General features: G+C 37.5%; 3 protein-coding genes across 8 annotated transcripts; 2 read left to right on the top strand and 1 right to left on the bottom strand.

The window, feature by feature from the left end:
- Positions 1–27,926: 27,926 nt before the first annotated feature.
- LOC121739788 (ras-related protein Rab-5A) lies at positions 27,927–51,813 on the top strand. Its single transcript, XM_042132351.1, has 6 exons — positions 27,927–28,106; positions 47,823–47,950; positions 48,226–48,368; positions 48,949–49,093; positions 50,820–50,934; positions 51,197–51,813. The coding sequence occupies exons 1-6, from the start codon at positions 28,064–28,066 to the stop codon at positions 51,295–51,297; spliced, it is 675 nt and encodes a 224-aa protein (XP_041988285.1). The 5' UTR covers positions 27,927–28,063; the 3' UTR covers positions 51,298–51,813.
- A 4,080-nt stretch (positions 51,814–55,893) lies between these two features.
- On the bottom strand, positions 55,894–68,668 carry LOC121740028 (protein seele). The gene is made up of 7 exons (XM_042132723.1): positions 68,460–68,668; positions 68,296–68,363; positions 67,911–68,010; positions 61,510–61,664; positions 60,401–60,493; positions 57,198–57,293; positions 55,894–56,553 (listed from the first exon to the last, which is right to left on the bottom strand). Exons 1-7 carry the CDS (start codon positions 68,545–68,547, stop codon positions 56,416–56,418), a joined length of 738 nt encoding a protein of 245 aa, XP_041988657.1. The 5' UTR covers positions 68,548–68,668; the 3' UTR covers positions 55,894–56,415.
- A 532-nt stretch (positions 68,669–69,200) lies between these two features.
- Positions 69,201–117,251, top strand: LOC121740027 (paired amphipathic helix protein Sin3a). Of its 6 annotated transcripts, none has more exons than XM_042132718.1 (31): positions 69,201–69,389; positions 80,791–80,891; positions 94,134–94,197; positions 94,623–94,768; positions 95,352–95,614; positions 97,996–98,119; positions 99,028–99,197; positions 99,501–99,616; positions 99,751–99,818; positions 99,951–100,079; positions 100,492–100,614; positions 100,721–100,795; positions 101,032–101,143; positions 101,560–101,782; positions 102,375–102,532; positions 103,155–103,295; positions 104,155–104,252; positions 104,424–104,540; positions 104,753–104,929; positions 105,733–105,837; positions 106,389–106,587; positions 107,270–107,437; positions 107,769–107,857; positions 108,493–108,586; positions 108,882–108,994; positions 109,413–109,584; positions 110,089–110,270; positions 113,155–113,292; positions 114,595–114,699; positions 115,655–115,908; positions 116,263–117,251. In XM_042132718.1, the coding sequence occupies exons 2-31, from the start codon at positions 80,823–80,825 to the stop codon at positions 116,396–116,398; spliced, it is 4,128 nt and encodes a 1,375-aa protein (XP_041988652.1). In that variant the 5' UTR covers positions 69,201–69,389; positions 80,791–80,822; the 3' UTR covers positions 116,399–117,251. The 6 variants fall into 6 exon arrangements, with proteins under 6 accessions (XP_041988652.1, XP_041988651.1, XP_041988656.1 ...); XM_042132717.1 differs by lacking the exon at positions 69,201–69,389 and adding an exon at positions 70,414–70,614; XM_042132722.1 differs by lacking the exon at positions 69,201–69,389 and adding an exon at positions 75,851–76,225 and having other exon boundaries at positions 95,394–95,614.
- The last annotated feature ends 2,886 nt before the right edge of the window (positions 117,252–120,137 follow it).

Genomic DNA, 120,137 nt, shown 5'->3' with positions numbered 1-120,137 from the left:
ATTTATTTGAAATTGAACTGATACAGGCCAAAAATAACTATATTATGTATATGAAATAAAGTATTTTAGAGATACGGTAGACTTACTGCGTAGGCATAGACAACTATATTTAATGAGAATGTAAAATATTATTAAAAAACTAATAAGTATATAAATTAAATTTATTTTTTATTTTAAACTGAAACCAATGCCTGAAATGCAATATTCATAAATAATCGGCCAAGTGCGCTGTGCGAGTCGGACTCGCGCACGAACGGTTCCGTACCGTTATAGACGAAAAATAGGTCAAAAATGGTGTTTTTGTATGGGAGCCCCCCTAAAATTTTCATTTCATTTAAATATTATTATTAATTATTAAAGTAAACATAACTACGTCCTTTATGAAAATTTCAAGTGTTCCTATTTCCATTATTGATTACGAGCAAAAAATGCCAAATAAATAACGTTTTTTATAATATGGGAAGGCCCCCATACAACAAACGTTAGGGGGCCCCCTTAAATATTATCTCTATTTTGGTTTTAGTATTTGTTGTTATAGCGGCAATAGAAATACACAATCTGTGAAAATTTCAGAAGTCTAGCTATAGCGGTTATTGAGTTACAGCCTGGAGACAGATAGACAGACAGACAGACGGACAGACATCGAAGTCTCAGTAATAGGGTCTCATTTTTACCCTTTGGTACGGAACCCCAAAAAAAGTCTTATAAAATAGTTTTAATTTGTTTCACTTTCTAATACTTACCAGTATCCGTGTATTATCATTACCGTAAAAAATAATTATTCTCGTCTTTTAAATACCACATTAATATTTCCATTCCATTATAAATATTTAGCAGCTCGGGGAGGCGATAAGGTAGGTAGTTAGGTACTATGTGTGGAAGAATTAAAGTAGGTTCGAGTGCGTGGACAGTAGCGTCGTACCTAAATACCCTGCCTGCCTGATGCTTACGTGTTTCTTATATTACAGCTGTCGTACACAATATGCTGACTTTTAAATAGACTATCTCCTAACAGTGGTGCAAAATTGTAATAAAACCGCCCAAAAGCTAACTTTTACGGTATTCATAATCACGCAGGCTTTTATATACTATGGTTGTGTTATAAGCTCAATAGTTTGCAGAATAGTTTATGTATAATATAATAATGTAAATAGACATCTTTGGACAGTATTATGCAGTAGGTAGTTTGTAAATTAGTGTAATAAAGAACGTTGTTCTCGTATTATTATAATGTATATTTATGTTACACAACACATACAACTCTACAGAACATCAGAGCCATTGTCTACAGAATAATGAATATAGTCCGTGTACAGGATAGGAAATTGTCGACACGGTGGTGGTAATTTATATTATCTGCGCATAAAATTGTTACCGATAACAATTATTATTATCGGTAATAATAATACTCCCCACACCGATTTCGGTGACGGTGGCCAGTTTCTTTGAAACCAGGCCACGCAGGAATAATTTTATAGTGCTCAAGTGTGTGCGCAGTACACAAGAGCACTCTCTATTCCTTTACTCTCATAACCGACTTTTTACATGCCCATCCTACGCATGGATCATCTTACTTGTCAGACAATCAGGTGATCAGCCTGCATTGTCCTAACTTAACTTGGAAATAACATGTTTCCAACGCGGGAATCGTACCCACGACCTCTGAGTCGAGAGCCACGCTCTCGTGGTCTAGTGGTATAGAGCGCGAGACAAGTAAGATGATCCATGCGTAGGATGGGCATGTAAAAAGTCGGTCCTGCACCTGATCTCTCGCCAGTCGTGTCGGTCTTCCGTGCCACTGGGTTATGAGAGTAAAGGAATAGAGAGTGCTCTTGTGTACTGCGCACACACTTGGGCACTATAAAATTACTCCTGCGTAGCTGGCCTGGTTTCAATGAAACCGGCCACCGTCACCGAAACCGGTGTGGGAGTATTATATTATCGGTAGCAATATTATACCGGTTTTAAATAATTATTTATAGCGATACTTGTTTCAGTAGTGTGTGTTAAGAAACTTAGTGCAAAAGCTTTATTAGGACCATCCCATTTGATCAGATTGTGCCAACTATTGTTTTAACTAAATAAATTGTATAGTTTCACGAGCTATATCTAACTATAGGGCGCATTTTCATTGGTCGATAACCCCCGCATGTGGGGTGCGGGAGATTTCTGAAACGCATGCCACAGGGCCCATATTCGGGGAACCGTTTTCATCAGTCGATATCTTTCAACTACAATAAGCACTTGTGAATCGAATTGAATAATGAAAATGTGTGTGACTCGCGTCCCGCAAGCTGTATATCGACCAATGAATTTCATTGGTCGATATCACGGTTGGTATAAAGCATGCGGGCAATCACCGTAGGCGGTGAAACGAACACTTGTAACTTTCATTAGTTGTTATCTTGGCTGCGGGGATCCCCGTATGCTGTATACCTAACGAGTTAACGGCCAATGAAAATGCGCCATAACGGCGAGTCAGGATCGAATAATGGCTCATTTTCATTGGTCGATAGGGCCCGCATGCGGGGTGCGAACTTTACTGAAAAATAGAAACAGGCATGGCGCGTCAGAAACATTGTGTAAGGAGTTACAATTGCATTTGGAGTGTGATACAGTAGAAGATCATGATATTTTTTTAGATTATCTAATGACTTATTTGAAGATTTATTAAATAAAATAGAAACACGATTTCAGAAAAAAGACACTCAATTTCGTGAGGCATTATCTCCAAGATTAAAACTTGCGCTCACATTACGTTATTTAGCTACTGGAGATTCTTACAGAAGCTTGTTTTACTTATTTCGCGTGTCTCCTTCTACTATTAGCACTTTTATACCACAAGCATGTGACTGTCGGAAACGTGGCAACTCGCGTCCCGCAAGCTGTATATCGACCGATGAATTTCATTGGTCGATATCACGGTCGGTATAAAGCATGCGGGCGGTCCCCGCAGGCGGTGTAACGAACACGTATCGACTTATAACTTTCATTGGTCGTTATCTCGGCTGCGGGAACTGCCCGCATGCTGTATAACGAACGAGTTAACGGCCAATGAAAATGAGCCATAACAGATACGTATTCGTAAGTAATGACAGTTTTCGTCTAGTTATCGACACGGGGATTTTGTATCTTGCGTCAGCAATGCAACAAGCTAATTTCCACATTCCAACATTAATTACTTAACTGTAATTAAATGAAGATTTTGACATAAGCCCCATAAATTAAAAAATGTCAAACTCTTCATGAAATTAAGGTTTAATCATCATTATAATATGTATGTAACTGCCGCACTCAGAGTGGAATATTAATTTCTAGAATGTAATTAATTCAAAATTTTTGACATAAGCCCCATACATTATCTGTCAAACTCTTCATTAAATTGAAGGTTAATCATAATTAAATGTCTCTGAGTACGGCCGTAAGTGCGGCTGTTAATCATCAGTTGTTCTTGCGTACCCTCTGGTAAATTTAACTAATGACACATCACACAGGTGTACAGTATGTTTATGGCGAGTGTAATGTCCTGAGGTAGCGACCTCTAGTGGATAGCTATGTATACTATTAGACGTAAGTTGTATTATAATGTGTACAATGTAAAGTATAAATAAATGTGAAATATAAATGTAATGTTGATGTGTGTGGTTTTATTTAACCTATATAAGAATATAAAGTAGCAAATATGTATAGAATGTTAAATAATGTTTGTTGTAAAAGAATTAACTTTCGATACGAGCCTGTCTAGGTATGTTTACGTCCCAATTACTTAAACATCCAAACGCACTGAACCAGATTAAAAATTTACTGGATTAGTAATATAGAAAGATGTTGGGCAAGCGTTAGCGCGATGTAAGAGACGCACGGCGCCATCTAGTATGAATTTTTGGAACTAACTTAATTTGAACAAATTTTCGTATTTTCACCCCTTTACAACCCTTTTTTCCAGTAAAAAAGTAGCCTATGTCCTTTCTCAGGCTTTAGACTATCTGTATACAAAATTTCATTACAATCGGTTCGGTAGTTTTGGTGTGAAAGCGAGACAGACAGGCAGACAGATATACTTTCGCTTTTATAATATTAGTATAGATTAACCTACCAATATACAAAAAATCAGCTGGTTAGGATTCCGTTTTAGGGTTCTGTAATCAACAAAACTTGGTTGACATATAAAAAATTGTTCTATGCTATGACTATAAGTAAAGAGTAAAGACTAGAGAACTTCAAAATTCACGCACACGGCTGACGGCTAGCTCATTGCTATATTTTATTGTATATATGTACCAACGATATCAAAATACTTAGATACGACGTATGCCGTCAAAACTGTAGTAATGTTTTTGCATGCAAAATGTGTATCGAGAAAATATTGTCGTCCTTTTTTGTCTTACAGTAATATCATATACTACTTTCTCTTTCGCTCATTTTACGCTTCGCTTTGATTTTTCTCTTAAAATGGAAGACAATAATTTAAATATTAATAAAATCTTAGTAATTACGTGTGAAATATTACACCTTTGGCTTTATTTGTATTCCTCGTTTTGTTACTGCACTATCGGAAGGCACATGACGGCATTCTGGATCGAAATGTAGCGAAAAACAACGCGGTAATTAATGAATTAAACACGTCCGGCTGTTACCGCGTCCTAAGGCACACTGCTCTCAGATGAGTGAGCTCACTCATTTCGAGGGTGACATATTTTAGCGCTGACGATTGTATGGAATGCCTTTTCTAACGTTCTAATTCTATGGTATGTACTATGTATTTTGACAAGCGAGCTCCCGCGTAGCCCGTAGGGCCAGGGCCAGCTACGCGGGACGACAGCGCGTAGCTGCCGGCGTAGAGCGCGCGTAGAACTTGCTACGAGTGCTACGACGTAGTACAAAGTCCATTCCACAGAAATAAATCAATTGATCTTGATTTATTTCTGTGGTCCATTCCTTTTTTTAGGGTTCCGTACCCAAAGGGTAAAAACGGGACCCCATTACTGATACTTCGATGTCTGTCCGTCTGTCTGTCTGTCTCCAGGCTGTATCTCAAGAACCGCCATAGCTAGACTTCTGAAATTTTCACAGATTGTGTATTTCTGTTGCCGATGTAACAACAAATACTAAAAATTAAATAAAATAAATATTTGAGGGGGGCTCCCATACAAGAAACGTGATATTTTTGGCCTTTTTTACTCGTAATCAATAATGGCAACTGCACTTGAAATTTTCACAGCACCCTTAATCATATTTGCACTTGAATAACTAATAATAATATTAAAATGAAATAAATATTTCAGGGGGCTCCCATACAAAAAACACAATTTTTGCCTACTTTCGCTCTATAACGCTACGTAACCCTTCGTGCGCGAGTCTGACACGCACTTGGCCGATTTTTTAAATTTTTAATAAATAATTTTTATATTAGTTTTTTTATACGAAATAATATCTCTCATACAATATTACATAAATCTTGTATGAGAGATATACAATACTTACATAATATCTCTCATACAATATTTTTACCAAATATTGCTAGGTGCATCATGTAGGAGTAGTTACTGATACATTCGTAGTTCTTTTAGTTGGTCATTCGATTGGTATACTTTTTACTTTCATTTATCTGACTGTCCCTGAGGGTGGACTTATAATAGGGTAAATGACTAGTACATTGGACAGTACTAGTGATTGGACAGAGCATAAAAACACAATATTTATTAAGGTTGCTTTAAAAATTGCATGTTTTTAAAGTAATAGAACGTCTGATAAGAAAAACAGGTAGTTTTTAAAGCGACCTTATTAAATATAGTGTTTTTGTGCTCTGTCCAGTGACTAGTATTGTCCAATCACTAGTCATGTTCACCCTATATATTTATTTTTTATATATATTATGTACTAGCTGTTGCCCGCGACTTCGTCCGCGTGGACTTCAGTTTATAGCGCGCGATGTCAACAAAATTGGTGTCAAAAGCTTTTATAAAAAAAACCCTGGTACCCCTTAAATCAATACAGCTGTGCAGTGTGCACACAATAAGTATTTCATTTTTTTATATTAAACTTTATATTTTATGCCAAATTTTAAAGCTTATTTAGTCCTCCAATTACACAACTTTACCCATAAACTATTTATCATTGATAGATTTAATATAAAATAAGGTTACGTCACTGCACAGATAAAGTACTGACTTATTTAATACCGTAGAATAGATATAACAATCGAAAAAAATCGAAACTTAAATGTAAGATGATACCACGTCTTATAGAAAGACTTTTGAGCAAGCGTCAGCGCGATGTAGAAGACGCACGGCGCCATCTATTATGAACTGTTGGAACTAACTTAATTTGAACAAATTTACGCATTTTCACCCCCTTACAACCCTTTTTTCCAGTAAAAAAGTAGCCTATGTCCTTTCTCAGGCTTTAGACTATCTGTATACAAAATTTCATTACAATCGGTTCGGTAGTTTTGGCGTTTGGCGTGAAAGCGAGACTGACAGACAGACAGACAGACATACAGAGATACTTTTGGCGTTTGGCGTGAAAGCGAGACTGACAGACAGACAGAGATACTTTCGCATTTATAATATTAGTATAGATTTTGTGCACACTGCACAGCTGTTTTTGGGTATTTTGATTAATTAAGGGCCGCGCTACACCGGAATGGCAGCGGCAAGGCGAGCACTTTCAGCGCCGCCATTCCGGTGTAGCGCGGCCCTAAGAGGGGTACCACTTACCAGGGTTTTAAAAAGTTTTTAAATTTGACACACATTTTGTTGACACCGCGCGCTATAAACTAAAGTCCACGCGGACGAAGTCGCGGGCAACAGCTAGTGTTACAATAAAGTAAAAAATAAAACGCCATCTGTTGAATCGTATTAGAACTAAAATGTTCATTGCATCGATATATTTCTGGATTTTTTATAATATATTATACATAAAATATGTTTAAGATTTTTGAAATTTTATTTTAATACACATCCAAGACCCAGGAACATTGAAAACTTTTTGTTCCGCCTGCGGGACTCGAACCCAGGACCCCCGGGATGAGCGCTGGCCACGCGCAATGCGAATTCATTTTCATCGATATTTTCATGGAAATAAGATATTTTCCCACATCAAAATGTAGCCTATGTCCTTTCTCAGACTCTAGAATAACTGTATACAAAATTTCATTGCAATCGGTTCAGTAGTTTTGGCGTGAAAGCAAGACAGACAGACAGACAGACAGACAGACAGACAGACAGAGATACTTTCGCATTTATAATATTAGTATGGATTTCGAGTATACGTGTATACAATAGTCTCTAAAGACTAAATATCGGGTTTGAGCTGGAAAGGTTCGAATCTTCTTCGTCGTAAGAGTGACTAGTACTACTAATCTTCAAAAAGTATTTTTACTTGCTGCTCATCAATATCAAAAAATCTCGAATCCCAGCCAAAAATCCCACCGGGCACGCCATTTAAAGTGTCAATTTGATATGCAAATAGTTTATTCGCAAGAATAACAATGCGCGGCGGGCGGCAAGCGACACGCAAATATATCCGCCTCAAACACTCCACCCGAATATCAATATTTGATATTTGATCCAACCCCCTCCCCCCGCCTCTCCTGACACCCCCACACCCCCTGAGAACGGGCCTTTTATAGATAACTAGCTTTTTACCGTGACTTCGCCCGCGCGGAATAGCTTTCGTCAATCGTGGCATACAAATTTTGATCCCTTATTTACTTATCTTGTGTACTCTCGGACGGGTCAACGAACACCGCCATTGCCGCCCCCGCCCCCGCTCCCCTCCCGGTTGCGCCGACCTCGAGTCCTCAGGCGACTCAGAAAAACTTTGCGACTGTTGCTGGTCGCCCCGCACCTCCCCCGCGGGCGAAAACTAATGGGGCGAATGAGAGCCGCAAGGCTCCGAAGAGTCGCGAGACTGAGAGCCGCAAGGCTACGAAGAGCTGCAAGGTGGAGTCTTCTCGGCTTGGCAAGGACGAAGGCAGGAGGTGCGATGAGGAGGGCTTCATACTGGTGGAGAGGAGGAAGAAGCCCGCCGCCCGCAACCATCGCGGCACCGCACCATATGTACCGGAGCTGCGTCTGCGGAGCGAGGTCCCCGCGACGCCCCGTACATATCCCGCCTGCACTGGTCCATGGAGGTCCAGGACGTCGTGGACTACATCCAGAAGAAGACGACACTGCGCCTGAGGGTCGAGCGTCTGCAGTCTCGCCACAAGGTTAACTTTAGCTCCTTTGTGGTGAGAGTACCGACGAATCTTCTGTCGACTTTCGAGGCGCCGGAGATCTGGCCGATGGATGTAGTCTATCGGAGGTTCCGGGGGAGACTCCGGAACGAAGCGAGTCACGTCGCCGGCAAAATGTGACAGTGTTAGTTTTTTAAGTATATATAGAATATGTATGTTAGTTTTAAGGTATTTATTATATAATTATATGTATGTTAGATTTAAGGTATTTGTTATATGGGCCTCTGATGCCTGAATTAAATGATTTGATTTGATTTGATTTAATTGCCAAACTTCGTTGGTTTGCGTTGAACACTGAACAGTCTTAGAAAACACTGCCCTTATTTGATGATATTTACAGAATACAGAAAAGTACATATTTAGCTACCATTTATTTACGTACGTTTCTTAAAATATTTTCTTGTTAAATTGAATTCAATTTTTATAAAAAAAAAATCTGTCTATTATTATGCTAATGGGTAACTATATATTATTTCTGTGGATGTGCTATGAATGAAACGTAAAGATGGTAAAAAAAATGTTCAACAGAAGGCTTCATAGCCAGATCGCTGAAAAATATATTTTGACAAAAATGTGCGTAGCTAACAAAAGGCTCAGAAACATTCAATAGACGAAACAGAGGCTGTATTGTAAATTCGCTGTTGACAAATCCAATTACAAAAAAAAGATTCGAAATCGCATTTTAAAAACGGAACGTCACGTCCGCGAACAGAAGGCGGGAAGACGGCGCCCGTTGATTGGTGCAAATTGAATTTGGAATCAAGGCGCGGGTGGAGGAGAGGCGCGGAGGGGGGGTATTGTCGTGTTGGCGATCGCTCGCTGATTGCTCGTTTGTGGTGCGTCGACACTTTCTGGATATTCTCTCTGGAATATTCCACGCCCTAAAGTTTTCAGCACTATAATTTCACTTTCCAATACAATATTGGTTTTAGCTCCTTTTCGGGCATTATAGGCCCTTGAATGGTATACGCTCTAATAATGAAGGCCTTTACCTCAATTTTGGATGGTTAATGCAGTATTTTCCAACTGTAGGTTTTACATATCGTCCATACTTAAACTCTACCAACCTCTAAAGTCTAACTGCCGCACTCAGAGTGGAACATTAATTAGTTAATTGTAATTAATTCAAAATTTTGACATAAGCCCCATACATTATCTGTCAAACTCTTCATTAAATTGAAAGTAAATCATAATTAAATGTCTCTGAGTACGGCGGTAACTCAATTAAACATTGAAGACTATGATAGACAACAACGGAATAGCATAGGCCATACAATAAAATAAATATTAAATACGCTTTCGTACAAAGAAACAGCTCCATAGGAAACTGTCGAATTGATTTAATAAATTAGTATTATTTTTCTCAAATGCAATTTACAAAAGGCACTGGATTTTTCCGGCCTTTCAGTACACGCTAACAGCGTGGACGAATATAGCTGTCATTATTAAGCACATAAAGAGTTCCATGTGCTTTATACTGCCAGCTAAATTCGTGTAAGTTATAAAAAATGTGTTGTAGTGCCCACGTTCGGCCATGCCCGTGATAAAAAACCAGGATTGCGAAGCTGTCTATAGAATGAACACGCACATCGATCAACATGAATCAATAAATAATCATAGACAAATATATGCCCCTCTATATATTTGTAAACTGTATTAGTCCATGATAGGAAAAAAATATAGTCGCACTGAAACAAAATATCGGCGTATCTACACAACTCCATCGCAGCAGTCAGTTGACGATTGTGCCCTGACGAGGTGTAGCATTGTCTCTGCCAACACGCCCGCGCCTCGACTCGTGACTCCTGCCTGCTCACCGAATATCATTACCATCACCCCGACACCCCGACAATATAGCCATGTAAAAATATTAATGACATACCCTCTAAGTAACGAAGTTCTTTGTCTGTCTATCATATGACTTTTCAAACGTACCAGATAATAAAACCGGTCAAGTGCGTATTGGGCCACGCGCCGTAGTACCGCTAGTTTTTGATAATTTTTGTATGGTCAATGAATATAATATTTATAACGTGTTTTACACTACTAATAATGTCATCTCAGTTCCGTTCAAAGGAATTTGAACTAAAAGTTCATTAATACTTTACCGAATACATTTTTTTTAATTGATCGACTATTACTCAATAACTTTTGAAGTCTTCTTAGCCGTGATAGTTTTCCTTTTAAATTCAGCATATTTCCTACTCCCTTAAATTTTTTCAGATTTTCAGAAACAACCGTTTAGCTGGTAGACGGGGGGGACACTGGACTATAACGATTTTTTCCACTTTAAAACTTCATATTTCACAAATGGATACCTAAATCGGAAAATGATCTTGGAATACTCATAATATTTTTAAAAAACCTATCCAACGACACACGATGACGACAGACGCGAAAAAAAATCATTCCCGCTTGATGTGTAGGGACTACCTTACCATAAAAAAAATTAAGATTTTATGTACCATTTTGTTGGCATTATATGTGCATTCCTGCCAAATTACAGCTTTGTAGGTCCTATAGTCTCGGACAGACAGACGGACAACACGGAGAGACGGACAAACGGACAGAGAGGCCAAAACTATAAAGGTTCCTTGTTAACTACGCAACCCTAAAACAGCAGACGTTGTATTAGTTAATAACTATTCACTGTATAAATACGTGTAAACGTACCGTAAAAGATATGGTGCGAATAAATTAGTATTTTTTTCTCAAATGCAAATTACAAAAGGCACTGAAATTTTTCCGGCCTTTCAGTTTCCAGACAATATAAGTCCAGAAACACGAACGACTTGGCAATACATCAAGAAACACTGTAATTTAATTCACATACGTATTCTTGCAATAAAATTACCTTAAAAAGTTAAAATACAAAGTAATGAAATTAGCAATCCGTGAAGTAACGGTTTCGCAACGACTACTAACGCCACCTATTAGCACTCTCATGCATTAGGCATGGCAGATGGCGCTGCGGGCAATTTATGCCCGCTGTTATTGCCACTCGCTGTTCCCAGGCTTTTATCTAAATTACATCTATTTCTTTGTTATGCGTCTTAACATATTTGGTGGCGTTATCCAGCCTTTCGTCGAATCCGGGACTTTGGAAAACCTATCCCATTGCTTAATTTGTTGTATAAACTGACTTCACTATTAAAAATACCTTACCCTGATATTGATATTATATTTATTTACTTGATATTTAATACAAGAGGTTTAAAACAACATCATTTATAAAAATGATATTAACTGAAATTGAATATGTCTATCGTAGCTCTGTCGTAACTAGTAATAATCGGTCAAGTGCAAGTCGGACTCGTGCGCGAAGGGTTTCGTACCATTATAGAGCAAAATCAGACCAAAATTTGTGTTTTTTGTATGGGAGCCCCCCTTAATTTTTTATTTTAATTAAATATTATTATTAAATATTAAAGTACACATATAATTAAGGATTTTGAGAAAAAATCAAGTACCTACCTGTTTACATTATTGATATAGAGCAAGAAAAGAAAAGCCAAAAAAATCACGTTTGTTGTATGGAAGCCCCCCATAAACATTAATTTTATTTTGTTTTTAGAATTTGTTGTTATAGCGGCAACAGATATACACAATCTGTGAAAATTTCAACTCTCTAGCTGTTACCGTTCTTGAGTTACAGCCTGGAGACAGACAGACGGACAGACAACGAAGTCTTAGTAATAGGGTCCCGTTTTTACCCTTTGGGTACGGAACCCTAAAAATGTCCCATTTCCAGCCGAAGTGTGGTGACACTACTTCGGGATAGCAGGCATTTACCTAATGTATGGTGGTAGTGATTTGGTGTCCCGACTCCGGAGTGGAGTCGCGCTTAATGCTAAGTGGCGCGGAATGCTATAACAATACAATTCACATGAATCAGCATCAGCAACATAATATTGTTTCTCAGATACGAGATAGAACTAATAGTGCGGACTACTTGCTATGAAGATGGGTAACGTAGCTTATATTTTCCAAAAAGGAGGATATTATAGGATTTTTTTATTTATAAAATAAAGGTGTTATATAATATTATATTCGACCCATACTAAATTTTAGTTTTATTAAAGTAAAATTGTAAATCTCGTAAGATAATGAGGTGAGATATTATAATACTTTTGACTGCTTATTTCCACTTTCTACTTTGCCCATACAAAAAATGTACCATCGACGAAATTGACTCGTTTGACATAACGCTACCAAATTACGCAGATCCACCGTGTGCCTATGACTCAACTTCTCTGATAGTACTACACACTTTCAGCAGCCCTCATTTCAAGCACTGGTGAACACTCAAGGGACACATACACGCCCTAAAGTATTATTATTTTCTTATGTAATAGCTGCCACACCGGTTTCGGTGACGGTGGCCGGTTTCATTGAAACCAGGCCAGCTACGCAGGAGTAATTTTATAGTGCCCAAGTGTGTACGCAGTACACAAGAGCACTCTCTATTCCTTTACTCTCATATGACATATCCCAGTGGGACGGAAGACCGACACGACCGGCGAGAGATCAGGCGCAAGACCGACTTTTTACATGCCCATCCGACGCATGGATCATCTTACTTGTCAGACAATCAGGTGATCAGCCTGCATTGTCCTAACTTGGAAATAACTTAAATAATAATAACAATAATATAATAAACTTAATAAACTTGGAAATAACATGTTTCCAACGCGGGAATCGAACCCACGACCTCCAAGTCAAGAGCCGCGCTCTGTACCACTAGACCACGGAGGCGTAATATTCGTAATATTTTCTTATGTACACCCTGTACAAGTCCATAATATACCTGTACATAGCGCAGGCAGACATGCTGAAAGAAATAAAGGTGGTACAACAAATGCGCTACGAATCACTATCGAGTAAGTGGAGTATACAATTAATACATTATACGGCTAGGGCAGTGATGTGTGGCCGATGGCTAATTTATAGCTCACATCTGACTGGCGGTGGTGGTGGTGGTGTGGTGGGACAATGGGGTTTCTATGTAAACGAGCGCGCCGCGATTTGTTCTGTACCTAGCGATACCGCGCTTTCTTTGTGTGGCAACACTACGGGATTTTCAAGGAGCTGGATAATAATTATTTTTAGTTAGTTTTATTGTTGACTAGAAAACACTTTTCTCCTAAAATTAAACCTTCCCTGGACTTCCACAAAAATTTCAAGTCTAAAATTAGCCAAATAGTTTTCAATCATTCTCGAGTTCTATCCATTATCAGATGGTGTGCTCATTGCCAAAGTAAGAGTAGTCACTAAATTAACCCATCAAGCCCCATAACCTTCTCGGTGAGCGAGACACACTAGAATAACGATAGATTTCCAAGAATCCACGATCGAAGGATTAAATATAGTACTAGTTTTCGATTGCAACTTCGCTCACGCAGAAACAAGTAAGAAGACTCGAAACTTAATATCTCAAAGTCATATCTTCATAACTAATTTTATCTCAATCGGTTGGGCATTTTAAGTGTTAAGTGGTAGAGAGGGGGAGAGAAAGGTTAAAGGACAGATTATATTTTGTCCTTAACACTAGAAAGACCGGAATTCTGAACTTCCTAGAAAGACCAAGAGCGGTCAAATGACCCATCGTATGTTTTAACATTTTTTTGTGTGACTTACTATTTTACTTTTGCATTTTATTGATCATGTAATTATTTATAATAACTAAATTATTTATATATAGTAACTAAATTAAATTATAGAACAAATATTCAAGAAAATTATATAAAAAAGCGTTCTATAGACCTGCTACTGATATAATGACATTATAATGACTCTACAAGATTTATTGGTTTTGTTCCTGAATTTGAGCATAAAACACCATTTTTTCAGATTTGATATTTTCTCATTTTAGCAATAGAATGATAAAGTTACTCTACCCTATTGGAGGACAAAAATATTATTTTTTTTGTCACAATATAAAAATCTTTTATCACTAAAGCTAAAAAAGTACAAAAAATATGCTTTAGAAATGAAATATAGGTACTGAAAATTAGCATAAATATAACAATTTTTATCATATTTTCATAGAACTACAATTCGCAACCTTTAGTTTGTTATTTGATTCGTTTGTGTAGGTAAAACAAAAAATAAAATTAACTCAGGATAAATATTTTATTGAAATTCGAACTACTAATAAACCCTGGCTGTGTTAGGTCAACTCGGACAACAATACTATGAAAATTGATACAAATTTTTGTAGTAACGTTGATAATTTTCAAAAAACAGGGTTTCATTAGGCAAAAAACTTGAAATACGTTACAATATCAAAACAGGCAAGGCAGAAGGTTTTATTTGTGCACATGCTATATTTGTAAATATATTACCAATATTTTTACATACAAAAATGTGAAATTTTAGACCATTTATGTAAATAAAAGTATTTATCCCACTTTTCTCCTATGAGCCATTGACAAGTCTATTTCAGTCGAGTTTTTTATAAATTTTAAATCAAATTTCAAATACAATACACAAACAAAACTTAATAATAATAAAAAAAAATTAAAGAAAAAAAAACTTGCAAGAAAAACCCACTTTCTTTAGAAATTTTATTCAAGCGGTCAATTGACCGCTGCGGTCTTTCTAGGTAGGTTGTTATTTAAAACTTATAATTATTGAGCAATCACTAAAAACACGTTATCACAATTTAAACAATCGAAAATTATTAAATGTCACGAGAGGAAAACTAATTTCACGCAACGGTAACAAAAATATCGCAAATTAAAAATGAAAATGCGGTCATTTGACCGCTCCGGTCTTTCTAGTGTTAAATAAAAGATCTCCCTCCTGCCGATAAATCAAATTTAGAAACTCCGACTCCGCCTTCGGTTCCGATATACTTGTTACCTCCGTTACATCCCTGTTATAAACTAACTTAACTTTGAAAGAAGTGTAATCTAACTCATTGAATTCACTGTTTCTTTTTAAAAACTTACTCAATTCATATTAATTATATTACTGAGAGTTCTTGCAAAAAAGTCATTGAATACTTGTTTGTTCAATAAATTGCTCACATGCAGCTGGCCTCTTGCAATATTATCAGCTCCGTACAATTCCACAGAAATTTAATCTGTATAATGTTTTCCGATTCGCAACTTGACTTGCGGCTCGTACTTTACATTTGCAATTTTATACAGGAAGGTTTGAGAAAAATCACCCCTATTCTCGTGGGGTAAGGGCTACACGAGAGAATATAAGATGCGGCAAATTCTGATTTCTCAAATATTGTAATGGCGCCCGTGATCCCCGCCAAAGTGAACGAAAATCGGCCATTTGGATTACTTTCCCGCTTTTTTCCTTTAAAGCATCAATCTGTAATGTGCCGAGCCGAGCCTCGCTTACCAACATTAAATCAAAATATATTTCCTTAAACGCCGATTCTTTGTTTATCGATGAATTGATATCTTCGACTTTTTCGAGCCCAATCAAGTTTATTTTGTAACAAAATTAAACACATTTTGAATGTAACATAATAATATTATCATTTATCTTGTAGACTGTAGATTTTTTTTTTAATTAGATATCTACTTATGGATCCTGAAATCAGAAAATATATAAGTATGTAAGTTTACCTCTTAGGTGTTTCTTGTTGTAGAGTAGGCTGGTATAAGTTCCAAAGAGAAAGTATGATTTATTTGATTTTGAAGTAAGTTGACAATTTTATTATAATGAAAAAAATGATTTAAGAGAAACGATCTGTGTTAAAAATATTTTAATATTTTATCGGAGGAATAACAATAAACGTAATTGTCGTTTCTCTTATTTTACAGGTATGATATTATTATATTATTGTTGTATTTAGTTTGTTTATAATTTTACTTTTAGTGATTAAACTCTTATTTTACAGAGAAACAAAATTGTTTACTTGTTTTCCTCCATACATCAAAATAATCTTATAAAACGACAATTCGCTTATCATAACAGTATGGAGAAGCTACAATTTAAATTTACTTTGCTACCTAAAAACGACGGAAAGTCCAATGTACTTTCTATAACGTCGATAACTACTCAAAGTAATAAAGAGTATTATATACCTGAAGAATTGCAAGATATTAGCAATCACACAGAAATAATGCAAACCGCTACATATAGTAAAGTGCGAAATAGCCTAAAGAAAAGATATCAGACCAGAAAGATCTGGATAAACATGACAGAGGAGTTGATGAAAATTTATGTAGACGAAAATGATAATCTTCAATTTGGAGACCAATATCTTGAAGAACTTTTTCTTGAAGAACAGGTGATCCAAAGGAGTGAGAATGCAGGTAATATACATGAAATTAAATATCAAAGCCTTAAGGATATCGCAGAAAAATTTATAATTGATAAATTTTCAACTAAGAATATGAACGCAAACTTATGGATTGACACATTTGAAAAAGAATGTGCTCGTTTTTGCGTCACAACTAATGAACAAAAACTAGAAATTCTTAGATTATTTTTTGATAAGAGTTGCATCGACTGGTATAATTCGATGATTATGAAGCTAACACTTAACTCTGAATGGTCTATTTGGAAGTCAAAATTTTGTGAGACTTTTGCAAACAAAGGGTGGAATCCAGTCAATTTAGCTTTATCATATAGATATAGAGATGGTTCTTTACTGGAGTATGCAATAAGAAAAGAAAAGCTTCTACTGGAAATGAGAACATCTATAGATGTAGGCACATTAATAGACCTGATAGCAGCAGGCTTACCAGATCACATATTGCATAAGATTGATAGAGAGATTTTAACAGATACGATAGATTTGTTCAATGTACTAAGAAAACACGAGCATATGGTACAAAAGAAAAGTAATATGATGAATGGAAAGAAAATGTATAAGACTGCCTGGCGAGCTTATGAGTATAACGAAGCAACTCGAAATACATGTAAGATTTGTGAAAATTTAAATAAAGGAGCTCGTTATCACTCAGAAGCTACATGCTGGTTCAAACCAAAAGATGATAATAAGGTAAAGAGAAATTTAAAAAGACATGTGAATAATTCCGAAATTGAGGCGGAGTTAAATGAAACTGAACAAAAAAACTAATAGTGACACCATTAATAACTATAAAATTAACAATAAATGAGAAGTTACAAATAGATGGAACTTATGATTCAGGCTCTAATGTTTCTTTGATAAATTCAAAATTACTTAAAATAAAGCATAAAGGAAGGAATGTAAACGAGGCAAGCTTAATAACTATTAATGGTGTCCAAAAAGCAACTGGTTTGACTAGATTAAGAATTAAGATTTTTGAAGTAGAAAAAGACGTGGATGTTTACGTCATTGATGAAAAGAATTTCAAACATGATTTTCTCATTGGTTTGGATATGATAAAAAAGTTTGGATTGATTCAAACTGAAAAGTTAACGATTATTCAAAAGAAATATAATTGTGAGAACAAGAATAATATGATAGAAAGTGGAGATGTAAGTATGAAAAGAGAAATATGTAACGATGGAATTACAGAAAATATAAAAATAAACTTTAATGAACATGTCAAAGAAGATGATATTGAAATGAAAGTAGATCATTTAGAAGATGGTGAAAAATATAAAATAAATAAATTAATTGATGACTACAAGTCAGTTTTTGCTAAAGACAAGTATGACATAGGCACTGTAAATGGATATGAAGCTAGAATTGACTTAACAGTAGAGAAATACTGCAGTAAGAGACCTTACAGATGCACGATGGAGGATAAGAAGGAGATAGAACAGCAGATAGCAAAATTACTTGATAATAAGCTAATAGAAGAATCCTACAGTCCATTTGCAGCGCCAGTTACATTAGCATATAAAAAAGAAGACAATAAGAAAACGAGATTATGTATCGATTTTAGAGACTTAAATAAAATTGTAGTACCACAAGCTCAACCTTTCCCGTTAATTGAAGATCTAGTAATAAAAACAAGAAATTGCAAATTTTTCACGACCCTAGATGTAAATTCAGCATTTTGGTCTATTCCTTTAAGAATAGAAGACAGAAAGAAAACAGGGTTTGTAACTCAAGAAGGCCACTACCAGTGGACATGTCTTCCCTTTGGTTTAAAAACGTCTTCAGCAATATTTCAAAGAGTGTTGAGCAACATATTAAGAAAATATAAACTCAATGAATTTACCGTTAATTACATTGACGATATCTTGATCTTCTCCGAGGATTTTGATAGCCATATTAATCACTTAAGACAGTTATTAGAAGCTATAAAAAAGGAAGGATTCAGGTTAAAATTTACAAAATGCACTTTTGCCTCAAATTCTGTCAAATATCTGGGACATATCATTCAAAATAATTCAGTGCAGCCTTTAAAAGATAATATTATTTCCGTACAAAACTTTCCTACTCCTAAAAATCAAAAAAACATTAGACAGTTTCTTGGTAAAATAAATTTCTACCATGAATACATACCAAGAAAGGCTATTATATTGGACCCCTTGCATAAATTGTTAAGGAAAGGCCAAAAATTTGTTTGGTCCAATGAATGCCAAAAATCTTTTGACACTATAAAAAATCTATTATGCTCTAAACCAATATTAGAGATATATGACAGAAATTTACCTATACACATTTATACAGATGCATCCATAGAAGGAGTTGGTGCAGTCTTAAAACAGATACAGCCAGATGGACAAGAAAAAACTGTAGCATATTTTTCGAAGAAATTGACGGAAACGCAGAAGAAAAAGAAAGCTATTTATTTGGAATTGTTGGCGATAAAAGAGGCGGTGGTTTTTTGGCAATATTGGCTAATAGGAAGACCATTTACTGTTTTTTCGGACCACAAACCTTTGGAAAATATGAATTTAAAATCAAGAACGGACGAAGAATTAGGGGATCTTACCTATTACCTATCACAGTAAGAATTTAATGTAGTTTATTCTCCTGGGAAAAATAATTTAGAGGCAGACTGTTTAAGTAGAAATCCAGTGTTGAATTCAGATGAAAACACTGATGAACAACTAAGAGTTGTCAATCTTATAAGCATTGAAGACATATTGAAAGATCAAGAAATTAATAAGGAAGTACAAGGACAAAAAGATAAGTTAATAAATAAACATAATGTGTACTTCAAAAGGGTTGGAAAAAGAGATAAAATAATTTTATCAAAAGAATTAAGTTTAACTTTTTTGAAAGATGTTCATGAAAATATGTGTCATATTGGAATCAACCAAATGCAAAAGATGATTGGTAAATTTTATTTTATAAGAAATTTATCAGATAATATTAAAAAGATTTGCAAAAGTTGTGAAACTTGCATAAAAAATAAAACAAGAGGACATGAAAGATTTGGATCTATGTCTCATCTAGGACCAGCAACAAGACCTTTTGAGATTATGTCTATTGATACAATAGGCGGATTTGGAGGTTCGAGATCATCAAAAAAATACTTGCATTTATTAGTTGACCATTTTAGTAGATTCGCATTTATTCATACGTCTAAAACTCAAACAGCAAATGATTTCATAAGACTTTTATCTAGTATAGTGGAAACGGAAGAAATAGGCATGATTTTGACCGATCAATATCCAGGAATCAATTCAATTGCATTAAAAAAAATTCTTGGTGACAGAAATATACCATTGGTATTTACAGCAGTAAACTGCCCTTTTTCTAATGGCTTAAATGAACGTTTGAATCAAACATTGGTGAATAAGATAAGATGCAAAGTTAACGAAGAAGAGAAGAAAAGAGCTTGGGCTAGTATAGCTAAGGAGTGTGTTAAAAAATATAATGAGACTGTTCACACAGTTACAGGATTCTCTCCAACTTATCTTTTGTATGGAACAGAAAAAGTTATGATTTTACCAAAGGAATTTAGAAATAACTTAACGAGTGAGAGTTGGATAAATGACAAAAAAATTGCTTTGGATAATTCAAAAAAGTCCCATGATTACAACAAGAAATTATTTGACAAGAATCGGAAGCATTGTAATTTTAATGTGGGAGATCTAGTTTATGTTGAGAATGGAAATAGACTTAATAGATGTAAGTTAGATGAAGTTTATATTGGACCATTTAGGATTGTAAAGAAAGTGTCGAGTTCTATATATGAAATAGATACAGGTCATAGAAAAGCTGAGTCAAACCTATTTCATGTGACTAAAATGATTCCTGTACCTATGTTAGACTTAAATTAGACTTATGTAGGCCTTTAGATTTAGTGATGTAAAAAAAATGGATTTTTTTTTCTTTCTCCTTAAGGGGGGAGATGTAAGTTTACCTCTTATGGCGGCTCTCGACATAGGCGAACGCGTTGGCCAACGCGTCTGCAGACGCGTTGGCAGTGCGCTTGCAACGACGTTTGTGAGTAATCCACACATAGGAAGGTCGTTCAGTATGCTTTGGATCGCGCCAATGTAAGGACGGATTCAAAATGGATGTTGAGTCGCTAACAGCTGCAGCTGTATATTTATTCACAGCTTATAATTACTTTGTAAATGTGGACAAGAAAAAGTTTTAAAGGGTATTCTCGAAATAAATAAATAAAAGGCGAGAAAACGTAACAAACAATGAAATAAACTCACTTTTACATAATATTTTATAATATTAAAATAATATAAGTAATTATTTTATTACCTACTTATTATTTATTTAATTATTACATATAAAAATTGTTACATATTATTATAATTATCATAATTATAACTCCGGGCGAACTGATCGCGCGGCCTATGTGTGGATGGAGCGCGAAGCTTGCGACAAATGTCCTTTGATCTTTTGCCGACATTTCCGACCCGCGCGGCATGCTCGCAGACGCGTCGGCCAACGTCTAAATACCTACGGCCAACGCGCGAACGCCCGTTCTACACATTGGGCCAACGCGTCTGCAGACGCGTTGGCCAACGCGTTCGCCTATGTCGAGAGCCGCCATTAGGTGTTTCTTGTTATAGAGTAGGCTGGTATAAGTTCCAAAGAGAAAGTATGATTTATTTGATTTTGAAGTAAGTTGACAATTTTATTATAGTGAAAAAAATGATTTAAGAGAAACGATCTGTGTTAAAAATATTTTAATATTTTATCGGAGGAATAACAATAAACGTAATTGTCGTTTCTCTTATTTTACAGGTATGATATTATTATATTATTGTTGTATTTAGTTTGTTTATAATTTTACTTTTAGTGATTAAACTCTTATTTTACAGAGAAACAAAATTGTTTACTTGTTTTCCTCCATACATCAAAATAATCTTATATATACTAAAAAGATAGAGCTAAATCTGATCTAAAACTTGTTAGAATCATGTTAACCATGACCATTTAACAGTTAAGACTTAATACGTATAATGTATTTAAGTAACAAAAGTAATCAACCAAGAGCTGGCGACCAAATCGGTCATGTGGCTTCAACTCTATTAAAATTCCGTTAGCTACTTCCCTGAACAACCTTTTCTGATAATCTGCGTGCCGGCAGGCCGTGAGCGGTGGGTGTACCTATAGGTGTAGTGGGGTAGGAAAAAATGGAAAAAATGTAGGTTCAGCAACTTTATTTTTTTTTCCAAATAGTTGCCCTGTACTTCCTGTGGAACCAAAAAAAAATTAAATCGATCGGGTGGTGGGAAGGAGCCAGCGCTAATTATTATTATTATTAAGTAGGAAAATTATTATTATTTTCTGTGGGTTCAGCTGTGTTGGCTTTTTTTCTCACGCGAGATTAGTGAGTATGTAATCCGAAAAAAAATTGCCAGACAAAAATATCGGTGGGAAGGTACCGAAAACAATTCTTGAATGCGTTGAATTAGTACGAAAATTCGTACAAATTCAACGTTTTCAAGAATTGTTTTCGGTAAGTTTGAAAAAAAAGGTCGCTGAACCTACATTTTTTTCCATTTTTCCCCACCCCACTACACCACACCTAATGATAACTGATAATACTTTAGGATGTGTATGGGATGTGTTGTGTGTTGTGTGTTGATTGCTGTTCTTTATAGTAACGCGTGCACACTAATTTTCGCAAATTTTATAATCACGCATTCCTATTATATACTTAGTCTGGCCATAAATACTGTTACTAGTAAAAATAAACAAAATATTACGTTTGAATTTGGATTCTGTAATTTTTATATGTTTGTTTATTGTGTTTTCTCATTTAGGCGCCAATGTATTTTACAATATTTTGCGACATTGAAATGGAGTGGGGTTATCAAGAGAACCAAATCGCTGGGATTGCATCACACAAAGTATGTATGGAGTCCAATGTAATTTTTAAAACTCTCCATACGCTTGATATTAGTAAAATGTTTGTGTACCGGGCCATTAATAAGTACAATGAGACCTCCTCTGCTTGTGGCAGAAAAAGATCTGGCCGTACACGCAGTGTTCATACGAAAAAGGTGGTTAAAGCATTAAGGAAAAGAAAAATTTGAAAAAAATCGGTTCAAAAGTAAAAGATTTTATCTCACGAGATAAAGATAGCACCTAGAACCATGTCATATATTTTAAATGATGACTAACGGGCGTTCCCAATATTCAATCTATCTCTGGTTTGACATACAACCGATCGCAGCTAACATTGAATTGACATAAAATATAATTATGCCTCTAATGTCTAATGTGAGCTATTCCTATCTTTAGTAGGGCAAAACCAGAGATAGATCAAATATTGGGAATGGCCGTAAGGAGTAAATAAGGGTGGTTCTACGAAAATTGGGTAACTTTTAGGGATATTTTATTTACTATAGTTTTATGGTAAATTTAGACATCTTTGGGTTTAGAAGATGGGTAATCTATACTTCTATACTAGTCTATACTAATATTATAAATGCGAAAGTATTTCTGTCTGTCTGTCTGTTTGTCTGTCTCGCTTTCACGCCAAAACTACCGAACCGATTGTAATGAAATTTTGTATACAGATAGTCTAAAGCCTGAGAAAGGACATAGGCTACTTTTTTACTGGAAAAAAGGGTTGTAAGGGGGTGAAAATACGAAAATTTGTTCAAATTAAGTTAGTTCCAAAAATTCATACTAGATGGCGCCGTGCGTCTTTTACATCGCGCTAACGCTTGACTATCATCTTTCTATAAGAGGTGGCATCATCATATACTCGTTAACCGTTTTTTTTCGATTGTTATTTCTTTTTTACGTTATTTAATACGTCAGTACTTAATATTATATACATTATACAGTGACGTAACTTTAAACCTATCAATGATAAATAGTTTATGGGTAAAGTTAAGGGGGCTAAATAAGCTTTAAAATTTGGCATAATATATAAAGTTTAATTTAAAAAAAATTAAATATTATGTGCACACTGCACAGCTGTTTTGATTTTACCAGCGTTTTTTTTATAAAAGCTTTTAACTGAAGTCCACGCGGACGAAGTCGTGGGCAACAGCTAGTATAATGAATATATTGTTACAAATCGGGACAGTCATTTTTTAGAGTAGTTTTTAAAATATTTCGATTTTTCTGAATTTGACTGCCAGAGGACTGACGAGGGTGACATAGTACTGATATGATATGTAATGCAAACATATTAGAAATATATGACATTTGTGGCATTTATTAAACGCTTATATACTATAATTATATCACTTTAATTATTTTAATGTATCAAGTTCTTAGTAAGTTAAATATCGAAAAATATTTTGTAATAATGCGGGGAAAACACTATCACACCTTTATAAGAATTTTGACAATCGTAATAAATATTTTTTTTTACTTTTAAGTACTTTTACTTAACAGTATACATTAATAATTAATATCAACAAACAACAGAATTAAAGTTTTCGTTTTTTGTCCATCTGTCCGTCAGTGCATCCATTTGTATATCTATTTGTCTATCACCCAGGCTGTATCTCAAGAACAGCGATGGCTACATAGTTTTTATTTTCACAATAGCATATAATTGTGTTGCAGCTATAACGAAAATACAAAAATAAAAACAAAGTAAAAATTTAAGAGAGCTCCCATACAAGAAACGTGACTTTTGTGCCCTTTTTTGGTCGATGTCAATAATGCAACGTGGGCAATTGAAATGTTCACAAAATACTATTTTTTTGTCTCCTTTAATAGTAGATGATAACATTAAAATGAAATAAACACTTAAAGGGAGCTCTCATACGAAAATAGCCATTTCATGGCACGAGGGCTTCGTGCTGGAGACTGACTCGCACTTGACCAATTTTTTAAAGTTAACCGTTTGCTTTAGAGGTTTTGTTAACATTTTTTTCTTTGCCCTTTCTCCTTTTCTTAAGTATATTTTGTAATCTTTGTTTTTCTTTGCTAATTCAGCTTATTTGAAGAGGTAGTTTGATTCTCGGCAAGAAAGTCTTTTCAGCTTCTCTTTTCTCATTTAATAGATATATTATCCTTCGGTCAAATTTGTCTTTTGTGGTAGGCGATATTATGTTTTACACTAAAATAAATAAAAAAATGGTAAACACATCTTAATTGTTGTGATAAGAGTGATCTCAAAGAAAAAAACATCAGTACTCTAGCAACATGTCAGTCCGTTGGCACGATTTCAGGCAAAGGACTGACGCCAAAGGGCTGATGATTTCGACATAAATTTAAGGTTATAATTATTAAAGTTAATGTTTCTTTTCGTATTTTATAATATCGATATATTAAATTTTTACTAATCAAAGTAAACAGTATAGAAATCAAAATAAAATTAAGATTTATAAGGAATTAACGACTTACCCACAGTACTGAGTTTTTAACTGGCCCTGCTCAAGATTATATCATATCCGACGAGCTAGCACTCATACAGCAATAGTGGCAAAGAAATGCTGCAGTTCTTAGCTGACAATATTACCAACCAAACATAATTAATAGTATTTGACCATGTATACGTGTTTTTAGGTGAAAGTTTTCGCATTTGAAAGTTACACAAAGGACTGAGGAATGAAACTTATGACAAAGTTTCCTCTCCTTTTTAAATACATTGTAAAAAAATTTACATTATGAAAATCCTGATATTCATTATTACGTACATTAAAGATTGTAATTATATATCGAGTTTTCTGAAATTAATCGTAGAATCTGATGTACAGTATTTTGATTGAACGTTTTTGGGTTTGTGACAGGCCAAAGAACTGACGTTTTGAGCATACTCTTTTAATTTTATACAATTTCTAATTAAATTACGTATCTGAAATTGAGTGACCAATTAAAGGAGATTACATACTTTTAAAATTAAGTATAAAATCTTTAAAATATAATGTGATTTAATATATATTGACTGGTGACAGCGAGTTACCCAATTTTTGTAGAATCATCCATAATTAGTTTTAAGCTGGTCTTTTAACTTTTTTTGTGTGTACATAAATTGTAAAATAAAATAAAATACCGTTAATAAAATAAAAAACTTAACTTTTTTAACTTTTGTACTTTCAGCTCTGCTACTTTCACGGCGGATAAATTCATGTCGCTGGGGCGCTTGCCCATACAAATCACAAAAAATAATCAGCTTTTTCAGCGCTGCTACTTTCACAGTTAGCTCTACATGAGCCATGAGGTACACTGTACACGCCCTAAAGTATTATCACTCTGTTTTGTTACACCTTGTATATAGAAACCACATTATTGAGTACTAGTATAAAATATTATAGAACCCAATAAGGTTATAACATCGAGTATATTTTATACCTCATAAAGTTATATCCGCTATAGACCGTTTGATGGTGATTATGGTTTGATGGCCGATAGACTTTAATTTGCCATAAATTGCTCATAAAACTGTGTTTAGTCCTTCAGGCCAGGAAAATAAGTAATCTATAAAAGCCATATTAATAGAGGTGTACCTACGGTGTATGTCTATGAATTTCCTGGTTGGAAAATCTTGTTCGTAAGATTCTAGTGTAGTTATTATAGCGTAAATTTCGGCTTAACTATGCCAGTTACAGAGGTATCTATCAGTTACTTAATATATCGTAGACTTTATTAATTAGCTATATGGTATACCTATACCTACCTTATAGTGAGAAGTAAGCATTCAGAGTTCTTTAGATACATAATATTTTAATAGGTTACTCTATGATTGAATATCAATCTATCATCATTACTTACTTAAGAGGGCGACTAACCCCAAAAATCAAACATCGTCCTTCTCTCTTCACACTCACGCCCGTCTTTCATATGCCAGGTGACAAAGAACGACGCGGATTCATCGCCAAATTAGTTTTTTCTTAATAACTCGATAAATATAGGTACAACATTTTAAAAATCCGCTAGGTCGATCCTTCAATGATAGAATTTTATACAATGTGTTAAAATATTAACTTAGTTCAATGCACGGTAATGGCAATAAATGGAAAATTCGTGAAAATTAGATGCATCTTTGTGATTTTTTTCTATCGAGAAAATTTTAAGATATCGTGTTTTTGCTCAGATCGATTTCTCGGAAATATAATGTAGTATCTAATTTTATAAAATGAAGCAATTCGGGGCTTATTTTCAAGTATAAAAATGAATTATAAAATCGACATTTTAGGGTTAATCGCCCCCTTAACATGATGTCTACTCCACAGAGTATCGAATATCGGAATAACCAATGGAGCGGACAACATTTTTTACATAAACGTTAGTAAAAGTATTTCGTGGGAGAGCCATGCTCCGGCACGAATGGGCCGGCTCGACCCTCCGGTCGAAATACCCTTACCCGCCCCCTTAACATGATGTCTACTCCACAGAGTATCGAATATCGGAATAACCAATGGAGCGGACAACATTTTTTACATAAACGTTAGTAAAAGTATTTCGTGGGAGAGCCATGCTCCGGCACGAATGGGCCGGCTCGACCCTCCGGTCGAAATACCACGGGCTCACGGAAAACCGGCGTGAAACAGCGCTTGCGCTGTGTTTCGCCGAGTGAGTGAGTTAACCGGAGGCCCAATTCCCTACCCTTTTCCCTTCCCTACCCTTCCTCACCCTTCCCTACCCTCCCCCACCCTATAACCCTATTCCTTCTTAAAAGGCCGGCAACGTACCGGTAGCTCTTCTGATGCTGCGAGTGTCCAAGGGCGACGGAAGGTGCTTTCCATCAGGTGACCCATTTGCTCATTTGCCCCCTTATTTCATAAAAAAAAGAAGTATTTAAGGCAAGGTGTCAAGGAACGGTACATTTGTCTGCGATAAAATTGTAGACTCTGATATTTTTAGGTCGGGCTTGCGATCTGCCCTTCCCTATTCGGCCATACTCAAAGACTTTGATTTTTGGACATCACAATAAATTATAAGTAAGTACTTACTTACTTACTATAAAATTAGTAAAAAGTGTGTAAAAGTGTTTCTGCTATGTTCCACGACTTTGTGATTTTATTTTTCACGAACTACTGACATTTTGCAAAAATTTGGGTGTAAATTAAATACATATTATTATAATATGTACTTAATTAATTAATTATTGGAAATGCCCCCACAATCGAAATCATGCGACTTTTATTGCCATCTGTTGACAAATTACTGAACTATTTTAAATGATATTACTACTCAACGATAGATGTCACAGTTTGTGGAATCCTAAAATACAACCAAATGAAAAAGTGAATTACTCATATTTGACGTATCATTTAATCCAATAAAATCCATGCTACTTTTTTCTGATTGGGTAAAAAACTGAAATCTCTTTTGTGATTGGTGCACCGGTGAAGTTGGCAGATGTCAATGTGACATCTTGATGTCTCCACAGCTGACTTTGAAAACCGTTCGCATTGGTTCGCATTATCCAGTGAAACCAAGTAAAAAACAGAAATGTTTTCGTAAATAACGAGAATGGACGTCGATTATTTACAAAAATGCTATTGCTTATAGGAATATTATGTTTATTTATTGTATCAGGTTTTTCAATAACAGAATAGTGTTATTAAATCAATATGAAAGTTGTGGAAGGCAAAATTGTTGTGCTCGGGTCACAAGGTAAGTTTATTAAACTCTAATTTATAACAAAAATGTAGACAGTATTGTAGTATGATTTAACAAACCGGAAAAACTGGTATTCGCAGCTAACGATGCAATATTATGTGTTATATTGTATAATGTGGCCACTGCCCGCATAACATCATCAAAAAACTTTGATAGGATTGTGTACTTATTTAAAACTTTGTGTAAACATAATTGCGATTTATCCTATCAAAGTTACTCATAGAATATAAATACAAACCTTTATTTGCTTTAAATACACGACTACCAATATACTTTTTAAAAACATCTTTGATATAAGTATAAGGTAGTACAGTTTAAAATTATTTCATAAAACTTTTTGGCTATAAACCTAAAATCCTCTGCAAATTAGTCTCTTTGTTTAACTTAACCCTATATAACACTCTATGGGTTGGAATTTGAATCACGCATTATAGGTAGAGAGGGGGGAACGGTGGCATTTTATAGGGGTTAGTTACCCCTTTCAAATGACACCTGATTTGTATCTAGGAGATGCATAGTTTTTTTTTAATACGTGTTTGAAGTTACGTGTGACGGAACATTATTTTTTGTTAACATGTCTATAAAATTAATTTTTCACTATAGTTACGTTTTGTTTTACGCGTAATTTGTTGTAAAACGTATTTAAGTGTCATAAGAACAGTATACAATTCTTAGGTAATTAATTATATCAATGTATCACTCTGTGCTGGCCCAATACGACTTGGTTGGGTTAGGTTAGATTCGTGGTTATTTTTTGTAAACCACCCATAAATAGGAGCCCCCCGTAGCGGGGCTCCGTCGACTAATAATTAATTGAAGCTAGTTGTTATAATATTATATCTATAAAAAATATAGGGGTTGCAATTAAGCCTTTAGTTAGTTTGCCAGGGTGCAAATAAGTGCCTATAATTTGTTACGCAAGGGCGATAGGGCGTTGCATTCCCGCAGATGCCCGAGTCATCGGAGCTGTTTATTTACAATATAAGACATACTTTGAACCGAGTTTGCCCACACCCAAAGAAGACTAATTTTGTCGCAAGTCCACTAATTTGGTTGTTTTATTGAGCATAACCCCAAAAACTAAAAAAAATTTTTTCGTGGTAACTACTGATTTCCTAAATTTAGGGAGGGAGTGGGGGGTTCCCCCTCGCCCCCCCTTCCCTTCCCCCCTCCTCTCCCGCCCCCTCCCTATAATGCGTAATTCAAAAGCAACCCTCACTCTATATCTATATATATAAAAATAGATTTCCAATTGTATTAGTAATGCTAAAACTCGAAAACGGCTGAACGGATTGGGCTAATTTTAGGCTCAAAATATTCATAGAAGTCCAAGGAAGGTTTTAAAGTGACACGAAGTTCACCGGGACAGCTAGTATCTTATATTATACAAAGAATAATTTAAAAAGCTTGTTATGGTAAGTGATATTATGTTGTTGAGCAGAGCATGAACTATAACAAAGCCGATATAAGTTGCTGCTACACTACGTCTACCATTTGTTTTGCATAAAATGGCAATAAAAAATAAAGGATGTCCGTCAGGATGCATCAGTTTCTTATAAATTGAATTTTAATGTTAAATATCAATTAGTCAATCATTAAAAATAATAATTTACAGACACGGTCATACCAGAATAAAAAACAAAATTACTGGTGATTTGTTAATTATAAAGATTATAAAATATGTTTAATATACAATGGTGAGGAAATATCAAGGCCAAATTTTATTGATAAATCTAGGTAAAACTAGGAAAAAAGTATAAGTAATTATAATGAGTTTTATCATTATAATTACTTATACTTTTTACAAGAAAGTAATGTGCTTATTATAATATTGCAATGATTATTATTAATAATAAGGTCAAGCCGAATAGTTAAGTCTTAGTTAGAATTCTTACAATTGTAATAGGATTTCACACTACATATTAGTGTGATCACTCTTCCATACGTTAATTAGACTTACCTTCATTACTTATTATTGCTATATTTCTTAGGCCTCCATATAATATTATATAAACTTTGTGCTATAAGTATTTTAATTAAGAGTATACAATGCTGTACACTAGATTATTTGATTTTAATATCTACACTACTATTATAAAGAGGAAAGATTTGATTGTTTGTTTGTTTGTCTTGAATAGGCTCCGAAACTACTGGACCGATTTGAAAGATTCTTTTACCATTGGAATCCTACATTAATTCTGCTGAACATAGGCTAAATTTTATTTTGGAAAAAAATAGGGTTCCGTAAGATATTTGAGATTTTCGGACGCAAGCCGCAAGGTGTAAAAAATCAACCAGAAATGTTACTTTTTTCGCGTACGCTGCCTTAACTATAAAAGATAGAACCATAAAATGTTCTAAGTAATTGTAGATCTTTTAAATATCTACAAAAAAGTCCGTGACACACTATACCTATCTATGTTGAGTGAGGCACAATAACCATTTTTTTATTTAAAAAATCTTGAAATGTTTTTGGACTACATTTAAATGCCTTTATTTTACTCATGGCATTAATTCTTATCAAAATAAATTATTTCATTACTAAGTACAGTTAATGTAGATAATATTTGGTCTTTGAATGATGAAAATTGCACGTTTGGTTTTAATGTTATGGCGAAATTAAAATATTACGATTTCTGCTGCACGTTGCGAATTGGGCGTCGTCAAGGCGCGCCGCGTGGGTGTGCTCGCCCGGAGAGTCCACGTAAATATTAATTATTATTACCTCGATCATGGGAATCGCAGACACAATAGATCTATACTAATATTATAAAGAGGTAAACTTTGTTTGTTTGTTTAATTGTAATGAATAGGCTCAAAAACTACTAGACCGATTTTAAAAATTCTTTCACCATTCGAAAGCTACATTATTTACGAGTAACAAAGGCTACTTTTATTTTGGAAAATATAGGGTTCCGTAAGATATTTTAGTTTTTCGGAAACAACCAGAAAATTTACTTATTTTGCGTACGCTGCCTAAACTATAAAAGATAGAACCATACAATGTTCTAAATACATGTAGATCTTATAAGTATCTACAAAAATATCCGCGACACACTATACCTATCTATGTCAAGTGAGGCACAACAACCCTTTTTTTATTTAAAAATCTTGATATTTTTTTGGACTACATTTAAACGGATTTATTTTACTCATGCTAATAATCCTTATCAAAATAAATTATTTCATCACTAAGTACATTTTATATACATAATATTTGGTCTTTGAATGATTAAAATTGGACGTTTGGTTTAGAAGTTATGGCGAAATTAAAATATTAGGATAGTGGGTGTCACCAAGGCGAGGGTGCGCGTGCGGGAGGAAAACAATCTGTGCAGTGTGCAGCCTACGTATAATAATGACTGCGTCGTCTATGTTAGTGTCGGAGTCTGTGAATTGACCTGGCAATCATTTTGCTGACCTAGTCTTTCCTGGGTATGCTTTTTGCAGCGGGCGGAGCCGCGGGCGACCGCTCGCTATAATAAATGTAAATCAAAACTGCTAATTGCTGAATCGATTTCAATAATTTTTTCAGTGGCTATTTATATTTTATACCCGTGCGAAGCCGGGGCGGGTCGCTAGTTTATAATATAATAGTTATGCTACAGCTGGGTGCCGCTTCATTGATGGGATGATATTATAGTGCTTCATTATTTCATTACGTTTTGAATGACTATTATTTTTGATTGCTATTATAATTAATTTCTATAACTATAAATCTCCAATAGCGGCAGCCGGCTGCCAGCATAACAATTATTGAAGATCTATTGTGTCTAGGGTTGTTAAGGAAGTGATTATGAGGAAGAGGAGGAGGAAGAGGAATTGTCACGCGCAAATTTAGAGGATGCGGATGAGGAAGAGGATATTTTTATGAGGAAGAGGATGCGGATGAGGAAGCGGAAGAGGAAGTACGTCCATATAGTACAGCGTTTCCCAATGTGGGCGATTACGCCTCCTTGTGGGCGCTGAAGGTCTAAAGGGGGGCAGTGTGGGACTCAGAAAAAATGGCGGCATTTTGTAGCGGCTGGGGGGGCTAATATTAGCGACAAATTTGTGGCAAAAGCCCCTTAATTTAAATTAGGAAAAGAAAGTAGGTGAAACAATGGGGGCACTTAAACATATTTTGTTCTCAAAGTGGGCAGTGGACAAAAAAAGTCTGGGAACCCCTGATATGTTCATCTTATAATGCTATCAATACGGCTTACGACATATTCTCTGGTTCTCTTGTCTCTTCTAAAAAGTCTCTTATGGGCATCTTCGGTTAGGGTAATGGCTGTCTTTTTTTTTCCTTTTCTTTTTGTAACTGTATTTAATTTAGTATTTAGTTGACACAACTCTTTTATTTTGTTATGTGCATGTTGCACTTCCTGGAGAGATACATTCCCTAGTATTAGTCATTTTTATACTATATTATTTATAACTGCATGTATTGTGAATTGTATCTTGTTTTGTGAACCAAATTAAAAAAAAAATATATACCTATAGCACTACACTTCGGTCTCATTTCGATTTTCGATAAAAGAAGTCAAATCATTAGATTATTCGCACTGCGTGCGTTTCGGCGTAGTGCGTACACGCGTAAACAAAACAACGCTTGCTATATTATGTCAATAAAATTAAAACAAACAAACAAGGAACAGCGCGGGTGGCGAGAGGGTAGGTCTCGCTCGCCCGTTCGGTCCGGCATCGCGCTCTGGCGTGTGCGTTGCCATGATTAGATACGCGACGCGCATGCGCAGTGAAATTCCTCATAAATTCCTCCTAAATTTTGAGGAAGCGATAGCGGAAGAGGATTTTTGTATTTTTATTTATGAGGATGCGGTAACGGTTGAGGAACCCAAATTATTGCGGAACTTCCTCATTATGAGGAAGAGGAATCCTCAGCAACCCTAATTGTGTCTGCGATACCCACGATGCCGATGGAAGTATAATTAATGCATATTTTTAAATCTACACTATTTCTGCTGAACATAGGCTATAGCCTATAATTATTTAATGGGAGAAAAAAGGGAACCGTTTTAACATTAATGTTAATTGTGTAAAAAAACTACCAAAATATTCCATATATGTATTGTAAGCTTTATAAATTATAGACTAGCTTTATAAGTTATAGAGGACATTAATATCAACGTAAAAGTCCGCGATATCGTATGTCTGACTATTACAATTATTATCCTACTTTTTAATCTAAAAAAAAAATATCCACAGCCGAACATAATATAACCTCCTCCTTTTTGGAAGTCGGTTAAAAATATGCAATAGTAACGTTGCGCCGGTACAAACCAGGTCAAATTACTTACCAGCTATAGCTTAGTTAGTATTTACCAGATTTAATAATAATAATTGAATTATATTTTAATCAAGTGTAACAATAATTATCAATGTCCACCCGTGCGAAGCCGGGGCGGGCCGCTAGTCTATAATAAAATCATAGTAGGTATGCCTTCCTAGGACTTGTAGTATCACCATAACATATTTCATCAAAATTGGACGTTCAGTTGTGACTAGGGCATCGAGACCGGGTTTTCCCGAAACCCGAAAACCCGGGAAAACCCGGGTTTTGGGGATTATGAGAAAACCCGGGTTTCAAAAATGGAACCCGGGTTTTTCGAGCTTTTCGGGTTTTTCGTTTTTTTGATAATTATTAAAGGCCAGACCTAATTTAATGGTATTTATAACAAAGTAACATACAAATTATTTATTTTTATAACATATTGTATAGGTTTAATTATTTATACTGGTCATAATTAAACAAAATATAATATTTTTAAGGAAAAGTTTCGTTTTAGGAGCATTAAAGACTAATTGTCATAAAAATATTTATTAATAATACATATTTTAAAAAATCTACCAAAACTATTCAATGTAAAAAGCCAAGTCTCTTCAAACAATCTATCCTTCGCAAAAAGTTTTCAAATTTCATAGAAGCCAAGTCTTGTTAAACTTATTTTATAGTTTTCAATCAACATTCAGTGATTGACTACAGTTTTGTTTATTATGTGATCAAAGGTTTACAAAATAAAGTGTGGACAGCTTCAAACTTCTAAGTCTGTTGAAAGTACCGTAGACTTTTGATGATGGGTAAGTCAGCCACTAGGTTACAAAACATTGAAACTTGTATGGACCGTTGGTGATAAAATACACCCATCAACAAAGTCTTCGGGATATTTGTATTTTTGGAATATTTAGAAACCTGTCAGGAATTTTTGAAGACAGTATATGGAACAATGATAGCTTATTTTTTAATATTTAATAAAACATATTATTTAAACACTTTTCCGAATTTTATCGTATACAAAGCAATCACAGGTATCTACAGTCACAAAAAATCAATGATAAGTCAACAAATCTTTATTTCGTTTCATAAATTGAAAATGTTATTCGAATGAGATATTTTTATTGCTGACTGTCAAATTAATAGTAATAATTTATACTGATCGATGTTTGGCTGCATACAGTATTTTTACAAAAAAATATTTATTGTGTCTTGCTGCGGTATGACACCCAGTCTTCTTTGCAATTTAAAGTCATTATTTTCAGTCGTCTAACTTACTAAAAACACTTAAAGGTTTTTGTTTGTCGTTATGCTTTTTGTCATTATTTGTTATATTCACAACATAACAAAAAGCGACAATATTAGCCCCTAGAAACTGATATAACCATGCCGAGGAGTTTCCATCAAGTATATTTTGAATCCATATTTTTGTATTGCAGTCTGACAAATGCGGCAGATTGCTTTTTATTTTTTGAGAGACTGATGTTGGTAACACATAATAGGACGAATGGTGGCTTTCTTTAGCCAGCCGTGGATGTCATACTCACTGCGGAATTATTGAAACACGTGATTTTAGTGAATCGAGATGAAAGCAAGCACCAGCGCCAGAGATAATTTATTGTGTGTTGTTACACGTGCCACCATGGTTATTCTTCCAAATTCATTAAAAGCAACATTCCGCATTTGCCATAATATTATGGTCTGGTCTGATCAATTATATAGTAATCTGACATGAATTTTGTCTATTGTGACTAGAACTAATGACTACAAAAAGCTTTGAGGTGTAGTATAATGTAAGATTTTTCAGTAATGTAAGATTTTCCAGTTTTGTTGGATAACAGAAAAGTAGCCTTAAATTGCAAAGAATATTCGGCTTCATACCGTAGCAAGGCAGATAAAAGGCAATTTCAAGTAAAAACTAGGCACAAAAATTTAATTACAGGTATATCATCAATAAGAACAAAATAAAAATTAATAACGTGACTATCAGCAATAAAAATGTAAAAGATTAAATAAAGATTTGTTGGAATACTTTTTATATTTAAGGTTATTCTTCCATTTACTGTCTTCAAAAATTCTTGATAGATAAAATACAAATACATTTAATAATATAATTATGTAATTTGGAGGTGAAGCTTGTTGTAATACTTAATCTTAACCCGAAAATCTTAATCCCTAGCTTTGATAAGATCCAATATATATAATAGGAGAGGTAAATAGTCGCTTTTTTTAAGTATGTGACCGCACACTATGGTATTTAAATAGTATTTTGCTGGAAAGGTGTTGGCAATCGCTGAAAATCATATTTAAAGTATTTTCGCTTCGTTAATCTTTGAATTTTAAGAAAACCCGAAAAAACCCGAAAAACCCGGGTACCCGGGTTTTCGTTTAAAAAAAACCGAAAACCCGGGTTTTGAAAATTGGGTCCGGTTTTCGATGCCCTAGTTGTGACGTTCACACATGAAAAGGTTTTGTACAAACTTATTATACAGGGTGTATATATATATATACAAAAATAAGTGATAATACTTTCAAACTTATTATTTGTATAGACCGGAAGATGGTGACACAAAATTATTGGCCATTTGTATCAGTATGGCGTTTTTTCAGGAGTCTAATTACGTAAGGGCAAAAAGGAAAATGATGGTCATAGCGCTCGCACTGGCGGCCCAAACGCGTCGGCGTTAATCGAACGCGTCGGATAAATAACGAGTGTCGAACGATTTGTTCCACAAAAATGCTTGTATTTTCAGATAGTCGAAAAAAAGAAATAGGCGGTAGCGTAATGCCATACTTCTCGGGTGTGTCTAACGCCATACTTATGCCAATATATTAATTTAAATAAAACAATTGAACTGTAGCAGTACCTACGTTCGTTCGCCGATGAAACAAAGAAAACAACGCGCTCTGAAAAGAACGCACGCCGTCTTTGTATACGTTCGTTATAGAAGTTGAAACACAGAAGAAAATCGCTCTGCAAAGAACGTACGTTCGCAATGACAAGAGAAACAGCTGTCCGTGTAATAATACCGGACATGAACCGGCCTTGAAAAAGGCATTTTTCTAATAAGAATTCTTCGCAACAACACTACGCGTCTTAACATCGAGGTTACGTCGAGCGAGGGATCTTCGCAGCGTGGCTACGGTCTTCATGGCGTTTGCAGAGCTTCCATCTTCACAAAATGGCGGCACTACAATTATTACCGGCACGGCGGCGACCGGCAGCGAGACGTCGTCGGTATGGAATGCGCGCGCGGACTGAATTCGCGGCCCGCGAGAGCCCATATTTATACTCGCGCGATGCCAGCGCCGCGAGCCGCGGTGCGTCCAGTTTCCCGCGCGGCAATCGTAAAACCGTGTAAATATTTCTTATTCGATTTTTTTCTCTTTCATGTTTCTGTAAATATTTTTATCCCTTTCTGTATGTCCTTTTCTAATGTGTTAGCCAATCAAAATTAATCTTTTCAGTTCTGTACAGTTTCGTAATAATAATAATTATGTAAAATTTTTGTATATAAACCGCTCAGATTGTTCAATAAATCACTTCAGTTCACCACAGTAAATCGAGTTTTACTCTTTACTCCTCCGACCTCTAGTGAACTCTTAGAGTGACCAACCGGTCCTCTAAACTGGTGACCCCGAAGGACAACAAGCAACCTCTGCAAGAAGAAACTCTGCCCGAAGAACAGCAAGTACCTTCAAGAGGAAACTCTGCTCGGGAAAACGCTGCACGACGACACTGCACCTCGAATCGCTGCACCTGCACCCTGCATCACAATGGAAAACAGAGGCGAATCCCTGCCCGAAACCTCGGCACTCACCAGCAACACGGCGACGTCACCGTCATCGCAGGAAATCGCCGGCATCGCACTTTCGATGCGAATTCCGCCATTCTGGAGAGACAAACCTAGGCTCTGGTTCGTCACATTCGAGGCAGCCACCAGCAATCTTCAGAAAAACCAAAGCCAGCTCTCCCAGATGGTCATCGCTCGTCTAGAAAAAGAAGACATCGAGCAAATCGCCGATCTTCTGTACAACCCGCCAGAAACAAACGAGTATCAAGCTCTCAAGGACCGGCTCATCTCCGCATACGAAGAATCTGACAGTCGGCAATTCCAAACGCTGCTGTCGGACATGGAATTGGGAGACCAAAAACCTTCACAACTTCTCAGACGTATGCGAAACCTGGCTCGCAACAAGGTCCCCGATTCTACTCTTCAACTCATGTGGGCCAATCTCCTCCCTACAAATATTCGCTCCGTCCTGGCCGTCAGCGAAACTTTCCAGTCGAAGACCACACTCGACGAACAAGCTGCGCTAGCCGACAAGATCATCGAGCAGTCAACTGTAAATAATGTAAATAGCATCTCATCTCATCGTGTAAATAGCTCCGCATCAACTTCATCAAACGTCGAGTGCCTCCTAATCGAAGAAATCCGCAAGCTGTCACTAGAAGTCGCCGAGTTAAAAAAACAACAGTACAACAACAATAATTATAGAAGAGAAAATTACTATCAACGCTCAAGGTCAAGACATCGATCGACATCAAGATTCCGGCAACGATCAACATCGCGTCCACGGTCTACATCACCATCGCCTTTCTGCTACTACCACAGCAAATTCGGGAAGGAAGCAAGAAAATGTACACAACCGTGTACGTTCAACACGACGGAAAACTAGACAGAACGTTGGCAGCGGCGGAATCCGGCGTTCACAACAAACAATACCGCCTATTCGTCACGGACAAGACTACGAATCTCACTTTTTTGGTAGACACGGGTGCCAATATATCCGTCATACCAAAAAAGAAAGGCCTCCATCTCCAGCCGCTACCTTTTCAACTCTACGCCGCCAACAACACCGTCATACCGACATACGGCGAGAAAACATTAGAACTTAACATCGGACTTCGCCGACCATACAAATGGAAGTTCATCGTCGCCGCAGTCTCGAAGCCAATCCTCGGTGCCGACTTCCTGCAACACCACGAACTCATAGTCGACTTGAAGAACAGAAGACTCATCGACGGGAGAACCAGTCTACATATTAACGCTCCCGGACGCTACACGGACGTACCTACTGTCCGTAGCGTCGACAGCACGCAGTCGTACCACGACATACTAGCTGACTTCCCCGGCATCACACGACTGACAGCGATGAACATCACACCGAAACACAGCGTCGAACACTTCATCGAGACGTCTGGGCCACCGCTACATTGTCGCGCCCGACCGCTACAGCCACATCGCTACAATCAAGTCAAGAAAGAATTCGAAAATATGATGCAACAAGGTCTCTGTCGTCCCAGCAAGAGCGCCTGGTCTTCTCCACTTCACGTCGTACCGAAGAAAAACGGCGACATAAGGGTATGCGGCGACTACCGACGACTAAACGCAGTAACGAAGCCCGACCGCTACCCTATTCCCCGACTACGAGACTTCACCTTTCAACTCGCCGGAAAAACTATTTTCTCGACGATCGACTTAAACCGAGCCTACCAGCAATTACCAGTCCATGAAGAGGATATAGAAAAGACAGCAATCATCACACCATTCGGTTTATTCGAATTCCCGAGAATGTGTCCCGGCCTTAGGAACGCAGGCCAGACATTTCAACGTTTTATACACGAAATACTGCAAGGCTACGACTTCGTCTTCTCGTTCATCGACGACTTGTTGATCGCATCCAGCAGCGAAGAAGAACATCGCCAACATCTGCGGTGTGTTCTTCAACGCCTAGAAGAAAACGGAATCACGATAAACCCAGCCAAATGTGTACTCGGAAAACAAGAAGTAAAATTCCTCGGCTTCACCGTAAACAGCGACGGAATCAAGCCGCCACAAGACAAACTACAAGCAATAGAAGAATTCCCATTACCAAAAAACATAGAAGAATTGCGACGTTTCCTCGGTATGCTCAATTTCTACCGAGACAGCATACCGAACGCCGCCACTATTCAAGCCCCGCTACACGCATACCTACATAATGCGAAAAAGCGAGACAAGACACCGATCGAGTGGAACGAGACATCAAAAGAAGCATTCGTGGCATGCAAAAATAGCATCAAAAACGCTGTTTTGCTTGCCCACCCGAATCACAAAGCACCGATCGCTATTTTCTCCGACGCCTCGGACACCGCAGCGGGAGCTGTAATACAACAATTCAACAATAACAAATGGCAACCACTCGGCTACTTCTCGAAGAAATTTACAACAGCGCAAACGAAGTACAGCACCTACGATCGCGAACTTCAAGCTATCTACATGTCAGTAAAATATTTCAGAAAAATATTCGAAGGCCGAGAACTCATTATATTCACCGACCACAAGCCATTGACATTCGCCATACAGAAGAAAACATCAACATCGGAAACTCCGAGAAGAACTCGACAACTACTTTTTATCTCCGAATTCACGCACGACATTCGTCATATCAGCGGAAAAGACAACATAGTCGCCGATACATTTAGCCGCATCGAAACAATAAACACGCCGTCAGCTGTAAATTATGAAGAGTTATCTCACGCGCAAGAGCGAGATAGCACGTTACCTACACTCTACAGTCAAGAAAACTTAAGTTTCAAAACAACTACGCTACCTAACTCCGATATCAAGATTGTATGCGAAACTTCAACAAAATACGTCCGGCCGTACATTCCACAAGACTTTCGACGCGCCGTGTTCGACTCCATTCATAACATAAGTCATCCTGGAACAAAAGCATCAAGAAAACTCATCGCGCAAAAATTCTTCTGGCCGTCAATGAACTCCGACATTAGCGAGTGGACGAAAACCTGCATACAATGTCAGCGAAGCAAAATACAACGACATACATCGAGCGCCGTGTCGACATTCCCACAAGTCGACCGCTTTCAACATACACACACCGACATCATCGGACCGCTGCCTACAACAGCGAGTGGTCATAGATACCTACTTACTATGATCGATCGCTCGACAAAATGGCCTGAAGCTGTACCACTCACCGACATCACCGCCGAAACCGTCGCAAGAGTATTTTACGAGCAATGGATAGCGAGATTCGGGTGTCCGACTACAATAACAACCGATCAAGGACGTCAGTTCGAGAGTCAGCTGTTCGTCAACCTAACTCGATGTATGGGTATCAAAAAAACTCGTACAACGCCGTATCACCCGCAATCTAACGGCATGATCGAACGCTGGCATCGAAGTCTCAAGAATTCACTGAAAACAAGACTCATCAACAGTAATACATCGTGGATCGACGAGCTACCTACAGTTTTACTCGGACTACGCGCCGCCATACGAGAGGACACCGGAGTCAGCGCCGCCGAATTAACCTACGGTCGTAACTTACGATTACCGGCCGACTTCTTCGAAACTACAACATCATCATCATCATCGAGCCTAGATCATACCTACATCGAGCAACTACGAAAAAATATCAACTCTCTCAAGCCGAAAAACAATGTACAGCGCCACGGTAATCAACGCAACATCTTCATACATCGTGATCTACTTACGTGCGAATACGTATTTTTACGTAACGACGCCGTAAGGAAACCACTTCAAACACCGTACGACGGGCCGTACAAAGTTCTCCGACGAGAAGAAAAATACTTCGTAATACAACTACCCGATCGCACAGCAACAGTATCCATCGATCGTTTGAAGCCCGCCTACATACTGAGTGAAGATTACCTCGGCGAGTCAACGAGCAATGTACAACAGTCACCGGTAATTCTCAACTTACCTAATACCAATTTACCTGCTACCTTACCTTCACATACCAATAATTTACCTCAAAATACCTCATTACCTTTTACCGTTACCTCATTACCTTTACCTGTTACCTCACAACCATTACCAAGTGCAACACCGATTAAGCAGAAGACACCAGCAAGTCCAGTACAGAAGACAACAAGAACGGGCCGTGCCGTCAGACTGCCGGTACGCTTCGCTTGAGGGGGAGCACTGTAGCAGTACCTACGTTCGTTCGCCGATGAAACAAAGAAAACAACGCGCTCTGAAAAGAACGCACGCCGTCTTTGTATACGTTCGTTATAGAAGTTGAAACACAGAAGAAAATCGCTCTGCAAAGAACGTACGTTCGCAATGACAAGAGAAACAGCTGTCCGTGTAATAATACCGGACATGAACCGGCCTTGAAAAAGGCATTTTTCTAATAAGAATTCTTCGCAACAACACTACGCGTCTTAACATCGAGGTTACGTCGAGCGAGGGATCTTCGCAGCGTGGCTACGGTCTTCATGGCGTTTGCAGAGCTTCCATCTTCACAAAATGGCGGCACTACAATTATTACCGGCACGGCGGCGACCGGCAGCGAGACGTCGTCGGTATGGAATGCGCGCGCGGACTGAATTCGCGGCCAGGGTTGCCAGATCAAAGACCGATCAAATCGCCACTTCGCGATAAAAAGATAGCCCAAAGTAGCCCAATAAAAAAGAAACACGGTAATTAAACGTAATGTCAATAAAACGTATGAATAATATTATTTGCTACTGTTCTATTACATTAGAGTTATGTATTTACATGCAATTTTATCAATATTTTAAGGAGACTTGCTTCGTTTAATTCAAGAAGCTTATATAATATAACATAAGATTCTTGGTTTAATTGGATACTTACTTGTAAATTTGCATTAGTGGTAACGAGTTGTTTTTATTTTTTGGGGTTTTTTTCCCAACTATAAAAGTGACATTTAGCAATGAAAATCTATAATTCATATTATTAATTTTAAAATTATGTATTTACAAATAAAAAATGTTTTATGCATATTAATCGTCATCTGCTGCAAAAAGTTGGATGGTGTCGAGCAAATTACGATCCAACATATCTACTCAGTATATCAAATCAAATCAAATCAAAATTGTTTTATTTCTGAATAAATTTAAAATAAATGTTTTCAGAAAGTCCTACATGATGCCTACCACCGGTTCGGGAACTAACCCGGCGAGAAGAACCGGCGTAAGAAACTCGCACGGGGCCCACTTTTTTACCAAGAAAAGTGAGAAAAAAATTAATCTTTTAAAATAAAGTTTACAATTTTGTAACTAAATATTATATACAATATCCACATACATAATTGTAAGTCCTATAATAATGAAGAAGTAGCCTTGCAAGAAGCCATCCTACTCCCAAGGTGTGCCATCGTTTATGAAATCATTGACCTTATAATAGGCTTTGGCACACAAACTTTCTTTAACTACTTTTTTAAATTTATTAATGGAAAGATTTTGAACGTTTTCTGGGATTTTGTTGTAAAGGCGTATACATTGACCTTTAAAAGATTTACTGACTTTACTAAGTCTGATCACCGGCATATCTAGCTTGTGCTTATTTCTAGTATTCCTAGAGTGAATGTCACTTTTAACTTTAAATTTACTTATATTTTTTCTAACATATATTACATTATCCAAAATGTATTGAGAAGCAACAGTTAGAATACCAATTTCTTTAAATTTATCTCTCAGAGATTCTAAAGCAGACATTTTATAAATAGAACGTATGGCTCGCTTCTGCAGCACAAATATTGTATTAATGTCGGCAGCGTTTCCCCATAAAAGGATTCCATATGACATCCTACTATGAAAATAACTAAAATATACTAATCGTGCCGTATCTTCGTCAGAAATTTCCCTAATTTTTCTGACTGCATATGCTGCAGAACTGAGCCTAAATATAATACTAATATATATTATGTACTAGCTGTTGCCCGCGACTTCGTCCGCGTGGACTTCAGTTTATAGCGCGCGATGTCAACAAAATTGGTGTCAAAAGCTTTTATAAAAAAACCCTGGTACCCCTTAAATCAAAACAGCTGTGCAGTGTGCACATAATATTTCATTTTTTTAAATTAAACTTTATAATATATTATGACAAATTTTAAAGCTTTAAACCCTCCAATTACACAACTTTACCCATAAACTATTTATCATTGATAGGTTTAAGGTTACGTCACTGTATATATAATATAATATAAAGTACTGACTTATTAAATAATGTAAAAAAGAAATAACAATCGAAAAAAATCGAAACTCAAATTCACGATGATACCACCTCTTATAGAAAGATGTTGGGCAAGCGTTAGCGCGATGTAAGAGACGTAAGGCGCCATCTAGTATGAATTTTTGGAACTAACTTAATTTGAACAAATTTTCGTATTTTCACCCTCTTACAACCCTTTTTTCCAGTAAAAAAGTAGCCTATGTCCTTTCTCAGGCTTAAGACTATCTGTATACAAAATGTCATTACAATCGGTTCGGTAGTTTTGGCGTGAAAGCGAAACAGACAGACAGACAGAGATACTTTCGCATTTATAATATTAGTATAGATTATCTATGATATCTACTGCCTCTCTCTCACAGAACACTAACACTCCTACCGGAGCTCTCTCTGCTCCTGAACAGAATGATATTCAACAGCCACCCACGCGGCGAACCACAGATTATGAGTGAAAGTGGCCGCGCATAGACAACGCATCGCTGCGTTCGTTGATATTATGGCCGCGTTCACGAAAATACAATAGTAGGCAGTAGCCCAATAGGCGATAAGTAAAAAACCGTGTCGCCCAACAGGCGATAAGTCGCCATTCCAAATTTTTTGTAGCCGCGGAGGACCGCAAAATAGCCCAATTGGCTACTTGTCGCCCAATCTGGCAACCCTGTTCGCGGCCCGCGAGAGCCCATATTTATACTCGCGCGATGCCAGCGCCGCGAGCCGCGGTGCGTCCAGTTTCCCGCGCGGCAATCGTAAAACCGTGTAAATATTTCTTATTCGATTTTTTTCTCTTTCATGTTTCTGTAAATATTTTTATCCCTTTCTGTATGTCCTTTTCTAATGTGTTAGCCAATCAAAATTAATCTTTTCAGTTCTGTACAGTTTCGTAATAATAATAATTATGTAAAATTTTTGTATATAAACCGCTCAGATTGTTCAATAAATCACTTCAGTTCACCACAGTAAATCGAGTTTTACTCTTTACTCCTCCGACCTCTAGTGAACTCTTAGAGTGACCAACCGGTCCTCTAAAGAACCATTTGTACCAGGCTAATTTTTGCATAGCTACATCGTCGAGTAGCTATTCACGAAAATCACCTTGCCATTGTTTTACTTTAAGTATATTATATTACTTTAACCAATGATAGAATAATAATATTACGTTTAACATAGGACACACTGTGTTATTTCAATACTATTATTTTTTACTAGACGTTCCGCGCGGCTTCGCCCGCGTAAATTAGATAGTCCACAAAAAATAGCCTATGATCCTTCACATGGTCTACTTCTTAGTTCTTATCTGTGCCAAGTAACAGAAAAATTGCTCCAGTAGTTCGTGAGATAAGCCCTTTCAAATAATTTCCCCCGTTTTTTCCACATTTTCCTCTTTTTCTTCACTCCCATTATTATATAGTCCATATCCATCCTCGATAAATGGGCTATCTAACACTGAAAGAATTTTTCAAATCGGAACAGTAGTTCCTGAGATTAGCGCGTTCAAACAAACTCTTCCGCTTTATAATATTAGTATAGATTATAATATTAGTATAGATAGGCTATCTTGTAAAATAGCCAATTCTTTCAGTTTTGTGAAAAAAATTTTCAAATCGGACCAGTAGTTCCTGAGATAAGCGCGTTCAAACAAACAAACAAATAAACAAACTCTTCTGCTTTATAATATTAGTAAGTACCTATAGATTAGTATAGATTCAAAGAGTTTGTAATTGAACAAGGAAATCTTAGACAAAGTTTGTTTTATCTGCCGAGGTTGTGATGATAACCTCTGTTTTTCGAACAAAACGTCATGCGACTTAATTCACATAAGCGCAATCTGTTGAGACTTTTGAGTTACATATAATATTATACCCCTGATAGAACCAGACATGGAATAAGAATCGCTCGGGACTGCCGGGTTTACCACAAATATCGCTTGTAAGTTGTAGGTACTCTTGCAAAGTTGCAACAGATAGCATATTAGGTATGTAAGTACCTACTTAATGCGCTTCTGCGATCTAAGCAACGTTTGAAGGTATGAGAGATGAGAATTAGCTCCAACGGCCAGCGCTCGCCGCGATTTACAATTCCCGTTCAACTCGGATACGGAACCTTACCCCAAGTTATTGGTCCGCATTTGCCAGCGCAATAATGCTTCGGACTTCGGTACTGTTTTTTACTGAACAAGGAAGCAATAAGACCATAGTAAAAGGAGGGGAAGTAACTATCTTCATACAAAGGCACCGCGCGCGGCTTGTATGTGTGCGCCATAGTATCAAGTACGTACGGCACACAACAAAATCTCGGCCAGTTTTATAAGGCTAGTACCGCCGAGATTTTGTTGTGTGCCGTACGTGGCGACGCATTGATACTATGGTGCACACATACAAGCCGCGCGCGGTGCTTTTATATGAAGATAACTTACTTCCCCTCCTTTTACTATGATAAGACGGATCATAAATTATTATGGTAGGCGACAGCCCTCGCGCGTCTCTCATCTTGTTTGTGACGCGGCTTGCGAGTTGCTTTCTGCTCCTTTAGAAGTTAGAACTTATTTTTAAGCACAATAAGTGTTGTGTAACGCCGGTTTTCTATATGCTCAATATTGGATGTTTGTCTTATTCGGATTTGGAAACTCTAGAATTAGACAAATCGCACATTGTACGCATTGGAGGCCGACGCATTGAGCCAGCGCATTGAGCCAGCGCATTGGGCCAGCGCCCAACTTGTTGAGTACGGAAAGTTGCTCCTAAGTCCTAACTTAGTAGACCACACGCTGACCCAATGCGCTGGCTCAATGCGCTGGCCCAATGTGTACAGCGGGCTTTACAAAATGTTTAAAAAATTTATTATTATTATTTTTATGTATGGATTTGTTCATTGTGCTAATGACTTGCATAGCTACGTAATAACTAATAAGTCGGTCAGTAGTCACGAGAAACCTGTTTGTATCGCAGGATGTGCCGCCTATAGGCATCGAGGGCACGGTGGATGCCCTTCACTATACCTAAAATATCTATTTATAGTTTCTAGCATCCAAACTTCAAAAAATATTAAATAATGTTTTCTTCTGCAGTTTTGATTCTGTTTCTATAGAATTGACTTACTAAATGGAAATAATGGTCACTATCTATACATATAATAACGTCACGTTGAAATTCCGAATTATTTTTAGTAGTAGTAAACATATTATGGGCGTAGCGAGGTACGGGCAGGGGGGGGGGGGGGGGGGGGCAGCCCCTACAAGAGCGATCGGTCGCTAATGCTTATGAGTTTCATACCTAAACGTGGAGCAGAGAGTTGCGGGGTGAGAGGGGATGCATTCATTGCCAGTTCACTCGCTCATATTTTGTTATCTATACTAATATTATAATTTTGCAGAGTTTGTTAGTTTGTTTGTTTGTTTGAACGCGCGCGAACGAGGAAAATGTGGAAAAAACGGGGGGAAATTATTTGAAAGGGCTTATTTGAACGCGCTAATCGCAGGAACTACTGGTTCGATTTGAAAAATTCTTTCAGTGTTAGATAGCCCATTGATCGAGGAAGGCTACAAAATATATTTGATCACGCTAAAACTAATAGAAGCGAAGAAATAGTGGAAAATGTGAAAAAAAACGGGGGAAATTATATGAAAGGGCTTATTTGAACGCGCTAATCTCAGGAACTACTGGTCCGATTTTAAAAAAATCTTTCAGTGTTAGATAGTCCATTTGTTGAGAAAGGTTATAGGCTATATTTTATCACGCTAAGACTAATAAAAGCGTAGAAATAGAGGGAAGTGTGGAAAAAACGGGGGGAAATTATTTGAAAGGGCTTATTTGAACGCGCTAATCTCAGGAACTACAGGTCAGATTTGAGAAATTCTTTCAGTGTTAGATAGCCTATTTATCGAGAAAGATCATAGGCTATATTTTATTATTCTACAACTAATAGGAGCGAAGAAATAGAGGAAAATGTGGAAAAAACGGGTGAAATTATATGAAATTGCTTATTATCTTCTTAAGAACTACTGGAGCAATTTTTATGTTATTTGGCAAACATGAAGAATAGACCACGTTAAGGAACATAGGCTATTTTTTTGCGGAAAAATGTACGGTCGCGTGAAATTCCTAAATTACGCAAGCGAAGCCGCGCGGAACATCTATATATAATAAAATCGTAGGAAAGTCGAATGCTGTACATTGAATATTTTTGTACAATAAATAATACTTGGGACGTGATCTACTATACTAACGCGGACGAAGTCGCGGGCAACAGCTAGTATTTGGATAAACCTCTAGTGACCCACCTCACACATTACTTCAAGGATTATATTATTTGTTCTAAGGGGCATCCATATTTTCGAGCGTAAAAGATGGGCAGGGATTAGGTACTTCTTAACTTTTATTACTTTAGGTACATGAGGACCTCAATTTAAGGTAAAAACAATGTATGTTCCAGGCGTGGGCAAGACGAGCATGGTGGTGCGATACATCGGCAAGATGTTCTCCAAGCACATCTCGCCCACCATCGGTGCCTCCTTCTTCACCTGCAACATCAACCTCGACGACAGCAGGATCAAGTTGCAGGTGACACACACTATTCCTCTATTCGCGTTGAGTAAGCCATCACAACGGTCAGCTTACATTGGGACTTTGCGAGGATTTACGATGCATTTCTGAATATTTCAATTCGGAACAGACAGCACAATTTGAGTTTGTCCAGGCAAAGCTCGAAGCATTAATGAAACTCTGTACAAATACATTTTATCACCGACTTTTAATCATCTATGTTGCAGACGTTCCGCCATTTTGTTTCACCCACTGTCCGCCATCTTGTTTCACCGACGGTCCGCCATTTGCAGGTGTGGGACACGGCGGGGCAGGAGCGGTTCCGGTCGATGGCGCCGCTGTACTACCGCAACGCGAACGCCGCGCTCCTGGTCTTCGACATCACCAGCGCGCCCAGCTTCAAAGCTATTGACGCCTGGGTTAAGGAGCTGCAGAGGTACACACTTGCTCGAATGACTCTTATGTCTTAAACGATCAATCATTTTCAACACAGGCTGTCTCAGTCAGTCACAAATACAGTAAATACGAATATTATTTATATTTTATTGGTTCACAAACATCGACAATTACAACAAACATCGGCAAGGATGACACTTGGTTATCCCGTTATATGGATTATGGAGATGTGAACTAGAAACATCTGTAAGTTATGCATAGTATCATCGATGTTATTTCGTTCACACAAAAAATTGTTGCAAGAATGTTGCCTGGTAATAAGCCTGGATTGTGTATATGTCACAACAACATACAAGATAATGGCAATCTGATTTTGACCACGCGCCAAAACATCTTTTTTATTTGTACCATCGAGGAAATTGATTCCTAGGCAGTTGACAGACCAACGTAATTTGGTCGGATTAATGTCAATTTAATGTTAATTGTGATTTGTGATCAGTCGGCTGGGTTTGACCATAATAGACATGTTTGACGTAACGCGACAAAACTATGTAGGTCCCCGATCTACCTAGGAATCAACTTCTCTGATAGCACACTGCATTCCATCCTTGAATTTTCAGCAACGTGTCTGAGCCGCTGGTGGTGGCGCTGGTGGGCAACAAGAGCGACCTGGAGCACGCGCGCGCCGTCAGCCGCGCCGACGCCCAGCGCCTCGCCGCAGAAATCGGCGCCGCCTACACGGAGACCTCCGCGCTGCACGATCAGGTACCTTACGGCCTTTGTAATAGGGTCGATAAGACCGTGCACGATTTTCCAAACGCTCGGCGGAGCTGGATGGGATAATACCATTGTATACAATCTACCAATAGCGCACAATAGTAAGCTGCCAGTAACGTGTCACCGCCTGGTCAGGATAGGGGAGGTCAGCTCAAAGTGGCCACCTTAACTTTCAATTTGAAAAAAAGACGAAATATTATATATTTCAAAATAAAAAATGTGCTACCAGATAGTGCATTTTTTATATTTCTGCTATGTATGATTCATATTGACCCAAATCTAAAATTAGCTCATGATTCACATATTACGACAACCTGTCAAAAACCGCTTTGCCCGAGGGCCCGCCTTAAGCGGCCATAGGGGTAAGGGCAACGTGGCCAGCCCAAATGTTCACAAGAAATGGTATTTTTTTCTATTAAATAAATATATTTTTTATAAAATGAATGCTAAAAATGTTCAAAAATACGTATTTATCAAAAACAATTCTGTAAACTACTACTTATATCGCTTCTGCCCAGTTTCTGAGGTTTCTTAACAGAAGTTTATCTCCCAACAATCACAATATTTTTTTATAAAAAATAATCTACTCTTCTAAACTAAAAATAGTCAAAATATATCAATAAAACTTTGTTTTATCGATATTATATTCCTGTTTTTAAATGTCTCCTTAAAGTATGACTATGTTTGTTTTCTACTAATTTGACTGAACCCCGATTTTGTTGAACATATTTAATAGCTGCGCCATCGTAGTCTCTTCCCATGACCCCTGGATAGTTTTCGTTTGATAAGTTTGTTCACCATCTAAAAATAGTTTTAAGTAATTATCATATAAAAACTATCAATTAGCTTAGCGGCCTATTGGCCGCTTTGCCCGGTCTGCTTTGCCCTTTGGCAACCGTTCTGTCTTAAACATAATTTTCTTTCGCATTTTTTATCATACTCCAGAATAAAAACAACATAGATAAAGCTAAATAGATAAGCAACGACACCGGGAAAATAGAAGCATTCAAATATACAAGAAAATAATTAAAACAGGAAGAATTGATCTTGCATTTTTTTAATAAAACGTGCAATTCCAATATTTTTGGCACTAAAAGCTCGCGCCTTCCCCAACCGCTACCGCATCACTGCGCCGGGCGGGGCGGGATGTTCACTATGCGCCAGTGCAGCAACGTTGCTCTGCCTTCATAAATAACCGAAATATTAAGGGTGGCCGCTTTGCCTTCTATGGCCGCTTTGAGCTGGGCTCCCCTATATGTACATAACCCGTCTCCTCAAATACAATAACGTCTTATTACGATGTTTTCTCTTTGCCCCACTTTCCGTTTTCCGTTAGGAATAGACCGAGCACAATATTAACAAATCGCTCCGCAAAAATGGAAGAAGTTGTCTAACGGAGTAATGCAAATAAAATGCGTATGTGCGTGTCCATCGAGCATGTGTTATAAGGGAGTAGCAACGGCATGTCGGATGTGTGTGTACTTATAAGTTACAACAATGTAGCAGTGGCGGCCCTAGGGGGTGTCGATCAGGGCAATCGCGCGGGGCCTCGAACTAGCAGGGGCCTCGCAAGGTTTTTTTTTCGTAAGACAAAGGGCCTCGCAAAGACCTGCCGTCCGGGGCCTCGCAAAGATCTTCCGCCCGGGGCCTCGCAATGAGTAAGGTCGCCAGTCGCCACTGCAATGTAGTAAATATGTGTATGTGTGTGTGTCAGGGCATCGAGCACGTGTTCGTGAACACGGCGCGCGAGCTGCTGGAGCTGTCGCGGACGGACACCGTGGCCTCGCTGCGCGCCTACCACTCGCCGGACGGGGAGAGGATACCTGTTGGTACGTGGAAAACCCTTTCAAATGTTTCAGCTTTGAATATTCAAATGTTTATATCTATTGTATATACCGTATTCGTTGTGCCATCCGAATTTTATCAGATTCAATGGGTTAAGCGCAAAAAAGTGACAGCCAGACAGACAAGCAGTGCTAGTATGGATAGGCTCCGAAAATATTTGATCGATCTTATTAAAAATCCATTTAAATTCAATAAATTGTGAGGAAGGACTTCGTCGCATTAACGCTAACTTAACATGATCGCCAGGTATGCCGACGGAGGAGACACCGACGCACACGGGCAAGGTGGAGCTGCCGGTGTGGGGGGACACCATCGCGCACGGTGAGCTGCAGAAGCAGTGCTGCTGACCCCCGCCCGCCGTGAGGGACGTGACCCTGGGGGACAGGTGACTCTGGGGGATAGGTGACCCTTGGAGGCAGGTGATCCTCTGATCCTCTTACTGGAGGGAAGCACGTTATGCTCTGGTCCTCCTATTAGAGGCAAGGTGACTTCTTCATCCTCCTATTAGGGGGCAGGTGACGCCCTGATGTTTTAAAGTAGTTTCGTTTTCCTATTATACATATAATGTGGTTCGGTGGTGGGCAAACCAACCGCTCCACACTGACTGTGAACAATGTTATGATCACCGACAGCAGCTATCCCCAACCCACGGCCCGCGGGGACTTTATCTGTGGCCCGCGTGATGTTAGACCATTTTGAAATTCACGCCCACCGGCAAAAATATGTAATGCTGTCGTAAAAGTTTTTTAAGTCGTTGATTTTAAAGAACGTTATTTTTAACCCTAAAATTTCTTTTTGCGGCCCGCGATACCAAGACCAACACATGTTTGTGGCCCGTATGAAAAGAGGTTGGAGAACACTGACTGACAGGGTATAGAATATCTTGCCAGTTAAGAAAAGTAGCCTTTAACATAGTAAAAGAGACCCTTACCCACTTTCTAATAAAAATATTTATAGCAAGTCTGTCTAGTATTTTGAAAACGTCACATAACAAGGACAGCGGACTTTGAATGTACCATCGAGGAAGTTGATTCCTATGCAATTGACAGATCAACGTTATTTGGTTGAATATGTCAATTCAATGTTAATTGTGATCTGTCGGCTGGGTTTGACGTAACGCAACCAAACTACTTAGGTCCCCGATTTGCATAGGAATCAACTTCTCTGATAGTACACTACAAAAATATTTTTATTAGGAAGGGTCTAAAAGGGCAGGTAATACCTCAATGTTGTATTATTCTTATAAGATAAGTGTTAATACCAGCTGCGCCAATGTTGAGTTATATTTACTACTTAACAGGGAATTAATGTCTGTGACAAATTTTTTTTTAATATTCTATTTTTGTAAATTGACGAAAAAATTAATATACTAAATCTAAAGAAAACATTTCCTGTTACATCCAATTTTTGTTGAGGAAAAGTATATTTTTAATTTTCCTTAACAAAAAGTTACCAATACAAATATACAAGGTGTAACAAAACTAAGTGATAATAATTTAGGGTGTGTATATGTCCCCTATATAGAGTTTACCTACGAATAATAAAAACTAAGGAAAAGTAACTCCGTCCAAAAACATGCTCCACAATACTTGTCAAAAAAGTGTACCTTAGGTACAAATTTCAATACATTTGCAATATTTAGGTGACCTTGAGCGATACTAGGCTGACGTTACATGACAGATCAAAAGGAACCAAATTTAAAACGGTAATAGTATGGGAGTTACGATTCCTTAGTTTTATTATTCGTAGTAGTTTACTGTGAAAATAGCAGTGCTTAGAGTATTATTATTTTTTTGCTATTTGTATGGGCAAGCGCTCCAGCGCATGAATTTTTCCATACACAAGTAAAAAAAAGTTCCTCTTTCATCGATGCACTTTCACAGCGAACTCGAATTATAGGTAGGGTTGCCATCCGTCCGGATTTCCCTGGATTTGTCCTAGTTTGAAGGGCGTCCAGGGTCCGGCCGGGTTTCTGAAAAGTGTCCGGTTGAAATCCGGACACTTTTGCTGGGAGAAATCCAACTTTTTAACAAGGCAGATTACTGCCGTTAATTATAACGAAAGATAAAAACTCGCTAAGCAACAACAAAGCAAGCACACGGTTTCTAGCACGGACTTGAGCAAAAAGCAAAAATTGGCAAGACGTTATCGTAAATACTGTTTAAGAGGTGTCCTGGGAAATAACCACATTTCGGCCAAATGTCCGGGAATTTTTTCGTGCCTGACCGGCGAAGGGAATTTGGGTGATGGCAACCCTAATTATAGGGGACCCATACATACCCTAAAGTATTATCATTTAGTTTACACCCTGTATAGTTGTTACCAATAGCACATTATCTTTATGTTGTGTTTTTATACTGCACGGCCCACAGGTTTGTGTACAGCATATAACTGTATGACATTATTTTAAGCTTTTCCAAGAACTTTAGTATTAGAAACTACTTAATGCCGAATTTGACACCGAATTAATATAATCACAATAATTAGGATATTTTACAAATAATAATAATAGAATTAGCTCTTGCTAGGATATTTTTGTAAACCTTTTTTTGTCGTGTATATAGTAATAATTAGTAATAAACAATAAAAGTATGTAAACGTAATTTTAAAGACTTCCGTTAGAAAAAATTTAAAAAATATATTCAATAGAACCAATTCAATAGAATTGCCAACATTGTTTAACATTTTTATTAGGCCAATATTTGTGTATTGGCCGTCCATTTTAGCAGGATTTCAATTTATTTCTGTAGATTTTAGTGTTAAGGAGTAAATTTTTTATATAATAATTATTCTGTTACTATTAGTATCACAAATATTTGCACCATTTGACACGCTTATTAAATTAAACTAATTAATATTTTTTCAAATGTTAAGTCATTATATATTATTTTTAATTATTGATTGTGATGGTTATATATATTACAAGAGTAATAAATTTTATTTTATGACATTAATAAACGATTATTTTAGAAAATGGCTTGACTTGCCTCTTAATTAAAATACTGTTAATAATTATTAATTGACATTTGACATACACCATACTTACAGCAGGCATGTCCCACTCGCGAGAATAGGTACTTATCGAACTGTAAGTACCACCCGCGGGTGGCCAATCAGTAGGGACTCACAAGCGAGCGGTGACGCACGCGCAAGATTTTTCGTCGCGTATCTACTGTTTACTGATCATAGAGGAATTTTATTCATGATACTGGTTTAACCGCTGTGACAAAATCGTTATAAATCTTATAAAAATGAACAATTAAGAAAGCTGTCACGGGGTAGGTCCCTGGGTCCTTAAAGATTTAAAATGGAATGAAACCCGGAGACCCGTGATCAATAAATTATATTAAGAGTAAGTACTTTAAAATTACCAAATTATTTAATATTTCGCCCTTGAGATACAGTAGTGAGGGCATGAGTCCTAGCTAAACAAGGTCTTAATACTTCGGTCCCAGGCTGGTACTCTCCTGGCTGTGAGTGGAGGCGTAGTCGGCTCGGAGCGGAAGTGACGGCGGCCAGGGTCCAAAACAGGCAGGATGAAGTTGACGGCAGCCACGAGTTTTACGGCAGCCACGTCGATGAATTGGGGCCTCGAGCACCCACCAAATAGGCCAACTCAAACCTTGAACCCTGGAACGCGCCATCGGAACAATTATGGTCGGTTCCGAAATTGCCGAGATCATCCACTATAACCGCAGCATATATGGAAAGTACCAAATGCGTAGAAGTGCAGCCGTGGGTGATCTCGATCAGAACGGAGATTACAATTGAAGCGATTTTAAATTTAAAATACAAATTAAAACGTTAAGATTTTTTTTATAAAATGAATGAGGGTATGACATGGAAAAAAAAGTGATGCAATTTACAATGATCTTGGAAAATCTGAAAAACCACAGCTATGTAAAAGTAAGATAGCAATCCATGTAGTGAATAATAACATTAATTAATGTGATTCAATGAACAAAACTACGAAATGAAATCATGATTTCAATAAGTACGTAATCAGCCTATGCAACATGTATTAAATTACCACTTACCCAATCTGGGGTACAGCACACGTAATAACACTATAATAATTTGTTTGCAAGTAAGCGCGATTAAGATGAACGAGATTAGGGTCGTTCCAATAATTACTTATTGTTCAAAAAGGTAACTGAACTACGTGCGCCCGCTTCGATGTCAATCGCCGGTCTGCCCCCCCCGCGCTGGGCTGCGGCCCGCTCGCCGCCGCCCGCGCCTGTACCGCGCGATCGAATGCCCACAGATTAAAGTACCTAAGCCGAATCACAGACGAGTCGTGTCATAGAACTTCATTTCCTTCGCGACGTTTCGCGAGCGCTAAAATGACGTTTGCATTTTCCGTTATGTTAAATTATGTTTTTTTTTTTTACGTATATTTTTTAATGTTGAATATATTGTTAATTTTGTAACGACAACGTTACAAAGCCCAATGAAATATGTATTTGAATAAGGTATTTAAATATAAAAAATAGATAAAAACTATACAAACATAGCAAATAAACCAATTTCATACAAAGAAACGCACAAACTACACAGAAATAAACACAAGTTGCTATGTTTAAATTTTAAAAGTTTCCTGCACTATAATCGAATATATAAAACTACTATAAAATATAGGTTGGGTTACTAAAATTTTATATTACTATAAAAAGGTTTGCTATTCATACCAATAGTAATTAAAAAAGAATATTTTGTTTTCTAAAAGGCGAAAACCTTGATTTCGTCAGAAAAGGTACGAGTTATGCGATAGACAGAGAGCGGACATGTAGGTGAATATAATTGTAGGCACTTGAACTTAATAGTATCGTAACATGAGTCGTTATTTCTTTAAAAGGGTTTTGCTAGTGAGACTTCTGTTGGTACTACTAATATATATTCTGTGCTTACAGCTAATTAATCTTCAATTGAAAAAAAAAACAAAATTTAAACAACAATATTATCTTTATTCCACAACAAGAAAGTCGCATCATTTTAAATGACACGGCAATTTAAATAAATGCATACTTTGTAAAAAGTTTATTGTCACATTATCATTTCACTATCACACAACAACCCACACTATAAAAGCTTAAATTTCTTTTAAACAACTCACTGGCTTCATTAAATATCACATTCATACATTGATATTGGGACTCGACACAGTCTTAACACTTGGAAGTACTGTCAAACTAAGTATGATTATATTGTTTTTGAGCAAATATATTTGCAATGTCACACATTTAAGATTTTGAATTTGCAATTAAGATCGATTCGGGCCGCAGCAAGCCAGTTGTATCCATACATTTTTATGACCTGTCACATTCTAGGTCATATCAATGTATAAAAAACAGCCCGCCGCGTTGCGTACTTCGAAGTAACTTGTACAATAAACTTCATGAACTATGATACCCTTACAATGTGTATCCTTCGTTGCACAATCACACACATATCACATGCACTTATCACTACAGCTCATCCTTGATCTCTTCAGCATCATCATAGCCGTCGGAGTCATCAGGCATCTGAGGCATACCACCCATGCCGCCCATGCCGCCCATGCCGCCCATGCCGCCGCCGAAACCGTACGGGTCGGGACCGTGGACCTGAAAAGTAATTAAATTGTTCTAAGAAACTTTGAAGTAGTGAGCGAGCTGATGATTATTATAGATCAGGAGTTAGGACACTATAATTACGGCAGCATTGAAACGAATAGAAATTGTCCTGATATTACAACACCTCTCTGCTTTTGTCGAGGGTTTAAGCCGTCACGTCGTGACCAAAATTATATTAGGTCCTTACATAATATGAAATTGGCGTTTTGTATGGGAGGAATATAAAGTCGTTTTTTTTTTGTAAGTATAATATATTTAATTAATCAAAGTATGTACCATTTTTGCTATCTTAAGGGTAGTTCGTTGACCCCTTTAGGACGCCATCATATTATTAAGTCGCGAGTAGTGCGCGACTTCCATACTAAAACGAGCCGCGCGGCAGCCGACTACTCGCGAGTTAATGTGAAGGCGTCCTTACTAAAAAATCGGAGAGACGAGAGTCAATAAATTCTTTGAATGCGGTTTAGACTGCCACATCAGAGTTGAATTTTTTTCCTTGTAGGTAGGAAGTTATCCAAATTCCAAAAAAATGGTAAACTGTTGGAGCGAGATCCGGGGAGTACGGTGGAAGTCGCAGACACATGATACAATGGCTGCAAAGAACTTAAAAGTTAGTGATACGAATACAAACTAACCTTAACATATTCAGCCTCCATCTCGGGCGTCCATGTGGTGTCCTCCTCGTTGGGCAACATCCATTCCTCGCAGTACTTGGTCTGCTTGAAGCAGATCTGAAACACAACATCCTAATGTTACTCAACTAAATCTACACACAACCATAATGCGTACCAGATAGCTGAATCTTTAGTTCTCTGACAGAATATTTGAAACTTTTGGAACTGGCACCGACTTCAAAATTATGAAGATTGAGTACAGAAATAGTTGAGGTTTAGCCGAATTCGGAAAAAGGCACTATTAGATAGGAACAATTATTTAATACTTATTAGTTCATATTATAAGGATGTTATTATTGTTTTTACCTTGGAAGTCGGTTTTAATTTTTTGTTAAAAATAATAATTTCACTCTTTAGTTACCTACTAACCATCGCGTAAGAAAATACTTCAACCCCTTAATATTATCTTAATCTTGGTAAATGTTTACAAACCTACCCCAATTTATTTGACAAACTACTACAAAAGAAAGTCGACGGAGCCCCGCTACGCGGGGCTCCTATATCTGGGTGTTGTGGTCTAAGTTCCAACCTAACCTAACCTACTTTTGGACTTTCTAGATTGTTGTGTTTGTTTTTGTTTTGGCGGGGGGCTGCGCCCCCGAGCCCCCCCTTCCCCCCCTTCGGTATCCGTGGCTGAGTAGTTAAGTAAGACCCACTCATCACAGCCTTGAGATGCCTTAAAAATACTTCGTAAACATCAGAAAACAGATGATCTTATCTGAAGATTACGAAAATCTCAAATGCTAATTTCTTCTAAACGGAGAGTTTACTGGCGGTGGAAACGGTAAGTAGGAGTTTTTCTCACCCAAAACAATCCTCCTTAACCCATGTCACCAACATTTAATTGACGTAGGTTCCTAAACCTTAGCCAAATTTTTCTAAGTATTTTCGCCATACTAACAAGGGTCACATTTCGGCCTGTCATTCGACAGGGGTTGATTTTTGAGAAAAGTTTATCTGAGATTTTTTGCTTCCCTTGGCGCCCCCTATCGATTGGTATAATAAAAAGGGGTGGTCATAGGGGGTTGTATTTTTGTCGTCAAAATTTTTCCAAGTATTTTCGCCATACTAACCAGGTTCGTATATCGGCCTGTATCTGGCCGGGGGTTGATTTTTGAGAAAAGTTTATTTGAGCTTTCTTACTCCCCTCGGCGCCCCCTATCGATTGGTGTATTCAAAAAGGGTGGTTATAAGAGGTTAAAATTTTGACGAAAAATTTTTCTAAGTATTTTTTCCATAGTGCCCCGTTTCCTTCAGTCCAACCCAAATGTGTGCCTTACGCTCTGGAGTAAAGGTTGAATTTGTTACTTATGTTCAATTTTGTGGTACTTGAAATATTATGTATTTTGAAACAACATTATGAAACAACATTAAGTATATTTTTTTATATTAAAATCGCTTTGAAATATACCAAATAAATAAGGACATAACTTGATGACTGATGATATTTTATGGTGTTGTGTGTATATTGTATCCATATGCAACCATGTGAGTTGTGACATTGGTGACCCTGACATGGTAGTGATGATGATGATGATGAATGTAATTTGCATAGTAGCATATGCTTTCAGTTCTTAAAACAACGCCTAAACCCCCAAACTTGTATCTATAAGGAATCAGGAGTTTTCTTAGTATCTTCGGAACCATAGTATACCTTGGTGCAAAATCTTGCGTTTTGGTAGCATATGCTTAGGATGCTTCTCATAAAACCAAAATCACCATATGTTTCCATATAAATTTTGAGGAGTTCCCTCGATTACTCATGGATCCCATCATCAGATCACCACTTTTGTGAAAATGGGACCAAATTGGAGTGAAACCTAATATAACAAAACAAAAATTTTGAAAATCGGTTCACAAACGGCGGAGTAGTGGTCGAACATACAAAAAAAAAAAAAATTTAAAAAAAATCCACAGCCGAATATATAACCTCCTCGTTTTTTGGAAGTCGGTTAAAAAATATTCAGTACATAATGGTCTCAAAACAACTGTTCAATAGATGTTTGATCTTTTGTGGTAAGACCGTTATCATTTATTTTTGTTATAATGCAAATCATATCATGCGCCATACATACAGATAGGGTACACACCATGGAGCTAATATAGAGCTAATATATGCTCTGTGGTACACACACATTACGAAGGGGAGCGTCTGGGCGGGCTGCGTTCGCACATGAAGGGCTCCACTGCAATAATGATGAACGTCCAAAAAAATTAAAATCTTAACAATCGATGCCATTTGGTCACTTGAAATAATATCTTTAAAATGTATTCACAAAATAAGCAATAACGCTTATAGTTCCGTGATAAATATGTTTTTTTTATATTTCGGCTACACGGCTAAAACGCTCAACGTTACAGGCGTTTCCTTTAAAATAATCTTTACCGTTTCGTTATCTATACTCTATACTAATATTATAAATGCGAAAGTATCTCTGTCTGTCTGTCTGTCTGTCTCGCTTTCACGCCAAAACTACCGAACCGATTGTAATGAAATTTTGTATACAGACAGTCTAAAGCCTGAGAAAGGACATAGGCTACTTTTTTACTGAAAAAAAGCGTTGTAAGGGGGTGAAAATGCGTAAATTTGTTCAAATTAAGTTAGTTCCAAAAATCTATAATAGATGGCGCCGTGCGTCTTCTACATCGCGCTAACGCTTGCCCAAAAGTCTTTCTATAAGAGGTGGTATTATCTTACATTCAATTTTCGATTTTTTTCGATTGTTATTTCTATATAACATTATTTAATAAATCAGTACTTTATCTATGCAGTGACGTAACCTTAAACCTATCATTGATAAATAGTTTATGGGTAAAGTTGTGTAATTGGGGGGCTAAATAGGCTTAAAAATTTGGCATAAAATATTAAGTTTAATTTTAAAAATTTAAATATTATGTGCACACTGCACAGCTGTTTTGATTTAAGGGGTACCAGGGTTTTTTTTTATAAAAGCTTTTGACACCAATTTGACACCAATTTTGTTGACATCGCGCACTATAAACTGAAGTCCACGCGGACGAAGTCGCGGGCAACAGCTAGTACCGTTATAAATTTAAAAACCCAATTATCTTAAAACTAAGAACTAAGGACATTCATCATTATTGCAGTGGACTCTTCACATATTATGAACTATCGCGAATTACAGAGTATGTGTAGTGTGTACCTCGCTCTCGGCGTCGGGCATGACGTCATCTTCGGGCCGGTTCTTGTACAGGTCCGTGATCTCGTCCTCGTTCTCCTCGAACATGCGCTCGCACTGTAACACATTTTATTCAAATATTGTTTGTTGAGCAAATTACTTATATTTCAGCACACACTTTTTTATGTCCAATCGGCAAAACGACATAATATTATTATCGATCATATCATTTAATAAAAGACCCCGAAGGCTTCTTTGCTGTACGAGTCATGTAGGGTTTTTGCACTATAATTTTTACTGTAATTATTTTGAATATCTATTACAAAGCGGAAACTAATATTATAAAGCGGAAGAGTTTGTTTGTTTGAACGCGCTAATCTCAGGAACTACTGGTCCGATTTGAAAAATTATTTCGTTAGCTCATTTATCGAGGATAGCTATTTTCCAGGCCAGGGGTCACCAATTAGTTTCGCTCGCGGTCCGTTTTAAAACATGAAATGACCTTCGCGGTCCATACATTTTATAAAAAAAAATTAAATAAAGGTAATTACGGAAATTACATAGGTATTTATTTAGATATCAATGAGAAAAGTAACCATTTTTGTAGCCAATTAACTATCTGAAGTTTGGAGTGAAATATTGGTGCAAGTTAAAGATAGATGTTGAAGTCCTAAGATGAACGAAGATCATCTTCAAACATGCTTGGTCCGCACACAATCGGTCGGCGGTCCGGATGCGGACCGCGGTCCGCCATTTGGTGACCCCTGCTATAGGCTATATTTTATCACGCTAAGACTAATAGGAGCGAAGAAATAGAGGAAAATGTGGAAAAAACGAGGGAAATTATTTGAAAGAGCTTATCTCACGAACTACTGGAGCAATTTTTATTTTATTTGGCACAGATAAGAAGTAGACCACGTGAAGGATCATAGTAGTCTAGTTACTTATACATATTTCAGCACAAATTTATTTATGTCTAATCGGCAAAACGACATATCGATCATATTATCATCTAATAAAAGACCCCGAAGGCTTCTTTGCTGTACGAGTTATGTAGGATTTTTGCACTATAATTTTTACTGTAAATATTTTGAATATTAAAAATAAAATGAGAATCACTAGGCAACACCTACATAGTACTCCAAGCTCTTGTTGAGATCGTCGTCGGTGACAAACTTGGTCTTGGAGAAGTCGGGGTTCATGCCTCCATCCGGCATGATGAGCTGCATGATGGCTAGCTTGCCCGTCGACTTGTAGTACACGCGGACGTAGTCGTCCATCTTCTTGCCTGAACAGTTAATAATTTAATATGAAAAGGAGTTCTCAATATTCCATAGACATATTATAAAATGTAGTATAAAATATATTTTGGTACAACTTTTTATTATAGTTATTTCCTGCAGCTTCGTTGCGCCGAAACTTCTCTATCACACATAAATCCTACTAATATTATAAAGGCGAAAGTTTGCATCATGTATAGATGTATAAGCTATTTTTTGCAGGAAAATGTATGGTTTCCGTAAAATTCCTAGTTTACGCGGGCGAAGCCGCGCGGGACATCTAGTCGTTTATATTTATCCTATGTCCCTTCCGGGACTTCAAGAGTCGCCATCCAATATTATATTAAAAGATAGAATATAATACTTATTTTTAAACCCCGACAAAAAAGAGGGGTGTTATAAGTTTGACGTATCTGTCTGTCTATGTGTGTGTCTGTGGCATATTCGCGCTGAAAGCAGTAGTGAGAGTACTTGGAACTAATACTAGTGATGACAACCAATAATGATTAAGCGGCCATTTACAATTTACGTCAAATTTAGTTCTCTTCTCCCTCATTGGGGGCGCTGATTCCGCTTCAAAATTCAAATAAGCACAAAAAGCAGGTCGTCAAATGGAGGTCAGTGTTTGGTGGGCTTTATATTTTGCATTATAGTTCGTGACATTTATGAATATATTATATATGTCGCAGCCAACTGGTTTAAATAGCCGTTCAATCAATGGTGACCATGGTTAATTTACCATTTAACCAGTTGGCCAAGCGTCATCTAGCTGTAGTGTTGAACGTTGCAGTCAACAAGTCGGCTAAACGACGTATAACTGTGTGATTGAATGGCGTTGTTCAGTCAAAGGGCTAGCCGTTTGATTGAACGGCTATTTAAACCGGCGGCTATTTAAAAATTTTCCATTGATATATATACGGCTGCGACATATATACATCAATGGAAAATTGACCTGGTGCTGCAGCATCACCTGGTAATCAATAGGATACCCAACTCCTCACCAACTTCGAGCAATGGTTTTGTGTTTGGGCTCATTATAATTGCGACAACTAGTAAGACGTAGATAAACAGTAAATATTTGCATGCTGCAGCATCACTTGGATTCTATAGGAGCCGAGCTACATATGAACCCAGTGGTTTCACGTTTGGACTCATATTGACAGCCTCATCCAAGAGGACATTCATAGATGGTATTCATTGGGATAATATGATCCTGTTAATAGAAATTACTCTGCACTATTAAACCAACACAAGTTTAAAAAGCATGAAATAAAATTAAATTGAGAAATTTAAAAAACCCCACCAAACAACTTTAAAAAGAAATGAAATAATATTTACTGACTTTAAGTTTAAATAATTCCTAAGTGTAAAGTGGTATTTTAGTCCATAATTGTTGTCAAGGTGTGTCGGGGGAAAGTCAGTAAATATTATTTCATTACTTTTTAAAGTGGTTTCGCGGGTTTTTTTTTCTAATTTTTTAATTTAATTCCATGTATTAGTAAGCAACTGTTTGTTACAAACTAACAATAATAATAATAGCTCCCACACCAGTTCAGTTACGCTGGTCGGTTTCATTGAAACCAGGCCATACAAAAGTGACAAAAAAATGTTCGTCTTTCAGAGCTGCTACTTTCACAGTGAACTCTCTACAAGGAACATGTACACACCCTAAAGTATTATCACTAGTTTTTGTTACACACTGTATATTCAATATAGTATTGTCGACAATTATAGAATATAAGTCATAGTATTATTGTATTGTTTAACTGCATTGTTTAATCTTAACAACTCTGGCGCATCTGATCTGTCACTCTTGGCTGAATGTAGGCAAAATCTCCTATGAAAATTGTTATCATGGGCGTACCGAGGGGGGCAGAGGGGGTGCAGCTGCCCCCCCTGGATCATGTTGACGTCCCTACTAAGTATATTATCTAGTACTTTTATCTATAAAAATAAAAAATTAAGAACGAATTTTTGCCATTTGTTTGCAATACAATATTTTTACAACTAAAAATTATTAATTTTTTATTCTTTATAAACACCTAGCTTATGAAAAATCTGATTTGCCCCCCCCCTGGCCCAGAACCTGGGTATTTGCCCCCCCCTGGCCCAGAACATGGGTACGCCCATGATTGTTATGGTTCACATATTTTGTATTTAAACTAGCAAATAAAAATAGATAAGACAGGCACATAAAACAAGGTATATAATAATTATACATACAATATAAGTAAATAAATAATCTATACTATCTATACTAATATTATAAATGCGAAAGTATCTCTGTCTGTCTGTCTGTCTGTCTCGCTTTCACGCCAAAACTACTGAACCGATTGTAATGAAATTTTGTACACAGATAGTCTAAAGCCTGAGAAAGGACATAGGCTACTTTTTAACTGGAAAAAGGGGTTGTAAGGGGGTGAAAATGCGTAAATTTGGTCAAATTAAGTTAGTTCCAAAAACTCAAAACAGATGGCGCCAAGAGTCCCCTAGATCGCGCTATTGCTTGCTCATGCGTATTTCTTTAAGAGGTGGTACCATGTTGAATTAGATTTTTCGATTCTTTCGATTGTTATGCACGTTACTAACTAATAACTCACCTACCAACTTAGATATCAAATTCAAAAACAACAGCCCCAAAACTACCGAACCCATTGTAATGAAATTTTGTACACAGATAGTCTAAAGCCTGAGAAAGGACATAGACTACTTCTTACTGGATAAAGGGGTTGTAAGGGGGTGTTTATGCGTAAATTTGTTCAAATTAAGTTAGTTCCAAAAACTGGAACAGATGGCGCCAAGAGTCGCCTAGATCGCGCTATCTCTTGCTCATATGTATTTCTATAAGAGGTGGTACCATGTTGAGTTAATATTTCGATTCTTTCGATTGTTATACATGTTAATAAATAACTCACGTACCAACATAGATATCAGAAACAACAGTCTACCAATAATAAATACCAAATAGTTTATGGGTATTGGGCAAAGCTAAAGTTGTGTAATGCATTACGCAGCTAAGTTGTGTAACGCTAAATAAGCTTGGTATAAAAAAGTTTAATTAAAAAAAAAAAACATTATGTGCACACTACACGGCTGTTTTGGGTATTTTTATTTAAGGGGTACCAGGGTTTCGAAAAAGCTTTTGACACCAATTTTATTGACACCGCGCGCTATAAACTGAAGTCCACGCGGACAAAGTCGCGGGCAACAGCTAGTGTAAAATAAATGTATTAAATGTCTCTCAATTTTAAATGTAATAAGTAAAAGTTGTGATAAAAATGAAAAATGATGAAAATTGAATTGTAAAGTTAAATGTAAAATTAAAATGTCAAGAAAATGTTAGATATCTTATATATTTAAACGAGCAATTCTTGTATATATATATATATATATATATATATAATTGGAATCTCGGAATCGGCTCCAACGATTTTCATGAAATTTAGTATATATCTAGCTAGGATATATCTAGCTAGTATAGATCTAGCTAGGAATCATTTTCAGAAAATGTCTTTTTATTCGTGTTTTATCGATAATCGATAAACTGAAAAATATGACTCTTCCTGACATCTATTGGCAAATAATAATACTATTTTGTTAGCAACTAATTGTTTTAACGACCAGCAGATGGCGTTAATAGTAACACGAAGTCAATGAGTGTTTGCTATACCGAGCAAAGCTCGGTCATCCAGGTACTAAATATTTATTGCAAAGTTGTGACAAGGATGGAAAAGTTATGTATGTATAAAAGTAATAATGTCTCGTACAAAATGTAAACATGTAGGTGTAAATAAAAACATGTATAACTGTCTAAATACGAACATGTAATAAATAAATAAATGTAGAAACTGTCCCTTATCATGTAAGGGGGAACAAGAGGTCCTAAGTGAGGGGCCAATAAAAAAAAATTGTCCTAACCAAACTTGGAAATAACATGTTTCCAACGCGGGAATCGAACCCACGACCTCCGAGTCAAGAGCCGCGCTCTGTACCACTAGACCACGGAGGCGTTGAAGCAAACTAACAGCAGCAGTACTAAGTAGCTACCGCCGCGTATGCGGCATCCACTCTAATATGTGTCTCTGTCTGTCTTGTCTTTTTATTACCTCCAACCTCCTTTGTTACCTCAAACCGCTGAACCGATTTTGCTGAAATTTGGTATAGAGATACTTTGAGTCCCGGGAAAGGACATAGGCTACTTTTTATCCCGGAAAAATGTACGGCTCCAGTGCGATAAACGAATTTTGTCGCAACGGAGTTGAGGGCGTTATCTATATGGGGCCCCCAAAACCACAGGGGCCATTATCCAGCCCCTAAAATTTATCTCTTAACTAGATGTTTCGCGTGGCTTCGCCCGCGTAATTTAGAATGTCACGGAAACCGCACATTTTTCCGCAAAAAAAGAAACCTATGTCCTTTCACGTGGTCTATTCTTCACGTGTGCCAAGCCAGATAATAAGCCCTTTCACTTTCCTCTATTTCTTCGCTCCTATTAGTCTTAGCGTGATAAAATATAGCCTACTAGCTGTTGCCCGCGACTTCGTCCGCGTGGACTTCAGTTTATAGCGCGTGATGTCAACAAAATTGGTGTCAAAAGCTTTAATAAAAAAACCCTGGTACCCCTTAAATCAAAACAGCTGTGCAGTGTCAGTAGGGTTGCTTCCTCATAATGAGGAAGTTCCGCAATATTTTTTGGTTCCTCAACCGTTACTGCATCCTCATAAATAAAAATAAAAAAATCCTCTTCCGCTATCGCTTCCTCAAAATTTAAGAGGAATTTATGAGGAATTTCACTGCCAAATTTTTAAGCTTATTTAGCCCCCCAATTACACAACTTTACCCATAAACTATTTATCATTGATAGGTTTAAGGTAACGTCACTGCATAGATAAAGTACTGATTTACGGCCGTTCCCAATATTTGATATATCTCTGGTTTTGCCCTACTAGAGATAGGAATAGCTCACAATTGACATAAAATACATGTCTCTAATGTCAATTGTGAGCTATTCCTATCTCTAGTAGGGCAAAACCAGAGATAGATCAAATATTGGGAACGGCCGTTAATAAGTTACGTAAAAAAAAATAATAATAGCTCCCACACCGGTTTCGGTGACGGTGGCCGACAACAATCCAACCAAGACCGAACAATCGAAAAAATAGATTATATTATAATACCACCTCTTATGGAACGACTTCTGGGCAAGCGTTAGCGCGATGTAGGAGACGCACAACGCCATCTATTTTGAATTTTTGGAACTAACTTAATTTGAACAAATTTACGCATTTTCACCCCCTTACAACGCTTTTTTCCAGTAAAAAAGTAGCCTATGTCCTTTCTCAGGTTTTAGACTATATGTATACAAAATTGTATACAAAATTTAATTACAATCGGTTCGGTAGTTTTGGCGTGAAAGCTAGACAGACAGACAGACAGAGATACTTTCGCATTTATAATATTAGTATAGATAGCCTTTCTCGATAAATGGGCTATCTAACACTGAAAGATTTTTTTTTTAAATCGGACCAGTAGTTCCTGAGATTAGCGCGTTCAAACAAACAAACTAACTAACAAACTCTTCCGCTTTATTATAGAAAGTATAGATCATTTCTTAGTGAACATTGATTTTTGTCTTACTTTTAACATAACATAACATTATGTGCTGTGCATAATATGCATGGTACCTGCTTTTCTTGACACATTTCATTATCTGGATTTTCGAATATCTGAATGCCTTACAACAACAATAAGTCAAATTAATTGAGTCCCTACTGTGCTCTATTTCATGGACATACTTGCTCTACAGTCTACCATATTACTGTTGTCCCAACAATAATAAATCAAAGCCAGTATACCCAAACATTTCAAGTAATAAGTTTTACTAAACTCATCTTTAAAAAGAGTGTTAATGCTCAATAATCAATTAAGTATATTAATACACTTTAACTAATCTTAGATTAGGTAACACCAAGAAGTTAAACATATTGGCTACCAAATCATACCTACATATTTGTATAAAATTCCTGGGGATTTTAAGGTGCTTTGACTTTAAGGAAGTTTAACTATAGATATAAATAAATTAAAAATTTGTTAATCAAAGAATACATAATATAAAGTAAAGTGTACTTTTTCACAAAAAGCAAGTAAAGACTTTTGGCTGGGATATTATTCTACAGTTACTAATTAAAATATTACAGACTAGTCAAATTTAAATTTATACTGTTTATTAGTAATTAATGTAACTTTTAACTTACAAATTTCGTCAATGAGCTCAGAGATGTAGACAGCGGAGCGATGAGCCGGAACTTTCTGCTGCATGGTGTTCCCGCTGGCATCCATCCGGAAGTTGCCCACCTGCAAAACATGTCCTCGTTAACTTTTAACGTCTATGCGATGTACTTAATAATAAATGATTAAGTACATCGCATAGACAAAACAATGTATTTTCATGTCAGCTTGTTTTATGCAATATTCTAGAAAAATCGAAAATTTTTCTAAGTCTTTTTTTCCATAGTGCCCCTAAGGCTACACCTCGACCAAAATATGGGAACAGAAGTGGTACCAAACCAATGTTCTGGTACAAATTGAAGTCGTGGTTGTATAAAGTAAGTATATGTATACATATTGAAAGGCACTCACATCAACTTTTTTCCATTTGTCAACAGCCTTTATAGCGGCGTTCAGCTCTTCAAACGTTGTTCGACACACTGAAAATGATTACTGATATTTTAGCTGATTTATTATTAAAAATTATCGTTTAAATTTTTATTTTACTAAAAAGATCCAAAAAATATCATACAAACCTAAACATTTTAAATTTTGCGGGTCAATTCTTGCCGATACTAAAGCATTTATAGTAAACAAATACACAGTTAAAAGTTTGTAATTCATTTTGAATATATTTTTACTATATTTACGTAGTTTTTCTCACATGTATGGCACAAAATTGTGAAGTTTTGCAGGTTTTCTACACGTACTACACTTTATATTTCCTACGTGTTTGGTGTTTATCATTTTTGATAAATTACACGAAATGCATTTTGATTGGTTGATTTTGACGTTGACGTATTAAAAGTTTTTTTTTTAATATAGTGCTAAATGACAAACGCTATGGCTAACCAGTCTGAGTACTCATATTTTAAATATAACAAAATATGCAAGCCAAAATAAATAAAACCAAATATCTGTCCGTTGATTCCAGTTTAGAGTTTAGACTATGGTTTTTATATTTATTTGGGTTTTTAAGAGGAAAAACCATTGGCAAAAACAAAAAAATATTTGACTTATTTACTATGGCAATAACATTAGTCACTGGAAAGCGAACGGATATCAATTCAGATACTTTTAAATTTTAGTTTTGTTACAAATAAAAACATAATATTTTATGACTCCGAAAATATTCTTATAATCCAAATCATAGTAAATAATTCACTATTTTATGTAGGCTCCCTTATTATGTTTGAAAAATATTTGCCCTTTCTAAACTCCCTCGCTCGCCCATTCTCCGGTTTTCCGCCCGCCACCCTCCACCATCAACTGACCCAAACCAAACCAACAGTTCGCATTCGGTCTCTGTGAACGTGGGACGTATGCTTATCGGAATGTTAATTTTTTTTGTGCATATCAAATCTTCTCAAAACCTAAAAATACCATAATTTTGTTGTTTTGTTGACTAAGAAGTGACGCTATCGTGAAATTTGTAAAGACAGAACATTGTTTCTATCCAAATAGAGGTAAGTGAATAGTTGACAGACTGCGTCTTTTTCCACTTCGTGCATAATAGTTAAAAATGTTGTTAGTACATATATTTCTTTGTGTAAATAATTATGCAAATAATATAATTTCATAATGTTCCTAGTTTATTCCAGTTTCAGTAATGATAATGTCATTACTCTTCATCTGTGATACCGTATGTTCCGTTTTTTACTACTCTTATTCGATTTTTACCCTATTCTATCACACTACTGGTAAAAAACAACATCAGCGTAATTTAGGAAAGTACTTATTTCATAATAATATGCCGCGTGCGGTATTCGTCTGTGCGACGACCTGGCAACGCTATACTTATTTGAAATCGCAATTTTTTGTCGTACATAATAAACACGTAAATCCTAAATCCTGCCGGTATGACCCTTTGTTTTCTCAGTAAAATCGGCCCTTTGTCCTTCGCAAAGAACGCTGGGTGCGCCGTGGTAAAGGAATTTCGACTCTAGAAAAGTGCCATAATACAATATGATGATATACATTCATCGTTCGAGCCTCGCTCTACTGTTCCCCGCGTCGTTTCGTCGTCTCTGTGTTCGTGTGTACCTACGCCTAGTACGTCAGTGTAGTCGTGCAGTAGTTTGTTTATAGTATCCGACAAAGTGTTATAGCCTCTAGAGTTATCGACGTAAGGTTTAAAATGGTATTTAGGTCGACGTCCTCGTCGGTGTTTTTCTATCGATCTGTGCGGTGGCCAATGGCATTTATGTCCTGCGCGGCTGTGCCTCGCCCCTCCGGTGAAAGCCGGCTCGATGTATCATACTTGTGTAAAGTTGTGTATGATATACAAGATATTAAGTATATTATCTTATCGTATTAGATTCGATGCAATACTGCTTTAATAGGAACATATCGGCCTAGAATTATTAAATATACGTCGAAACAAACAACAAAACGGGTGATAGTTACCATTGTTTTTGACTCGTTGGCCGATCACTAGCGTGACGGTCCTCGTTACGATCGCTGTGCGGGGGGAGCGAGCCTGAAATAGAAGCGCGGATTGCAAGCGCACGACGTGGCAACACCGCCGCACGGTGCGCTCAGTGTCGGTTCAAAATGGCGACTGTGCGTGATCGATACCGTGTAATTCTTGTTAAAATATCTGTATTTGTGATGAATTCCGTTGTTGGTCGGCCCGAATGGTGCCCTGAAACCCTGGGGCGTGGGCCTCGCAAGACGGTGCCCGACCTCAATGTACGTATCTCCAACCATATTGCGCCGACACCCCTAGTATGTATGGATATGTTAACTATATGCGTTCGAGATGATCTAGTTATGACACTAGCATATCCGTACTACTGCTAAGATAAATTGATCCTATCTAGTTATAAAATTATAAATGATCACGCGGATGCTCCATTTTTTTCAGGTATTACGTAACAAAAAGTTTGTAGGTTATAATTTAAAGTTGATTGCTACACTTCATTACAAGTATAGCATTACAATAATCGGTATTAACTTTTCTTGTTTTTTTATCTAAATACTTTTTAATCAATAGAACCTGCTATAACAAGATGCCCTCAAACTTTATTAATTCCACAAAATGGCGGACTTCATTTATAAATTAAGACGCAGTACAGTCTACACAGTGCTTAATGCTGGCAACGTCGCAATTTTTAGCCGTCACTTGCTGTATGAGATAAGAAATTTCAAGGCTAAGCGTTTCGTATCCTCATAATAACACTGAAGTTAAAATGCGTTGTTCTCAATAATTGAACAGTAGCGGTGTTTATGCACGGTAGACTATCGGTAAACAGAAATTGGGAATTATAATAATTTTATTTCTATACTTAATATTATAAAGCGGAAGAGTTTGTTAGTTAGTTTGTTTGTTTCTTCAATCTTCAAATCTCAGGAACTACTGGTCCGATTTGAAAAAATCTTAGATAGCCCATTTATCGAGAAAGGCTATATAGGCTATATTTTATCATGCTAATAGTAATAGAAGCGAAGAAATAGAGGAAAATGTGGAAAAAACGGAGGAAATTGTTTAAAATTGCTTATTATCTTAAGAAAGTACTGGAAAGAATTTTTCAAATCAGACCAGTAGTTCCTGAGATTAGCGCTTTCAAACAATCAAACTCTTCCGCTTTAAAATATTAGTATGATATTATATGAACAGTACTCGCTTTCTATCAAAAGCACATTTTTATGTGTTAAAAAATTTAATCTTAAAATCCAACAGAAAATATTATATTCAGTATTTTTGTCGCGGTTAAAGCCGCGACAAAAAAGGCACTGATACTGGAATAAAATTAAAATATATTGTCTGCATTTTAATTTACAATACGCTATTATCATGCTTTAGTAAATAGTAGATAGAGTAGATTTGTTAGAGTAGTAGCTTCAGTAGATGAGATCTTTGTTTGTTTTGTTTGAAAACACAAGAAACTAGGAGACTGAAAATACTAAGAAGTTTCCGAAAAATTCTGAGAACAGAAAATACTATAAAGAAGATGCATCCTCGAATAATAAATTAAAAATATTACTAATGGAATTGAACACATCTATCAAGAAAGAAACAATCTTGATTAAGTTTATTTTTTTTAATATGTACTAATTTTTCTAAGATGATAATATTAACAATACAAATATGATGTACATAATATGTAATTTAGTGACTTTATTGTACTTTATATCATACTAGCTGTTGCCCGCGACTTCGTCCGCGTGGACTTCAGTTTATAGCGCGCGATGTCAACAAAATTGGTGTCAAATTGTTGACATCACTTTACGTGGGAGAGCCATGCTTCGGCACGAATGGGCCGGCTCGACCGGATAAATACCACGTTCTCACAGAAAACCGGCGTGAAACAGCGCTTGCGCTGTGTTTCGCCGAGTGAGTGAGTTTACCGGAGGCCCAATCCCCTAACCCCTACCCTATTCCCTTCCCTACCCTCAACTATTCCCTTCCCTTCCCTTCCCTACCCTCCCCTATTACCCTATTCCCTCTTAAAAGGCCGGCAACGCACTTGCAGCTCTTCTGATGCTGCGAGTGTCCATGGGCGACGGAAGTTGTTTTCCATCAGGTGACCCGTTTGCTCGTTTGGGGGCAAACGGTTTTTCATAAAAAAAAAGAAGATAAGATAGATTGATTATTATTATACCAAGTGATAATATTATTAAACATATTATTCAAACGTATTAAAAACTATAAACAAAAACATAATAACTAATTATAAGTATGATTAGTTTTATGTTACAATGAAGTAAAAATTAAACGCCATCTGTTGAATCGTATTAGAACTAAAATGTTCATTGCATCGATATATTTCTGTATTTTTTATAATATTATACATAAAATACATTTAAGATTTTAGAAATTTTATTTTAATACACATCCAAGACCCAGGAACATTGAAAACTTTTTGTTCCGCCTGCGGGACTCGAACCCAGGACCCCCGGGATGAGCGCTGGCCACGCGCAATGCGAATTAATTTTCATCGATATTTTTATGGAAATAAGATATTTTCCCACATCAAAATGTAGCCTATGTCCTTTCTCAGACTCTAGAATAACTGTGTAGGTACAAAATTTCATTGCAATCGGTTCAGTAGTTTTGGCGTGAAAGCGAGACAGACAGACAGACAGACTGAGATACTTTCGCATATATAATATTAGTATGGATCATGTTCAAAATATGGATTTTGGAGGCTAGCAGTATCACAGAATACAATATTATACATTATTATAATAGTGCAGTATGTAAACTTATTCTTGGTATAATGAATCCCACCAAAAACGTTTTCATGTAAAAATGTTGCCAAGGCGAAAACATAATATAGTTCTTGGTGTCAAAAAGTAGTAAGATTTTATGTAGAGCCAAGTTTCTAACCTCATATACTCAGCCCTAAATCTAAAAACCTTAATTTTACACATAAGTCGCGGCGAAATACTTGATACTAGAGATCGCCCGATGGTCGAAATTAGACCTTAGCTTCAACGACATTAGGACTACTACCTATATTTTGTTAAAAAAAATATTGACTTTATCATATATTTTTTTCAACTCTTGTCGCTGGGAATATACTGATCTCAGACTGGCCGTGTACAGTTCGACAAGGCTTTATATGAACGTGGCGAGAAAAGGAACTAAACACTTATATCATACAAAAACGTCATTTTTGACATGTGTTTGACTGTTCTCCTTTACCAGCAGCACTCCCGTCAATGCCACCCACGTTCATTTGAAGCCTTGTCGAGCTGTAAAGTTCGACAAGGCTTTAAACAAAAATAAGTGATAATACTTTAGGGTATGTACATGTTCCTTGAGTTCACTGTGAAAGTAGCAGCGCTGAAAGACCAAAAATTTTTTTTCACTTTTGTATGGGGAAACTCGTGACGCTCGGGCCCTTGCGTACACCCTAAAGTATTATCACTTATTTTTGTTACACCCTGCATAGTCTGTCAAAAAAGTGAAGAAATTAAAAAGTGGCAACATCGTAGTGTCATCCCTTTCAAATAAATCTAATGAAAAAGGGATGACTACGATGTTGCCACTTTTTAATTTCTTCACTTTTTTGACGGACTATATTTAATGTTAAATCTACGTGTTTGAGGCATTCTTTGGCCATTCTTATGGTTTATTAATAATTAACGGAACGACAAAATTCAACAATATCTAGTATTAAATGTTCCTCTAACAACATTCTAAAAACCTTTATTAACTACATGAAGTATGCAGACCGACTCCTTTGTTATGTCCTAGTTGGTAGGACATAACATTACACGCTTTTGATTATCAGTGTATATAAGCGTCAAAATTATACACCGATATTTAAAGGCTCTCCTATATATAGTATCTCAATGGTATGTATAGGCTTGTCACTCAAAAATCTGTCAACTTTCCTAGTGTGTGTATTGTAGTGTGTGTAATGTTTTATTTGTTAAAAAAATGATGATAAAAGCATAATTTCAAAATAATATGCTCGATGCACTCTTTCAAAATGCGCTGCATCGCAGGGCATTGCAGCGCAGCTCTTCACAAGGTGCTCGTGTCCAAGCTTCTCAGCAAAAATACAAAAATCCGAATCTATAATACGATTATTCGGCCTATACTAATGTATGGCTGTGACTTGTGAGGGTTGGACGCTGACACAAAAGGAGGAGAATAAACTCCTAGTCGCTGAAAGGGACCTCAGAAAAATCCTGGGCCCAGCCAAAACAAATGACGGCTGTTGGCGAATCCGGAAGAATGCCGAAATTGAAGAACTGGTGGCCCAACCCAATAATATAATCGGAGATTCAAAGGCTCACCGACTCCTTTGGCTGGGCCACGTGGAAAGAATGGGAGAGGATCGCGGTGTAAAAAGAGCGTATAAGGGCCGTCCAACAGGCCGTCGTCCTGTTGGATGCCCCAGGTATCACTGGAGAGATGCTGTTGAGGCTGACCTGCGTGACCTTTAAGTCAGTATAACTGGCAGGAGGTAGCGCAGGACAGGGCTCAATGCCGCCATTTCGGAGGACAAGATCCACTTTGGGTCGCTGAGCCAGCGGAGTTAGTTAGTTAGTTACTCTTTCACCATATAAACTATAACTGTGCAAAATTTCATTCACCTACGTTTCTCCATTTTTCGTCAAAAGGCATACAAAGTTTTTCTATCGCGTATAAGTATAGATAATATTGTGTCAGCCGCACGAGAAGAATCTAACTCTACACATCAGAAATAAAATGTTCAATAACTTTATGAAATGACTGATGTAATGAAAACTGGCCAAGTTAGATCTAATCTACTTTAAGATCTCACATTATTTAAATAACATCAATTGTTATAGATATTCAATAAAACAAAGAAATAGACTCTATTATTTGTTCATAATGTTATGTATTTAGTTCCTAATTCCTAACATACATTATAAATATTTCAATTTTCCATATAACTTAGCACTCATTTAGATCTCCATCCTTTTTACGGCGAATTCCATTGACACGAATAATGTTTGTATGGAACTTGGCTCTCCAAAAATACATTTATGTTTTTGGTGGGATTAAAAATATGTAATAACATGTCCTAGTAATATGTCCTAGCCAGCATTCCCTTCGTTAACTGTTTTGCTTAATGAATATTATTAGGACAGTTTTAATCTGTTGATACCAAAGAGTTGATATTTTAAGTAATAGGTAGGTATCATCGTTCATTTACTATACAAAATAATAGTATTGATTAAACCGCGATTGGCGGGAAAACTTAATAAGGACTGCGTTCTGTCTGTGCTCCCAGTTGTAAGTGGTAACCGTTGTATAATTTTAGAGAAAGGAGATTTGTTTTGGTCCAACACCTTCGTTGTAGAGATTCGTCGGTCGTGGCATTTTGTACCACGTCCGTTTCGCTCTTTATTATTTAATGCGATGTTGCCGTTCCGCCGCAGCTCGGGCTCGATTACGCGGCCGGCAGATAGCTGCGGCTGGTGGATGGAGTGGCGCTAGGGCTACGAGCAGTCAGTCGGCCGCGCAGCTTGGTGCGCGACGTTCGTGCGCGGAGGGTTTTTGTTAATCTCTCTCCTGTGTATACCCCGGTCGACTGCTGTTCGAGAGGGACGGAAACATTCGAGGGAACGATCCGTCAAGAGAGAGATGGCGCTATGGCAGTGTCGCAACCTCGCCCACCTGACCGTGTTGACGCCGCGCTCGAAAAAGTTGCGCCGCTGCGCTATTTGGAGGCGCACGAATGTGCTCGCACCGAGCTTATCTCACCGCGGTTTTATCACAAATACTTGTCACAAAACTGTTTTAAGAGTAGTTTGAGGTGATAACCATTCTGCATTGAAGATTCAAGTCACAACGTTATCTCAAGAGGGTATAGCGGTACGTATCTTTTTGAGAAAACTTTACTGTTTTCAATTAATCCCAATCTGCTCAAAATGTGCTCGGTTCCGGTTCTGTACCCCTATAGCTTTTTGTGGGTATAAATATTTGATCTACTGCATCATGGTAATTGTTTGTATTTAATCGCCATTTTCTACGTCGGTGACATATTCGTCACCGACGTAGAAGAGAGAAGCCGCGCCGTCCCCGATTCTTCGGACCCATAGTAAACCGGACTTTACCGCTCTATTCCGAAAGTCGATTTCACTTATTTAAGAACAACCAACTCGCAATGATTCATTGTGGAAATAATAATAACATTTTCTTGCGCGACTATACTTTGAAAGACATCAGTGTACCATAGCTGTTGGCTGTTGCCCGTTTCTATAATAACGCGCCATAAAAAAGGCGGGATGTCAATTGTCATTAATGTCAATAATGTCATTTAATTTGTTTTGTGGAAAATGTGAAATTGTGCATTTTGTAATTTGTTGCCAAGTTGTAAGTTAAACCGACGAGCGTTTTGCGCCGTCGTCAGTTGAACATTTGAGTTTTATCGATTTGTGTACGTTTTCCACTATAAATAAGTTCCAGTTTGTGTCATCGCCTTCGAAGTAGGACCGGTTTCGCTCGGAATCTGTGTGTGTGAGCAACTCGGAATTTTAAAGCAGCTCGACTTTTAGTAGGTACTAAGCCTCCTGTTATATATTAATATTATATTGCGTAATTTATTTGCACTCGAAATAAAGCCTTATGAAGTTTATTTTGTAACAATCATTCGAGCGTGTTGACGTCATCGCGATCGAGCCGACGAGCGGCATCACATTTAATATACAATTATGTACTATATTGTAGCGTATGTATTGTTTCTGTGGCGTTATCTATAAACCTTACGTAATCCAAGCTCTTTGAAAATCATACACAATTATTATCGTTCGGTTTCTAAACACTAAGAAATAAACAACTCTGTTTGATTAGATCCTTCAGTATTCAGAATCCAGTTGTGGATATGCGTCTTTTCAGACATTACTTTACGTATGAGTTTCTATGAGAGGAAGCCATAATATGTAAACAATTAAAATGTAACTTTGTCGACATGAATTGTGTAATAAAAGCATGTGGTTCATGAACATGTGGTTTTGTGATAGCCACTGGTACTACCCTATGTAACCTAAAAATAAAATGTAAACTAACCACAATTATGATTCATATACAAATTATTAAAAACTTATATTTTAAATATGTGATGATAACATAACCAATGATAACCTAACTAAAGAATCTAATGATACCTCTCGAGCTATAATATGATTGCAGCTAATATCACATACACTAAGGAAACCAACCATCCTGATATAGTTGGGTATTAACACCTCCATTATCATCATATCATCTTATCATCTTTAGCTGAACATTATTTTATGTGAATGTGCTTGTAACTATTAGGCCATGTGGCCTGCATGGTGTTAACATAAATAAAAACATGAGTTTGATTTAACAAGAGAATATAACTTGAGCAAACATTTATGTATAACGTTAAAACATGGAGTATTAAAATTATAGATCTATCTATACTAATATTATAAAGCTGAAGAGTTTGTTAGTTAGTTTGTTTGAACGCGCTAATCTCAGGAACTACTGTCCCATTTAAATATTCTTTCAGTGTTAGATATAAGATAGCCCATTTATCTAGGAAGGCTATAGGCTATATTTTATATTAGTGTTAGATAGTCCATTTATCGGGAAAGGCAGACTATATTTTATCACGCTAAAACTAATAAGAGAGAAGAAATAGAGAAAAATGTAAAAAAAAAGAGAAATTATTTGAAAGGGCTTATTTGAATGCACTAATCTCAGGAACTACTGGTCCGATTTGAAAAATTCTTTCAGTGGTAGATAGCCCATTTATCTACAAAGGCTATATATTTTATTACGCTAAGACTAAAGAAGCGAAGAAATAGAGGAAAATGTGGAAAAAACGGGAGAAGTTATTTGAAAGGGCTTATCTCACAAACTACTGGAGCAATTTTTCTGTAATTTGGCACAAGTAAGAAATAGACCATGTGATAGGCTATTTTTTGTGGACTAATTTGTCTGTGAAATATCTAATTTACTCGGGCGAAGCCGCAACATCTAGTATTATCTATACTAATATTATAAATGCGAAAGTATCTCTGTCTGTCTGTCTGTCTGTCTGTCTCGCTTTCACGCCAAAACTACTGAACCGATTGTAATGAAATTTTGTACACAGATAGTCTAAAGCCTGAGAAAGGACATAGGCTACTTTTTAACTGGAAAAGGGGGTTGTAAGGGGGTGAAAATGCGTAAATTTGGTCAAATTAAGTTAGTTCCAAAAACTCAAAATAGATGGCGCCAAGAGTCCCCTAGATCGCGCTATTGCTTGCTCATGCGTATTTCTATAAGAGGTGGTACCATGTCAAGCTAGGTTTTTCGATTCTTTCGATTGTTATACACGTTTTTAACTAAGAACTCACCTACCAACTTAGATTAGATATCAAATTCAAAAACAACAGCACCAAAACTACTGAACCGATTGTAATGAAATGTTGTACACAGATAGTCTAAAGCCTGAGAAAGGACAAAGGCTACTTTTTAACTGGAAAAGGGGGTTGTAAGGGGGTGAAAATGCGTAAATTTGGTCAAATTAAGTTAGTTCCAAAAACTCAAAATAGATGGCACCAAGAGTCCCCTAGATCGCGCTATTGCTTGCTCATGCGTATTTCTAGAAGAGGTGGTACCATGTCCAGCTAGGTTTTTCGATTCTTTCGATTGTTACACACGTTTTTAACTAAGAACTCACCTACCAACTTAGATTAGATATCAAATTCAAAAACAACAGCACCAAAACTACTGAACCGATTGTAATGAAATGTTGTACACAGATAGTCTAAAGCCTGAGAAAGGACATAGGCTACTTCTTACTGGAAAAAGGGGTTGTAAGGGGGTGTTTATGCGTAAATTTGTTCAAATTAAGTTAGTTCCAAAAACTGGAATAGATGGCGCCAAGAGTCACCTAGATCGCGCTATCTCTTGCTCATATGTATTTCTATAAGAGGTGGTACCATGTTGAGTTAAGGTTTCGATTCTTTCGATTGTTATACATGTTATTAAATAACTCACGTACCAACATAGAAATCAGAAACAACTGTCTACCAATAATAAATACTAAGGCCCGATTCGACCAAACTTGAAGTTACACGAGTATAACTATCATGAGAATAATTTTACTCCTTTAATTTACTCTAGGGTATAATAGTTTGCATTTTACCAAGTTACTCAAAGAGTATGAAATAAAATGTCAATTATAGTTCACAATGACACCGACCGTGACAGGTGAACCCTGTTATGCAACTATTCTCAGTTTAATATTTATTCCACCAAAATAGCCCGTTTAATTATTTACTCGCGTTACCTCATTCTTGGATTAGAAGTTGGAAAAACGCAAAACCAGCTTACTCTTAGATTAGGAGACAGTTATACTCGAGTAAAATTTTAATCCAGTTTGGTCGAATCCGCCCTAAATAGTTTAATGGCCTATGGGTATTGGCTATTGGGCAAAGCTAAAGTTGTGTAATGCATTATGCAGCTAAGTTGTGTAAAGCTAAATAAGCTTTAAAAGGTATTAAAAAAAGTTTAATTTAAAAAAAAAAAACATATTATGTGCACACTACACGGCTGTTTTGGGTATTTTGATTTAAGGGTACCAGGGTTTTAAAAAGCTTTTGACACCAATTTTATTGACACCGCGCGCTATAAACTGAAGTCGCGGGCAACAGCTAGTAATAATATAATATCTTTGAATCATGTTCATCTGGCCCCATACTAACTACTTGGATTTGTGTTATGGAGACCAGACAATGGGACATAATTATGTTTTAATACTTTACAGATGTTCAGAATCTTATCACTATTGACATATAATTCATACATTTCCATGATCTACAAATATTGAAAGGCCTTCCTTGATTTAAATTTGAATAAAAGTTCATAAGGAAATATCAGGAGGGTAATTTTCTGTTCATTATGCATCCTTACAAAATAAAAAAATTGTAAAATTATTTATGGATAGAAAATTATAAACAATCAACAGTGGCTCAAAAACTTTTTTTTTTTTCACTTTTGAGTACGGCTACTTGGCGATCTGTGAGGATAAATCTTTAAAACTAAAAATTAATTCATTAAGCCCCATACGGTCACCGGTGCCTCGGTCACCGGTTCACACAATAGAAATTCTATTGTGTCTGGTGTTTCCATGATCAACGGGTTAATAAGTGACTTTGAGAGACAACAAACAACTGATGTCTAGAAATCCAAGATTTAAGAAGAATACTATAATTATGTAATAATACTAAAATCTGATTTATAGAAATGTAGCCTATGTTATCCATAAATTCAAATCTTTACTTGATAGAATTAGAAGAGAAGACACTCTTCACTTTTTGTCATTTGTACTTTCAGTATAATTTTTTTTTAAATAATAAAGCCCCAATAATTTAAGCCCCAAATTCTAATTTTTAACTTAAAATTATATCTATATTTTTCAGGTGTTCGGGTAATGGGTGGTTGATCCGACCCAATGATGAAACGTACGGGGCCCCGTCTCGGGCCCGATGAGGCTACTTCCATGCCGCAGCCGCCTGCACAGGTATGCTATACCTTTATATTTGCATTTTGCAATGGCAAACATAATTTGTTTCTTGTTATACTAAAACTTTTTTGTATGTGGTCTCTTCATTAACATCATCCCCATCATATTCATTCGCCATTAAGTACAACACTTATTGTGTCCACCATGCAGTCCATAAGGAGGTAAAAGCACAGAGCTAATACAAAGAGCCAAGAGGAGGTGTCGTAATCAAACCTTATGAAACGACGCGTGACAACTTGCGGGGTGAGGGGGTGTTACGCTCCGCCCACTATTCAATATATCAGCTAAAAGCAAAACTACTAGCTTAGGTTGATGTTGATGTTACTGTTATGTTGATCTTACAAGATGTCAAAAATTTTGAATATTATGGGACATACTCAGAACTTTAAAAAATGTATATTAATTCACGAAGCCCTAAGCGGCCGCATCCGGTCGGGATAACGATAGATAAGCTATTGTGTCTCGTTATTCCACGATCGATGGGTTAATTATAATTAGCTCAATAAATGAAATTAGGGTTAGCATTTTGACCGATTTTTTTATGTAAAATAAGGCGATAAACGAGTAAACGGGTCACCTGCTGGAAAGCAACTTCCGTCGCCCATGGACACTCGCAACATCAGAAGAGCTGCAGGTGCGTTGCCGGCCTTTTAAGAGGTAATAGGGTGGGGGAGGGTAGGGAAGGGAATAGGGTAGGGGATTGGGCCTCCGGTAAAGTGTAAACTCACTTACTCGGCGAAACACATTGCAAGCGCTGTTTTACGCCGGTTTTCTGTGAGCCCGTGGTATTTTTCCGGTTGAGCCGACCCATTCGTGCCGAAGCATGACTAGTTTCTTAGCAGACAAAGCATAAAGGCCGTAGTTGACGGCGAATGCTCGGAAACGCAGTCTGTTAATGCTGGTGTCCCTCAGGGCTGTGTGCTATCGCCTACTCTATTCATACTGCATATCAATGACATGTTACAAACCAACGGCATTTATTGCTATGCGGATGATATAATCCCCTAATATTTCTCGGCAAAATGTCACTGAGAGTCCAAACGAACTTGTGTCTAAGGTGGAGAATTCATCGGAGAAGGTCTCTGAATGGGTTAGACGTAACTTAGTCCAATTCAACCCCTTACCCCACCAAGACACAAGTCTGCGCGTTCACCACTAAAAAGTCACCAATGGTCGTTTATCCTCGTTTCGAGGGCACATCTTTAACCATCTCCCCTAGCATTGAAATACTTGGCGTCAACATATCGAGCGAAGTCCAGTTCCGATATCATCTTGAGGGTAAGGCCAAATTAGCCTCGAAGAAGCTTGGCGTTCTTAACAGAGCGAGACAGTACTTCAGTCCGGACCAACGCCTACAACTCTACAAGGCGTAGGTTCGGCCTCATATGGAATATTGTTCTCATCTCTGGGCAGGGGCGCCAAAATACCAACTGCTCCCTCTGGATCATATCCAACGAAGGGCTGCTCGAATTGTTGACTGCCATTGTGTTTTAAACAGCTTAGACCCCCTGGAATTACGCCGAGATGTAGCTTCACTCTGCATCCTCTATCGGTTGTATCACGGGGAGTGCTCTGAGGAATTGTTCGGAATCATACCACCTGCAACTTTTCGCTATCGTCCCACGCGAAAAACATACCATCCTCATCACCTTGATGAGTGGCAGTCTTCCAGAGTGCGTTTTTCGCGTAACTTTCTGCCGCGCACTGTAAAACTCTGGAGTGAACTGTCACCAGTAGCCCTAGCACGGTAACCAGTGGAAATGCGAAAGTATAGATAAACAAAGGAGATATGGTGGAGATAAACTTAAGGTTCGTTCCAAACTTTTTTCGTACCGAAAAATTCAATTAAAATGCCACTTTATGTCAGACTATAGTCACAAACTGTGGAGATAAACTTAAGGTTTTCGTTCCCAAAAATTCAATTCAAATGCCACTTTACGACAGAATATAGTCCTAAAATACAAATAACATCTTACTTTATGACATATACTATAGTCTGTCATAAAGTGGCATTTTAATTGAATTTTTGTCGGTCGCGATTAGCTGCGGTAAAGATCGGAACGGCACCTTAAATTTATGTCCACAGTTTGTCTATACTTTCGCATTTCTACTTTTCGCCGTGCTAGCACTACAGGAGTATTTCCAGACCGATACAACCTGCAAACCTTCAAGAAAAGAGCGTATTCCCTCTTAAAAGGCCGGCAACGCACCTGCAGCTCTTCTGATGTTGCGAGTGTCCATGGGCGACGGTAGTTGCTTACCATCAGGTGACCCGTTTGCTCGTTTGCCCCTAATTAAAAAAATTACTCTCCCACGATTAATTTTATAAATTTAACCTCATCTCAAAATTTTGAAGGCAGTAGAAATATGATATAATTTTATAAAAAAATTCAATTGAGAATTTGGGTTAGTTGTCGGTTGCAAAAATATCAATATATTTTTCTGCAAACGATTTTATCAGAAGTATAATAAGTACGAGCGAAGCGAGCCCTAATATATTCAACTATCACGCCTATTGATATTTTGTGCTTTAACATAGTAATCTTATATCTTTAAACGAGCAATTCTTGTGTATATATATATATATATATATATATATATATATATATATATATATATATATATATATATATATATATATATATATATATTGGAATCTCGGAATCGGCTCCAACGATATAGGGGGTTTCGGGTAGGGTTGTTGAGGAAGTGATTATGAGGAAGAGGAGGAGGAAGAGGAATTGTCACGCGCAAATTTTGAGGATGCGGATGAGGAAGAGGATATTTTATGAGGAAGAGGATGCGGATGAGGAAGCGGAAGAGGAAGCGGATGAGGAAAAGGAAGATAGAAAATTATAAATACTAGCGGAGCCAACCCAAACTTTTGTCCTGTCTGTACTTTGTACATAACGTACTAGGTACATAACTTACACAAAAATTAATTAAAAGGGCATTTTCCAGTGAACCAAACTATGAATCTAAATTCTAAACCATTCTCAAAACACACACAATAAAGAATCATCAAAATCAGTGTAGCAATAAGGGCCGCGCTACATCGGAATGACAGCGGCGAGGCGAGCTCTTTCAGTGTCATATATATGATTTTAAACTTTATCTTCATTATTGTAATACATAGTACCGCTTGAGAAGTCTACGACCGCCCGTGGCCGCTGTACTATGTATTACAAAAATGAAGATAAAGTTTAAAATCTTATGACACTGAAAGTGCTCGTGTCGCGGCCCTTAGGCTGTTTAGACACACGTCGCAGCGGCGCCGCTGCAATACTCATCTTTTCACTTCTATGGGCCCTCAGGGAGAAACCACACGGGTGCGGTGCGGCACCGCTCCGGCGCCGCGCCGCCGCGCCAGAGCGTGATTGGATACGCGACGCGCATGCGCAGTGTAATTCCTCATAAATTCCTCTTAAATTTTGAGGAAGCGATAGCGGAAGAGGAATTTTTATTTTTATTTATGAGGAATGCGGTAACGGTTGAGGAACCCAAAATATTGCGGAACTTCCTCATTATGAGGAAGCGGAAGAGGAATCCTCAGCAACCCTAGTTTCGGGGGCGATAAATCGATCTAGATAGGAATCATTTTTAGAAAATGTCATTTTCATCGAATACCGAGCAAAGCTCGGCCAAATAGCTAGTTTTTTAAAAGCTTTTATTTAACTTGCTCTGTATGTATGTAAGTATGTATGTTCGGGTGAAATCTTGGAACTCAATTTTGGAGTAGATATATTTAACCGATCGAGCTGAAATTTTGCATGCACGTTTAGTTTGGATGACAATACATGATATTGTATGTGACATCACTCTAAATCCAATATGGCCGACCATCCAAGATGGCGAAATAGTTTTTTTTTATGCAGTTCTACAATATGGATATTAAATGAAAGGGCTTTTCGAGAGTAACTCGAAAACGAATGTAATGTCATACTACATCCAATATGGCGGCTCATCCAAGATAGAGGTATAGTTATTTTTAATACACTTCTGCAATATGGGTATCAAATGAAAGGGCTCATTGAGAGTAACTTGGAAACGAATGTAATGTCATTCTAAATCCAATATGGCGTCTCATTCAAGGTAGGGGGATATAGTTATTTTTAATGCACTTCTGCAATATGGGTATCAAATGAAAGGGCTCATTGAGAGTAACTCGGAAACGAATGTAATGTCATTCTACATCCAATATGGCGGCTCATCTAAGATAGGGCAATATAGTTATTTTTAAAGCACTTCTGCAATATGGGTATCAAATAAAAAGGCTTATTGAGAGTAAATTGAAAAGTCATGTCGTGTCCTGTCGTGCCGTGTCGTATCGTGTCGTATCGTAACATGAAGTGACGTGTCGTGTCGTATCGTGTTATGTCGAGTCAAAACCAGTCGGGCATTAGAAAATGCCTGGTTGAATCCGGTCATTTTTGTTAAGTGATATTTAATTTTTCTGTCGTAAAATTAAGTACGATTTCTTAAAGACTCAAATTAAGTTACCTAATCAGATTTTAACAAATTCTTGATACAAAACAAACTACAATCAAGCAGACTTAAGAAATCTAGTCAGAGATTTAACTAAAAAACAAAAAATAAATTATAAGCAAAAAATTTTTTATTTAAAAAGAAGAAAATAAATTTCCCCTTAAAAATTCTAACTATTAAGTTATAACCTCAATATATTATACAATTTGCATTATAATAAAAGCTTCTCGCGAGACTTAACAATCTGTCAATATTTAATTACTTTAATAAAATAAAAAATATAATATCAGTTTACTCAGTTAAATTGGCACTTACTAGTTCATTATTAACAAATCACGCGTTAAGCTTTTATTATCATGCAAATTGTATAATATATTGAGGTTATAACTTAATAGTTAGAATTTTTAAGGGGAAATTTATTTTCTTCTTTTTAAATAAAAGCTTTTTTCAAAAAGTTTTTTGCTTATAATTTTATTTATATGTAGATTGTTATATAGGCATTCGGGGTAAAACGCCGCACTGGGTAAAAGTACGCAGTACCAATATCTCGGTAAGGGGAGAGCGGGTGGGGGGGCTTTCTTGACAAAAACAACGGTGCTTGAGTCGACATACTGAGCTATCATTTATTGCGCAGTGCGTGTTGTGGTTCGGAAAAAAATATAAAAAAAAACAAATCGGTAAGTTTTTCGAAGTTTTTTGTGCTTCATAATAATGTGACACACTTTTCGTGTGTCACATTATTATGAAGGTAATTATAGAAAATAAGTGTTTTCGTTTGTTTTTGATGATTATTTATTAGGCAATTTGCTACAATGCTGTTTGTGAAAAAAATGATATAAGAAACCTCAATATGATTTTTAAAGACCTATCCATAGATACCCCACACGCATAGGTTAGATGAAAAAAAATTTTTGTTTCAGTTGTATCTATGGGAACCCCTAAAATTTTTAATAATTTTTCCATTTTTGTATCAAAATCTTAAAGCGGTTCACAGACTACATCTACTTACCAAGTTTCAATAGTATAGCTCTTATAGTTTCGGAGAAAAGTGGCTGTGACATACGGACGGACAGACAGACAGACAGACATGATGAATCTATAAGGGTTCCGTTTTTGCCATTTGGCTACGGAACCCTAAAAAGGACTGCGTACATTTACCCACAAGTTAAGGTAAAAGTACGCAGAAGTAAAAAGAATAGAAATACTAATTATGGATTAACGGGAACTAAAATGGTCCCAAACTCTACATTTACGTATGGTGAAATACGTGTGCTTAATCATGAAATAGAAGGCGTATGCAGTATTACACCTATATAAATTTTATAAGCTTTGGAAAAAAAATGCGTGCGTTTACCCCGAATACCTACCATTGGTCAGTCAAGGTTTGGTTACTATTGAAATATTTAAAAAGTCCCTTAACCCGTGAGAAGGCGCGCTATGAGCAATTTGCTCACACAAAAATTGAATTCGAAATTTTTTGTGATACCAACGTCATAACTTTCTAAGTGTCTAGGTACCTTCCTAACTATTCATCCTCCCCCCCCTGAAGTAACTCTCGTATCGGTTAGTTCCGTTGCGTCATCACAGCGAGGAGTTTTTGGTGACCGCGTACCATCGTGCGGCAATTTGCTCATCACGCGCCCATCCGTGTAAGTATTTATTTTTCGAATAAAATATACTATTTTTGTATTTTCTTAAGTACCGTGTTATTTATAAGTATTATTATGTTTAAATACTCGTAATAAGTAAATATTCTGTAGTGATATGTACATTACATTTTTTATTATTTTAGCTTCAATACACAGATAAAATGAACGATCAAATGCAGGCACAGATTAGTTCGTGGTTGGCAGAGGATTCTGATGAGGAATTGGATGCGGATGCTCCAGCATGTAAAGCCACATATTTCACGCCGGATTTGCATGACAAACATATCATCCAATCTCAAGTTCCTTATGAAACGTTTTGTTTCAACTTCTGAACCGTAAGAATAGACCCTCGAAAAAAGCGTGCACTTTGTGCAAGCGATTACTCTGCACGGAACATGTTACATACATGTGAACAATGTATTTCGATAGTCACACCCGTTGACATCTTATGGAAGAGTAAACTTTTTAAGTATATTTTATGTAAGATTTTTTATTGTGATTTTTATGCAGACTGATAAAAATAAGAAAATATTATTGTTTTGTAATTTGCCTAAGAAGTTGATTTGTTTTAAATGTTTAATTAAAAGTCTTAATTTCTTGTTGATTAAATCTTGTTTTATTAATTTACATCAATTATAAGCCATGCAACACTAGATTAATAAGTATTTAAATTTGTGTGAGCTATTTGCTCGCGCGCGCCTTTCGGTGTGATAAAATAAGGCGCGCCTTCTCACGGGTTAAAGATTATAATATAATGTAGAAAAACAACTTATCCCATTTAAAAACAATATTTGCCTATTTTTAACCGACTTCCAAAAAACGAAGATATATATATATATATATATATATATATATATATATATATATATATATATATATATATATATATATATTTTGTATGTTCGACGATTACTCCGCCGATTGTGAACCGATTTTTAAAATTTGTTTTTTTTTTATATATTTTTTTTCACTCCAATTTGGTACCATGTTCACAAAAGTGGTGATCTGATGATGGGATCCATGAGTAATCGAGGGAACTCCTCAAAATTTATATGGAAATGTTTCATATTTCAGTTCCAAAAGTTTCAAATATTCTGTCAGAAAACTGAAAATTCAGCTATCTGGTACCGACTTCAAAATGAAGGAGATTAAGTACAGAAATAGTTGAGGTTTAGCCGAATTCGGAAAAAGGCACTATTAGATGCTCGGTATCAATGATGACAACAGATTGGCACCTGAAATGTTCACAAAATACTCAGCTGTATTTATGATTTAATAATTAATATTAAAATTTAAATATAATTAATAATTATATTTAAATGGGGGGGCTCCCATATAAAAATCACATTTTTTTACTATTTTTGCTCTATAATGGTACGGAACATTCTTCGTGCGCGAGTTCAACTCGCACTTGGCCGATTTTATTTAATAAAATTGAAACTATTTCTCACTGGTTGCCTTACTATTGTGGTCTGAAAGTGGAATTAGCGTTTTTGTTCAAATTGTTTAATTTGATTGATGACAAAATAGTAATCTTATCAAGTAGATTCTTGTGCTAAATTTTCGGTTTTGTCTCTTATGTAAATCTGAGATAGCAATTAAACTTGTGTAGGTATTGCGCACAACGCGATTACAATTTGTTTACTTAGAGAGGTCTTCTAGAGGTCTTCTACGGTTAATTAACTATGAAATAAGAAATGTTCATTCAGCCGGAGACATTTTTTTCATTAGGGTCACATAAAACAAGTTACGTCTTTTCAAGAGAAAGGTTTCGTTCAAATCACTTAAAAATTGCCAAGTGCGAGTTGTACCATTTTAGAGCAAAAAAAAGAGTAAAAAAAAATGTGATTTATTGTATAGGAGTCCCCCTGAATTGTTAATTTTATTTAAATTTTGTTATTAATAGGGATGATGACAAGGTCAAAGATTAGCGGATTTTGTTAATAAAATAAAGAAATCACGGTGAAAAATAAGTATTCCCAAAATTTCAGCTCGATAGCATTTTTATTTTTTTTGTTATGCGCCTTCAAAGTTAGATAATCAAGTCGATTTTTTTTTCAATTAAATTTCTTAATATTTGTATACCAATTGATAACTTATGCAATTAAAAGCAACTTTTGTTATGAAACCACTTTCATAAACGCAATATTTAATATACCTATCGAACATTTGTTCTCTCTCGATGCGTACAAACTACGAAAGAGTGACGTCAGTCTTTCGTAGCACTTTGTATGGAACGTTTCGGGCAGGTTTATTTTGTGAGATGTTTGAATTGTCATATCTTGGTGAATTTTTAAGCTATCAGAGTCATTCTTTCAGCGATGTTTCTATTTTTTAAGGTTCTTTCAATTACCAATAAGAAAAAAAAATAGTCATCAAGCCTAATCGCTGTTAATTATTTGTGTACTAACCTAAAAAATTGTTGAATTTTGAATGCTGTCTTGTTCTAAATCATCCAAAGAACACAATTGCATTCATTACTCAATATGTATTTTTAGGGTTCCGAAGCCAAATGGCAAAAAACGGAACCCTTATAAATTCGTCATGTCTGTCTGTCTGTCCCTCCGTATGTCACAGCCACTTTTCGCCGGAAATATTAGAGCTTTACTATTGAAACTTGGTAAGTAGATGTAGTCTGTGAACCGCTTTAAGATTTTGATACAAAAATGGAAAACATTATTAAAAATTTTAGGGGTCCCCATAGATACAACTGAAACACATACGTGGGAGAGCCATGCTTCGGCACGGATAAATACCACGTTCTCACAGAAAACCGGCGTGAAACAGCGATTGCGCTGTGTTTCGCCGAGTGAGTGAGTCTACCGGAGGCCCAATTCCCTTCCCGATCCTCCCCTTTTCCCTTCCCTTCCCTTCCCATCCCTTCCCATCCCTACCCTCCCCTATTACCCTATTCCCTCGTGAAAGGCCGGCAACGCACCTGCAGCTCTTCTAATGCTGCGAGTGTCCATGGGCGACGGAAGTTGCTTTCCATCAGGTGACCCGTTTGCTCGTTTGCCCCCATATTTAAAATTTTTTTCATCTAACCTATTCGTGTGACATATCTATGGATAGGTCTTCAAAAATCATATTGAGGTTTCTTATATCATATTTTTCTAACCTGAATAGTTTGCGAGAGAGACTCTTTCAAAGTGGTAAAATGTGTAATGATAAGTCTTAAAAAATATATATATATAATGTACATTACTACAAAAACTACCAACGAAAATTGGTTCGAACGAGATCTAACCTAGCCAGTATTTTTTTTATACGTCATAAATTGTAAACCTAGAACTTTCATTAAATCAACTGAAATATGAAAATAAATCAAAAACCTAAGAGGTTTTTTATTTCATAAAAATAAACTTTAGTGCTGCGGCGGAACCCTTCAAGGGCGAGTCCAACTCGCACTTGGCCGGTTTTTTTGGGGTTAGGACACGAATGCTTAACAGCGTCCAAATACGGTTGAACATTTTGTTATCATTTCAGGTGCCAATTCTGTTGTCGGATTGATACCGAGCAAAAAATGTTTGAAAAATCACGTTTGTTGTATGGGAGGCCCCCTTAAAATTTAATTTATTTTGTTTTTAGTATTTGTTGTTATAGCGGCAACAGAAATACATAATATGGGAAAATTTCAACTCTCTAGCTAATAGCTATTACCGTTCTTGAATTACAGCCTGGAGACAGAGTACAGACAGACAGACATCAAAGTCTCAGTAATAGAGTCCCGTTTTTACCCTTTGGGTACGGTACCCTAAAAAAATGGAAGTCGACAAAATGTTGAAATATGTCGCATAACGTTTGGCTTCCCGCCAAATATTTTTAATCTTCATGGACATCGTCCTTGTAAAAGGAAACCCGAAGAACTAGCTTGCCTAAGAATAATAATGGAGGTTCATTGACTTCGTTGTTTGCCAACAGCCGACGTGATCGAGTCGGCGCGCTCTGCTCGGGTCTAATCCCCGGGCTCGCTTATCGTACACGATTTACTATCGCCCTCCAACACGACAACTCTTATAGATCTAATGAAAAGGATTTCGCTTCCAAAGGAAGAGGTAATCGAGATAAATACTGGTAAAAAAATCGGCCAAGTGCGAGTCGGAGTCGCGCACAAAGAGTTCTGTACCGTTATAGAGCAAAACTAGTAAAAAAATGTGATTTTTCTCATTCGTTTGAAGTCGGTACCAGCCCAGAACTCAGATACTTGACATAGAACTTAGCCAGTACCGACTTCAAAAGAATGAAAATTGAGAACAGAATTGGTTGAGGTTTAATCAAATTTCGAAAAAGGCGCTAATGAAGAATAAGAATTATTTCATACTTTTTAGATCATATTTTTAAGAATATTGTTTTTACCTTGGAAGTCGGTTTAAATTTTTTGTTAAAAATAATAATTTTACTCTATATATCATATTCACATTTTGTTACTGTAAGCGGAATTGTGGTACTTAAATGCTTGCAGTTATCTAAGCGATGCTGCAATTTCCAAACTTTTATCTTTAAAGGTTAAGGAGTTCTGTTCAGTACCTTCGGATCAAGAGACACCTTTTTAGGGTTCCGTAGCCAAATGGCAAAAAACGGAACCCTTATAGATTCTTCATGTCTGTCTGTCTGTCTGTCTGTCTGTCTGTCTGTCTGTCCGTCCGTCTGTCCGTCCGTTTGTAATAGCCTCTTTACTCCGAAACTATAAGAGCTATACTATTGAAACTTGGTAAGTATTTTGAAATTTCACTTATTGACCCACTTCCAAAAAGGAGGAAGTAATACTTTTTTTTGTATGTTTGAACATACAAAAAAAAGATATCGGATCGGATCATAAACGATTACTCCGCCGTTTGTGATCCGATTTTCAAAATTCTTTTTGTGTTGTATAAACCCTATACAACACAAAAAGAATTTTGTATAGGGTTTAACTCGAATTTGGTACCATGTTAACAAAAATGGTGATGAGGAATCGAGAGGACTCTTTGAAATTTGTATGGAAACATATAATGATTTCAATTTTTTCCCTACTTTCGCTCTATATCGGTACGGAACCCTTCGTGCCGTGCCGTGACCGATTTTTACCCTTTGGGTACGGAACCTTAAAAATGACACGTTGTATATTTTGGTTAATAAACTTCTTTTAAATCTTTTGATAACGTCTAATAAGACTGATGACACCCCGATATACACGCCGCGCTCTTCGCCGGGCAGTTCCCCGACCCGTCGTGTAGGACAGTCGTAAAAGTTAGTTTCTTATTTCGAAAGAAAACGTTTCTTACCGACATGTTTGATTTCCTTTCTTGTCCATATTGTGTCCACGGTCCGCGCGCTGGTAGGGTTTACCACCAATTTTTGTACGGTAGCGTTTGACACCAGGCACAGCCTCCTGAATTCTAGTTCAATTGAATGAAGCGATTCATATATTTTATAGCGAAAAAAGTTTGTCATTGTACTTCAGGCCTATTACTGCATTCATTTCTGTCAGTAGCGTGTCGTTGCACTTTTTACGTATAGTAGTTTATACCTTTATGGCGAGACCGCTTATCACTCATGAAACCTTGTTCGCGAGGCTGATTGAAAGATTATTGTCGAATCGATGTTTGTTGTGTTAGGTCGAGCTATGGATATGACTAGAGGAAACTAGACGGAGTGATTAAAATATTTATCCTAAATGGGACATACAAGTATAATATGTACATGGAAGCATATACGAACACTTTTGCATTACAAGAGAGAAGTGTTGCGACAAAATGTAAGCTAGATGCAAATTAAAGGCAGGAAAGTGATAAGCACCTTCTGCAATTACATAGTTTATCAGCGGCTGATAACCCGCGCTGTAAACAAAAGGCTATCACTTGTTTGCTCGGCGCAGACGCACCTTTCCGCAAGGGTGGAGAACCACGAATACCTTTATCTTAGCGTTGTTTAACAATTTATTATCTTCTGGTGTTTACTTGAAATGTATTAGACTGAGTAATTCTCCACACACACAAACACATCCCGTTGTGCGTCTTCTGTAAGCGTGATAGCTGCGTACTTGGGGAGATAGTACACAGTTTGTCATTGGAAGCGTCACATCCCTCGCAGGGGGTGTGGCGTGCCGAAAATGATAGTACAAATAAATAAAACTATTTAAACCATCAATTAATATAAGTTTAGTGACAGAGGTCGGTGCGTTTGCTATAGGGTGCATCTGAGTTGTTGTATCTGTCTGAAATATAAAAACATCGCACCATCCGTTATCACTGACGCGTCGTGCCGGTCGCTGCGCGCTGGGAGAAAGCCCAACGAAAAATGTTGATAAGGGGCGGGACGCGGGGCGCGTACGTCACGTATACGTAGGGCAGCGTACGAACCGCGTGGTCCGCCCGAAATAAATACAGTTGAATCATTCGCCGCGCGACGTCAGATCGATGCTAGTCTCGATATAGAATTATGCTCTGCTACACCTGCGATTAGTGATTAGTGATTACTGATTACCGTTACGAGTGTTGCCGTATAAGATACCAATTGTGTGGTATAAAATAAAGATGAACATTCGTATGGCATGTAAAGAAAATTAATAAATACATAGTGTCTAAATTGAGCTGCGTTTTTGCCCAACGTAGTGGCGAATTTTTAACGCTGTAGTAGTTATCATAAATTAGAAAGTTTAGTATGGCGCGCGGCGTGTTAAATAACTGATATTAAATAACATTGAAATGAGCGAGCAGTAAATGGAGCTCTATGGTCGTTTTTATAATGCCCCAAATTGTACGTTCAACGATACGCAATAAAAAAGATAGAGCAGAAGACTCGCTCAGAGTAGAAAGTTACACTTTTTCATGGCCTACTTAATTTTCTTTGCGATTTGAAAGGTCAACAATGTTTGAAATGGTGTTATCGATGTAACACGGTGCGATTTATATTTTAAACTAAAGCTGTGGTTTAGAATTTCTTTTTTTTTGTGTTCTTGTTACTTATATTCTCTTATGTGGCAGAACTACTTGGTGATAAAATCTAATATGTACTTTGTTATATTATGTAACTCGAGTGGCGGTTACACCTGTGTAGGGGCTGGCGCTACCGTAAAAGTTTTTGAGGTCAATTACATAACATTGATGAATTCTCTTTGTTGCAGATCCAGCAGCCGGGCGCTAGCAACATGCATACTTTAGCACAATCAGCTCAACCGCAGATTCTAGGTGAGTGCAACATTTTTTATCGAAATTAGCTAAGTAATCAAATAGAAAAATAGAATTATAAGAGGAGTACACAGAAAGAGGGAAATTATGGTGAATGAGAAGAAAATTTTCCCCACATCCCGTTGTCCGTCTTTCGTGAGCGTGATAGCTGCGTACTTGGGGAGACAGTAAACTTGTCATTGGAAGCGTCACACCCCCAGCGAGGAGTGTGGCGTGCCGAAAATGATAATACAAATAAATATCTGTGAACAAAAAAAGCTATGTAAAAATTCGTCTAAAATATACATTAAAAGTTAAAACTGAGAGGTCAAAACTCTTAACCATATCGAGTCACAGAGGACTCCATGAGCGTGATATTCACAGGCTCAGCTTTTTGTCTCCTAAGTGAGGCTATAAGTGAGGTTATTAATGAGCTTGTGTTGCAGGAGCAACAGCGATGCTGTCGGTGGGCGGCGGGTTCAACCGCGGGCCGAGCCGCGCGCCCGCGCCCGCCGTCATCAACTACCTCAAGCCGGGCGCCGTGCAGTACGCCGCGCCCAAGCAGCCGCCGCAGGTGCAGCCCAGACTCAAGGTAAGCCGACACTGTAGCTTATAAAAGGAGTGGGGGTTATTAGTTGGTTTGTCCAAGTGAGCTCCTTTTTAGGGTTCCATACCCAAAGGGTAAAAACGGAACCCTATTATTGAGATATCGATGTCTGTCCGTCTATCCGTCCGTCCGTCTGTCAGTCAGTCCGTTCGTCTGTCTGTCTGTCGCCAGGCTGTATCTCATAAACCGCTATAGCTAGACTTCTGAAAATTTCACAGATTATGTATTTCTGTTGCCGCTATAACAACAAATACTAAAAAGTATAAATATTTAACGGGGCCTCCTATACAACAAACGTGATTTTTTGTCATTTTTTGCTCGTATTCGATAATGGTAACAGGTAGGCACTTGAAATATTTCTTGAGGTTCATACAGTATTACAGCTCGGTCTATTTCATTCGGTAGATATGTATGTAACACTTCCAGTACATCCGCACACATTACCAGCCTACCTTATAACACTGAGAGCTGAGAATAGTAGTAGAATTTTAATACGAGACAAAATGTCAGAAGATAATATTGTGTCCGCACAGTAGAAAGGGTATTAAGCTTGAAAACATCTTTTAAGGCAGGTGAAACACACGAGTCTGACGTAGGTCATTATCCGCAGCTGGTGTCCGGTCAGCCGCTGCCGCTGGGCCGTCAGTCGCCGGGGCTCGCGGGCGGAGCCCTGCCCGGCGGGGGGCTCGGCCCCGGCGGCGGCGCGCAGTTCCAGCGTCTGAAGGTGGAGGACGCGCTGTCGTACCTGGACCAGGTCAAGTTCAAGTTCAACGCGCAGCCCCAGGTCTACAACGACTTCCTCGACATCATGAAGGAGTTCAAGAGCCAGACGTGAGTATTGTTGGTTTATACATCTCTAGTACTCTTTAACGACCTAAACTACTCTTCTGTTTTTTTTTTATGAAATAAGGGGGCAAACGAGCAAACGGGTCACCTGATGGAAAGCAACTTCCGTCGCCCATGGACACTCGCAGCATCAGAAGAGCTGCATGTGCGTTGCCGGCCTTTTAAGAGGGAATAGGGTAATAGGGGAGGGTAGGGAAGGGAAGGGAATAGGGGAGGGTAGGAAAGGGAATAGGGTAGGGGATTGGGCCTCCGGTAAACTCACTCACTCGGCGAAACACAGCGCAAGCGCTGTTTCACGCCGGTTTTCTGTGAGAACGTGGTATTTATCCGGTCGAGCCGGCCCATTCGTGCCGAAGCATGGCTCTCCCACGTATCTTAAAGCTTACACCTTACACCTAATTTGATAATTATTTTTGTCATATTATGTATTTTTTTTAAACAATCTAAAAGGTGCCGGCAAATCATACCAAAATAGTTGTAACCTTGGTCCGAACTGAAACAATGGTTCGTCAAATACAACCTCAAAGTTGTCGTAAACATAGGAAGTAAGCAAGTTGCTCTACTTTATGGTTAGGAGAGTGATACGCATTACGCGCGTCGTCCATCGTCGTCGCGGCGAGTTCGAGCGTGCGGCGCGGCGGCGTGCCGGTTTCGCGCCGCTCGCCTTCGCCGCAAGGCCGGCTACATTTGGCAATGAAATGTTTACAAAGAATATTTACTTGCGTTTACGATTATGCGTGGGCTTTTGTATAAAAATATACAGCATTACTTTTTATAAATATTATGTTTAATGAGTATCTTATATCTTAGTTCTTTTTCTTTTTTAATTGTGTATAACATATGTTTGAAACTTCCTCTAGGTATAGACTGTACTCTGTAGTCGCGACTCTTGCGTTTAGAGTAGGTATGACTGGGCATGACCGAGTAGGTACTTATAGAAATCCAAATTAAAAAATTTGAGTTTGTCTATAACATAATTATGTGGATACAAAAGACAACAATGTAGGCTCTATGTTGTAGAATTCATCCGACCTTGACCAGAAAAGACGGTATCGCGGCGAAAACAATCAGCGTTGCCGGCCTTTTAAGAGGGAATAGGGTTATAGGGGAGGGTAGGGATGGGAAGGGAAGGGAAGAGAATAGGGGAGGGTAGGGAAGGGAATAGGGTAGGGGATTGGGCCTCCGGTAAATTCACACACTCGGCGAAACACAGCGCAAGCGCTGTTTCACGTCGGTTTTCTGTGAGAACATGGTATTTCTCCGGTCGAGCCGGCCCATTCGTGCCGAAGCATGGCTCTCCCACGTATATCTTATATACTTATGTTATAACTTTTAAATGCGAAAATGCGTCTGCTTGTTACCTCACCACGCTTAAACTACTGAACCGATTTTGATAAAATTTGGTATGGAGAGAAAAATTGTCTGGCTCCGGTGTGATAGGTACACTTTCAACAAACGAAATCGTCGGTAACGTCTGTAATAAAACTATAAACACTATTCAAATGCAGTGTTTTGAATATGTTTGCCAATATAATCGCTGGCACTTTCAGTTCGTGTTTTTTTCTGGCAAATGAGTAATACGTGGTTACACTAACGATCTTTTTCCGTGTTTACTAATATAGCTCATGTGATATTTGTGTTCAGCAAACAAAAGATATTTCAGTTGATACAAAATGTTGTTCCCGATTTGTCACTGTGTTGATCATCAGAGTATTATACACTAAAAGCAGTTCTGTTCAATAGAATGTTAATTAATAATTAATAATTTTATCGTGATTCAAATCATACTATGATTTGTAGATCTTCAAAAATGTTTACACTAAAATATACAACATAATTATTATCAATTACATTAATGACATAAAAGATAAAATGCGAAAAGTGTGATATAGAAACTTAATTACAAAATACAACAACACATTACACACTTGTTTTGTTTTGAAATAGTAACTTTGCATATCAAATAAATTTAAAATGCATTGAAATATGCAGTAAGACTACCAAGTCTTATTGCATATTTCAATGCATTCAATGCATGTGTAACCAACACATGCATCGTCCAAAACAGGAAGTGGATAGTGGATACCCAATAATGAAATTTTGGTACAAGTACTAAACTGAAAAACATAATATTTGAATTACTTTGTTGCTTTTTATGAAATAGAAAAATGTTGCTGCCTGCTGGTTTATGAATTTTAAAATGAAATTCTTTAAGCATTTCTCTAGCACTTTTTACCATGATGATACTAATTACCGTTTGAGTGAAATGAAAAGATTGTATGGCTGCTATTTAACTGACTTTCAAGTCAATTCTTGGAATCACCACAAATGAACTATAAAATGCTGATGTGACGTTTTGTTGGCAGCATCGACACGCCGGGGGTGATCACTCGCGTGTCCAACCTGTTCAAGGGCCATCCCGGCCTCATCGTCGGTTTCAACACGTTCCTGCCCCCGGGGTACAAGATAGAGGTCCAGAGCAACGGACAGGTTTGTGCAATCTTGTCTATGGTTTTTGTTTTTCAGGAGCAGAGTTGTTGCCAAGAGCAAAATAAAATTACTCGAATAGATAGCTAATAAATGTCTAATTTGGAATTTTGTTTTTTTTTTTTTTATATTGTAGAAGTAAAGAATTAATTACAAAGTTTGTGATCACAATTATTAATTGTGAATGCTGACGTGACGTAATATAATAGGTTTTAGTGTGTTGTGTTTGGTCACAGGAAATACATTAGATTGCAGTTTAAAGTTGCTGTTTGGAATCATGTGAAAGATTTTCTAGAAACAGTGCTATTTACGTATACAGTGTGTAACAAAAATAAGTGATAATACTTTAGGGTGTGTACGTGTTCCTTGTAGAGAGTTCACTGTGAAAGTAGCAGCGCTTCAGCGCTGAATTTTGTCTTCAAGACGAATTTTTTTTTTCACTTTTGTATGCATGGGCAACGGCCCGAGCGTCACGAATTTCCCCATACCAAAGTGAAATTTTTTTTCGTATTTCAGCGCTGCTACTTTCACAGTGAACTCTCTACAAGGAACACGTACACATCCTAAAGTATTATCACTTATTTTTGTTACACCCTGTATATAGGACTTTACAAAGAAAGTGATTCATCAAAATTAGGTTTTCCCTCTTATATTGTACATGTAACACCTACTTGTATACTGTATAGTATTCTTATCTGAGCAAAGAAATAATTAATTATGAATTATAGCATTTATAGGGTATCCTGACAAAAACAATTTAAACAAAAAAAGAAACCTACATGATGATTTTAATTACCGTTTGAGCTAAATGAAAAAATGGTATGGCTGCTTTTTTACTGATTTTGCATATGACTCAACTTTTTTGTGCATTTTTCGGTTCTCCCAATACTTACGAATTTGTGTCCTCCCAGGTTTCTGTGTCCATGCCATCGCCGACTGGCGCAGGCGGCGTGGGCGTGGGCGGTGGTGTCGGTGGAGTGGGCGTGGGCGGCAACGTGGGCAGCGGCAGCGGCGTGCTGCTGGGCGTGCACCATGGTCCGCCGCCGCAACCACAGCTAGTCCATCTGCTGCCGGTGCCACAGTGAGTATACAATTGTAACGTACGTGCACGCTCGTGCTTGCGTGGCTTGTGCGTATGTGCACGTATTGGCGTACACGTACTTATAAAACACTAAAACACATACATGGTCAGTTTAGCCTTATAAGTAGTCTTATAAGATATAAGATAGTATAAATTTTTACGTAGGATAAATGATGAAATTAATTACCGTTCGATAGTAATGATAAAAACTTGCGGCTGCTCATTTTGAGTTCTGATTGTGAATACAAACACACCTTGATACATTTATCCAAGTCTGTTTGTCTAACTGGAGGACACTTGCAGGTCCGTGAGCTCGGCAATAGTGCACAACCTGTCGGTGAACCAGACGCCGGCCAACACGCTGCATCACATATCGCAGGCGCACCAGCAGATCGAGGCTAACGTGCACCATCCGCCTGGTAAGATCCCACTTTGACCGCTTACAATAAGGCCCATTTGTGACATTGCGTGCCAAATAAATATTTTTTTCATTAACTGCAATAAAATGAAGCTAAGCTACAATTTATTAATGATTGTTTTTCTTTTGTTGTAGGTAGCGGCCACGGAGCTGGTCAGCCCGTTGAGTTCAACCATGCCATCGAGTATGTCAACAAGATCAAGGTAAGAAAGTTTGAACATAATATAATGTAAAATAGGAACATTTTTTTTTAATATATTTTTTCGAGATTTTGTTTTAAGTGTTTTTCACCTGTTTTAAGTGACAGTGACTAAAATAGGTATTTGTTACAACAGAGTCGGTTCTCCCGCCAACCGGACAAGTACAAGAGATTCCTGGAGATTCTGCACGCGTATCAGCGCGGACATCGCGATGTCAAGGAGCCGCAGGCCAAACAGCAGACCGAGCAGGAGGTGTATTCACAGGTAAATAGTAAAAACTATAACAAAAAAATCTAAAGACATCTCGTTCGTTACTTCAGATCAGTAGTTAATGCTAGGTAGAATATATACACATACACTGCAAAAGTCATTCAGAACTCTTTTAGCCACGCTGAACCTCTGGTAAACGAGCTTTTTATGTCTTAACATAAAACGTTGATTAAAAGCTTATGGCTTTCCTATAGGATATTATACAGTCGTTTTTAATTTAATTTTGATTCTAGGATGTCTTCAAGCGTAGATATAAAAAAAACCAAACTAATATGATGAAATTAATTACCGTTCGACAGTAATGATAAAAACTTGCGGCTGCTCATTTTGAGTTCTGACTCTTCAATCATACTAGCTGTGGAATTGAAATCGTTGGCGCATTATTATGCTACAAATGTTTGTTTAGGTGGCGAAGTTATTCGAGAATCAAGATGACTTGTTAGCGGAGTTCGGTCAGTTCTTGCCGGACGCCAAAGCCGTCACCAAGCCCGCGCATCCGCTGCCGCATGCCAGGTCTCCGCCGCCACAGGTAAGCGTCTAATTGCAAATTGTTTTTTAAAGAAGAAAAAACGTTAATTTTTGAATAGTCTATAGTGTTTCAATTTATCTAATAATTTGATTTTGTTGGTTCGTAGCGTCCAGAAGTGGAGAGTGAGCGTTTCGGTGCCGCGTCTCCTCCTACGCACGTGCATCCCATACATCATGCACAGGTAAGACATTTATTATGAAATACATAATGTTTTATGTTTTTCTGTGCGTTTTTTTATTGCTTTCAACATCATAAAATTCTTAGCAGCTCCAATTTCACTACCATCGATAATAATTTATATTAAACCATGGATCTGTGAAGGGATATCATCTCTTACGTTCTTTGTGTTTCGTCTTTTTGACCCTATACTCGACTGATGAAAATATTCGATTTTTTTAACAAGAGCGTCTCTTGCAGTACGAGCCAATAGCTGATCATCCGCAGATCACGAAGCATACTCCGTCGGCCGCGCCACCGCCGCACCACCATCTCAAACGCTCGCCCAGCTTCACTTCCTCGAGCCAGCTAGGTAAGATTCCTTTGTTTAATGCCTTCATTTAGTGATTTGTCACTTAAATCAGTGTGTGAAATGTTTGGTTACTAGCGTTGGTAAAAATAGCATTAGCAATAATAACAATGCCCATTAGCAATAATCAAGTTAATAGTACTTGCTAAAAATACGATTGCTAATATTATCGTGCGCAGCAATAGTGAACATGTGCTAATAATTCTGTGTAATGATGACATATTTTACTGTCAAGACAACACGCTAACATTTTACAAATGTCAGTTTTATAGAACGTGAATTGTGGCTTCGTGTTACTTTAGTGCACTTTCGCCTTTAAAGTTGAATTATCAAATAAAATGGCCATTTTCTGTCAACTTTTCCAACACATAGGAAAGAAAAAATGTATCCGGTCCGATATACATCATTCCATGCTATAGGTACCGGTGGCCCGCCCGCCAAGAAGCCGCGCAGCACGGCGCCCGCAGTGAGCGCGAACAGCGTCGCGCACGCGCCGCACGTGCCGCACGCGCCGCACTCGCACGCCGCGCGCGACGTGTCCTACGCCGAGGCGGCCAAGCTCGCCACTGCGCACGATTACAACTTCTTTGACCGCGTACGCAAGGCTCTGCGCTCGCAACAGGTCTACGATAACTTCTTGAGGTGAGTGTTATTGTAAAACTTCATTTACAAGATAGAAGATATTAATATATTATCCTTTCAGGCTTTATCTGTAATACGTTATACATGTATACTTATTAAACAAATTCTGTTCGTTAGTGATAAACTCTTCAAACGCTGGATCGGATTTAAAAAAATATGTGTGGCACTCGGGGAATGCTGCGGTTAAAGCTATTGCATAGCCATAGTTAGTCTATACGCATACGTCTAGTCGCACGCACGCAAACACCGTGCTGAAGTCTGCCTAACGTTAGACGAGCACAACTTTCGACGCCGCACGCTGTCCCCCGGCACAGCGGTGCGGCGTCGAAATTGTTAGGTTTATTTTCGTTACGGAATTTCTTTATTCGGTCCGCGCTCAATGCCCGCGATACAAGCAATAGCTTAAACATTTCGTGTTTGTTCAAGTGGGTTTGAGAATGGTCACAATTTGGTTTACTTGATAATGTTGATGAAAACATTTATTAGATAAAATTGAGCTTTTCTTTCCTTCCTCCACCTTAGTTTGTAGATATTCAGTAATTATATTAACACGCCAAGCATTATATTTGTAAACCTACTGTATTTCCTGTAGATGCATCCTGCTGTTCACGAAGGAGATAATCTCGTCGTCGGAGCTGCTAAGCGTGACGGCGCCGTTCCTCGGCCGCCACCCGGAGCTGCAGAAGTGGCTGCAAGACTTCGTGGGGCCCGTGTCCCCGCCGCACACCCCCACCACCACTACACATGCCGGTGAGTTACATCCTTACTTCTAAATCATAGGGCGCCAGTTAGTGGATGCTGGACTGGCCGAAATATTTTTATAAATGTTATTATTTAGAATTAGGGTCAAATCACTGGACGCTGGACTGCATCGAAACATTTTTGTAAACATAATATTATTAATGAATAATTAGTAGTGCCTAGTTAGACATAGTTATAGCTAAACGAAGACCTTAGAAAATTTATAGGTTATATTGTGCTACGCTGGAACAAACTAGACGTTACAGTAATTAATATATTATGTATTATATTTCAAGCTCAATACAAGGCGTGATGTTCAAATTCTTTATTAAAGTAATACAATACAGTTAGTACTTTATTGTAGTATTTTAAAGTACTTAATTGAATACGTGATTGGAAGAAACGAGAAAAGTTGTACTAAAAAAAATGCCATTTTTTGCATAAATGCAGGCCGGAAAAATATTTGAAATATAAAAAAAAATGTGCGTTTTATGTGTAGCCAGATATAGTTGAAGTAGATAAGTTACAGGGTTTGGGCAAAAATGAGTAAATGTCCGTATGTTAGTTTTGTGTTCTTCCACTCACGTCTTTAATAAAGTAAATAGTAGTCACGATAATGTTGTCCACACAGCACCGTTCGGCAACTCTCACGGCGCGCTGCTGGGGTACTCGAGCTCGCGTCTCGGCGGCGACAAGCGCTACGAGCCGCTCGGCCCGCTCGGCGCGCAGCTGCGACACGAGCGACCGCAGGGCGACGCCGCCATGGATATAGGTAACTGCAGCTCCACTCTCATATGTACTTGCTAAGAGATAAAGGGTCCCACACATTAACAGTCCGCTTGCAAGCTCTGGTCGGCAGGCTGCCTGAAAGTCATTGATCGTCGATACAAAATCTACAAATTCGTCAGAGGAACTGTGAGTCTGTGATCTTTTCCGATTAACTGCCAGGCGGCGGCCTGCCGTCGAACTCTTAATGTGTTCGATGTGGGGCTCTTTAGATACTTATGTTAGGAATGCGAAAGTGTTTCTTTTATATAGAAATCTCTTTACGCTAAGACCGCTGTATAAATATGTTACATACGTGTGTGGGTATGCTATACTTTGAGAAGATACGGTGACGGAAAGAACATAGGATGGTATTTATCCCGAAATATGTACGGTTCCTGCGCGATAAAAAATCGTATGTCGAGTGGCATTACATACGTTTTAACTGTTAGCAAAAATTAAAGTAGGCGTTTTATATGCGTAAAACGAGTTGGTCTCTCTATCGGATCGTAGTTGTTGCTATGTCGACGGTTATCTATAAATAATGCTAAATTAAACGTCGACCTACATAACCAAATATACCTTTTAACTTTAGAATTGCACAACTGATATGCTAATACTAGTCAAACTTTCACCAATCAGGTGACAGTGCCAGTTGTAGATTTGTAATTTGAGGTTAAGTTTTGAATATAAGGCCTACTAGCGAAAGTCAGGGTTTATTTATACGCTTATATTATTATGATGCATCGTTCATTTCTTTCCTAAATATGAATAATGAGAAAGACTTACCAAATATTAACTTTAATTGAGGCTGGCGGCTGGCTGTAGTTCTATTAAGTATTAACGTAACTTGTTGCTCCCGACAGACTATACAACTTGCAAACGTCTCGGTACATCGTACTGCGCGCTGCCGCGTGAGGCTGCGGCGAGACGTTGCTCTGGCAGGACACCGCTGTGCAAAGAGGTATGTTGATTTTTGACCAACTTCAAAATTGAGTTAACAATTTGTAATACCTTGATTTTTTGTGTTAACGTTACGAAATTACTTTTTCATAATGAAATGTTATTGTGTTTGATATGACGCTGTTATAATTATTATTGTTTCATTTGATGTTAATATTGATTCTTTCTTTAGGTCTTGAATGACACATGGGTTTCATTCCCGACATGGAGTGAGGAGTCTACATTTGTGACGTCGAGGAAGACTCAGTATGAAGAATACATCTATCGCTGCGAGGATGAAAGATTTGAGGTAACTTATCTCTTCAAACACATCTATAGTGCTAACATTCGATTTAGATTTTTTCTTAATTTCTTTAAAAAATATCGTCATGTTAGAGCACACTATTTAATTAGTAAAATCCATCGCCCTAAAAGCAATAAATGCATCTAAGAATATCTCTAAATGCCTCTTAGAACATTCTGCTTCGCATTAGAGTCGTTATCACGTACGATATTTTTCAGTTGGACGTCGTGATCGAGACCAACGCGTCCACCATCCGCGTCCTGGAGGGCGTGGCCAAGAAGCTGTCGCGAATGACGGCGGAAGACGCGGCCAAGTTCCGCCTCGACGACTGTCTGGGCGGCGCCTCGCCTACCATACACCAGCGCGCGCTGCGCCGCATCTACGGAGACAAGGTGGTACGAGCCGCCGCGTTCTACGCATGACGACCGGATCACTCACACCGCATCTGTGTGCTAACTTTGTATACGACATACATGCGTACCGCTACATTACCGCGCACACCTAGTAAATACACTATGCTTGTAATGACCTAAAGCATATACAGCACAAAGTATATCCTACTCACATGAACACATGCCCCATCGGTCTCTCGCACTTACAACACTAACGTTTACCAAAAGAGCCATGATTAATATCAACATCTACACATCAAAAACTAACTACCTAACCTAACCTTAAAATAAACAACTCATTATGTGTTTACATGTCATCGTCTAATAACTCACATCGACCTAGATTCATAACACTCCCGATTTTGATGAGCATAATAAGGTGAAATCATAGTTGTCATGGCATGTTACATGTTGAAATGTAGTTGAATTGTAGTTGAAAGTATAAAAAATCGTCGTAGTATAATATCCCTTCTTAGTTAGCTAAATTCCTGTAATCTTTACAGATATGTTTGTAATGCACATGGATTAGATGCAGTAAAAGATTGTTGCTTATTTTTAAAGCAGCAGCATGAAACTATTTGTTTGATATATTTAATGCACGATCAATTTGGTTCAGTAGTTATATTTATGCACAGCTTTCATGCTTATAAATTAAGGTTACTATGATAAACAACAGTTTTAGTTTATACAGATTTTATATGCTTAATTAAAAAAAGTAGTTAGCGAGCATATTGTACGGCTAATGTCTGTGTTAGTAGCGATTGCTTGTGTTTTGCGCTTATATTTCATACGTGATTTTTTTGCAGGCGGTGGACATCATAGCCGGCCTGAAGAAGAACCCCGTCGTGGCTGTTCCGGTTGTGCTGAGACGACTCAAAGCGAAGGAAGAGGAGTGGAGAGAGGCACAAAAGGTATTGAAACGTTTTATCTATATATTTAAGATTTATTGATTCTGTAGATCTCGTCAAAGTTAAAAAATAGGCATTATCTATACTCCACTCGGGCTAACTTGTCGCTGGCGGTCATTGACTCCCTGTCAAAAACTTGTCATTTTCCATATAAACCGCGATTGACAATGAAGTGTCACATATTTTTATCGTGGTTTTATATGGAAAATGACAAGTTTTTGGCAGGGAGGCAATGACCGCTAGCGACAAGTTAGCCCGAGTGGAGTATAGATAATGCCTATTTTTTAACTTTGACGAGATCTACAGAATCAATAAATCTTAAATATAGTAGTCAAGATTGAGCTTATTAGAATTCCACATGGTAGTCAGCCAAGTATGTCTATTTATCTAAAAGTAAAATACTTAGACAAGACAATGATGAAATACATGCGATGTGCAATTACAGACTGCCAGTGTTGATACACGCATGCTGCCTTCCTTCTGATGTCTAACTTACTAAGTAAACAATTTTTCATATGATATATTAAATATTAATTGATGTATTTGTATCGCAGGGTTTCAACAAGCAGTGGCGCGAGCAGAACGAGAAATACTACCTGAAGTCCCTCGACCACCAGGGCATCAACTTTAAGCAGAACGATCTGAAGGCGCTGCGGTCCAAGTCGCTGTACAACGAGGTGGAGAGCGCGTACGCCGCGCGCCGCCCGCCGCCGCACCTAGTCGCCGACTACGGACTTAAGGATAGGGCTGAAGGTTGGTACCCCTGCTTTATTGACAGCTTCGACCACTCTCAGTTGCAACTTGCAGCTCTCATGTTATCTATATATATAAAACTCAAAGGTGACTGACTGACTGATTGACATAGTGATCTATCAACGCACAGCCGAAACTACTGGACGGATCGGGCTGAAATTTGGCATACAGGTAGAAGTTATGACGTAGGCATCCGCTAAGAAAGGATTTTGATAAATTCCAACCCCAAGGAGTTCAAATAGGGGATGAAAGATTGTATATAATAATACTTCTTAACACGAGCGAAGCCGCGGGCAGAAGCTCGTATAATTACATTTCGGAATTATTAAAAAGAAATTAAACATATTGTGTGTTGGCAGTTATAATATAGTCAATGTGAATCAGTAATACCTAATCACTTACTATTAGGAAATTGACTGCTCTAAAATTGAAATTTTAGAATGTTGATAATGTTAACTTATTTTATGATGTTTACTTTTTAAGAATGTAAAATACACGAGACAGTGATGAAATACATGCGATGTGCAAATACAGACTGCCAGTGTTGATACACGCATGCTGCCTTCCTTCTGATGTCTCTAGAAGCTATCGCGTTAGCTAGCTTTTTAATAAAACCACGTAAGAATATAATGTCAATACTCACGCTTTAAAGCTAGACTAATTATGTAATTATATCTCTCAGCGATAAAGATCGTGAGCGACGCGGCGGAACTGCTGATCCACCACGCGCGGCGGCAGACCGGCATCCAGAAGGCGGAGAAGCGCCGCATCAAGCACCTGCTGCGCCACTTCCTGCCCGACCTGTTCGCGCATCCCCGCCAGCCGCTCTCCGACGACGAGCGAGACGACGGTACGTACACGCACAAGTGCGACAGAGACAGAGCTATCCATTCATAACATTAAAGTTGTAAATAAATATGCGTGGTAATGTTTACGGCGGCCGCCGTGTTTACTTGACATCATTCGATTTGAATTCTTGTATTTTTATATTAAGTGTCCAGTGAAAATAAATTGTTTATTTCGGGCATCACAGGCCTATAATGATGAAACACATGCGATGTGCAATAACAGACTGCCAGTGTTGATACCCGCATGCTGCCTTCCTTCTGATGACTTTACTCCGTTTACGTCGTAGGTCCAGTCGTGTAAGCTAGATATTAAACGACTTAATTATATTGCAGAGGAAAAAGAAGAGACGACCAGTCCAGACAGCCCGTCTGAGACTGCAGAGACTGATAAGGAGAAAAATGTGAAACAAGAAAAACAAGAGGTGAGTTAAACATGTATAATAAACATTTTCAATTTAACTTGTGTCTAGATATTTTCAATTTACATTTGAACTGAATGAATAAATGCGATGGAGACGTGGATACGTACTAGAAGTCACTTTCTGCTTTTGTAAGATTATCTAATACATAATCTATATATATAAAACTCAAAGGTGACTGACTGACTGATTGACATAGCGATCTATCAACGCACAGCCCAAACCACTGGACGGATCGGGCTGAAATTTGGCATGCAGGTGCAGGTAGATGTTATGACGTAGGCATCCGCTAAGAAAGGATTTTGATAAATTCCAACCCCAAGGGGTTCAAATAGGGGATGAAAGTTTGTATAGTATAATAATACTTCTTAACGCGAGCGAAGCCGCGGGCAAAAGCTCGTATATACTAAAATGCTTCAAATTCATAAGACAATGATGAAATACATGCGATGTGCAATAACAGACTGCCAGTGTTGATACACGCATGCTGCCTTCCTTCTGATGTCTTTGAATCCAAATAATAAATTGTATTAAAAATATTAATTTAAACAGCAGTTAAATTAACTTTGTCTAATTATATTTTTTGCATTGTAAAGTGTAGTTAAACATGAGTTATAACACAGTAATTTTATTCACAGTCCTCAGAGTCTGACAACGCATCAGACAAAAGCAGCAGAAACCATAAGAATGATAAGGAGAACAAGCCCAAAAACAACAACTTGGATAGTAAAGGTATGTAGCCGCCATGACCTTCTATCAAACAAATAATTAGAGGAAAGTTATGTAAATATATTTTGTTCTTATTCATAAAATCAATGTGATATGAACCAGTGTTGATACACGCATGCTACCTTCCTTCTGATGTCTCTGTTCTTGTGTAGCAGTTAAAGTTAGAAATTTTAATTGTTAAGTGACATCGATTGCTTGTCAGCTCGATTAGTAATTTAATAAAGTTGGTGTACATAATCTTTAGTAAAATTCAAACAATACCTACTCGGATGATTAATAAAATGTATGCGTCATGCAGAGAGCATCAACAGCAACAAGCGCAGCAGCAGCAACGAGGACTCCATCACGATGAAGGACCTCAAGACTGAATCTCAAGACATTGAAGACGATTATAAGGATCATCCGCCAAATGTAAGTTGTGCTTTTATCTTTCTACGTTAACTAGTATTTTAATTCCATTCAATTTGATTACAAAATTCGAATTAACTAAATCAATGGATTAATGCCTTGAATTTTTTTTTTAACATAAATCTCTCGTCCGGAATTTGTTGTGCAACACAATATCTGAAGCATTACATCGCGCAAAGATCTAAATCAAACAAAATTGATTAAAGCTCCATAGAATAGTATGAGATGGTACCCACAATTAGCCTAATATTCCTGCATCGCACTATCGAAGTTTATTAAGTGTGTCTGTAAATATACGACAGCTGAAATCAATTACGTGGACTTTGGCCTGACCGAGCAAACCACCTCGCTCGGTCGGAAGATCTTCTTTTGCGGCCTCCACGCATATTCCCACAAATTAATGACATGTGCATTTGTACAGGAGGCGCGGTTCGTGTGCACGTCGTCGTGGTATCTGTTCCTGCGGCTACACGCGGTGTTGTGCTCGCGGCTGGGCGGAGCGCGCCGGGCCGCCCAGCAGCTCGCCGCTCAGGAGCCCGCGCGTCCCGCCCGCCCGCCCTCCGTCGCGGACGCGCTGCGACTCAAACCTACCAGTGAGTATTACTGTTCGTTAAATGATAAATTTTTAGATCTAAGTATTTTACTTTAATGAAGACTGAGCTGAAGCAAAGTACGAAGTGTTTGTTTTTATGCTTTAAAGTTTATGCGCACTAATGTCAGGAGTTACGGGTTCGATTGACAAAATTTTGTACAAATTAGATTTTATTGTATGTGCTATTCTAGTGTTAGTGTCTCACCGTAATCTTAAAAAAAAAAAAATAATGGTAATCTTTTAAAACTCAAAATCCTACTTGAATTATGTTTATCTATACTGTAAAGGTGCTTTTTAACTGTACTTTATGTAAGTGCTATTAGAGAAGTTGATTCCTAGACAGATGGCGGACCTAAGTAATTTGTTTGCGTTATGTCAAACCCACCCGACCAATCACAGATAACATCGAATTGACATAAGTCGACCACATGACGTAGGTCCGTCAACCGCCTAGGAATCAATTTCCTCGATGGTACATCATAAAAAGTTACAATAATACGTTTAGATCTCCCGGCGGACGCGTCGTCGCCGTCGGAGTACTACAACGCGCTGCTGGAGCTGGTGAAGGGCGTGCTGGACGGGAACGTGGAGGCGGCCGCGTACGAGGACGCCGCGCGCGAGATGTTCGGCATCAAGGCCTACCCCGCCTACACGCTCGACAAGGTGGTCAGCATCGCCGTCAGACAAGTGAGTATAACCCCAATGTATTGTTTGGAGTTGGCCAGTAATTTTTTGCTTACAATGCGTTAATAGAGTGGCTTACGAGTTACGGCAGATGATATTCTTTGTAGCGGTCAAAAATAATATTAATAGTATAATATTAATATCTATGGACGATTCACAATTGACAATACTTTGCTGTTGGCCAGTTGATCAGATACATTAAGGCCCGATTCGACTTGAAACTTGAAGTTACACGAGTATAACTATCATGAGAATAATTTTACTCCTTTAATTTACTCTAGGATATTATTGTTTGCATTTTACCAAGTTACTCAAAGAGTATGAAATAAAATGTCAATTATAGTTCAATGACACCGACCGTGACAGTTGACACCCAGTTGTGCAACTATTCTCAGTTTAATATTACTCCACCAAAATAGCCCGTGTAAATATTTACTCCCGTGTAATTACCTCATTCTTGGATTAGAAGTTGGAAAAACGCAAAACCAGCTTACTCTTAGATCAGGAAACAGTTATACTCGAGTAAAATTTTACTCCAGTTTGGTCGAATCCGCCCTAAATGGGACTGAATCCTTATCTATATATAAATACCCGAAGGAAAAACTTTGTATCCTTTTTGACGAAAAATACGGAAACGTAGGTGAATGTGCACAGTTATAGTTTATATGGTGATGGAGTGCATCGAGCTCATATTATTTTGAAATTATGCTTTTATCATATTTTTTTTATCAAACAAAACATTACACACACTACAATACGCACACTCAAGAAGATGACAAATTTTTGAGTGACAAACCTATACATACGGATTTACTCTTTTATTTATGGTTGAAGTCTGTTGACAACAAGTTGACAAATTGAAAATGGATTTTGTTTTTTTTTTATTGAATCTAAGATACTATTTGACAATGCTTACACGGCCAGTCTGAAATCAGCTGAGTCCCAGAGACAAGAGTTGAAAAAAATATATGATAAAGTCAATATTTTTTACAAAATATAGGTAGTAGTCCTAATGTCGTTGAAACTAAGGTCTAATTTCGACCATTGGGTATGCAATTAATTCAAGTTGTCTGTGTATTGCTCTGTATAATTAAACTCCAGTTTTAAACAAACAGTATTGTGTTTTTTTATTTATTTATCGATCGATCGTGGAATAACGAGACACAATAGCTTATCTATTGTTATCGCGGCCGGATGCGGCCGCTTAGGGCTTCATGAATTATGGTCGTTTTCAACATCAAGGTCATTAAACAACATCAAGGTTGTCAACAACCACCTTCAATACAAATAATTTTAGCTCAAATACATATTTTATACATACTAGAGATCGCCCAATGGTCGAAATTCGACATTAGTTTTAACGACATTATGACTACCACCTATATTTTGTAAAAAAATATTGACTTTATCATATTTTTTTCAATTCTTGTCTCTGGGACTCAGCTGATCTCAGACTGGCTGTGAAAGCATTGTCTAATAGTATCTAAGATTCAATAAAAAAAACTATAATCCATTTCAATTTGTCACCTTGTTGTCAACAGACTTCAACCATAAATAAAAGAGTATAATTCGTATGTATAAGGTTGTCACTCAAAAATCTGTCATTTTTCCTAGTGTGTGTGTTGTAGTGTAAAGTGTGTAATGTTTTATTTGTTAAAAAAATGTATGATAAAAGCATAATTTCAAAATAATATTAGCTCGATGCACTCCTTTGCCATATAAACTATCATTGTGCAAAATTTCATTCACCTACGTTTCCCCATTTTTCGTCTAAAGGTATACAAAGTTTTTGCCTATATATAGATTAATCGATTTCAAATATTTTAAAGTACAATCACAGCCTTAGTATTGTGATTCAAATATGTCCAACCAATGATCGCCCACTGTTAGGAAAAGTCGTTGCTTCTAAAAGTGTAAATTTCTAATGTTGATAAAGGGGTATGAAGATTTTGGCCGACCTACTGTCCGCTATTGTGTTTTTTCGCGTACACGAATATTTTTTTCAAAAATGGATAGCTAACATCAATACAAACAAAAAATAATCTCGGACAAAACCACGTAAAGCGTCAGCAGTTAGCTATCCATTTTAGAAATAAATATTTGTGAACGCGGAAAAACACAATGGGGATTGTCCATTTTTTTTAATTTTGCTCATTACAAAAACATTTCGAGGAATAAGGTCAGTGATCGTTTTTCTGTATATAAACGAAAAAAATACCCATTAGTTACTTATATTTTTGAACAAATACGTTTAACTTTTGTTTAACCTTCAATGGCGTTAAATTAGCAATAAATTCGACCAACATTACGTTTCGAACTTTTGGTAAGCTTCTCGTATCAGCTTTCACATAATGAGAACTTGCATTTGACGAACCAGCCATTATAAATAAGATTGAAAGGAAATTTAAAACATATTATGCAGAGGTCAATTGGCGGCCGATGATGACGTCAGAGCGAAACTTTAAAAATTTATTGAGAAAAAACTAGCCAATGAATTTCAAAATTATTTAATTTATATTCTTAAAATACCCTATTTTAACGAAAAAAAAAATAAAAAGTACATGTGATTTTTTTTGGACAATGTCCATTGGCGGACAGTAGGTCGGCCAGGCTCCATATAAAAATCTTCATACCCCTTTCACATTATTAGAAGCCATTCTTAACATTCATTTCGTATTAATGTAAAATACACGAGACAATGATGAAATACATGCGATGTGCAAATTGCAATTACAGACTGCCAGTGTTGATACACGCATGCTGCCTTCCTTCTGATGTCTCTAAACTTTAAGGCGATCGCTTTCCTCCTTTTTTATAAAGTTTTAAGTAACTGTGATTATTCTAATATATACACAAACGTGTAAAATAATGTGCACCATGTCTACAGCTACAACACTGCGTGTCGGAGCGGTGGTCGGTGCGCGTGACTGAGCTGGCCGCGCGCGGCATGCGCGGGCCGGCCGCGTACGTGCGCCGCGCCGCCGCATACCTTCGACCCGATCACCTCGCCTTCCTCGTTAGAGTGGTACGTATTTTTTAAATATAAAATGAGGGCGCAAACGACCAAAGGGTCACCCGATGGAAAGCAACCACCGTCGTCCGTGGACACTCGCAACATTAGAAGAGATGCAGGTGCGCTGCCGGCGTAATACTATTCATTTTGATGCAATTAATGCAATACAAACCGAACTATAACGCGACAATAAAGCAATTATTGTATTTCTTTATTGTGCGGTTAGGTAGTATGGTGACTTCTTTGACGCTTGACAATGGACGACACGTAAAATTCATGTATCAGTGCTAAATGATTCTAATCTTCTTACGAACTTGTTGGTCCGCATTTACAGATATTGTTCTTTAGAATCCTGGGATTCAAAGTGTCTCTGTACCAAAATTACATCAGAATCGGTCCAGTAGTATCATAAAGTTAATAATTAATATACCTAGCGGAATAGAGCAACAATCTCGAGCTGTCAAACGAAACCAAAATTGGTTTTCATCTGTGTGAAAAATATGTGTACGTATACACTTACACAAGCATGATTGAACATGAATTCTATGAGATTAAATTGTCAACGTGCGGTACGTGCCGACTGGACGTCAAAAAAGAGTGCTGCTGTCATGTATCACAGATCTCTTTTTACCACGCAGTGTTACTGATAGTGACATCTCTCTTGCTCAGGCCTTTGTTTCTCTATTCCGCTAGGTATATTTACTTTATGGGTAGTATAAGCTTTGAGATGTAACGGACGCATTGTCGCATTTGCAACATTAGGATTTAGGACGCATTAGTACCTAACTAGATGACGCCCGCAATGCCCTTGCGTCAAAACTTATCGCGCGGAAACCGTACATTTTCCCGGGATAAAAAGTATCCTATGTCCTTTTTCGGGACTCAAAGTATCAACAAACCAAATTTCAGCAAAATTGGTTCGGCAGTTTGAATGTGAAGAGATAACAGACAGACAGACCCACTTTCGCATTTATAATACTAGATGACGCTGCAACTCCGTTGCGCCAAAACTCGTTTATCGCGCGGGAACCGTACATTTTCCGGAATAAAAAGTATCATATGTCCTTTCCCGGGACTCAAAGTATCTCCATACCAAATTTCAGCAAAATCGGTTCAGCGGTTTGAGCGTGAAGAGGTAACAGACAGACAGACACACTTTCGCATTTATAATATTAGTATGGAAGTATGGATTAGTATGAATTATTTAAGTACCTCAGCATATGCCTGTTATGTGGCATAGCATCATCGATCAATACTATTTATAAAAGGTGCACGATTATGAATTAAAAATAACAAAATATAATCGTTTTGCAGTATGGCGGCGACGAGTGTAAAGTGACGTTCGAGCTGCTTGAGAACTCCGGCGAGGAGCGCGCGTCGCCGCAGAACGACAGCTCGCGACTCTCACCCACTAACCAGGTATGTTACACGTTTTTGGGTTTTTGACCGACTTCCAAAGAGGAGGAGGTAATACGTTCGGCTGTATGTATCTTTTTTTTTGTATGTTCAACGATTACTCAACCGTTTATGATCCGATTTTCAAAATTCTTTTTGTGTTGTATAGGGTTTAGCTCGAATTTGGTACCATGTTCACAAAAGTGGTGATCTGATGATAGGATCCATGAGGAATCGAGGGGACTCCTTGAAATTTGTATGGAAACACATAGTGATTTCGATTTTTTTTAAGCATTTGAGGTAAATGCTACCAAAAAGTAAGATTTCGTACCAGGTTAAACCCTAGATCCGAAGGTACCCAACAGAACTTTTGAAACCTTATAGATACAGGTTCGGGGATTTTGGCTATGTTTAAACAACTGAAAGCATAAGCCAATATATCAATTTGTGAATCGGTAAGTCGGTACTGGCTAAGTTCTATGTCAAGCATCTATATAGACATAATATTATACCATCGCGGAGTTTTCTGTAGACCTTTTTATAGTGTACAATACTTGGTACATTATTTTGATAAATCTCCTAGGGTTCAGCCTGCGTTCGCAGTGTAAGCGGGAAAAAAATGAAATTATTTACGACATCACATATTTAGAAACCCCAAAAATAACAGTACTTCTCCACTATTTCATGAATGGTAATATACCTATAACCTTTCTCTTGAATCACTATCTATTAAAGAAAACCGCATAAAAATCCGTTGCGTAGTTTTAAAGATTAAAGGGAACAAAGGGACTAGAGGAAAAAAAGCGACTTTGTTTTATAATATGTAGTGAAGAACTGCATCAAAATCCGTTGCGTAGTTTTAAAGTAGGGAACAAAGGGACATAGGGACAGAAAAAGCGACTTTTGAATTTACCTTATGAAATAGTCTTATTTTTATTTGTCTAAAACGCACAAAAATGTAACTAACGTGTGTTTACAGTGTCGGCGCGAGACGAACGGCGAGGCGGTGTCGCGGCTGGCAGCGTGGTCGCTGTACACGGAGCGGTACGCGCGGCCGGACGCGACGGGCGCCTGCAACAAGCCCGTGTTCCTGCGCCGCAACGCGCGCCGCAACGGCGCCGCCGCCAGCCCCAGCGCCGCCGCCGCGCCGCCGCCGCCCGCTGACACCGCGCGTCGCCGCAAGCCGCCGCGGCTGCACGACCACGCGGAGTGCACGCTCGCTAATACCATACGGTACGTTACCTTATGCTCCCGTTTCTACTTCACAGCGATGATGCCAAGAACGTCGATTAAAGTTTCTAAAAAGGTGTCTCCGTCAAAATCGCGTGTTCTAATGCGAATACATGGTCTGTCGCCAAGAACAAAAGCCTTTCATCTTCAAGAAATAGGCTCTCGATGTTTAATCTCAGTCGAGATAACGACATACATGAAGTGAAATGTAAGCAAAAACATGGTAACATCAACATCGGAGTTTATAAAGCTGTGACATTTTGTTAGCGTTAAAAAAATTTACCCATCTGGACGTATACATACCATTTAGCGGCGCGTAAAACTTGTAATCCAACTTCTGTGTGATGTTCCCTGCAGGTTGGTGGCGTGTCGTCCGCAGCAGCTGTACCGGGCGGGCTGCCTGGCGGCGGCGCGCGCGACGCATCCCAAGCTTTCGGCGGCGCGGCGCGCGCGCTTCCAGGCGTGGCTGTCCGCGCGCACCGGCGACACCTAGCCGCCGCGACACCGCCCGCCGCGACTCCCGCACAGGCACAAGTAGCCGCCCCCCGCTGACACCACACACGTCGCGACCGACACCAGCAATTCGACAACAGACCATATCTGTACTGAGATTAGCCCGACCTTTAAAATGTAAATAACATTGAGATTTCACTTTTGAGTGTCTGTTACGTAGTTTTTCAGTTTCAACACTTCAAAATAGTTTGAGTAGATTGGAAATTAACTGTTTAGATAGCTTAAATATTGCAATCGTGAACTTAAACTAGTAGAAACCCTTGCAGTGCGGGCGGGGAGCGTGGGGCGGAGCTCCGGGAGAGGGGAGGGGGTACTGTAAGAGCAATAACGGTGTGATTTAGCGATACGTGACTCGTTGTGATCGCGCACAGAGGCAGCACTCGGAATAGTCGCTTTAATTTGCTCCGTTACTCTCGATGCATTTTTATTTTATTTATGAGATAACTTGTTAATGTAATAGACGTCGAGGAGACTTCACTGAATTCGTTGTGACGCTCGTTCGGGGGTCGGTCGGTCGATCGGCCCCGCGGTTTGCTGACTTTTGAGTATTTCAAGTTTCAATGTGATTTTATTGTATTGAAAGTATTAGCGTTAGGTGAGAGTGGCGGGGTGCAGGCGGTATGAAATTGGACGGGCCACAGGGTATCGTATACTCGTTAGATTAACCAATTTCATTAAGCCTAAACAATCTCAATCTAGGCCACGTTTTAGCGGCCTAGCGCGTAGGTGTACATATGTAGGTAAAGATCTCTCAAGTACGGTGTATATAGAGTTCTGTTGGTACCAATTCTTGTTAATAAATGACTCGAGAAAATATTATTATATTTATAATACTCGTTGTTTCATTTTGAACATCCTTTCCTTCGATAGAGGTCACTATGATCACTGGTGAATGGTGATCATGCACCGACATTTTGATTCACACCTACGAATAATAAAAACTAAGGAAACGTAACTCCCATACTTCAACCATTTTAAATTTGGTATATAAGTATATACCTATAATTGGAATCTCGGAATCAGCTCCATCGATTTTCATGAAATTTGGTATAAGTATAGGGGGTTTCGGGGGCGATAAATCGATCTAGCTAGGAATCAATTTTAGAAAATGTCTTTTTATTCGTGAGCAAAGCTCGCTTATTTCAGTGTAACAGTGTGATGTTATTATAGCCTACAGCCTTCTGCCTTACTCTATAAATGGGCTATCTAACACTGAAAGAATTTTTTAAATCGGACCAGTAGTTCCTGAGTAATCTCAGGAACTACTAGTTTTTTAATTAACCTTAGTAACTACTGGTCCGATTTGAAAAATTCTAAAAACGCGCTCGAAATAATCAAACAAACTCTTCAGCTTTATAATATTAGTATCGATTTGTATAGATTAGTACAGATTATTTCATTTTATAAAATATTATTTAATGCTTATTTCATAAGTCGTATTTCATTTTGTTTACCTACTCACCTCAGCAAGTAGCAACTTTGAACAGCTATCTGATTTTAATAGACCAAATTGGTCTCGTTTTGTTGAAAAATGTGTCTTCTTTAATAAGGTATATGAATTTATGCCGTCAAATAGATAATGACGAGAATTTGTAAATTTGCAAACATTTGAACAGCTGCTAGCTGTTATCTTTCAAACTATTCAGTTTATCGAGACCCAACTACTATTCTCATTTTGTTGCAAATCTATACTAATATTATAAATGCGAAAGTATCTCTGTCTGTCTGTCTGTCTGTCTGTCTGTCTCGCTTTCACGCCAAAACTACTGAACCGATTGCAATGAAATTTTGTACACAGTTATTCTAGAGTCTGAGAAAGGACATAGGCTACATTTTGATGTGGGAAAATATCTTATTTCCATGAAAATATCGATGAAAATTACTTCGCATTGCGCGTGGCCAGCGCTCATCCCGGGGGTCCTGGGTTCGAGTCCCGCAGGCGGAACAAAAAGTTTTCAATGTTCCTGGGTCTTGGATGTGTATTAAAATAATATTTCAAAAATCTTAAATATATTTTATGTATAATATTATAAAAAATCCAGAAATATATCGACGCGATGCAATGAACATTTTAGTTCTAATACGATTCAACAGATGGCGCTTTTTTTTTTTACTTCGTTGTAACATAGAACTAATCATACTTATTAGTTATTATGTTTTTGTTTATAGTTTTTAATACGTTAGAATATTATGTTTAATAATATTATCACTTGCTATAATAATAATCAATCTATCTTATCTTATAGAACTCCTACTGCATTTCTAAGGAGTTCGAGTGTGTTGTGTTGGCCTATATTCCATCCAGAAAATATATCAATGCAATCAACATTTTAATTCTAATATATGAAAACAGATGGCGCTTTATTTTTTACTTCATTATTATAACAGAACTAATCATACCTACTTTATTATATATTATTGTTTTTATTCATAACTAGCTGTTGCCCGCGACTTATAAATACTGCGAAATATACTGCGAAAGTATCTCTGTCTGTCTGTCTGTCTGCCTGTCTGTCTCGCTTTCACGCCAAAACTACTGAATAGATTGCAATGAAATTTTGTACACAGTTATTCTAGAGTCTGAGAAAGGACATAGGCTACATTTTGATGTGGGAAAATATCTTATTTCCATGAAAATATCGATGAAAATTATTTCGCATTGCGCGTGGCCAGCGCTCATCCCGGGGGTCCTGGGTTCGAGTCCCGCAGGCGGAACAAAAAGTTTTCAATGTTCCTGGGTCTTGGATGTGTATTAAAATAATATTTCAAAAATCTTAAATATATTTTATGTATAATATTATAAAAAATCCAGAAATATATCGACGCGATGCAATGAACATTTTAGTTCTAATACGATTCAACAGATGGCGCTTTTTTTCACTTCGTTGTAACATAGAACTAATCATACTTATTAGTTGTTATGTTTTTGTTTATAGTTTTTAATACGTTAGAATATTATGTTTAATAATGTTATCACTTGCTATAATAATAATCAATCTATCTTATCTTATAGAACTCCTACTGCATTTCTAAGGAGTTCGAGTGTGTTGTGTTGGACTATATTCCATCCAGAAAATATATCAATGCAATCAACATTTTAATTCTAATATATGAAAACAGATGGCGCTTTATTTTTTACTTCATTATTATAACAGAACTAATCATATTATATATTATTGTTTTTATTCATAACTAGCTGTTGCCCGCGACTTCGTCCGCGTGGACTTTAGTTTATAGCGCGCGGTGTCAACAAAATTTGTGTCAAATTTAAAAACTTTTTAAAACCCTGGTAAGTGGTACCCCTCTTAGGGCCGCGCAGCGCGCTACACCGGAATGGCAGCGCTGAAAGTGCTCGCCTCGCCGCTGCCATTCCGGTGTAGCGCGGCCCTTAATTAATCAAAATACCCAAAAACAGCTGTGCAGTGTGCACATAATCTGTACTAATATTATGAATGCGAAAGTATCTCTGTCTGTCTGTCTGTCTGTCAGTCTCGCTTTCACGCCAAACGCCAAAACTACCGAACCGATTGTAATGAAATTTTGTATACTGATAGTCTAAAGCCTGAGAAAGGACATAGGCTACTTTTTTACTGGAAAAAAGGGTTGTAAGGGTCGTAAATTTGTTCAAAAAATTCATAATAGATGGCGCCGTGCGTCTTCTACATCGCGCTGACGCTTGCTCAAAAGTCTTTCTATAAGAGGTGGTATCATCTTACATT

Source organism: Aricia agestis, chromosome 2 (genome assembly GCF_905147365.1).
Source record: "Aricia agestis chromosome 2, ilAriAges1.1, whole genome shotgun sequence".
Classification (NCBI taxonomy): Eukaryota; Metazoa; Arthropoda; class Insecta; order Lepidoptera; family Lycaenidae; genus Aricia; species Aricia agestis.
The sequence above is the reverse complement of the archived record's forward strand: the minus strand, read 5'-3'. Positions and strand labels throughout refer to the sequence as shown.

Bases quoted from the DNA above. Each gene is read 5' to 3' on its own strand.
- LOC121739788 (XM_042132351.1), top strand. From the start codon at position 28,064: ATGAAAGTTGTGGAAGGCAAAATTGTTGTGCTCGGGTCACAAG. The intron at 28,107-47,822 runs GTAAGTTTATTA...TGTATGTTCCAG, and splicing joins TGTTGTGCTCGGGTCACAAG to GCGTGGGCAAGACGAGCATG. The intron at 48,369-48,948 runs GTACACACTTGC...TTGAATTTTCAG, and splicing joins TGGGTTAAGGAGCTGCAGAG to CAACGTGTCTGAGCCGCTGG.
- LOC121740028 (XM_042132723.1), bottom strand. From the start codon at position 68,547: ATGAATTACAAACTTTTAACTGTGTATTTGTTTACTATAAATGCTTTA. The intron at 60,494-61,509 runs GTAGGTGTTGCC...AATGTGTTACAG, and splicing joins ACAAGAGCTTGGAGTACTAT to TGCGAGCGCATGTTCGAGGA. The intron at 57,294-60,400 runs GTACACACTACA...GTTGTGTTTCAG, and splicing joins TGCCCGACGCCGAGAGCGAG to ATCTGCTTCAAGCAGACCAA.
- LOC121740027 (XM_042132718.1), top strand. From the start codon at position 80,823: ATGATGAAACGTACGGGGCCCCGTCTCGGGCCCGATGAGGCTACTTCC. The intron at 100,796-101,031 runs GTAAGACATTTA...CGTCTCTTGCAG, and splicing joins ATCCCATACATCATGCACAG to TACGAGCCAATAGCTGATCA. The intron at 105,838-106,388 runs GTATTGAAACGT...TTTGTATCGCAG, and splicing joins AGTGGAGAGAGGCACAAAAG to GGTTTCAACAAGCAGTGGCG.